At 46.3% G+C, this 144,179-nt stretch overlaps 2 protein-coding genes across 3 annotated transcripts; both read right to left on the minus strand.

Moving 5' to 3' along the window:
* Nucleotides 1-33,164: 33,164 nt before the first annotated feature.
* LOC120991132 (gastrula zinc finger protein XlCGF26.1-like) lies at nucleotides 33,165-90,838 on the minus strand. 2 transcript variants are annotated; one of them, XM_040420030.1, is made up of 4 exons: nucleotides 90,790-90,838; nucleotides 75,725-77,461; nucleotides 72,649-72,658; nucleotides 33,165-34,852 (listed from the first exon to the last, which is right to left on the minus strand). In XM_040420030.1, the coding sequence occupies exons 1-4, from the start codon at nucleotides 90,821-90,823 to the stop codon at nucleotides 33,424-33,426; spliced, it is 3,210 nt and encodes a 1,069-aa protein (XP_040275964.1). In that variant the 5' UTR covers nucleotides 90,824-90,838; the 3' UTR covers nucleotides 33,165-33,423. The 2 variants fall into 2 exon arrangements, with proteins under 2 accessions (XP_040275964.1, XP_040275963.1); XM_040420029.1 differs by lacking the exons at nucleotides 33,165-34,852; nucleotides 72,649-72,658 and adding an exon at nucleotides 75,467-75,676 and having other exon boundaries at nucleotides 75,761-77,461.
* Nucleotides 90,839-116,654: 25,816 nt separating this feature from the next.
* Nucleotides 116,655-127,917, minus strand: LOC120990644 (gastrula zinc finger protein XlCGF26.1-like). Its single transcript, XM_040419560.1, has 2 exons — nucleotides 127,867-127,917; nucleotides 116,655-118,054 (listed from the first exon to the last, which is right to left on the minus strand). Exons 1-2 carry the CDS (start codon nucleotides 127,898-127,900, stop codon nucleotides 116,655-116,657), a joined length of 1,434 nt encoding a protein of 477 aa, XP_040275494.1. The 5' UTR covers nucleotides 127,901-127,917.
* Nucleotides 127,918-144,179: the final 16,262 nt, after the last annotated feature.

Consider the following 144,179-nt stretch of genomic DNA (forward strand, 5'->3'; position numbering starts at 1 on the left):
CAGGACTAAATACATTTAGCATTGCCAAAGCAAAACAAAGCATTAACAAGGGGGGGGGGTGGATTCGGTTGTGGGAATAAGGGAAGGGTATAGTGGGTTAGGGTATTACAGTCCATAAAGGTGTGGAGGATATAAGGGACAGTAAAGACTTTATTTTATCTGTAAATACTGTTTTGATGAAGATGAAATAATACTTCTCCCCATGTCACTCTGGACTCTCCCGCAGTGTGAGTGGAGGTGTGAATACAGTGATAAGAAGCAAGGTTCATGGGGACAGTCCATCTTCACTGCTCTGGTAGTAAACAAGGCTCTTCTTCTCTTCCTTATATCCACAATACTTGGATCTCAGTCACAATTGACCTCAGAGAAATAGAATCACAATGCGATATCCCATATGCTGCGACAAAAAATAAATCCAACACTTGGATGCCGCATTTGGTTGCCGGGTAATATGCAAATTTGCCATCACAGAACGCAATGCAAGTCGTGTGCCACTGCAACTTTACTGTGACTTTTCTACAGTTTGGCTGATCTTTAACAGCTAAAATAGCTGCATGACTAGTCTGTGAATAGCACTGGTTTAAAATAATTTTTTGGGGCGCATGCTCGTGGCTCGCAAGGAGGACATGCTACTGTGAGCTCCGCTCCGCACGCTGCAGATAACCCGACATTAGCACCGTCCTTGCAGCTCCATTAGCACTTATTACCCATGCTTGGGTCCCAGAGGATGACCCGCACAAAGGGCAAGACAAAACTTGCGGGCACACCGACTCATTCTCAGACGCTGCCGGAGATATTCCGACTGACCAGGCACTCCATCATGGTGGACCCAGTGGCGTCTCCTGCTAGCCCTGCCTCCTCCACAGAAAGTGGTCACCCGTCGGAGTCTGCAGCCCTGGAACAAGGTCAAGCAAACCTATATAAGAATATAGCCACACTGTTCCATTCTAAACTTTCACAGGCTGTGGCACGATTTTCCCGCCAACTCCAGGACATGGGGAACAGAGTGTCTGACCTGGAAACGCGGACAGATGATATGCCATAGGCGCAGACAGGGAAGATATAAACTCCCATGCAGCCCAGTTGGCTGCCCTCAAACTAAAAATAGAAGACCTAGAAAATAGGTCGCAGAGAGGAAATCTCAGGGTCAGGGGCCTACCAGAAACTTTTTCTGACTTACCAGCTACCATGCTCACATTATTTGAAGCTCTACTTCCCCAAGCTGAACCAGGCCAGCTGCGAATGGATAGGGTCCACAGGGCGCTGGGTAAGCCCCGCTCCCCGGATCTACAGAGACATAGTACTTAAATTCCACTATCCGGAGGTGAGAGACCAGATCCTGATGGCAGCCCGGAATTTATCCAACTTACCTGGTCTTCTATCATCAGTCCATATATATTCTGACCTTGCACCCTCCACACTCCGTAGATGCAGGGAGATGAGACCGGTGAGACAGGCCCTGCAAAAGGCACAAGTGCGCTACAGATGGGGGTTCCCTTTTGCCCTCACCTTTCAACTGAACTCTCGCACCAACACAGTGCACTCTCCGACGGAAGGATGCAAAGTACTTCAGCGTGCAGAGATCCCACTGGAGCACTCACCCCCACCTGCAGCAGCACCTAGACCACAGCGCCCAGTCTGGACCAAAGTACCAGTTACCACCGCTTTGGCATCCCGTTCTCCTTTTTCCTGAGAGGTGACCCTTGAAGATCATCGCCCACTCCATCAAGCCTACAAGCATGAAAAGCGGACTAAGTCTACATTGACTGACGCAAGTCTATACCTATTCCTACTACCTCATGGGACCTACCCACTTTTTTCTTTTCCTGCTTCTAACCTTTTTCCATACAGGGATTCGGTGTGATGGACTTTCATGTTGCCCTCTAATCTGAGGCCACCTGGGGGGGGGGTATGGGTGGCTGATGATTAGTGATGAGCGGCATAGGCAATATTCGAGTTCACTATATTTTGCAAAATTTTGCCCGAATAGTCACCATAAATTAGCAAATTCGAGAATTTGTGATCTCCAGTCATTGTTGACTTGATTGTGAAAATTGTCAATGTAATATATTTGCGATAAATTCACGAATATTCAGCACTATTCGCAAATACGAATATATAGCACTATATTCTAAATATTCGCGATTTTTCGAAGTGGTGATATTCGCAATAAAAATTTGCAATTTGAATATTCGCGCTCAACACTACTGATAATGCCCTCGGCCTCCCTCCATTTGGCACGCCCTTTTTTGTTGGCCAAGATAGGTATAGCTGCTTACCCAGTTGTTTGATGTTTATGCACACTATGTTAACCTTTTATTGTTTATATATTAATATACTATGTGTAAAATCCTCACTCATAATGTAAGGGGATTTAACTCCCCCCAGAAACGTAAAATGGCTTTTTCTACTTACCTGAAACATGCGCCCGACATCCTCTGCCTGCAGGAGTCGCACTTCACTCCCACCTCCAGGGCCGGACTGGGTATGAAAACCAGCCCTGGAAAAAATTACATACCAGCCCCATAGCATTGTGTAATTATACCAGCAGTCCAGCACAACGTCATTTTCTTGTTTACCCGCATGGCATCCGCTCGTGTTAAAGAGTCCTAAGTAGAGTTGAGCGAACACCTGGATGTTCGGGTTCGAGAAGTTCGGCCGAACTTCCCGGAAATGTTCGGGTTCGGGATCCGAACCCGACCCGAACTTCGTCCCGAACCCCATTGAAGTCAATGGGGACCCGAACTTTTGTTCACTAAAAAGGCTGTAAAACAGCCCAGGAAAGAGCTAGAGGGCTGCAAAAGGCAGCAACATGTAGGTAAATCCCCTGCAAACAAATGTGGATAGGGAAATGAATTTAAAAAAAAATTCAAAAAATAAAAATGACCCAATATCAATTGGACAGAGGTCCCATAGCAGAGAATCTGGCTTCACGTCAGCAGAGAATCAGTCTCTTCATGCCATAGCAAAGAATCTGGCTTCATGTCAGCACAGAATCAGTCTCTTCATGCCATAGCAGAGAATCTGGCTTCATGTCAGCACAGAATCTGTCTTCATGTCATAGCAGAGAATCAGGCATCACGTCACCCACCACTGGAACAGGCCACTGTCACACATTTAGGCCCAGGCACCCAGGCAGAGGAGAGAGGTCCTGTAACAGAGAATCTGGCCTTATGTCAGCGCAGAATCAGTCTTCATGTCATAGCAGAGAATCAGGCTTCACGTCACCCACCACTGGAACAGGCCACTGTCACACATTTAGGCCCAGGCAGAGGAGAGAGGTCCCGTAACAGAGAATCTGGCCTTATGTCAGCACAGAATCTGTCTTCATGTCATAGCAGAGAATCAGGCATCACGTCACCCACCACTGGAACAGGCCACTGTCACACATTTAGGCCCCGGCACCCAGACAGAGGAGAGAGGTCCTGTAACAGAGAATCTGGCCTTATGCCAGCACAGAATCTGTCTTCATGTCATAGCAGAGAATCAGGCTTCACGTCACCCACCACTGGAACAGGCCACTGTCACACATTAAGGCCCAGGCACCCAGGCAGAGGAGAGAGGTCCCGTAACAGAGAATCTGGCCTTATGTCAGCACAGAATCTGTCTTCATGTCATAGCAGAGAATCAGGCATCACGTCACCCACCACTAGAACACGCCACTGTCACACATTTAGGCCCAGGCACCCAGGCAGAGGAGAGAGGTCGCGTAACAGAGAATCTGGCTTCATGTCAGCACAGAATAAGTCTTCATGTCATAGCAGAGAATCAGGCTTCACGTCACCCACCACTGGAACAGGCCACTGTCACACATTTAGGCCCCGGCACCCAGACAGAGGAGAGAGGTCCTGTAACAGAGAATCTGGCCTTATGTCAGCACAGAATCTGTCTTCATGTCATAGCAGAGAATCAGGCATCACGTCACCCACCACTGGAACAGGCCACTGTCACATATTTAGGCCCAGGCACCAAGTCAGTGGTGTAGTACAGTCGATATGAACCACATGAAGTTTCACCAAATATCCAGTCTGCAGGTTTGCAATAGGGTCATACCAATATACAGGAGCTGCAGCAATGATCAGTTGTTAAATATAGTTCCATATATTCATAAGCTGTTAGCAGAGAGTCAGGACATGCTAAATAAACCTCTTCAAATGTGCTATTAGATAACAGAAAAGTTTTAACAGACAGAGTCTTTACAGTGGACTCTTCCAGAAAGCCCCCTGTGTATTCTGCTACTTGGTTTGGTCTCCTCAGTGCAGACATTTACTGTGAAGGAGGTAGGATCTCTGTCTAAGTTCTCTAAAGCTAAAGTTCATTTATCTATTGTAAAAAGTTATAATATATACCCATAATAGTTCTGTAGAATGTAAAGAGGTGACTGTATGTTTTTTAGCAGCCTTTAAACCCTGCAGCACATGCTAGGCTGAGTAGATGATGTACAGTTAGAGAGCCATGTGTTCTTCCTAAAATGGCTGCAAGACATGCTGTATTCCAGGTCACCCTGCTGCAATATCTTTGTAAATGATTTTCTCTTGTTCATTTTTCTGTATGCTTTGTTATATCCTGTAACATGTATGTGGGAATGTAATATAATGACTGCCTGTTATGATATAGGTGGGCTGGTGACCTGGCTGTATACCACATAGTGGCAGTGTTTCCCTGTTGTATAACAGGCTCCAGCCAAATGCACTCCACCTCAATAAAGCTTTAAACCACAGAAGACCTGAGTGTCGTCCCTTAGAGTCCACTTAGAGTTTATGCCTGGAGGAGCTGGTGACCGAGTGAGTGTGAAAGCTGGAGGTGTCGCAGATGGTGCAAGGAAAAGAGGGTTACATTTGGTGCCGTGACTCGGATGTCATCATTCTGCTCAAAGTGACCAGTGAAGATACCTAAAGTCACCAGTGTGCGAGTTCTGAGGTGATTGTGCCACGGCGGAGCTGCTAGGCGGCAGATTGACCTTATTAGCGGTTTATATCCTCTCAGGAATAGAAGATGAGTGGACGAGCCAGAGCCCGCGGAAGAGCACGTGCCAGGGGGCAGCCCAGCCAAGGACAGCCTGGACAGGAGCAAGAGGCTCAAGAACCTAGACACATTGAAAGACCCCAGCAGCCACCAGCCGAGCCTTTGCTTGTGGGAAGAGGGCGCCAGAGAGGCCCGCCAGTAGTGGAGAGACCTCCGACTGATGTTCTGCAGCTTTCAGCTGGATTTCAGGACATATCCCTCGGAGAACGGGGTGGCCGCAGGAGTGACTTCCATGACCTTGGAGTGAACACCCGGCAGACCATTGAATAGAAATGTGAGACCTGTTTTTTTTTGCACTGTGTGACAGGTTAAGGTTTAATCTCAGAATCAGACTTCTATCTGCACGGTAGCGTGTGTCTTAGGTTTTTCTGAATGACACTATCAGTACCTTCAATGTAAGATATCCTTTTTGGGATAGATTTCAAGTAGGCCTCAAATACCAGAAACTAGTTATTTTGAGAATGGCAAATTTGGGAATAGTTTTTCAACCCAGAAAAAAAATAGGGCTTTTACGGTCGCTACAAATAACTTGACCAGATTAAACAGTACAGATTTGCTTGAATAGAAATGTGAGACCTGTTTTTTTTTGCACTGTGTGACAGGTTAAGGTTTAATCTCAGAATCAGACTTCTATCTGCACGGTAGCGTGTGTCTTAGGTTTTTCTGAATGACACTATCAATACCTTCAATGTAAGATATCCTTTTTGGGATAGATTTCAAGTAGGCCTCAAATACCAGAAACTAGTTATTTTGAGAATGGCAAATTTGGGAATAGTTTTTCAACCCAGAAAAAAAAGTGTGCTTTTACGGTCACTAGAAATAACTTGACCAGATAAAACAGTACAGATTTGGTTGAATAGAAATGTCAGGTCTATTTTTTAGGCGCTGGGTGACAGGCTCAACTTGCCCCTGATGTAATATATGGCCAAAAAATAACCAGACTGTTGATGGTTAAATGCACTTGGGTGACACAGGCTCAGCCTGCAGCTGATGTAGTATATGGCCAAAAAATAACCAGACTGTTGATGGTTAAATGCACTTCGGTGACACAGGCTCAGCCTGCAACTGATGTAGTATATAGCACAAAATAACCACACTATCGATGGTTAAATACACTTGGTGATAGCTTGTGCTGGCGCACCACAAGTCACAAAATGGCCGCCGATCACCCCAGAAAAAAAGTGATCTAAAAACGCTCTGGGCAGCCTCAAAAAAGTGAGCAATTCAATATCAGCACTTCAATGATCCACAGCTGCAGATCGATCACAGAATGAAGTCTTTTGGAGGAGTTAATCTGCCTAATCTCGCCCTAACGTCGCAGCAGCAACCTCTCCCTATACTGATACTATACAGTTCGGGTTCGCTCATCCCTAGTCCAATGCATGGCTACACTCGGCCCAGTTCTAAAAATCTGGTCCTACCTCATCCAGGGTGTCGTTGGCGTGATGGTCCACTGGATCCAGAACAAGGTCTCTGTGGTGATAGAGAAAAAAATAATAATCACATAAGGAAGAGATGGTCACTGCCCCTGTGAAATCATTTCCCCTAAGTTCTACCACACTGTACTAATGCCCACATTGTGGCCCCTCACAGTACTAATGCCCACCCTGTGGTCTCTTCACAAAAGTTATGTCCTTCTTGTGGCCCCTCACAGCAGTTATGCCCACCTTTGTTCCTGTCACAGTAGTTATGCCCAGATATGTGCCCCTCACAGTAGTTATGCCAGATATGTGCCCCTCATAGTAGTTATGCCCAGATATGTGCCCCTCACAGTATTTATGCCAGATATGTGCCCCTCATAGTAGTTATGCCCAGATATGTGCCCCCTCACAGTAGATATGCCAGATATGTACCTGCCTCACAGTAGATATGCCAGATATGTACCTGCCTCACAGTAGTTATGCCCAGATATGTGCCCCCTCACAGTAGATATGCCAGATATGTGCCTCCCCCACGGTAGTTATGCCAGATATGTGCCCCATGCCTCCCCCACAGTAGTTATGCCAGATATGTGCCCCAGGGCTGGTGAAAGGATTTTTATGATCTGCCATATTAACTAACGCTAGTGCTGCAGTACAGGCTATAAAGACCAGAGCCACTACATTAAGCTGCAGTGGTTCTGGGGACTATAGTGTCCCTTTAATGTGAGGTAAATTAGAGATTAGTGCCACGAATAATAGACTAGATTGCCTCCTTACAACCAGATGAGGATGATGATGGGCTCTAGCTGCAGTCCGACTCCACTGGTCTTGTGTAGAACAGGCTCTCTGGAGGCTGTTTGTAACTGTGGTCACAAAAATCAATGTTCTGGGAGAACGGGAAGCAGCTACATTTTTTGGGGCCCTTTATACAGCTCAGGGCCTGACGGTGAGTATGCCCATAAGTCCACCCATAAGTCGACCTACATGTTTCACCCATGAGTTTGTTCACAGTGGGTGACGTGTGTAGGGGATGTGTTATGTGTTGCTGTAGAGAATCCAATGTGTGCGCCTATGGAATGTAGTGTATAGGGATAGCAGTGTGTGTAGTGGATAGCAGTGTGTGTAGTGGATAGCAGTGTGTGTAGTGGATAGCAGTGTGTGTAGTGGATAGCAGTGTGTGTAGTGGATTGCAGTGGGTGTAGTGGATAGCAGTGTGTGTAGTGGATAGCAGTGTGTGTAGAAGATAGCAGTGTGTGTAGTGGATAGCAGTGGGTGTAGTGGATAGCAGTGTGTGTAGTGGATAGCAGTGGGTGTAGTGGATAGCAGTGGGTGTAGTGGATGCCAGTGTGTGTAGATGATGCAGTGTGTGTAGTAGATAGCAGTGTGTGTAGTAGATAGCAGTGTGTGTAGTGGATAGCAGTGTGTGTAGTGGATAGCAGTGGGTGTAGTGGATAGCAGTGGGTGTAGTGGATAGCAGTGTGTGTAGTGGATTGCAGTGTGTGTAGTGGATAGCAGTGGGTGTAGTGGATAGCAGTGTGTGTAGTGGATAGCAGTGTGTGTAGTGGATTGCAGTGTGTGTAGTGGATAGCAGTGTGTGTAGTGGATAGCAGTGTGTGTAGTGGATTGCAGTGTGTGTAGTGGATAGCAGTGTGTGTAGTGGATTGCAGTGTGTGTGGTGGATTGCAGTGTGTGTAGTGGATAGCAGTGTGTGTAGTGGATTGCAGTGTGTGTAGTGGATAGCAGTGTGTGTAGTGGATTGCAGTGTGTGTAGTGGATAGCAGTGTGTGTAGTGGATAGCAGTGTGTGTTGTGGATAGCAGTGTGTGTAGTGGATAGCAGTGTGTAGTGGATTGCAGTGTGTGTAGTGGATACCAGTGTGTGTAGTGGATACCAGTGGGTGTAGTGGATAGCAGTGTGTGTGTAGTGGATTGCAGTGTGTGTAGTGGATAGCAGTGTGTGTAGTAGATTGCAGTGTGTGTAGTAGATTGCAGTGTGTGTAGTGGATAGCAGTGTGTGTAGTAGATTGCAGTGTGTGTAGTGGATAGCAGTGTGTGTAGTGGATAGCAGTGTGTGTAGTGGATTGCAGTGTGTGTAGTGGATAGCAGTGTGTGTAGTGGATAGCAGTGTGTGTAGTGGATTGCAGTGTGTGTAGTGGATAGCAGTGTGTGTAGTGGATTGCAGTGTGTGTAGTGGATAGCAGTGTGTGTAGTGGATTGCAGTGTGTGTAGTGGATTGCAGTGTGTGTAGTGGATAGCAGTGTGTGTAGTGGATAGCAGTGTGTGTAGTAGATTGCAGTGTGTGTAGTGGATAGCAGTGTGTGTAGTGGATAGCAGTGTGTGTAGTGGATAGCAGTGGGTGTAGTGGATAGCAGTGTGTGTAGTGGATAGCAGTGTGTGTAGTAGATAGCAGTGTGTGTAGTGGATAGCAGTGTGTGTAGTGGATAGCAGTGTGTGTAGTGGATACCAGTGGGTGTAGTGGATAGCAGTGTGTGTAGTGGATAGCAGTGGGTGTAGTGGATAGCAGTGTGTGTAGTGGATTGCAGTGTGTGTAGTGGATAGCAGTGTGTGTAGTGGATACCAGTGGGTGTAGTGGATAGCAGTGTGTGTAGTGGATTGCAGTGTGTGTAGTGGATAGCAGTGTGTGTAGTGGATACCAGTGGGTGTAGTGGATAGCAGTGTGTGTAGTGGATTGCAGTGTGTGTAGTGGATAGCAGTGTGTGTAGTGGATTGCAGTGTGTGTAGTGGATTGCAGTGTGTGTAGTGGATAGCAGTGTGTGTTGTGGATAGCAGTGTGTGTAGTGGATTGCAGTGTGTGTAGTGGATTGCAGTGTGTGTAGTGGATAGCAGTGTGTGTAGTGGATAGCAGTGTGTGTAGTGGATACCAGTGGGTGTAGTGGATAGCAGTGTGTGTAGTGGATTGCAGTGTGTGTAGTGGATAGCAGTGTGTGTAGTAGATTGCAGTGTGTGTAGTGGATAGCAGTGTGTGTAGTGGATAGCAGTGTGTGTAGTGGATAGCAGTGGGTGTAGTGGATAGCAGTGGGTGTAGTGGATTGCAGTGTGTGTAGTGGATAGCAGTGTGTGTAGTAGATTGCAGTGTGTGTAGTGGATAGCAGTGTGTGTAGTGGATAGCAGTGTGTGTAGTGGATAGCAGTGTGTGTAGTGGATAGCAGTGTGTGTAGTGGATTGCAGTGTGTGTAGTGGATTGCAGTGTGTGTAGTGGATAGCAGTGTGTGTAGTGGATTGCAGTGTGTGTAGTGGATAGCAGTGTGTGTAGTGGATTGCAGTGTGTGTAGTGGATAGCAGTGTGTGTAGTGGATTGCAGTGTGTGTAGTGGATAGCAGTGTGTGTAGTGGATTGCAGTGTGTGTAGTAAATAGCAGTGTGTGTAGTGGATTGCAGTGTGTGTAGTGGATTGCAGTGTGTGTAGTGGATAGCAGTGTGTGTTGTGGATAGCAGTGTGTGTAGTGGATTGCAGTGTGTGTAGTGGATTGCAGTGTGTGTAGTGGATAGCAGTGTGTGTAGTGGATAGCAGTGTGTGTAGTGGATACCAGTGGGTGTAGTGGATAGCAGTGTGTGTAGTGGATTGCAGTGTGTGTAGTGGATAGCAGTGTGTGTAGTAGATTGCAGTGTGTGTAGTGGATAGCAGTGTGTGTAGTGGATAGCAGTGTGTGTAGTGGATAGCAGTGGGTGTAGTGGATAGCAGTGGGTGTAGTGGATTGAAGTGTGTGTAGTGGATAGCAGTGTGTGTAGTAGATTGCAGTGTGTGTAGTGGATAGCAGTGTGTGTAGTGGATAGCAGTGTGTGTAGTGGATAGCAGTGTGTGTAGTGGATAGCAGTGTGTGTAGTGGATTGCAGTGTGTGTAGTGGATAGCAGTGTGTGTAGTGGATTGCAGTGTGTGTAGTGGATAGCAGTGTGTGTAGTGGATTGCAGTGTGTGTAGTGGATAGCAGTGTGTGTAGTGGATTGCAGTGTGTGTAGTGGATTGCAGTGTGTGTAGTGGATAGCAGTGTGTGTAGTGGATTGCAGTGTGTGTAGTGGATTGCAGTGTGTGTAGTGGATAGCAGTGTGTGTAGTGGATTGCAGTGTGTGTAGTGGATTGCAGTGTGTGTAGTGGATAGCAGTGTGTGTAGTGGATAGCAGTGTGTGTAGTGGATACCAGTGGGTGTAGTGGATAGCAGTGTGTGTAGTGGATTGCAGTGTGTGTAGTGGATAGCAGTGTGTGTAGTGGATACCAGTGGGTGTAGTGGATACCAGTGGGTGTAGTGGATAGCAGTGTGTGTAGTGGATAGCAGTGTGTGTAGTGGATAGCAGTGTGTGTAGTAGATTGCAGTGTGTGTAGTAGATTGCAGTGTGTGTAGTGGATAGCAGTGTGTGTAGTGGATAGCAGTGTGTGTAGTGGATAGCAGTGTGTGTAGTGGATAGCAGTGGGTGTAGTGGATAGCAGTGGGTGTAGTGGATTGCAGTGTGTGTAGTGGATAGCAGTGTGTGTAGTAGATTGCAGTGTGTGTAGTGGATAGCAGTGTGTGTAGTGGATAGCAGTGTGTGTAGTGGATAGCAGTGTGTGTAGTGGATTGCAGTGTGTGTAGTGGACAGCAGTGTGTGTAGTGGATTGCAGTGTGTGTAGTGGATTGCAGTGTGTGTAGTGGATAGCAGTGTGTGTAGTGGATTGCAGTGTGTGTAGTGGATAGCAGTGTGTGTAGTGGATTGCAGTGTGTGTAGTGGATTGCAGTGTGTGTAGTGGATAGCAGTGTGTGTAGTGGATAGCAGTGTGTGTAGTGGATTGCAGTGTGTGTAGTGGATTGCAGTGTGTGTAGTGGATAGCAGTGTGTGTTGTGGATAGCAGTGTGTGTAGTGGATAGCAGTGTGTGTAGTGGATTGCAGTGTGTGTAGTGGATACCAGTGTGTGTAGTGGATAGCAGTGTGTGTAGTGGATATCAGTGGGTGTAGTGGATACCAGTGGGTGTAGTGGATAGCAGTGTGTGTAGTGGATAGCAGTGTGTGTAGTGGATAGCAGTGTGTGTAGTGGATTGCAGTGTGTGTAGTAGATTGCAGTGTGTGTAGTGGATAGCAGTGTGTGTAGTGGATAGCAGTGTGTGTAGTGGATAGCAGTGTGTGTAGTGGATTGCAGTGTGTGTAGTGGATTGCAGTGTGTGTAGTGGATTGCAGTGTGTGTAGTGGATAGCAGTGTGTGTAGTGGATTGCAGTGTGTGTAGTGGATAGCAGTGTGTGTAGTGGATTGCAGTGTGTGCAGTGGATAGCAGTGTGTGTAGTGGATTGCAGTGTGTGTAGTGGATAGCAGTGTGTGTAGTGGATTGCAGTGTGTGTAGTGGATAGCAGTGTGTGTAGTGGATTGCAGTGTGTGTAGTAGATAGCAGTGTGTGTAGTGGATAGCAGTGTGTGTTGTGGATAGCAGTGTGTGTAGTGGATTGCAGTGTGTGTAGTGGATAGCAGTGTGTGTAGTGGATAGCAGTGTGTGTAGTGGATAGCAGTGTGTGTAGTGGATACCAGTGGGTGTAGTGGATAGCAGTGTGTGTAGTGGATTGCAGTGTGTGTAGTGGATAGCAGTGTGTGTAGTAGATTGCAGTGTGTGTAGTGGATAGCAGTGTGTGTAGTGGATAGCAGTGTGTGTAGTGGATAGCAGTGTGTGTAGTGGATTGCAGTGTGTGTAGTGGATTGCAGTGTGTGTAGTGGATAGCAGTGTGTGTAGTAGATTGCAGTGTGTGTAGTGGATAGCAGTGTGTGTAGTGGATAGCAGTGTGTGTAGTGGATTGCAGTGTGTGTAGTGGATAGCAGTGTGTGTAGTAGATTGCAGTGTGTATTGGATAGCAGTGTGTGTAGTGGATAGCAGTGTGTGTAGTGGATAGCAGTGTGTGTAGTGGATAGCAGTGTGTGTAGTAGATTGCAGTGTGTGTAGTGGATTGCAGTGTGTGTAGTGGATAGCAGTGTGTGTAGTGGATTGCAGTGTGTGTAGTGGATAGCAGTGTGTGTAGTAGATTGCAGTGTGTGTATTGGATAGCAGTGTGTGTAGTGGATAGCAGTGTGTGTAGTGGATAGCAGTGTGTGTAGTGGATAGCAGTGTGTGTAGTAGATTGCAGTGTGTGTAGTGGATAGCAGTGTGTGTAGTGGATAGCAGTGTGTGTAGTGGATAGCAGTGTGTGTAGTGGATAGCAGTGGGTGTAGTGGATAGCAGTGTGTGTAGTGGATAGCAGTGTGTGTAGTAGATAGCAGTGTGTGTAGTGGATAGCAGTGTGTGTAGTGGATAGCAGTGTGTGTAGTGGATACCAGTGGGTGTAGTGGATAGCAGTGTGTGTAGTGGATAGCAGTGGGTGTAGTGGATAGCAGTGTGTGTAGTGGATAGCAGTGTGTGTAGTGGATAGCAGTGTGTGTAGTGGATACCAGTGGGTGTAGTGGATAGCAGTGTGTGTAGTGGATAGCAGTGTGTGTAGTGGATAGCAGTGTGTGTAGTGGATAGCAGTGGGTGTAGTGGATAGCAGTGGGTGTAGTGGATTGCAGTGTGTGTAGTGGATAGCAGTGTGTGTAGTAGATTGCAGTGTGTGTAGTGGATAGCAGTGTGTGTAGTGGATAGCAGTGTGTGTAGTGGATAGCAGTGTGTGTAGTGGATTGCAGTGTGTGTAGTGGATAGCAGTGTGTGTAGTGGATTGCAGTGTGTGTAGTGGATTGCAGTGTGTGTAGTGGATAGCAGTGTGTGTAGTGGATTGCAGTGTGTGTAGTGGATAGCAGTGTGTGTAGTGGATTGCAGTGTGTGTAGTGGATAGCAGTGTGTGTAGTGGATTGCAGTGTGTGTAGTGGATTGCAGTGTGTGTAGTGGATAGCAGTGTGTGTTGTGGATTGCAGTGTGTGTAGTGGATTGCAGTGTGTGTAGTGGATTGCAGTGTGTGTAGTGGATAGCAGTGTGTGTAGTGGATTGCAGTGTGTGTAGTGGATTGCAGTGTGTGTATTGGATAGCAGTGTGTGTAGTGGATAGCAGTGTGTGTAGTGGATACCAGTGGGTGTAGTGGATAGCAGTGTGTGTAGTGGATTGCAGTGTGTGTGTAGTGGATAGCAGTGTGTGTAGTAGATTGCAGTGTGTGTAGTGGATAGCAGTGTGTGTAGTGGATAGCAGTGTGTGTAGTGGATAGCAGTGTGTGTAGTGGATAGCAGTGGGTGTAGTGGATAGCAGTGGGTGTAGTGGATTGCAGTGAGTGTAGTGGATAGCAGTGTGTGTAGTAGATTGCAGTGTGTGTAGTGGATAGCAGTGTGTGTAGTGGATAGCAGTGTGTGTAGTGGATAGCAGTGTGTGTAGTGGATTGCAGTGTGTAGTGGATAGCAGTGTGTGTAGTGGATTGCAGTGTGTGTAGTGGATTGCAGTGTGTGTAGTGGATAGCAGTGTGTGTAGTGGATTGCAGTGTGTGTAGTGGATAGCAGTGTGTGTAGTGGATTGCAGTGTGTGTAGTGGATAGCAGTGTGTGTAGTGGATAGCAGTGTGTGTAGTGGATTGCAGTGCGTGTAGTGGATTGCAGTGTGTGTAGTGGATAGCAGTGTGTGTTGTGGATAGCAGTGTGTGTAGTGGATAGCAGTGTGTGTAGTGGATTGCAGTGTGTGTAGTGGATACCAGTGTGTGTAGTGGATAGCAGTGTGTGTAGTGGATACCAGTGGGTGTAGTGGATACCAGTGGGTGTAGTGGATAGCAGTGTGTGTAGTGGATAGCAGTGTGTGTAGTGGATAGCAGTGTGTGTAGTAGATTGCAGTGTGTGTAGTAGATTGCAGTGTGTGTAGTGGATAGCAGTGTGTGTAGTGGATAGCAGTGTGTGTAGTGGATAGCAGTGTGTGTAGTGGATAGCAGTGTGTGTAGTGGATTGCAGTGTGTGTAGTGGATTGCAGTGTGTAGTGGATAGCAGTGTGTGTAGTGGATTGCAGTGTGTGTAGTGGATAGTAGTGTGTGTAGTGGATTGCAGTGTGTGCAGTGGATAGCAGTGTGTGTAGTGGATTGCAGTGTGTGTAGTGGATAGCAGTGTGTGTAGTGGATTGCAGTGTGTGTAGTGGATAGCAGTGTGTGTAGTGGATTGCAGTGTGTGTAGTGGATAGCAGTGTGTGTAGTGGATAGCAGTGTGTGTAGTGGATTGCAGTGTGTGTATTGGATAGCAGTGTGTGTAGTGGATAGCAGTGTGTGTAGTGGATAGCAGTGTGTGTAGTGGATACCAGTGGGTGTAGTGGATAGCAGTGTGTGTAGTGGATTGCAGTGTGTGTAGTGGATAGCAGTGTGTGTAGTAGATTGCAGTGTGTGTAGTGGATAGCAGTGTGTGTAGTGGATAGCAGTGTGTGTAGTGGATTGCAGTGTGTGTAGTGGATTGCAGTGTGTGTAGTGGATAGCAGTGTGTGTAGTAGATTGCAGTGTGTGTAGTGGATAGCAGTGTGTGTAGTGGATAGCAGTGTGTGTAGTGGATAGCAGTGTGTGTAGTGGATTGCAGTGTGTGTAGTGGATAGCAGTGTGTGTAGTAGATTGCAGTGTGTATTGGATAGCAGTGTGTGTAGTGGATAGCAGTGTGTGTAGTGGATAGCAGTGTGTGTAGTGGATTGCAGTGTGTGTAGTGGATAGCAGTGTGTGTAGTAGATTGCAGTGTGTGTATTGGATAGCAGTGTGTGTAGTGGATAGCAGTGTGTGTAGTGGATAGCAGTGTGTGTAGTGGATAGCAGTGTGTGTAGTAGATTGCAGTGTGTGTAGTGGATAGCAGTGTGTGTAGTGGATAGCAGTGTGTGTAGTGGATAGCAGTGGGTGTAGTGGATAGCAGTGTGTGTAGTGGATAGCAGTGTGTGTAGTAGATAGCAGTGTGTGTAGTGGATAGCAGTGTGTGTAGTGGATAGCAGTGTGTGTAGTGGATACCAGTGGGTGTAGTGGATAGCAGTGTGTGTAGTGGATAGCAGTGGGTGTAGTGGATAGCAGTGTGTGTAGTGGATTGCAGTGTGTGTAGTGGATAGCAGTGTGTGTAGTGGATACCAGTGGGTGTAGTGGATAGCAGTGTGTGTAGTGGATTGCAGTGTGTGTAGTGGATAGCAGTGTGTGTAGTGGATACCAGTGGGTGTAGTGGATAGCAGTGTGTGTAGTGGATAGCAGTGGGTGTAGTGGATAGCAGTGTGTGTAGTGGATTGCAGTGTGTGTAGTGGATAGCAGTGTGTGTAGTGGATACCAGTGGGTGTAGTGGATAGCAGTGTGTGTAGTGGATTGCAGTGTGTGTAGTGGATAGCAGTGTGTGTAGTGGATACCAGTGGGTGTAGTGGATAGCAGTGTGTGTAGTGGATAGCAGTGGGTGTAGTGGATAGCAGTGTGTGTAGTGGATTGCAGTGTGTTTTCGTGTGAGGGATAGAAAGAAGTTTGTGTTTGTGTATAAGGTGTGTATTGTGTGTTTCTGAATGTGTGTACGGAATTGTGTGAATCTGTGTTTGTGTATGTAATGGCTGCAAGGTGTGTTTCTGTGTCTGTAAGGGATGAAGTGTGTGAAAGAGATGCATTGTGTGCAAATGGTACATTGTGATGGATGTCAATCGTCCCCTCCCTTGTCACTCTCATCCCCCCTCGTCACTCTCATTCCCCCCTCGTCACTCTCTCCCCCTTCTTGTCACTCTCATTCCCCCCCCCTTCTCACTCTCATTACCCCCTTCTCACTTGTCACTCTCATTACCCCCCCCCCCTCACTTGTTACTCTCTTCTCCCCCCTCCCTCCCTTGTCACTCTCAGACATCGCAACCTGCAAAAACTCATTTCAGGGAGGTTTTCTTTTTTCTTTTTTTCACGAACTTTTTATTACATTTTCCAGACATATGCAGTATCTGCACACTCTGCTCTATGGTGTGGAGGACGGGGCTCATTACCCTGCCCCAAATTATCCTATTTATGTATATGATTAAAGGGATTCTGTCACCACCTATAAGCCCTGTGAGCTAAACATCTGCCCATATCCAGGGCAGCATTCTGATTTCTAAGGTGGCCTTATAAAAGCCATTTGTGGCTTTATTCTACGGAAAAACAGGTTTTACTAACCTGTCAATCATTGAATTAAAGTGCCCAAGCAGGGGAGGTCTGTGGATGCATGGTGCCCGGCCGCACGCATCGCCGTTCGTGCCCAGCGCCGCCTCTCCCTCCCCCTCCTCCCGCTTTGAGATCCCGCGCGTGCGCACAGGCTCAGCCTGATGCGCCGTTGCGGACTGCTGGCATCGGCTTCTTCTTGCACTGTGCGCACGCGCCGAGAAGGGGACACTGCTACAGGTTGCCGGAAAGGTTTACTGCGAGTAAACTAATCGGTTCATGAATCGAATCTTTGGTTCATTCGCTGAGCTGACAAGAAGCAAGTGAACCGAAGCTTAGGTTGCGCAATGCGCATGCGCAGATGCTTCCATTCACTTGCTGACTCGCTGAGTCGGCTCTTGGTCTGAGTCAGGAAGTTTATTCTTTAAAACCCTGTGTGTAATTATCTACCCCACTGTAGGAAAAAAACAAGCATCCAGGGGGTGTGAATTTAACACTGGGGTAAATAATATAATTAAAATGGAGGGTTAAATGTGTAAATGTATTTTAAAAAAAAGACATCTCTCTCAATAGTTCTAGAGCTACTGAATGAGACAGAAGAAGGGATGCCTTTAACATATATATCTCCTTGAGAAGCCAATTTGACCCTAAAGGGTTAATTCAACCTGTAATCTAAACTCTGTCCTGTCACTTCTCTTATCTCTCTGCTCTGCTATCAGTAAACCTTGGGTGTCAGGGAGCAGCTATCTAATAGCAGGAGACTCCCTGAACCTCCGGGAGACTTGAGATCCCTGCACTCTCTCCCCCTTCTTGTCACTCTCATTCCCCCCCCCTTGTCACTCTCATTCCCCCCCCTTGTCACTCTCATTCCCCCCCCTTGTCACTCTCATTCCCCCCCTTGTCACTCTCACCCCCCCTCCCTTGTCACTCTCATTACCCCCCCTCACTTGTCACTCTCATTACCCCCCTCCCTCCCTTGTTACTCTCTTCTCCTCCCCCTTGTCACTCTCTCCCCCTTCTTGTCACTCTCATCCCCCCCTTGTCACTCTCATTCCCCCCCTCCCTTGTCACTCTCATTACCCCCCTCACTTGTCACTCTCATTACCCCCCTCCCTCCTTTGTTACTCTCTTCTCCCCCTCCCTCCCTTGTCACTCTCTTTCTCACCCCCTTCTTGTCACTCTCATTCTCCCCCTCCCTTGTCACTCTCATCCCCCCCTCCCTTGTCACTCTCATTACCCCCCTCCCTTGTCACTCTCTCCCCCTTCTTGTCACTATTACCCCCCTCCCTTGTCACTCTCATTACCCCCCCTCACTTGTCACTCTCATTACCCCCCTCCCTCCCTTGTTACTCTCTTCTCCCCCTCCCTCCCTTGTCACTCTCTTCTCATCCCCCCCTCCCTTGTCCCTCTCTTTCTCACCCCCTTCTTGTCACTCTCATTCTCCCCCTCCCTTGTCACTCTCATCCCCCCCTTCCTTGTCACTCTCATTACCCCCCCTCCCTTGTCACTCTCATTACCCCCCTCCCTTGTCACTCTCATTACCCCCCTCCCTTGTCACTCTCTTCTTCCTCTGACCTCTAGTGTAGCGTGGCCGAGCTCTGTCCGGTCCGCGTACAGGAGCATTTGTTTCCTGTACCCGGCCAGACTGAAAGGAAGTGCACACTAAGTGAGCACATCTTGTCAGTCCGGCCGGGTACAGGAAACAAAAGCTCCTGTACGCGGACCGGACAGAGCTCGGCCACGCTACACTAGAGGCGCTTCCCTCCTGTCAGTCCCTCTCTTCAGGCTGTGACCGGGGGAGGGCCCGCCGTTATACTTTAAAAAAAAAACTTGCGGCGGGACCGGCCCGGCTCACCTCTAACCCAAAATATCTCCACCCACAATACACTAGATTCTTCTCTTCCACATATCGCTCTAAAAGTACGGGAGTGATCACTATGCTTAAAAACTCATTTCCATTTGCTGTATCTCAAACTATTAGTGACCCCGAAGGTCGGTATGTGATATTGGTGGGTACTTATAGGGAGGATATTTTATGTATAGTCAATGGATATGCCCCGACTGAAGATCCTATCCCCTTTTTTTCAAAAGTGGGGCAGGTCATTGAATCTCTCACTTACCATAGCCTTCTGTGGTGTGGGGACTTCAATTTTGTCTTCAATCCTATTAGACTGTTCCTCTCCCCCCCCCTCCCATCATCCCCGCCCGATTTCTCATTCGGCCCAAATACGCCGTGCTAGCATCCCTTTCCCTAGCTGATACATGGAGAGAGCACAATGGTTCACAAAAGAGTTATACCTACTACTCCCCGGCACACCAGGTATATACCCGTATTGATATGATCCTTACTTCCACATCTAGCCTGCCCTATTTACTGTACTCTAGGCATATTGTATCATCATGGTGATCATGATGTAGCTATGGCAGAGTTCGCCTTCACTGGCCCTAGTTATATTCCTTACTCATGGAGACTGAACAAATCCCTCCTAACTCGCTCGGCCATATATGATCAACTCCAAGCTGAGCTGCAGACCTTCTTCCCCGAGAACGCTACACCTGAGGTCAATCCTATGTTAATATTTGGGGCAGACTTGTGGGGGTGGCATCCCGATTAAAAAAGGAACGGGATTACACCCAGATAGCACTGGAGGCTAAATTGAGTAGATTTATACGAGCACATCAGCAGAACCCCTCTCTCTACCTTCTTAAAGCTGTAAAAGATGCTAGGCTGCAGCTAAATAGGCTGCTATCTAATAGCACAGAGAAGGCTCTCTGATGGACTGCCTCCTACTACTATAAATACGCTAACAAACCCAATTAGATGCTCGCTCATCAATTGAAAGCCAAGCAGAGGATTAATCAGGTCTTCCAAATCCGCACCGGAAATGGTCGTACCACTTCTAACCCTAATACCATTTATGAAACATTTCAGGCTATTAGCAATTATATTCTAAGCCCCCAGCAGGCCCTGGGACTGCAGAGGGCGACTTCCCTGATGCACTGGCTGGCTTTTGCGGAGAAATTACCGCAGAGGTGAAATACACCATTAAAACTATGAGGTTGGGTAAAGCTCCGGGGCCAGATGGGTTATCTGCACTTTATTACAAAAAATGTGCCCCTTTTTTAACCCCACACATTGCCCAATATTGTAATAATCTTTTACAGGGTGCCACGCCTCCCTTGGAATTCTTTTCTGCTAGGATTACCGTAATACCTAAACCAAATAAGGACCCTCTGTTGCCCTCCAAATACAGGCCAATTTCCCTCCTCAACCTAGACAATAAAATCTTTACTTCTATTTTGGCTTGTCTCCTTAACAAATTGCTACCAGACCAGGTGGGATTTATAACAGGCAGAGAGGCCCCAGATAACATCAGAAAAATCTTGAATATAATCCATGAGGCTAACAGGACCTATACCCCCTTGGCTATTTTGTCTCTTGACATTGAAAAAGACTTTAACACCTTGGATTGGGATTATCTCTCCAAGGTTATGAGCGCTATGGGCATTAGGGGTCCTTTCTTACAAACCATTCAATCCCTATACTCTACTCCTGAAACCTATCTAAAACTTCCTGTGACTCACTTCTCACCTATCCTGATTCAGAGGGGCACACATCAGGGGTGCCCCTATCACCTGCCTTATTCACCCCAGCTATAGAACCCCTGGCTATCCATATCAGATCTCACCCTGATATTACTGGGCTCCCTGTGGGTGGTCTAGAGCATAAGTTAAGCCTCTTTGCTGACAACCTCCTTCTTTCCATCACCAACCCTGTTATATTCTTCCCATCCTTGTTGAAGGTGTTGGACTCTTTCTCTGTGGTCTCAGCGCTTTCTATTAATCATTCCAAATCCGAGCTTCTTCTTTGTAACCTGACACCCCAGACTACATCCCTACTATCACAAAAGTTCCCATTTCAACTTCATTCCGTCTCTGGGAATATCTCTGCCTAATAGGTTAGATAGGGTCTACAAAACTAACTATCCTCCCTTGTTTTGCAAAATTAGAGAGGACCTTAAAGTCTCGAGATCCCTCCCAGTTTCCTGGGTAGGTAGGATTCATACCGTCAGAATGGTGGTCCTCCCCAGACTGTTATATTTATTTAGAACTCTCCTTGTACCGGTACCTAGTTCTGACCTAAAAACTTTACAAACTGAGGTCCTGAAGTTTATATGGGCAGATAAACATCCATGTATAGCTAGGCAAATAATGTGTTGCCATAAATTCCAGGGGGGTCTCTCAGTTCCTGACTTCCTTAAATATTACAAAGCAGCTAGACTAGCTCAATTGTTCCTGACTCACCTTGAACCTAAAGAGCACCTGCTGTGGATTTCACTAGAACAGTCTTTATTCACTTCATTTACTTGGAGGTCCTTGGTCCGGTCTAACCTCCAGTTGCCGACTACTATACGCACAAAGTCCCTCTTATCTCACTTCTCTTTACTTCTCTGGAGGTCGGTTAGATTTAAATTATCCCTACAGTCTAAAAACTCCAGGTTAGAATATATTTTGGGAAACTCTGTGTTCCCACCTGGACTTCAGGCACACACATTAAATTTTTTTAAAATTTCAATTTCTTTATTGATATACAGTACAAAACAAATACACACAAGATATTCAAGCTTAATATGATTAATGCCATTTTACCCCCAACCCCCCCCCCCCCCGTGATGCATCCACATGATTAAAGTTGTGAGATAGTAAATCAAAATTAGTAAAAATGCTTCCCCACCCTGCCGATTGTATATTTGGGCAATCCATCTCCCAGGCCCTTTGTCCCGGCGATTGTGTCTCTCCAAAACGTGATTTAAGTAATAGTTTATATATATTGGAAATCTGCATTCTTTGTAATATCTTCCCTAGCCACCCATTTAGCGGAGAAGTATTATCTATTTCTAACAGTGATTTGTCATTCAAACTAAAAAGTGCTGACCGAAGCTGAAAATACCTGAACCAAGAGAGGTTCACTATATTATGTGATAGTTCCAGAAACTACTTAATCTCTCTATTCTTAACAACCTGTGTGATATAAAGAATCCCATTCTTTTGCCAAAATTGATCCGTAGCTATACCCTCTAAACTCTGTAAGTGAATATTGTGCCAAAGAGGCGTGAATGTAAGTGATCACTTCACCCCCAACCATCCTCTAGTAGTAGCCCAGATTTTCAGTAGTGATTTTGTAGTCTCTTTATGGCCCCGGTCTCTATTAATCAGTAGGACGGATTCCAGAAGCGTAAATATATTATTATGCGAGGAGCTTCTCACTAACCTACTCAAAAATGTACTATTTTGCTATTCATAACACATCCATAGCTGAGCAGCAATAAAATAACCTTTGAAACAAGGGAGCTTTAAACCCCCCCGTTCCAAAGGTATATACAAGTATTCCAATTTGAGTCTCACACGTTTTCTTCCCCAAACTAAATCATTTATTATTCTTTCCATATGTTTAAAATATTTATCCTCTATCCAGGTAGGTATGTTCCTAAGAACATAGAGGATTTGAGGTAGAATCACCATTTTTGCTGTTACACTATGTAATGATATATGTGGAAAATGTCGTTGTAAACTGTACTACATTGACATAAAATTTGTCTAATAAACACAGTTAAACAAAAAATGGTTCCGACCTGGACTTCAGGTACACACATTTAATTGGTGGAGATCCAATAAGTTCTGCTCCTTACACAAGTTCCCGGTTACAGGTAAACTAATCTCGCTGGCTGATTTTAAGGAAAGATACGACTTCCCTATAAGGGGAAGCGTCAATTTTGACGTAAATTTGTTTTCCCTTAGTCCTAACAGCAGCACAAGTGGGGTATTTGCCCCTGTGAAGCTGGTCAGGACAGGCGAAATTTTTGTTGAATAAAATTCTGCATCATCAATAATTAATTAGTTAATTAATTCCCCCCCCCCTTGTATAGTCCGTCCCCAACAGGACCAGTTGCTTTTTTAACAAGTAATCATAACAGCATAGAGGGAGGAATATTTGTGTGCTGCTGTTAGGACTAAGGGAAAACAAATTTACGTCAAAATTGACGCTTCCCTTTCGTCCTAACCAGCAGCACAAGTGGGGAAGTAGCAAGAACCTCACACAAATTTTGGGAGGGCTAAAGGACTTCCTACTGACTGGTTGAACTATCCCACAGGAGTTAGGAATCTGACTTATGGGAGAGAAGCATTTAGCACAGACCGGCCAAAGGCTGTTCCCTCTGCACGCCTACTGTCTAGGCGATAATGGGAAATAAAGGTATTTTGCGTACTCCACGAGGCGGCAGCATAGATCTGCTCTAACGGGATTATTTTCCTTTCTGCATATGACGTAGAAACTGTCCTAGTAGAATGGGCAGATAAGAAAGATGGCGGTGGTAAGTCCTGGGACATAAAAGCCAGCTTAATAGCCTCCTTAATCCATCTACTCAAGGTAGGCTTGGAAACCTTGAAGCCTCTGTTGTTCCCTGCATAAGCAATCAGCAGATTTTCCGATATCCTGAATTCTTCAGTTCTGTTTAAATATATTCTGAGAACCCTTGGGATGTCCAAGGTAAGTAGTCTCCCCTCCTCAGGAGTGTTAGAGGTAGGAGAAAACACAGGTAGTGTTATCATCTGATTGGTATTTACAAACGAAGGAACCTTTGGTAGAAAGGTAGGCAGAAATCTTAACAGGACCTTGTCCTGCAGAAATTTTAAATATGGTTCCGCTGCCCCCAGGGCCTGGAGCTCCCCAACCCTCTTGACTGAGGTTATGGCCAAAAGAAAAGTAACTTTGAGGGATAGGTACTTTAAGTCTACCTGTTCCAAAGACCACGGCACTCTGTAGTTATTTTTAGTTGCTTGTTTTATTGCATATCTTTTTTATATATATTTTTTCTTTTTATATATCCATCCACAAAAGTAGCCACTGGCCAACGTTTCGGTCTAGTCTCAGACCTTGTTCACGGCCTATTGTATAAACAGGTACATATTTACATTAATATATACAGTAATAGAAAGAGTTATTTCATAAGTAGCATGTTATCTAGTAGACAATGTAATTCATAGTTATGACATAACTTGGGGAGAGACACGTCTGTTATATATGAGAATACAAAATGGACCAGAAACATCCATGTTTTCCACATCCAGATATATAGCATCTGACATATAAATGGATAATCAGCCTATTTTAAATAGAGACAGCAGCATCAGATAGACCGTTCAGACAATGGAGTAGTGATCTCAAGGTAGAGATGCCACAATATAGGCGCAATATCTGTGGAATCCAAACAGTATATTATTAGATGGTAATTGTTATACAAGTTATCTTGAACATATATAGCCATGTTGGAATGAGCATAGTGCGGGACAATAGTGACACCAGAGCAGTAAGGGCTGTAGTTCATAGGAAAACTCACTATGTTAGATTAATTACTATGTACGGACATTGACTATACTTAACTACCATAACCTAACATAATCATAGTCATAGCTCTATTAGCCGCAATTAGTCTCAGTGACTATACATACCTTAGTTTTTGTAGTAGGGAGAATGGTGGATGGTGTGGGTGTGCTGCGCGCCTGTTGGGTTTAAAAGGACGGTGGGGATGGCGTGGAGCTGTGTGACTCGCGCCAGTAAGATGACGTCATGGTCAGGCGCAAGAGCTAGTAAACAGTATCGGGAGCGGGCGCATGCGCAGCGGCAGGCTGTGGTCTAGAAAGGGCACTGGCAGGCTGAAATTATGCATAGGGAAAGGGCGCTTGCGTAATGGCAATAACGAGTCTGGTAAAGGTACTGGTTTGTAATTAGAGACTGGGAAGAAAGTTATATATAATACATTATATATTACACTTATCAGAAACAGTTGGTATCGAACTCAAGTGTAGTAGAGTAGTATAGTAGTAAGATATGATAGTTACTAAGATAAATAATGGATCGTCCTCCTAGTCTATTTATATATATATATATATATATATATATATGTATGCACCTCTATCAATATAACGTATTCTAATAATGGCATCACATTATATTACCAGTGGCATACTACTACCTGTCTGACAGTGGTCATTTCACCTGTAAGGAATAAAGAGGGGGAGGGGAGGGAAAGACAATTAATATTTGGAAATCCATATTGGTTATACATTCAACATAAAGGATAATATAAGATAATATGAGCATGGAGTTATCATAGTTCATAGCATCGGTAAAGGGAACATAATAGGATGAGGGTAAGGACATTGTAATCCAAAGATGTAGTCATTTACAAGGTAAGAGGGTACAAAAGATCAAGTAATGCAAAAATCGAAGTCCCTATTTAGGCCGCGAGGTGCCAAGGTATTAAGTTCGTAGATCCAGTACGCCTCGCGTTGTTTAAGGCGTGCTATCCTATTTCCTCCACGTCGTGCCGATGCTACTTGTTCTAGGATTTGAAACTTTACTTGGTTAATCTGGTGGTTGGCCGAAATGAAGTGCTGTGGTATTGGTAGTTCGGTTTTTCGACAACGGATGTCCGATTTGTGCTTGGAAATGCGGTCCCGTACACATTGGGTAGTTTCACCCACATATGCAAGGCCGCATGGGCAACGGATCAGATACACGACATGTGAAGATGAACATGTGTAAAAACCTTTTGGGTGGTATATTTTGCCTGAATGGGGGTGAATTATCCTATTGCCTCTGATGACATTATTACATTGGGTGCAGTTGAGACATGGATAGGTGCCTGTTTTCGTTGGTGCCAGTGTAGTTTGTTTTAAAGAGGGTTTTAACGGACCGATGTCAGCCTTGACTAGTCTATCCCTTAAGTTTTGTGGTCTTTTGTAGCACATACGGACTGGAAATTGAAATTCAGGAATATCTGGATATGACTCTTTCAGGATCGACCAATGTTTTTTTATTATTGTTTGAATTTTAGGCATGATAGGGTGATATGTTACTACTAGCGGAAGACGGGGTGGTAATGGAGTAGTGTTAGAGGGGGGGTGCTGGCGTATTGGAAAAGTTTGTTCTCTTTTGAGTAGAGGAAGTGGATACCCTCTATCCTGAAATTTTTGGGACATTTCTCGTAATCTTTGTTTCTGGAGTATGGGGTCCTTTACAATTCTAGATACCCTTTGGAACTGCGAACGGGGTAGAGATTGTTTAGTGGTAAGAGGGTGGCAACTGGAGTAATGTAGAAGAGTGTTCCGGTCGGTAGGTTTGCAGTATAGATCTGTGGTCAGTGTACCAGTGGGGGTCTTCATGACGACCGTGTCCAAGAAACTAATAGATTGCGGGTCAGTATGTGCTGTGAATTGTAAATCGGGGTCGACACTATTGATGTATAGCAAAAAGTTAGAGAATGTATTCTGGTCACCTTGCCATATGCAGAATATATCATCGATATATCTGTACCATGTTAGTACATGGGTCTGGAATAATGCATTTGAATAAATCCAGTCCTCTTCGAACTGTGCCATAAAGGCATTAGCGTAGGGTGGCGCCACGTGCGCGCCCATGGCGGTCCCTTTCTTTTGGATGTAGAAGTTGTCACCAAACATAAAGAAATTGTGTTGAAGTACAAATTCTAATAGTCGTATACAAAAGGTCTGTGCTATCGGGAGGAGTTCAGAACTACTTAGCAGTATTTTAACTGCTTGGATTCCTTTGTCGTGCGAGATGGAGGTATATAAGCTATTGACATCTAGTGTCACTAGCATACTATCTGGAGGTAGGTCCCGTAGATCTGAAATGATGGATAGGAATTGTGAAGTATCTAGTAGGAAGGAGCGTGTTTGTTTGATGAGTGGAGTTAGTATTTTTTCAAGAAATTTAGATAATGGTGAAAGTAGAGAATCAGTAGAGGCTACAATGGGCCTACCTGGTGGGTGGGTAAGGTTTTTATGGATTTTGGGCAGAATGTAAAACACAGGAAGAATGGGGTTGTTGTTGAGAAGAAAGGTATGTGTAGATTTATCAATAATGTTGAGTTGAAGCTGATGGTCTAGGAATGTGGTGATGTCCTTAGTGAGCTGAAAGGTAGGATTGTGTTGGACTTGCTCATAGGTGGTAGTGTCGGACAGTTGTCTCTGTATTTCTTGAATGTAGAGTAAAGTGTCCATTACAACTATGGCACCCCCTTTATCAGCTGGTTTGATCGTGATTGTTTTGTCTGTCTGTAATGTCTTCAGAGCCATATGTTCCTCACATCTTAAATTAGAGGGAACATGGAGTTCACCATTTTTCAAGGCAATAGTGCTGGATTTGATTTCACGATTTATGAGATCAATGAATGCTTCCACACCGTGGTATGTTTTGGGGGGCATATAGTTACTTTTATTTCTCAGGCCTAATGTTTTTTATTTATTTATGGCACAGTTCGAAGAGGACTGGATTTATTCAAATGCATTATTCCAGACCCATGTACTAACATGGTACAGATATATCGATGATATATTCTGCATATGGCAAGGTGACCAGAATACATTCTCTAACTTTTTGCTATACATCAATAGTGTCGACCCCGATTTACAATTCACAGCACATACTGACCCGCAATCTATTAGTTTCTTGGACACGGTCGTCATGAAGACCCCCACTGGTACACTGACCACAGATCTCTACTGCAAACCTACCGACCGGAACACTCTTCTACATTACTCCAGTTGCCACCCTCTTACCACTAAACAATCTCTACCCCGTTCGCAGTTCCAAAGGGTATCTAGAATTGTAAAGGACCCCATACTCCAGAAACAAAGATTACGAGAAATGTCCCAAAAATTTCAGGATAGAGGGTATCCACTTCCTCTACTCAAAAGAGAACAAACTTTTCCAATACGCCAGCACCCCCCCTCTAACACTACTCCATTACCACCCCGTCTTCCGCTAGTAGTAACATATCACCCTATCATGCCTAAAATTCAAACAATAATAAAAAAACATTGGTCGATCCTGAAAGAGTCATATCCAGATATTCCTGAATTTCAATTTCCAGTCCGTATGTGCTACAAAAGACCACAAAACTTAAGGGATAGACTAGTCAAGGCTGACATCGGTCCGTTAAAACCCTCTTTAAAACAAACTACACTGGCACCAACGAAAACAGGCACCTATCCATGTCTCAACTGCACCCAATGTAATAATGTCATCAGAGGCAATAGGATAATTCACCCCCATTCAGGCAAAATATACCACCCAAAAGGTTTTTACACATGTTCATCTTCACATGTCGTGTATCTGATCCGTTGCCCATGCGGCCTTGCATATGTGGGTGAAACTACCCAATGTGTACGGGACCGCATTTCCAAGCACAAATCGGACATCCGTTGTCGAAAAACCGAACTACCAATACCACAGCACTTCATTTCGGCCAACCACCAGATTAACCAAGTAAAGTTTCAAATCCTAGAACAAGTAGCATCGGCACGACGTGGAGGAAATAGGATAGCACGCCTTAAACAACGCGAGGCGTACTGGATCTACGAACTTAATACCTTGGCACCTCGCGGCCTAAATAGGGACTTCGATTTTTGCATTACTTGATCTTTTGTACCCTCTTACCTTGTAAATGACTACATCTTTGGATTACAATGTCCTTACCCTCATCCTATTATGTTCCCTTTACCGATGCTATGAACTATGATAACTCCATGCTCATATTATCTTATATTATCCTTTATGTTGAATGTATAACCAATATGGATTTCCAAATATTAATTGTCTTTCCCTCCCCTCCCCCTCTTTATTCCTTACAGGTGAAATGACCACTGTCAGACAGGTAGTAGTATGCCACTGGTAATATAATGTGATGCCATTATTAGAATACGTTATATTGATAGAGGTGCATACATATATATATATATATATATATAAATAGACTAGGAGGACGATCCATTATTTATCTTAGTAACTATCATATCTTACTACTATACTACTCTACTACACTTGAGTTCGATACCAACTGTTTCTGATAAGTGTAATATATAATGTATTATATATAACTTTCTTCCCAGTCTCTAATTACAAACCAGTACCTTTACCAGACTCGCTATTGCCATTACGCAAGCGCCCTTTCCCTATGCATAATTTCAGCCTGCCAGTGCCCTTTCTAGACCACAGCCTGCCGCTGCGCATGCGCCCGCTCCCGATACTGTTTACTAGCTCTTGCGCCTGACCATGACGTCATCTTACTGGCGCGAGTCACACAGCTCCACGCCATCCCCACCGTCCTTTTAAACCCAACAGGCGCGCAGCACACCCACACCATCCACCATTCTCCCTACTACAAAAACTAAGGTATGTATAGTCACTGAGACTAATTGCGGCTAATAGAGCTATGACTATGATTATGTTAGGTTATGGTAGTTAAGTATAGTCAATGTCCGTACATAGTAATTAATCTAACATAGTGAGTTTTCCTATGAACTACAGCCCTTACTGCTCTGGTGTCACTATTGTCCCGCACTATGCTCATTCCAACATGGCTATATATGTTCAAGATAACTTGTATAACAATTACCATCTAATAATATACTGTTTGGATTCCACAGATATTGCGCCTATATTGTGGCATCTCTACCTTGAGATCACTACTCCATTGTCTGAACGGTCTATCTGATGCTGCTGTCTCTATTTAAAATAGGCTGATTATCCATTTATATGTCAGATGCTGTATATCTGGATGTGGAAAACATGGATGTTTCTGGTCCATTTTGTATTCTCATATATAACAGACGTGTCTCTCCCCAAGTTATGTCATAACTATGAATTACATTGTCTACTAGATAACATGCTACTTATGAAATAACTCTTTCTATTACTGTATATATTAATGTAAATATGTACCTGTTTATACAATAGGCCGTGAACAAGGTCTGAGACTAGACCGAAACGTTGGCCAGTGGCTACTTTTGTGGATGGATATATAAAAAGAAAAAATATATATAAAAAAGATATGCAATAAAACAAGCAACTAAAAATAACTACAGAGTGCCGTGGTCTTTTGATGTAATTTGAATGTACCCTTACCACAGAGCACCTGCTACTCTTCAACACGGAGTGCCGCTGAACCCCCTTTTCCTTACCTGTTCCAAAGGCTCGAAGGGGGGGGGGGCACAACCCCCTTAAGACCACTGGTAGCTCCCACTCAGGGATTGGTCTCTGGATGCTGGGCCTAAGCCTCTGAGCACCTTTAAGGAACCTCTTGATTAGGGGGTCCTGAGAAATTGGTTTACCAAGGCATGCCGACAGGGCGGCAACATGAGCTCTCAGTGTAGATTGGTTTAGACCCCTGTCTAGGCCATCCTGCAGGAACTGAAGGAAATCAGAGAGAGGAGGATCTGAGGCAACTACCTCTCTAACCGTGCACCACCGCATAAATATCTTGAATATGCGGGAGTATTTCTGGTTCTTAGAATCCACCCTGGAGTGAGAGATTGTTCTCAGGACCTCCACCGAAAGTCCTCTAGCTTCTAGAAGGGACCGGTCAGTCTCCAGGCTGTCAGACTGAGCCTCCTCAGATCTAGACAGGGACCTGTGTCTTGGTACAATAGGTTCTTTATTAGGGGAAGTCTCCAATAATTGCCCTGGCTCATCTGCATGAGCTGGGTGAACCAAGACCTCTTCGGCCAGAATGGAATGATGGCTATCACTGAGGTCTGGTCTTGCTTGATCTTCATCAATACCCTTGGTATCATGGAAATTGGAGGGAACACATAAGCCAGCCTGAACCTCCATGTTATGGACAGAGCATCTATCGCTACCGGATTGTCCTCTTTGTACAGGGAGCAGAACCTGCCTACTTTGGCGTTCAAACGAGTTGCCATCAAATCGATCTCGGGAGTCCCCCAGCGTTGGACTATCCTGGAGAAGATGTTGTCGTTCAGGGACCACTCTCCCGGTACCGGGAGGCCCCGACTTAGACAATCTGCTACTATGTTGAGATCCCCTCTGATGTGGACTGCCACTAGATGAGATAGATTGCTCTCTGCCCAAGATAGAATTAATCCCACCTCCCTCAGGAGGGTCCGGGATCTCGTTCCTCCCTGTCTATTTAGATAAGCAACCACAGTTGTGTTGTCGGTCCATACTCTCACAGCCTGATTTTGGATGAGTGGAGAGAAATGATTGAGGGCTAACCTGACCACCCTCAACTCCCTCAGATTGGACGAGAGGAGTCTCTCCTGAGGATTCCAGGTATTCTGAACTGTATTGTGTCCCAGATGGGCTCCCTAGCCTAGAAGGGAGGCGTCCGTGGTCAAAATCAGATAATGATGTTGGGACAAAGGCTTTCCATCCACAAGGTTCTTCCACCACCTGAGGGAAGAACGGACTTTTACAGACAGGGAGTGAGTCCGATCTAGGTCCCTGGGTTTGCGACTCCAGACCGCTAAGACCTCTTCTTGTAGTGGGCGAAGATGCCACAAGGCCCAAGGCACTGCCTCTGCAGATGCTGACATGTGGCCTAACATCCTCATGAGAACCTGAATAGACACCCGTTTGGGGGATAGGAGGAACTCTGCAGCCTTTATTACTCTGTCTCTCCTCTGAGGAGACAGATATAGGGTCATTTGTTGTGAATCTATCACAAACCCCAGAAACCGCCTTGTGGTAGAGGGGACCAACTCTGACTTGTCCCAATTTCTGAGCCACCCCAGGTTCTGCAGAGTGTAGAGAGCTTGTTGAAGCTGGACTTGTAAGACGTCTGCGGGCGCGGCTTTTAAAAGCCAATCGTCTAAATAAGGCCTAGAAGTCTTAAGTGGGCGACCACAGGAGCCACAACCTTTGTGAAGGTGTGCGGCGCAGAGGAGATGCCGAAAGGCAACACAGCAAACTGGTAGTGCTTCACTACCTCTTTTATGAAAACAGCAACTCTGAGATATTTCCTATGGGCCGGATAGATAGGAACATGAAGGTAAGCATCCTTCAGATCTATCGTTACCATCGCGTCTGCAGGGTTCAGGATGTTTAGGACTGAGCGAATGGTTTCCATCCGGAAACGCTTCTTTCTGATAAACCGATTTAGGTAACGCAGATCGATAATCATGCGCCAGTCTCCTGACGGCTTTGGGACGAGAAAAATGGGAGAATATACTCCCTGACCGAGCTCGCGAGGGGGAACCTCCTCTAACGCCCCCTTCACTATGTACTGGAGTACAGAGTCCTCCAGAACCAGCTGCCTGCTGGGTGTTAAACGCCCTGTAAGTACGAACCTTTCCTGAGGTTGGGAAATAAAGTCGATCCTGTATCCGGCCGTGATGACCTGCAACACCCATGCTACCAACGCCACATCCTCGGACATCGGAACAGGCCCAGGAGAGGCCTGCCTAGGTCTTTTATTAGAGACCGCCCCCTTGATCTCCGTGATGGAGGTGTCCATGAACTCCTTCATCCACGAGAACATCTCCACGACAGTAGGCTCAGGATTGGTCGGCCTGGGATGACAGCCTGGACATCGATGAAACTTGTAGAAGTCTGGCAACGGGGTACCACAACCGGAACAAGTCAAATGTATTTGCTTGTGAGCAGACTTTCCTAAGAAAGAAATAAGCACTATTAAAATTGTTCCAAATCAAAAGGGTCTGCACCAGACGTCAATCTTACCGTGAGAAGGAGACGTCATATTGAAAACCTGACCCACAGGACAGAAAAAAAGCAACTGGTCCTGTTGGGGACGGACTATATAAGGGGGGGGGGGGAATTTATTAACTAATTATTGATGATGCAGAATTTTATTCTACAAAAATTCTGCCTGTCCTGACCAGCTTCACAGGGGCAAATACCCCACTTGTGCTGCTGGTTAGGACGAAAGGGAAATGTCTAATGCTAACCGGATCTTTTCTTTCTTACACTCCCTTCCAACATCTAACGGCACCTTTGATTTCACACCCTTTGAATGCTCTGTAACTTATTCTTTGTACAAACAAGGTCTATTATCTAGGATTTATGGGACACTTAATGGTGTAGCAGAGGTATCTAAACTACCATATATAATAGCATGGGAGAAGGATTTGGGGGTAGAATACTCAGCTTGTAAGGGGTACCAGTGCTCCCAGACTGTCGCTAAGGGATCTTGGCAAACCACTCTAGCAGAAACACCAATAAAGAGATTACATAGGACATACATGGTCCCAGCTAGATTACAACGCATATACCCTGAGGTCTCTTCAAGGTGCTTCCGTGAATGCGATGAGGAGGGCCCAATGTTACACATATGGTGGGCCTGTCCAATTATTAGGAGATTCTGGAGCTGAATCTGCACTCTACTATCATCAGTGTTGGGATGCCTCTATCCCACATCGCTACCCTTATGCCTGCTGGGGGACAAACCCTTTTGGTTAACATATGCTAAATTTAAGCTATCACAGTATATACTTTTAGCAGCTAGAATCCATGTAACTTTCAAATCGCGTTTAGCTTCACTTAGTTTCCAGGCAGTACTGGACAGAGTCAATAGGATACTTCTATATGAACGGCATAATGCCATCCGCACAGATACCTTTGCGGCTTTTGAGAAGTTCTGGGAGCCCTGGTTGTCCTCCTCCCATTCTCCTGATCTCCGCTATTGTATTACCTTATAACTTGCACCCTTTTTTATGATGCCATTTTACCATCTACATATACTAGCCCTGACTGATGACTTGCATAAATACAGAACCCCGTTACCTGTTCATGTACCTATATTTGTACTGTTAGTGGAATGTTGCCGAATAATTTTACTTTTTCTTTTTGTATTGTTTCATTTTCTTTTATTATACACTTTGATGATTCCAATGTGACATCATTAGCTCTATTGTCTTAAAACCTCAATAAATAACCTTTGAAACTAAAATTATTTTTTGATCTTGTAACATTTCCCATATTCAAAAATATAATTTTCAAACAGCTTTTCTCCTGTGTGAATTCTCTGATGCTAAAGTTTCTCTTTAGTAGTAAAAAAATTCTCACACTCTGAGCTTCTATCCTGTGTGAATTATTATGTTTAACAAGTTCTGATTTTGTCATAAAACATTTCCGACATTCTGAACATGAATATGGCCTCTCTCTCCTGTGTGAATTCTTTTATGTTGAAGAAGATTTGATTTACCTATAAAACATTTCCCACATTCTGAACATAAATATGGCTTCTCTCCTGTGTGAATTCTATTATGTTTAACAAGAACCGATTTTGTTATAAAACATTTCTTACATTCTGAACATGAATATCGCCTCTCTCCTGTGTGAATTCTCTCATGTTTAACAAGATCTGATTTATCTCTAAAACATTTCCCACATTCTGAACATGAATATGGTTTCTCTCCTGTGTGAATTCTCTTATGCGTAACAAGTTTTGATTTATCTATAAAACATTTCCCACATTCTGAACATGAATATGGTTTCTCTCCTGTGTGAATTTTCTCATGTTTAACAAGATATGATTTATGTGTAAAACATTTCCCACATTCTGAACATGAATATGGTTTCTCTCCTATGTGAATTTTCTCATGTTTAACAAGAATTGATTTATTTGTAAAACATTTCCCACATTCTGAACATGAATATGGCCTTTCTCCTGTGTGAATTTTCTCATGTTTAACAAGAATTGATTTAATTGTAAAACATTTCCCACATTCTGAACAAGAATATGGTTTCTCTCCTGTGTGAATTCTCTTATGTGTAACAAGTTTTGCTTTAACTCTAAAACATTTCTCACATTCTGAACATGAATATGGCTTCTCTCCAGTATGAATTCTTGAATGTCCAGCAAGACTTGATTTATTTGTAAAACATTTTCCACATTCAGAACATGAATATGGCTTCTCTCCAGTATGAATTCTTGCATGTTCAGCAAGACTAGATTTATTTGAAAAACATTTCCCACATTCAGAACATGAATATGGCTTCTCTCCTGTGTGAATTCTATTATGTTTAACAAGATATGATTTATTTGTATAACGTTTCCCACATTCTGAACATGAATATGGCTTCTCTCCTGTATGAATTTTCTTATGTTGAAGAAGATCTGATTTACCTATAAAACATTTCCCACATTCTAAACATAAATATGGCTTCTCTCCTGTGTGAATTCTATTATGTTTAACAAGATCTGATTTTGTCGTACAACATTTCCCACATTCTGAACATGAATATGGCTTCTCTCCTGTATGAATTTTCTTATGTTGAAGAAGATTTGATTGATCTGCAAAACATTTCCCACATTCTGAACATAAATATGGCTTCTCTCCTGTGTGAATTCTATTATGTTTAACAAGATACGATTTTGTCAAAAAACATTTCCCACATTCTGAACATGAATATGGTTTCTCTCCTGTGTGACTTCTCCTATGTATAAGAAGATTTGATTTATGTGTAAAACATTTCCCACATTCTGAACATAAATATGGTTTCTCTCCTGTGTGACGTCTCTCATGTATAACAAGATCTGATTTACTTGTAAAGCATTTCCCACATTCCTGCTCTGCTGTGTGAATTCTTCTGTGTGTAGAAAGTCTTGATCGTTCTGTACACTCTTTACCACCCTGAAACCTTTTATCCTCTTTCTGACCTGTATTTGTGTTAACAATCTGTAATTGGTCAGGGGAAGGTTCCTCATGATGAGGGGGATTATAGAATAGTTCTGTTCTGTGAAGTTCTGGGTGTACATTAATTTTAATTAGGTTTTCTCCTGAAGAGCACTGCAGGACATCTTCATCTTCTTCTTTATAATTTAGTGATAATACAATACTGCCCTTAATATGTTTACTGGAATTTTCTGTGAAAATAAAAATTGGAATTTGTAATTATTTTTCAAACTATGCAGTGGACAAACCTATAACATTCCTATTAGGTTATTATTGGATATATGGTATAAACCAGCTCTGCCTCTAATGCCACCAGATGTAAGGTAGGTATCCTATAAGTCAGTGTCCGACATTTTAAACAGGTCTTGAGGCCTAACTTGGATAATGATTAAGTCAGTACCTGCTGCTGTAAAACACACACTGCTCAGTACAAGATGCAGTCTCCCAGGTTCTGCAGTGAGAGATCCTCCTTCCTCCAGCAGCAGGTTCAGTGTGTAACTACAGCTCCTAATTCCTTCTACTGTTATTTTACTGCAACCTGGACTAAGCTTGTGTAAGACAGCAGCAGCGGGGGCGGAGGTACACTGAAAGGAGCATCTCACTTCAGGAACAGAAAGACACTGGGAAGGCACAGAGTGAGAAACAAAAATGGAAAATCACTATGACCTCTAAGGGTTAAGACTCTGATCATCTAAAAGTCTGGTCATGAACACCATCTGCATTTAACAAAATAATGTGCCACGAGGTAAAGCACACATCTCAGTCTAAGTGTATGGACATGACAATGTGGTCTGTATAGCCTAATGGCCACACAGTCCCAAGATCTCAGGTTTATAAATATCTTCAGGATGCAGTGGAATAGTCGGAGTGATGTCATCAATCAGAACCTGTAATAAAGGTCTCCAGCACCTTGTTGGGTCCATTACACTAAGAATGCAGGATGTTCTAAGGGGAACGAGGGTCCTATCAAGAATTAAGATGGTGGAGATAATGAAGTGTCCTGTGAGTGCAGGTAATCATCACTGAGACGTCTGTGTCTGTACAATAATCACATGTGACAGCGGAGCTTCCTGATCATCATGGAGCTGAGGACAGGAGTGCACCGAAAGGAAGGAAAAAACATGACAACCAAACAGATTTAACCACTTAATGACTAGGCTGGTTGTCATTAAATAACCTTTTTTTATATTCTCATTGTTATATTTCAAGACATAAAACTTTTATATTTTTGTCTGTGGCCGTACGAGGACTTGTGTTTTGTGACAGGAGTTGTACATTTCAATGGAACCATTTACTTGTAATTTATTGTTTTGCTTTTATTTTTTATAACAACATAAAAATCCCCAGAAATTGTCTCATTTTGTTTCTTTTTTTTGCTGTTTTCTTTGGCGTGTTTAAAGAAATAAGTGTCACATTCTGTCTAAGGGGTCGGGGCAACACAGAGGGGAAGTCACATGGTCGACAGATGTCAGCTGGATAAGGGGAAGACTTCATCAGAATCACATTCTCCATTCATGATTCCATACCTGTGGTGACATCTCCTGGAATGTCCTCCTCCACCTCACTCTTACACGGGGGATCGCCCATCATCCTCTCTTCTTCATCCTCCACTTTAATATCAGTCAGATCTTCCCCCTGATTTGTCATCTGTAACAAGTCAGTACAATACAGCAGACAGGTGGGAAATCTAACAGATACACATAAGAGACCCCCACCATCTATGACCCCTCTATGACTGCAGGACCCCCCTATATAGATGTGTATAAGGCTCAGCTCCATCTACCTGAGGGTTCTCTGGGACCTTCTCCTCTGGACAGTCCTGGGCATACAGAGGACGGGGACATCTCTCTGGTGGATTTCTCCTCCTGAATCCATCTGTGGAGAGACAAGCACACAGTGACTGAATACATGGCCTCCTGTAGATCTGTCTATAGATCAGACTCTTCTCTCAGCTCCTTCACTTCTAGGTATAGTTATCGTGGGAAATAACAATATTCTGCTCCTCACCACCTGTGCTGAGATGCCCACAATGGGCCCCTGAGCATCTGAAAAGGAGCAATGGTAGAATAAACATGATCTGAAGAATCACATTACATCATGTGGATGGCAAAGTGCATGTGCGTGCCACGTACCTGGGGGACAGATAGCACTATGGGAAGTAGACAAGCTGGTGAGGGCAGTATGATGCTCTGCATGTTCTTCTAAAAAACCTTGTCTCCTGGCATCATGTGGATGTGACATGTACCGCCAAGTACCACCCTTCATGGCAGTAGTGCCCCCTAATAGCGTTGCCCTCTTTCAGCAGGATAATGTCAGGATACACTGCAAAAACTGCCCAGGACTGAGGAACATCACAAAGAGATGAAGGTGATGACCCGTCTCCAGATGCCCAGATCTCAAGTTGATCGTCATTTGTGGGATGTGCTGGAAAATGTCCGATCCATGGAGAATGCACTGACCAACTTATGGGACTTGCTTTAGAGATACTGGTATCCCATTGTCTGAAGACATGGGCTATGATCACTGAAGGAACGTGAGGAGAATGGCTCTAAACTCCCTCCCATGGTGAGAATCCTCCTCCTGAGCCGTATTCTACCTCCCCTGAAGTGGGAAAGATGCAGGTAGCTCCCATCCTGACCGACTTGTATCTGAGGCAGTTACTATTGGATTCTTTTACCCATTGACCTCCGTTCTGTCTATTACACCTTTTGTTATGTCCTGTTCGCCATAATGTCTCTTTACTGTGAGGGGCACTGATGGCGGTTGTGCAGGGGAAGGAGTCGCACCATTTGGGGGAATGTATTAAGACTGGAGCTTCTTACTCCAGTGTAACTAGTGAACCCGCTGGAGTACGATGCCCCCGGATTATGAAGAGGTAATGATTCTGGAGCATCTTCAGGAGTTCTTTGTGGCTGAATCTAGGGCTGCTCAGGACCTGGAGATGATTTCTGGTCTAACATGCATCAGTTTTCTGTAGAGATGTTGGTTCAGGGGAAACACAGGTGGCGCCACTGAGCGACTGCAGGTCTGAGACAAGCCGGAGAGGGAGCACCATAAGAGAATTACAAAACTGCAGCTGAGTTACATCTCACCACCTCAGACATGTTGCAGTATCTTCTGGATGGGTCATCAGTATCTGATCAGTGAGGATCTGACACCCGGGACCCTTGTAGAGTAACCTAAGCCACTGGTCATGTTCATCGGTCACATGGCCTAGGAGCTCCGTCCTATTGAAGTGAATGAGGCTGAGCTGTGATACCAAGCACAACCACTATACAATGTGCAGCGCTGTGCTGGGTGAGCTCTGCGGAGGCTGCGGTGGTGATAGGAGCGTCGCTGCCTCCTCAAATAGCTGATCGGTGAGGGTCCCCGGGGTCTGACCCCCGCTGATCCGACACTGATGACCTATAGTGAGGATAGGTCATCAGTATAAAAATGTCAGAAAACCCCTTCAAATGTACAGAAGACTTGCAGCTCCATAATTCAGATCCCGGAGGTTCCTCTTTCCTGGCCAGTATGGAGACAGTCCATGGTGTGGTCATGGACATCAAGGTGAGACATGGTGATCACTCTCATCAGTGATCAGATATAACCCAGGCCTAGGAGTATAAACATAACATCATATAAACTGCCACCAATAGTCGGATCTCCTCAGATGTTCTGCGAGCTGTTGTGTTGTGGTCACTATAGGAAACATAAACCGTCCTCTCAGCTAATGTGCTCCATAGTATGGAGACGCTGAATCCTGACATCTCACCACCTGACAATGGCCCCCAGGTCTCCGATCTTAGCGCCAGGTCACTGGACTGACCCCAGCATGGAGTTACAGCGCAGTGATGATAGGTTCTGAGACCGAGCAGAACCCGAGCTTCTCCACACTCATGTAGAGAGGACCTGGCCGCTCCTTATAGAAGCCCCTGGACTGCCCCCTGCAGGTCACTGCTGAATAGCTGGGGGCTGTTACCATAGTAACACATGGCACCGGGGTTCTGTGCACCACGTGTTACTATAGGACTGTAGCACTGACACCTCTGTCTTCTCCAAGTACTGCAGATGCCGTGTATTATAGAGCAGCCATCTATTGTGGGGGTGGGGGAGGGCAGAGATCGTCAGTGTAAGGCCTTGTTCACACCACGTCTGTACATGTCACTGCACACACGTGTATACACTGCACATGACGGCTCTTACCTTGTGATATAAGAGGCTGGTGCTCCTCCATTACATGTCACTGCACACACGTGTATACACTGCACATGACGGCTCTTACCTTGTGATATAAGAGGCTGGTGCTCCTCTATTACATGTCACTGCACACACGTGTATACACTGCACATGACGGCTCTTACCTTGCGATATAAGAGGCTGGAGCTTCTCCATCACATGTCACTGCACACACGTGTATACACTGCACATGACGGCTCTTACCTTGTGATATAAGAGGCTGGTGCTCCTCCATTACATGTCACTGCACACACGTGTATACACTGCACATGGCGGCTCTTACCCTGTGATATAAGAGGCTGGTGCTCCTCCATTACATGTCACTGCACAGACGTGTATACACTGCACATGACGGCTCTTACCTTGTGATATAAGAGGCGGGTGTTCCTCCATTACATGTCACTGCACACACGTGTATACACTGCACATGACGGCTCTTACCCTGTGATATAGGAGGCTGGTGCTCCTCCATTACATGTCACTGCACACACGTGTATACACTGCACATGACGGCTCTTACCCTGTGATATAAGAGGCTGGTGGTCCTCCATTACATGTCACTGCACACACATGTATACACTGCACATGACGGCTCTTACCTTGTGATATTAGAGGCTGGTGCTCCTCCATTACATGTCACTGCACACACATGTATACACTGCACATGACGGCTGGCTGGTGCTCCTCCATTACATGTCACTGCACACACGTGTATACACTGCACATGACGGCTCTTACCTTGTGATATAAGAGGCTAATGCTCCTCCATTACATGTCACTGCACACACGTGTATACACTGCACATGACGGCTCTTACCTTGTGATATAAGAGGCTGGTGCTCCTCCACTACATGTCACTGCACACACGTGTATACACTGCACATGACGGCTCTTACCCTGTGATATAAGAGGCTGGTGCTCCTCCATTACATGTCACTGCACACACGTGTATACACTGCACATGACGGCTCTTACCTTGTGATATAAGAGGCTGGTGCTCCTCCATCATTACATGTCACTGCACACACGTGTACACACTGCACATGACGGGTCTTACCTTGTGATATAAGAGGCTGGTGCTCCTCCATTACATATCACTGCACACACGTGTACACACTGCACATGACGGCTCTTACCTTGTGATATAAGAGGCTGGTGCTCCTCCATTACGTGTCACTGCACACACGTGTATACACTGCACATGACGGCTCTTACCTTGTGATATAAGAGGCTGGTGCTCCTCCATCATGGCCTCCTTGTACAGATCCTTGTGTCCTTCTATATACTCCCACTCCTCCATGGAGAAATAGACAGTGACGTCCTGACACCTTATAGGAACCTGACAACACAATGACACCGTCATCACCCAGACCCCTCCAGTGCTGTTACTGGAGAATTTCCCAGCATTCCCAGCAGTGTCACCTCTCCAGTCAGCAGCTCCATCATCTTGTGGGTGAGCTCTAGGACCTTCTGCTCATGTATCAGGGGGTGAGGCTCTGTGATGGGGTGAGGGGTCCTGCTCCGCCCTCCTGACTCCTGGAGATGGATGATGGGAGTCACACAGTCCCCCGATGTCTTCTTCACTATTGTGTACTCCTGTGGATGGAGAGAGACACTTAGGGAATAAACCCTTCAGGGGCCATGTGCTCTCCTCCGGCCCTCTCCTCCTGGGTACAACGTGCCTACTTACCTTCTCATGGCTCCTACAACATGACTATTGGTCACATGACACATCACTCACCATATTGGGGGCTGATCTTCAGGTTCTCCATCACTTGGAAGGTCTGGAGGCCGTTCTCCAGGACCCTGGACTCTTCCTATCACTTCCTATGATGGATTCTCCTTCCCGAATACAATACAGAGGAGAGAAATCTAGAAAAGTTTACCTCTCCGCTCAGCAGGGAGATGATCTCCAAGGTGAGGTCTAATATTCTTCTGCTGATCTCCTTCCTGTCCATCCTTGGTGGTCGTTCAGGAGAAGAGGAGAGAACTGGAGGAGCTGGAGGCTTCTAGTACTGCAGGCGCCTTTATGAGAAGAGGAGAGGAAATCATCCAGGGGACAAGACCAGATGTCACCTCCAGAACCGCACTTCCTGAGCCTGGAGGGGCCCCGCTTCTCAGAGCCCCCACCACATGGATTCCAGGGGCCCCAACATGGAGATCTCTGGTGGCTCCACAGGAGATAAATGTCTGATAGATGCAGGTCCCACCTCTGGGCTGTGCTCAGCTGTGTCCAGAACTCCTAGAGAAGAGACTGGAGAGAGCTGAGCTCAGGCCGGGCCCCGCTCCATTCATTCTCCTCCTGGAGGCAGGGGCCCCTCACCAGGACAACCAGGGGCCAGTGAATGATGACAACCCCCACTATCCCCACTACTCCTCCCCCATCATACTAAGCTGAGGAGCGGAGAAGGATTCCTTGTGTGTAATGGAGGAGAATCTCCAGAGGTGACATGTCTGAGCTCTCCACCACACTGTCTCCTCACAGCTCATCTTACCTGCAGGCTGGAGGAATGGCTGATACCAGAGAGAACAAGAGCCCTGACTACCGACCAGGACCTGCCCAGTATCTGCTGCACTGCCAGAGCTGAAGGACCTGGGGTGACGTCACCGTCATGTGATCTGTACAGGGGGCGGGGCTCAGCAGTTGTGAGTATAAGAGGTGGTGAAGGACCTGCCCAGTATCTGCTGCTGTGGATGCTAGAGTGGAGTTGTTAGAAGGAGGTCTGTGATGTCACTGGTCACATGACAAACCCAGCAGCTTGTGGAAGGAGGAGGGGCTGTGTGTAAGGAGCCCAGTGAGGGGGGATGTGCTGCAGTCCTGGAGGACACAGAGCTTCATGAGGGGCGGCATATGGAGCTCATATATGAGGGGCAGGTGGAGGAGCACTCAGGGGCCGTGGGGTTAATGGAGTGGAACCTGGTGCCATTATGGGGTTTATAGTACAGATCCGGGTGTATTCTGGGGACATGAGGGTGCAGAACCGAGGGTGGGGACCTTTATGGGGTGTAAATCTGTGAGGGGGGGCATGAGGTGTATTCTTGGGTCATGAGTGGCAGATTTTCGGTGAGGGTCTTCATGGGAAGTATGGTGTGATGTCAGTGGTCACTTGACTTCGCTGCTACTCATGTTGGGAAGAGCTATGGGTAGCGGGCACAGATGGTGAACTATTGGCGGGGGGGGGAATACTGTCGGTACCTTGGGAACAGTTCGCCGGAGAGGCACGAGGAGAAGGAGGAAAACACTAGTACCTGGGCATGCGCAGTCATGCAAGATACACACATAGATGCTGAATGTTCCGACATGCGGAGTGGTATAAATGATGCCTCCGAGAGAAGAAGTTCTAACGCATGCGCAGAACAACCTATATCGACCGAGTCTAATGGTTAGCGCAAGCGCAGTGAAGTTATGTATCTGTCCGTCCGTCCTCACCTTGTGAAGCGCAGGTGAGCGTGCAACAGAGACGCACCGGACCGGGCCACCTCTAAGCTAATACTATATAATAGTGCCATGGTAAGTAGGAAATCTATAATTGTAGATAGCGCGCATGCGCAAATAAATGAGGGGAACGGGTCTTCAATATAAGTACCCGGGCATGTGCAATACAGGATTGCAGATCGGAAGAGATGCATGGTGACGCGCAAGCACAGGAAACAAAATACGAGCTGACAAGCTGACGGGAGGTCCTGTTGGAAAGAACCCTTGAGGTAGCGCATTGTGATTGGACGGACGCTCGTAGATAGAAGTAAAAGCAGCACACATTGGACAGCGGAGATGTGACGCATACAGGGAGGTTTCAAAAGCCAGGTCCCGCCCCCTCTCACAGTTCACTGCCCAAACCCTGAAGACGCCAAGTGCTTGGCGAAACATGTCTGGGGGCAGAGAGTGATACATGTTTACTTTTTAGCCAGCTGATGTCCTCCTAATAAGTTCAGCTAGGAATGCACAATGAGTGAATGGTGAACACTAGGAGAGCTGCTACCACTAGTGTTGAGCGAACTTCTGTTTTAAGTTCGGCGTCTAAAGTTCGGCTTCCGGTTAGCGGAGGATTCCGTTGTGGTCCGTGGTAGCGGAATCAATAATGGCCGATTATTGATTCCGCTACCACGGACCACAACGGAATTTGGAATCCATATCGGGATCCTCCGCTAACCGGAAGCCGAACTTTAGACGCCGAACTTAAAACAGAAGTTCGCTCAACACTAGCTACCACCTGTGGGTAGTGTACTGTGATACTAACAGTGCACACCAAATAGAGTCTGGAGGTCCAGCATGCAGAGTGTGGAGCTAGCTAAGCAGCCTTCAGTCTAGGCTGGATCTCCAGTGAGACCACAGTTATAACAAGACTATTACTAGTCATAGTGCAGACACGGCTGACAGTTTTAATAGTGTGTAAGTTCGTATCAGTGATTTATTTTAAGGATAAACAATAAATGTTAAATTTTAGACACCTTAATAACACGTGTCAACCTAGAGACAATTATTGGTCCTAGTGACCAACTGTAAATATCTTCAGTTCGCCGGAGAGGCCCGAGCAGCGGTCGGTGGGTGTGGGGTGCAGACAATGATCTATATCTTATGTCAGGTCCGTGTGAGAGATTGTGCGTTTTGTAGGACACCTGATCAGACAGTAGGACTTGGGGGAGCAGTGTAGCTAGATGGGGTGACCTGGGGTACAGTACCTGGTCTCGGGGCATATGGGGTCAGCAGGGAGAATTGTGTGGGAGCCATTAAGATCAGACAAGAAGATCAGTTGTCACGAGTGCGGTGACACGTGGGGAGTCCGGGCTCTGTGGGAGTGTGTGTGGGACCCATGCAGAGCAAACAAGGGGTTCTCGTGCTGCTGTCTGTGGGAGAGGGGTGGCATGAGGAGTGGTCCTGGCAATGTGGATGTATGGGATCCACGCAGGGGTACTTGTCCTGTGGTCTTCTTGAGTGGGGTGGCATGAGGAGTGGTCTTAGGAGTTTTTAGTAGAATCTGTAAAGGCAGGGGGCCGTCGGTTGTAATATGTGTATGGGGTATAGGAACTACACCGTCTGGAGTAGGGGGGGTTGCTGTGAATTAGCTCATGGCAGTTACAGGGACTTGTACGGCAGGTCTGTCTGGAATGTGGCTCCTAGGTTTGGGCTTCATGTGGTGGTTTGTAGTTTAATGCCTCATCTTAAATGTTCTACTTATGTGGCTGTGGTGACATGTTTGTGTTTTTGCCCCCCATAGATCTTATTCCTGAGAGCTGAATGGCACAGGAGAGGGGTGTCCAGTCATGAAAGCCAGGGGAGAGGAGCTCTCCAGCGCCGGGTCCTGTACAGACGCGGAGGAGCCCTTCACTGCTGTACAGACAGTGTGATAACAGGATGTATAGGGCTGTGTGGTTGTGTCTCTGAGCCGGATATGTCAGTCCAGGGCCTTTGGATTGTAGTTTGTGAGCGGAATGGAGAGCAGTCAGGAGGCGCTGTGTGTGGTCATGGAGGTGTATTCTGTGAGAGGTAAGATACTCTATAGAGAGCTGTTCAGGATCACTTTCTGGGACTGGGGTTTCAGGATGAGAACGTGGGTCTAAGTATAGGGACGAGCGATCACCCCTACTCCCAGCCAGGTAATTGCTAAGACGGAAAGCTTCAGTATGGGGGTGAGCGATGACGTTAGTGATCACTGCTCCCATACTGTGGAGGAGATCACTGCATGTAAATGTGTCTCCTCCATTAACGAGCAGGAGATTGCCGGGAAGGCATGCTTCCCTCCTGATAATCGCCTGCAGAATCTCCAGGTGTAATAGGACCATTTCTGAGAAGATGGGATTTAGGCTACTTTCACACCAGTTTTCCGGTATTGAGAGCCGTCATCCGACAACTTAGATTTCTCACTTTTCAATCATCTTTCCCATCATGTGCCCGCTGTACTCACCAATGCCCCCCAAATACCGTACTTTTCACTCATTAAGACCAAGGTGGGGGGGAATGTCAATGTGTCTTGTGGGGCGAATATTAACACCTTCAGAACCCTTGGATTTTCCATTTTTGCGTTTTTGTTTTTCAATCCCCGCCTTCTCATAGCCCTAACTCTTTTATTTTTCCATTCACATAGCCTTATGAGGGTTTATTTTTTTGCGGGACAGGTTGTACTTTCTAATGGCACCATTTAAGGTTGCATACCATGTAGTAGGGAGCGGTAAAAATATTCCAAATGTGGTAGAATTGGTTACACTGTACACTGCGGTAAAATTGAGCTGTTATCTTCACTCTCCAGGTCAGTACGGTTCCAACGATACCACACTTGAATAATTTTTCTTGCGTTTTAATACTGGAAAAAAATGTAAAACCTTTGAGAATTTTTTTTTTCATAACTATATTCAAACCCCTATAACTTTTTTGTAGCTATGTGTACGGGGCTGTGTGAGGGCTCCTTTTTGCGGGACGAGCTGTTCTTTCCAGTGATACCAAATCACTTTTTATAAAAAAATTATTAGGTAGTTGAAGTGACAAAAAATGGCAAATTGGCTGTTTTTATATTTTTTCCCGCTACACCATTTGCCGTATGCCATAAATATTGTTATATTTTAGTAATATGGGCATTTTCGCACGTGGCGATGCCCATGATGATTTTATAAAAAAAAAAAATTATATTTGTAAAAACTCTTTTTTTTAAAACTTTTTTTAAGTCACCTTGGGTGACAATAACTGCCAATCATTCGATTGCCATAGGCATCATTGAAGACTTCAATTGCACTATATCAATACAAGGCTGCCACCTAGTGGCCTGTATTGAAATATACATCTAATTGACTCGGAAGGTGGCTTGGGGCTTCGGTCAATTAGATCGAGGTAACAGGTCCCCAGATCTCAGCCGGGGAGCGCTGTTACCGCACTGGAAGTGCGCGACTTCCGGTTCTGGTCTGTGCAGATACCATGGTTACATTTGACAACGACATCTGAAAGGTAAGATGGCTAAGCCTTATGGCTAAGCGCATACATGTGCTGCGGGTCTCTGGGCGGGCGCCATCTTTGGGGATCGGAACAATGATGTACAGCTACGTCATGGGTCCTTAAGGGGTTAATGAGCGCTTCCATTATGGAAGCGCTGATTAGTACAGGAGGACCGGAGAGCGGTGAATACACCGACCACTGTGTGAGCTCTGTACTCGCCACTCCCTGACCTGCGCACAGTCTGAGAACATCACGCTGTGTGACGTCGGGTCACAGCACCTCGTGGTAGGTAGAGCATTAGATGTCAGGAGCAGCAGGAGAGGTAAGTTGATTTTATTATTTTTTTCTCTTCTCTCATATCTGAGATCTGATTAACTTGGGGATCTGAATAGGGGTTTTATTAACATTGGGGGTCTGATTGGGGCTCAAGGTGAGGTATGATGAAAAATATTTTTTTTCTTATCCCCCTCTTAAACCTAGAGGGTGAAAAATACTGTACTGCAGAAGAAATAATGCCCCAGTAGCTTGCAGTCAGAGACACCTGTCTTCCAGCATAGTTGGTTGCATGGACATTATACCACCACCTAGGTGCCAGGTTTAAGCCTTCAATACTGCCAATCAATTTTAATTTATATAAAAAATACATGTAATAGTCTACCTAAGAATATCATGATTGTAAGGTGTCACCTCAAAAATAGGACACATTCCATTCTAGCCAGCTCAGGTTATATTAAGGACTCCAGCAGGAGGACCTCATTCTACCAACTGCACAGGATATATTAAAGCCTCCAGAAAGAGGACTTCAGTCTAGCCACTGTGGGGATTCGCTCTGGTAGACAGGGTATGCGGATGTAGTAAAGAGGCAAATCACCAGTTCTTAAATCAAACTTCCATGTTTTTTCACACATAAGGCAAAAACAAAACGGCACTTTGCAGTCTTGGTGTTAGTTCACACACAATGGGAAGTCCACATAGCAAAAATCACCTTGTTGACAGTTCGATCTCCAGTAGTCCGTAGCAGGCTTTTAGGGGGCCTGTTTCCCCTAAACACGTGTCTCAGCCCTCCAGCACGGCACAAGCCTCAGATCCCAGCACACACACCCTTTTCTGCTGAGCCCAGCTGTCTTTTAAGGACAGCTAGGTGCTGTCAAAACCCGGACAGGCACTTAAAATGCAGTCCGGTGTTTGACCCCACCTGGCTGTAAATCAGCCCAGCAGCACATGCTGGGAGGAAAATACCTGTTTTCCCAGACCATACCCTTCACTGTGTCACATCACCCCCTTAGGGTTGAACAAAGGAAGGGGGGGGGGAACACTCGCCAGACAATGTACTCGGGACAGTGCATCCGCGTTTCCCTGTAACTGGCCTGCCCTGTGTTCCACTGTAAATTTAAAGTTCTGTAGGGAAAGAAACCATCGGGTGACCCGGGCATTTGTGTCTTTGGCCTGGCTCATCCACTTGAGAGGGGAGTGGTCAGTCACCAAGCGGAATTTTCTCCCCAACAGGATAGACTCGAGTGCCCACTTGATAGCCAGGCACTCTTTCTTCCCTATACTGTACCTGGTCTCGGCTGGGGTGAGCTTTCGGCTGAGGAAGACAACGGGATGCTCCTCTCCCTTGACTACCTGGGACAGTACAGCACCGAGGTCTACTTCGGAGGCACCCGTCTGTATTATAAATTCCCGCTTGTTGGGCGTCACCAAAACCGGGGACCCACACAGGGCCGACTTCAAAGCGGAGAACGCCTCTTCCGCCTGACCATCCTAGTAACCATCATGGACTTATGTCCCTTCAAGATCCTTGTCAATGGCGCAGCTATTGTAGCAAACTGGGGGACAAACCTAATGTAATAGCCCACCATCCCCAGGGACGACTTTACTTGCCTAGAGGTGACAGGTCAGGGCCAATTCATTATCGCCTCTATTTTGTTTACTTGGGGTTTGATGACTCTGCGCCCCATGACATACCCTAGGTATTTAGTCTCCTCTAACCCTATCGCACATTTCTTTGGGTTAGTTGTTAGTCAAGTCTTCCAAAGGGAGTCCAATGTGGCCTGTACTTTGGGCAGGTGACACCAGGTGTCTATCCACGATCCAATCACCCCGGCAGGGTCTTACAGGGACCTTAGACCAGGGTGAGGTTCCGGACGGGACCACTCCTTGCGGGGCACGGATCCCGTGTTAGGGCACTAGGGTCTTAACAGGTCAAGTAGGGTGCAACAGGGGCAGTTTACCTCCCTGAGGCTCTCTACGACATATGACCGACTCCCTGAGGACCCCCCTAAAAGGACACCTTACTCAGAATCTACGATCTGGAAAAGACCATCCTTTCCAGCGACATCCTGTGCTCGGTGAATAGCGCTGCCTATAAATCTTTACAGGTAAGATCTTTCCTTGTTATCTTACCCACATAAGGCTAGGTCTACACGACGACATTTGTCGCGCGACAGATAGGGCGCAACATTTGTCGTGCAACATTTTGTTGCACCAATGTCGTGTGACAATTTTTATAATGGCAGTCTATGGTGTCGCACTGCAACATGCAACATGCTGCGACTGCGACGCAACAGTCGCAGAAAAATCCATTTTGAATGGATTTTCTGCGACTGTTGCGTGGCAGTCGCAGCATGTTGCATGTTGCAGTGCGACACCATAGACTGACATTATAAAAATTGTCGCGCTACATTAGTGCAACAAAATGTCACGCGACAAATGTCGTCGTGTAGACCTAGCCTTAGGCACCGTCCTAGTCCTTGCATTGATACACAGGACTCTGACGTTAGTCTTCACCATTACGTGTGGCTCCTCTTGATTCTTGGGGTCCACACATATTTAACAAGGGTCTGTCCGTGGGACCCCACCTAGCGTGACCCATTTCACCACGGGATACGCGCATTTAGGGTCCCGACTGTGTCTGTCTGTTTATGTTTGTAAGGGGATATTTCTCCCTGTTTTTGGGATATTCTAATCTAGACCATTAAAAGTTATATTTTAATATGTTACTGCCCCTTTGATTCTCATATATTTACGTTTTTAAGCAGTACTTCGGTGAGAGGTGTGGCCGCACCAGTCTCCCTTGGAGGGACGACTCTCCCTTTTTGCATTTTCTAGTTTTTCTTGTGGACATGGCAGGTTTCTTAACCACAGGCCTAGATAGGGACTCCTGGCTTAGCGAGGCCAAAACAGTGTTTTCTGAACAAACTTTTACTCAGAAAAAATACACCCCCACTTTGAACGGAGCATTTGCTGAACTGACCCGTGTTTACAAGGAGCACATCAGCTCATGGTGGGAGGTGCAGGGTTTAGATCAATATATCAAACAGGGGATTGTACCACGGGGCCTCCGCATATCCCTCACCCCAGCAAATCGCATTAGAAACCCTGATCTACTGAGAAAGTGGGAAAGGGAGGCCACAAACAGCTCCTATTGGACATGGAGAAGATTGTACTCGAACGGGTCGAAAAAAATCTAGCAGACCAGATTGATATAACTAAAAAGTTCCATCAAGATCCTGAGTTCAATAACAAGGAAACTCAATTACAGAACACTATAGAGCGTTACCAGTACCGCCTGAAGGAACACAAGCATAGGCAGTTCACCAGAGACTCTCAGGATTTCAAGGAAAACAAGGCTTACCTATTCCTGACGAACCCTGATACCTCCCAGAAAACCAATCAATCCTCAACTGAAACCGAGATCTCAGACAATGAGAGAGATAGATTCCCCAAGACCAGGGGACGGGGTGGTTACAAATCAAGGCGCCGGGGTGGGCGCTATAATACGAGTCAGTACACTCACCAACAACAATGTGTCCCCTCTGCCCCTCAATCCTCCTCCTCTTCATCTTTTTCAGATCAGGGGACGCACTATCCACTGCGGAGTCGCAACAATCAACCACCACCAACACAACAGTGCTAACCGATGACAAGCTGGTTATCAATTTGTCATCTTGTCCCCTGACCCAAACTGAGATCAAGGTTCTCAGACGTGGTCTGTCATTTGTACCCACCACAAGATTCGATTTGTTTCGCTGGACCAAGGATCTCCACCTATTTGCCTGCAAGCTAAAGTGGCAGAAGCACTTTAAGCTAAGAGATAAAAAAGAAAGTCGTGAGCTGGGGATACCGGTGGAGATCCTTGGTGACGTCCGTCTCCTGTATGACTTGGATACTATGCCTAGTAACCCCGAAGGAATAGGTCCTTTTACGGACCTTAAAAACAGAAGCACTAAAATGCCGCCCACAGGGGAGATCTCGTGCATTGATGTCTTTCTAAAACATACTATTTCTGAACTCTCTACCATGGACTCTACCTCCATGAGGTTCAATTGTAGTAGGGAAGAGAGGTGCGCGATACAAGTATTGGAGAAAGATAAGAAAATAACGATTAAACCCTCCGACAAAGGGGGAAACGTGGTCGTTATGAATACTCCAACTTACAGGGACATGTGTCTAGTGATTCTTAATGACAGCCAGGGGTATGAAATCCTGCCCTCTGATCCCACCCCTAGATTTCGGAGTGAGCTGCTTCAAATCTTAACAAAGGCAAAATCTGACAAACTAATCAGTGCCGATAAATTTAAGTTTCTCTATCCTCCCCACCCAGTAACGGCAACATTTTATTGCTTACCCAAAGTCCACAAGGACACCTTGCCTATTAAGGGACGCCCCATTGTCTCAGGAGTGGGGAACCTTTCACAGAATATTGGCATCTATGTGGACCACATACTCTGCCCTTTCGTACAATCACTACCCTCCTATGTGAAGGACACAGGGGATTTGCTGACTAAACTAGAGAATATATATATTGAACCGCACTGGTTTCTAGCCTCGATCGATGTAGAGGCCCTATATTCATCCATTCCGCACGAAAAGGGGCTCGAAGCCGCTGCACACTTCCTGAGAGCCAGGGGTCAACAGTTCTCCGCACACAATAACTTAGTTCTGAACCTATTAAATTTTGTTCTCCGCAGCAACTATTTAACTGGGAGACTCTTCTCATGGACCCTGATTTGGCCGCGGTTTTAAGCCCCCACCCCTCTGTGACTTTTAGGAGAGGCACCAATTTAAGGGACCGGTTGGTAAGCAGCCACTACAGCCCACCAGAGAGACAACTCACGTGGCTGGATAGCCCGGTTAGAGGCTGCTACAAATGTGGACACTGCAGCTTCTGCAGTTGTCTCACCTAAGGTAAATCTTTTGCGTTGGACCCTGCGGGTAACACCCACCACATATGTGATTTCATCAATTGCCGCACCACAGGGGTTATTTACCTTCTCACCTGTGAATGCGGCAAGCGTTATGTGGGGAAAACCCATAGGGAACTACGCAAGCGTATGGGTGAACACATTGGGGACATACGCAATGACAGAGATACCCCGGTGGCGAGGCATATCCACACTGATCATGGTGGCCGGACCTCAGCCGTGACGTTTATGGGCATCGAGCATGTCCCGAAACCTCAATGGGGGGAGACTGGGATAAGCGTTTACTCCAAAGGGAATGTTGGTGGATCTTCAAATTGAATACCACCAACCCCCATGGCCTTAATGACCAGCTACAGTTTGGATGCTTACTCTAATGGGGTCATGTTTTAGACCTGCATTAGTTCCAGCCTGCACCATCTCTAGCTGGTCTGGGGCGAACGAGCGCCATTTCGCCAACCATAAGCGTCAGACATAAGCCCAAATATACCCTCCTGATAAATGTATCACGTCTCACTGCCCACATACACACTATTCCGTGATACCCTTTTAACATGTTTATTTATCACCCCTTCATGCGGGGTGGGAGTCTGTCACTCACTCACTCCTCAATATGGTCCCTTCTAGTTACCGTGGTTTCCCTGCCTTTTAATGTCCACTATGTTGTCCTTCATTGGTGGGGTCTGTGATAATGACCCCCCCCTAAGTATATATGTGAGTGGTGCTGTAGTAGCTGGGCACTGATACGTTGTCTAGCTCCACCCACTCAGATTAACTGAGCGATGTGTTGTATCTGCCCACTGTCCATTGCAATAGGCTTCCCTCCGGTAGCAGTGCACATGACCAGACTGCACTGACATGTACCGATAACCGTAGGACAGCTCCTGCGCTCACCTGACCTCTGGCGCGCGCTCACGTGACATATGCCGCAACACGTGATGCTTGTTCGTCACACCCGCGGCAACGTCCCGCACGCGCATGCGCAGACTAATCTCCGCCTCCCCCTTCCTTTGAAATAGAATTAGTGCGCCAAACAGCGCTGCCAGAGTCAGACGCTACGCTGACGGCATGACACATCTTGTCAGATGCCGGTTCACCTAGACGACTGCCACAAGCACCCTAGGTAGAATGTAAGTAGACACAATATACACTTTATAGATTTCATATGACCCCTGGTGCATTGCTTGCAGGCCCCTCTTCTAATGGGGTCAGCCGGTGCATCTCTATGTGTATTATAATTAGTGTATTATAATTACCTTAAGATGGTTCTGTTTAGAGGGCTTTCCCTTGTACTTTTGTGTGTTACAGGTGCTACTGGTTATTTGCCATACGCACTCCAGGTATACAGTGAAAGTACGCCACATACTATTAAGTGGTCTGAGCCAGTCTACGCCCCCCCTCCCCCCTGCTTAGTATTACTCTATTTATTCTTTGCAGCTGAGGTCGGCTCTAGTGAAAGTACGCCACGTACCACCAAGTGGCCTGAGTTAGTCTGCCCCTTCCTGCTTAGCAATACACTATCTACACTATCCAATAGAGTCACCCCTCGTCCCCTGACAATTCATGGGGTTTATTGTGACTAACCCATAGGTATGTTCAATTGATGAAACGTGTAGGGACAGGTGAATATACCCATCTATCACATTTACAGTTTTACTACCATCACACCAGGTGTCGATCCACGATCCAATCACCCCGGCAGGGTCTTACAGGGACCTTAGACCAGGGTGAGGTTCCGGACGGGACCACTCCTTGCGGGGCACGGATCCCGTGTTAGGGCACTAGGGTCTTAGCAGGTCAAGTAGGGTGCAACAGGGGCAGTTTACCTCCCTGAGGCTCTCTGCGACATATGACCGACTCCCTGAAGACCCCCCTAAAAGGACACCTTACTTAGAATATACCATCTGGAAAAGACCATCCTTTCCAGTGACATCCTGTGCTCGGTGAATAGCGATGCCTATGAATCTTTACCGGTAAGATCTTTCCTTGTTATCTTACCCACATAAGGCACCGTTCTAGTCCTTGCATTGATACATAGGACTCTGACGTTAGTCTTCACCATTACGTGTGGCTCCTCTTGATTCTTGGGGTCCACACATATTTAACAAGGGTCTGTCCGTGGGACCCCACCTAGCGTGACCCGTTTCACCACGGGATACGCGCATTTAGGGTCCCGACTGTGTCTGTCTGTTTATGTTTGTAAGGGGATATTTCTCCCTGTTTTTGGGATATTCTAATCTAGACCATTAAAAGTTATATTTTAATATGTTACTGCCCCTTTGATTCTCATATAGGAAGGTGACTTTCCCAGTCGGTAGTGTGAATGACAATATCATCCAGGTAAGCCGAGGCATATCGGCGATGTGGACAAAGCACAATGACCATTAGATGTTGAAAAATGGCGCCATGCAGACCAAAGGGTAACACCTTATACTGATACAGCCCCTCGAAGGCAGTTTTCTCTTTGGCAGCCTCCGTTAAGGGCACCTGCCAGTACCCTTTCGTGAGGTTCAAAACAGAAAAATACCAAACTTGTCCTAACTTCTCGATTAGCTCATCCACCCGAGATATGGGATATGCATCGAATTTAGATATCTCGCTCAGCTTATGAAAATCGTTAGAAAACCGTAACGTCCCGTCCGGCTTGGGTATTAAGACTATAGGACTGGCCCACTCACTTTTAGACTCCTAGATGATGTCTAGCCGCAACATTAGCTGTACCTCCTCCAAGATGTCTTGTCGTCGTACCTCGGGTATCCGGTATGACTTTAACCGGACTTTTGCCTGTGGCTCAGTGACAATGTCATGCTGGATTGCAGAAGTGCATCCAGGGAGGTCCGTGAACACATCCGTGTTCTGACTAACAAACTCCCTGGGCTCCTGAGCCTGTTTAGAGGAGAGGCTGTCAGCAATTTTTACTGTGGCAACAGCTTCACTTGCATCAGACAGAGGGGCCGGAACATCTTCCCCTAGAAAACCTGGCCGCGGGCTTTCTTCAGTATAGGTCTCCCTATCTTTCCAAGGTTTTAGTAAATTAACATGGTAAACCTGCGTCGGCTTTCGCCACCCTGGCTGGTGTACCCTGTAATTTACCTCTCCAACTTTCTCGAGTACCTCGTAGGGCCCCTGCCACCTAGCCAGGAACTTACTGTCCACGGTCGGTACCAGAACCAAAACCCGATCACTTGGGTTAAAGATCCAGACCCATGACTGCCGATCGTAGATCCGACTTTGTGCTTGCTGAGCTGCCCCTATATGCTCCCTAACAAGAGGTAACCTTGTCTCTATCCTTTCTTGCATCTGGGTAATGTACTCAAGGACACTTTTTTGTGCGGAGTAGGTTGCTGTTCCCACGCCTCTTTGGCTACATCCAACAAACCACGAGGGTGTCTGCCAATTAGCAGTTCGAAGGGCGAGAACCGAGTCGTACCTCTCGCACAGCGAACATGAGAACATAAGGCAGAAGAAGGTCCCAATCCTTCCCATCTTTAGACACCACCCTTTTAAACATGTTTTTTAATGTTTTGTTAAACCTCTCTGCCAGACCATCAGTCTACAGATGGTACACGGACGTCCGTAACGGTTTGATATGCAGCAACTTCCCTCATGACCTTGTACATAAAAGGGGTCCCTTGGTCAGTCAGAACCTCTTTAGGTAGCCCCACTCAGGAGAACATCTCCCTTAGCTCCTTAGCTATAAGTTTAGCTGATGTATGTCGCAGTGGCACCGCCTCCGGGTACCGAGTGGCGTAGTCTAGGATGACCAAGATGTGTTGATGTCCTCTAGTGGACTTCGGTACTGGGCCTATGAGGTCCATAGCGATTCGCTCAAACGGTATCTCGATGATCATAATGTTACTATGTTACTATTTATTTAGCGTCTCCCACTCTCACACCACCTCCTCGTCTCATTCCCTTTCTGTTGGTGTCCCGCAAGGCTCTGTCCTAGGACCCCTGCTCTTCTCTTTCTACACTTTCTCCCTGGGACAGCTCATAGAGTCCCATGGCTGTCAGTATCACTTTTATGCTGATGACACACAAATCTACCTCTCTGGTCCAGACATCACCATATTACTATCCAGAATCCCACAATGCCTATCTTCCATATCCTCCTTCTTCTCTCGCTTTCTAAAACTTAACATGGATAAAACAGAAATCATCATCTTTCCCCCCTCTTGCTCAACCCCCCAAACCTATCTATCACGATCAATGGCTGCAAACTCTCCCTGGTCAACAAAGTCCGCTGCCTTAGAGTGACCTTGGATTCTGCCCTCTCCTTCCGACCACACATCCAAGCCCTTTCCACCACCTGCCGCCTCCAACTCAAAAACATCTGCTCTTTCCTCAACTTTGAGTCTGTGAAAATGCTTGTACATGCCCTCTTCAGCTCCCACCTAGATTACTGCAACATTCTCCTCTGTGGCCTTCTATATAGCACTCTCGCGCCCCTCCAATCTATCAACTCTGCTGCCCGACTAATCCACCTCTCACCCTGTTACTCCTCTGCCTCTCCCCTCTGCCAATCCCATCACTGGCTCCCCATTGCCCAGCGAATTCAGTTCAAAATACTAACAAATACATACAAGGCTGTCCACAACCTGTCCCCTCCCTACATCTCTGAGCTGATTTCCCGATACATCCCCACCTGCAATCTCCGATCCTCACAAGAACTCCTTCTCTCCTCTTCTGTTATCACTGCTTCCCACAATCGCCTCCAAGATTTCTCCCGTGCATCTCCCACACTCTGGAACTCGCTACAGTGGAATCCTTCAAAAGAAATCTAAAATCCCACCTCTTCAGACAAGCCTACAACCAGTGATCCTGCTACCTCTATACCACCATGTCCAACTTTACCCTCACCTACTGTGTCCTTCTCCCATACCATGTAGATTGTAAGCCCTCACGGGCAGGGCCCTCTCTCCTTCTGTACCAGTTTGTGACTCGTCTTGTTCATGCTTAGTGCAATTGTCTGTATTATGTATGTATACCCCATATCACATTTTCGTGGCCAAAAGTTTAGAGAATTACATAAATATTGGAAAAGTTGCTGCTTAAGTTTTTATAATATATAATAGCAATATTAATATAATAGCAATTTGCATATACTCCAGAATGTTATGAAGAGTGATCAGATGAATTGCATAGTCCTTCTTTGCCATGAAAATTAACTTAATCCCAAAAAAACCTTTCCACTGCATTTCATTGCTGTCATTAAAGGACCTGCTGAGATCATTTCAGTAATCGTCTTGTTAACTCAGGTGAGAATGTTGACGAGCACAAGGCTGGAGATCATTATGTCAGGCTGATTGGGTTAAAATGGCAGACTTGACCTGTTAAAAGGAGGGTGATACTTGAAATCATTGTTCTTCCATTGTTAACCATAATGACCTGCAAATAAACGCGTCCAGCCATCATTGCGTTGAATAAAAATGGCTTCACAGGCAAGGATATTGTGGCTACTAAGATTGCACCTCAATCAACAATTTATAGGATCATCAAGAACTTCAAGGAAAGAGGTTCAGTTCTTGTTAAGAAGGCTTCAGGGCGTCCAAGAAAGTCCAGCAAGCGCCAGGATCGTCTCCTAAAGAGGATTCAGCTGCGGGATCGGAGTGCCAGCAGTGCAGAGCTTGCTCAGGAATGGCAGCAGGCAGGTGTGAGCGCATCTGCACGCACAGTGAGGCGAAGACTTTTGGAAGATGGCCTGGTGTCAAGAAGGGCAGCAAAGAAGCCACTTCTCTCCAAAAAAAACCATCAGGGACAGATTGATCTTCTGCAGAAAATATGGTGAATGGACTGCTGAGGACTGGGGCAAAGTCATATTCTCCGATGAAGCCTCTTTCCGATTGTTTGAGGCATCAGGAAAAAGGCTTGTCCGGAGAAGAAAAGGTGAGCGCTACCATCAGTCCTGTGTCATGCCAACAGTAAAGCATCCTGAGACCATTCATGTGTGGGGTTGCTTTTCATCCAAGGGAGTGGGCTTACTCACAATTTTGCCCAAAAACACAGCCATGAATAAAGAATGGTACCAAAACACCCTCCAACAGCAACTTCTTCCAACAATCCAACAACAGTTTGTTGAAGAACAATGCATTTTCCAGCATGATGGAGCACCGTGCCATAAGGCAAAAGTGATAACTTAGTGGCTCGGGGACCAAAACGTTGACATTTTGGGTCCATGGCCTGGAAACTCCCCAGATCTTAATCCCATTGAGAACTTGTGGTCAATCCTCAAGAGGCGGGTGGACAAACAAAACCCACTAATTCTGACAAAGTGATTATAAAAGAATGGGTTGCTATCAGTCAGAAATTGTCCCAGAAGTTGATTGAGAGCATGCCCAGTCGAATTGCAGAGGTCCTGAAAAAGAAGGGCCAACACTGCAAATTAAATGTCATGTAATTATCGATAAAAGCCTTTGAAACGTATGAAGTGCGTGTAATTATATTTCACTACATCACAGAAACAACTGAAACAAAGATCTAAAAGCAGTTTAGCAGCAAACTTTGTGAAAACTAATATTTGTGTCATTCTCAAAACTTTTGGCCACGACTGTACAGCGCTATGGAATGAATAGCGCTTTAATAATAATAAATAAATAATAATAATCAGGAGAGGTACCAAGTGACTGCAGAAAAAGTGCTGGGGACTAGTTGCCTGGCAGGTCTGACAAGACATAGAAAATTTGTCCACCTCCCTAAACACACTGGGCCAGTAAAACCGTTGTAGTATCTGGTCCTGTGTTTTCTGCCTTCCCAGATGACCCCCGAGAACATGTTGGTGGGCTAACTCTAACACGAGTTTGCGATAAGCCTGGGGCACCATCAACTGTTCAATGGGTTCACCCCGCAGATGGTTTACACGATGCAACATATCCTGATGAACCACAAAACGGGGGAACACTGACTACCCCAGTTGGTTGTGGTTCACCATCTACTATTAATACATTTTCCCAGGCTCGGGATAGGGTTGGGTCCCGGTGTTGTGCAGTACCAACATTTTCCCTGGAGACATTGAGGTCTGCCAGCTCAGCCCCCAGCGGCAAGTCCTCCACGTCTCCCCCCTCTTCCACCGAAGTGGTCACCCCTACCGCTGGCCCTTCGGCCTCGGGTTCCCAGGGTTCTGACCTCCCTCCAGGGCAAGGCCACTCGGCTGGGGTTACCCCTGTCTCCTGGGTATCAGTCACTTTCGTAGCAGGCAACAATGCCGGGAAGTCTCTCCCGATTAGAAGTTCATAGTGTAAGTTTGTGACAACTGCCACTTTTTGAGTCCACCTGCTGGCCCCGTGATTAGAGACACCAGACCGGTGGGATAGTCTTTTAAGTCCCAATGAATGTACATGACCCCGACTTTTCGGCCTGTATACTTAGTTGACCATACCAGGGGAGCCCTTACTAGGGACTCCAGACAGTCCAGTAGGGCCTCCGCTGGAGTGTCTCCCACTTCCACCTGGCACAAGTGATTTAGAGTTTCTGGGGTACCTGTTGCACACAGCTTCCTGGCATGTAACAACTGACGGTAGCCATAGTTGGTGTCCATGGGCTCAACCCGATGGGGGCAGTCAGCCCTCACATGGCCAGGCTCCTGACACCGCCAGCAGACTATTGGATCCAGGTCCGCATCCTGGGTGGTTTATATCGGCTCAAACCTCTGGGCCTGGGGTGAAGATTTCCAGGGTTTGACTGGCCCCCTCCCGAAAGAACACCCCTTTAGATTCCTGGTAGCCTCATAGCGTTCCACCAGGTCCACCATCTCAAGGGCATTACCAGGAGACACCTGACCGATCCAGTGCTAGAGAGGGAGTGGCAAAGCCCTCCAGAACATATCAGCTAACAGACGATCCAGCATAGCAATGGGGCTCAGCACGTCAGGCTGTAGCCACTTTTGCAAGAGGTGAAGTAAGTTATAATACTGGGGTCTCTCAGGCTCAGCCGGGTTGAACCCCCACTGATGTACCTGTTGGGGCCAGACCAACACATTCACTCCAGTCTTGCCAGAATCTCATCCTTGACTTTCTGGTAGTCGGCCGCTTGATCGTCTGGCAATTCGAAATACACCCACTGGGAATCAGATGCTAGGAACGGAGCGACGACCTCAGCCCACTGATCTCGGGGTAGATTCTCCCTTGTGGCCACCTTCTCATACATCGCCAGGTAGGTTTCAATGTCATCTGAGGGTGTCATCTTGGGGATTGCCGCACGGACTGCTTTACGGACACTCTGCTACGCTCCTGCCGTCTGTAAAGCCATCGGGCCAGATTTATCATGACTCTGACAGCTCACTCCACTTTAACATATGGCTAAAGTCAGTTTTAGCCAAGTCAGATTTATGATTGGCCCTGTAAGACTGTAATAAATGTGGTTTGACGGTAGCAGTTTATCCGTCAGTAAGCAGCTTTACAAAAGTCGCACATCTTTACGAAAAAGTCGCATGTGCTATTAAAAAGTCTCATAAGATAAGCATGGTCCTCGCTGGAGTGAAATTGCGACTTTTTTGCGACTTTTTAAATAATCCCAATAGTAAATCTGTCTAGAGATTCATTTACATAAGAAAACACGCCCACTTTCAGAAAACTGGCGAGCATAGTGCAGAGCAGAAAAAAGTCGCAAAATTGTGCGCAGTTTTAGCGTTTGGGACTTTTTTTTGGGACTTTTTCACTCCATTATTCTGACCTGAGCTAATGATAAATCTGGCCCATCATGTGTTGTAACAGCAGCTGGTTTGTTTCTTGTTGGTGTTGGTTAGCCTCCTCAAAAGCTTTTATTACAGCCTCCATTTTGTCACCTGACACAGGTTGGAATTTAGCTGGTTTAATCCAGGACATCCAGCCGTACCCGAAAAAAAAAAAAATTTGGCGTTATGCCAGCCTCTCTGCGCGTGCGTGCATCCTCCACCAATTGTGGGGATTCACTCAGGTAGACAGGGTAAGCGGTTAACCAGTTCTTAAATCAAACTTCCCTGTTTATTCACACAGAAGGCAAAAACAAAACGTCACTTTGCAGTCTTGGTGTTCGTTCACACACAATGGGTCCACATAGCAAAAATCACATTGTTGGCAGTTCTATTTCCAGCAGTCCATAGCAGGCTTCTATAGGGCCTGTTTCCCCTAAACACGTGTCTCAGCCCTCCAGCACGGCACAAGCCTCAGATCCCAGCACACACACACTTTTCTGCTGAGCCCAGCTGTCTTTTAAGGACAACTAAGTGCTGTCAAAACCCGGACCGGCACTTAAAATCCAGTCCGGTGTTTGACCCCACCTGGCTGTAAATCAGCCCAGCAGCACATGCTGGGAGGAAAATAACTGTTTTCCCAGCCCATACCCTTCACTGTGTCACACCACTGAACAAGGCAGATTACTCATAACTCCTTTCGCCCACTCCATTCCAGCCTGCTCTACACTAAACAGACTAGATTGCAGAATCCAGAAGGAGGACTTAATTCTAATAACTGCTGGATCTCCTAACCACTGCAAAGGGTAGATTATTCATATCTTCTTTTTCCAACACGATTCTAGCCTGCTCCGCACTGAACAGGCTATATTCAGGACTTCAGAAGGAGACCCTCCTTCTAAGGCCTCATGCGCGCATATATATTTTGCGGTTAAGAAATCAAAGGTCCGCAAAATACGGATACCTTCCATGTTTCACCTGCATTTTTTGCTGACCTGTTGACTTCAATAGGTCTGTGGTTCATAAGTATAGGACATGTTCTATCTTTTGCTGAACAGAAATATGGATATTTAAAGGACGCAGATTATCCATGTGCTTTCTCCATCTGTATATCTGTTCCGCAAAAAGTTAAAATATGTCTGCAAAATGCATTGTTGATAAGTCCGCAAAAACAATATGGATGGCTCACAGACCATATCCGTATATTGTGGATCTGCGATTTGAAAACTAAAAAAAAGATAGAATATGTCCTCAAAAAGCAGACTGTGGAGCCATCAAAGTCAATGGGTTTGCAAAAAAAACATACGTTCACATACGTATCTTAAGGTTCTGCACTTTGCGGACTGCAAAATGGATAATGTTGTGTGCATGAGGCTTAATCGATCCTTTACTATATCTTTATTTGCAGATGATGTCCTTTTGACATTTTCGAACCCAATCATCTCGCTCCCTAATCTACACGCCACTATTGCTGACTACAGTAGGCTTTCAGGTTATAAAATAAATAACACAAAAACTAAACCATTACCCTTGAATATTCCCCCACGAACACTGACAGCCCTGCAACATTCTTTTAAATACTCCTGGCAAAAAGCCTCTATAAAATACTTAGGGGTTCATATCACTCCCACCTACCCTGCTTTATATGGAGCTAACATCAATACGCTTCTCAATAAGTGGAGACCGCTACATATATCCTTACTGGGTTGTATAGCAGCAATCATGATGTCGGTCTTGCCTAAATTGCTTTACTTATTTGAGACGCTCCCAGTTAGAGTGCCGGCGGGGACTTTTCGTCAAATCCAATCTGCCTTTCTTACGATTGTATGGAATAATAAGCGACATCATATTGCTAAGACGGTCCTGACTTCTAAGAAAACTTAAGGAGGCCTTTTGCTACCGGACATAGCTCTTTATTATTATGCCACGCATCTTAGACACTTAGCTTCTTGGACTACATTACACTCTTTTAATAAATGGACAGAGAGAGAGGCTCTGGCTGGCCCCAGTTCATATGGGAGCTATGATTTGGGATCGCCCAGCTGACATTGCGAGTCAAAATTTACTAGGCTCTATGACTTTCACTAGAAGCCTATGGCTATCTTGCAAGATTAAATTCAGCCTCTCTACCTTACAATTCTCTCTTACACCGTTTTTATTTACTCCTTATCTAGGCAATAGTAGTGAATCAAACATGGCTTGCCCCTGGATTAAGAGATGACTTTTTCGTTTCCATGATTTACGCAACCCTCTAACAAACAGTCTCCTGTGCCTTATTTACTTTGCAATTCTACATGATATACACTCTTCCTCTACATATCATTATTGCCGTTCGTCTATTGTTTCTGGATCAATACCCCCCCTCACCTCATTTGAAATAATTTGTATCTGAGGCCCGTCTGTTAGAGGTCTCATTTCGAATATATATGACTTACTTACGTCTCAGACTTATCTGATAGGGGGAAAGCATCTATATATGTTGAAATGGGAAAAGTGGTTAGGTAGAGAACTCCCGCTGGATCTTTGGAGCATGGTGTGGTCACAGGCTTTCACTAGTTCATCCTGCATAACTTATAAAGAAACCCAACTAAAATTGTTGATGCACTGGTACCATACCCCAGAAGTACTACACGCTTTAAACGGAAACATCCCTATTACTTGCTGGAGATGCTCAGCAAGTGGCATATCAATCTATCATATATTTTGGATGTGTCCCCTAGTGGTGCCTTTTTGGGGTATGGTGGCTTCTGTGGTGTGGGAGGTTTTGGGATGTTCAGTGGGGTTGGATCCACTTACGTACCCGTTGAATGTCCCACCTAGGAGGGTGAGAGGTCATGTCTCCAGGCTGCTCCTGCATCTTCTCACTGCGGCAAAATGTTTGATTTACATCCTACCAGCAGCACAGATGGGGTTAACTGCCCCCTGTGGACTGGTAGGACCGGCGGAATTTTTAAGGAGCCCAAGAACCAATAATAAAAGTTCCCACTCCCTCAAAAGGAGGGAACTACCCCCCAGCCACCGTGTTTTTTTCTGTCCTTTGGACAGGTGGACTGGCGTGCAGCTCCCCCCTCCTTTTTTCCTTAGTTGGGGGGAGCATAAGATAGGGGATATGGCATTTGTCTTTCCCCTTATATTTTCCTTATCTCAGGGCTTTGCGATTGCCCTTTTTTTCTTGTGTTCCCTCCTCCCCACTCTAACCTGTTGTATCTTTTCCTCAGGGGATCTCTGAGTCCGGTCCTCTCGTCGTGTGATTCCGCCGCTCGCCGCGGTCTCCCCTGGATGACATCACCAGCGACATCACTTCTCTGCGGCTCCTCCTAGCCGGCAGCTATGCGCTGCCGGCGCTCGCTCCGGGGAGGGGAGGGGGGGTGTAGGAATTGAATGACCCTTTTGGGGTACAGTTTGTTTGTTTATTAGCAGGGAAATTATTAATTCCCTAATCTCTAGGGGGAATATCTTCCCCAAGTAAAAAAAAAAAAAAAAAAGAGAGAGGACAGAAAGTAGGAGGGTAGAGGGCGGCGGCATCAATTCTGATTAATTGCCTGCAATAGTTCTGCCCTAGGGCGGTCCCTCACACCTCCTTATAAGCTCTCAGTTGCCTTCACTCAGTCTCTGGTTGTGCAGCTATTTTAGCAAGCCTCCAGAGCCCTATTGCGCTGAGAGAGATCTTCTCTAGCTTTTTTTGTGATACTGAGACCGAAGCTTCGTTCCTGTTAGTGGGCTTATTCTTAAGGTGGTGTTTTTTCTTCTTATTGCTGAATAAGATTTTAATCCTCCTCTTTCCTTTTCGCAGTCATGTCTTCTCCGCGAGACGCTGACCAGCGGAAATCCACCGCCAAACGCAAGCATTTGGCCTGCTTCGACTGCAATACCCCCTTAGACGACGACTGCCCGTACTCAAGATGTGACAGCTGCCGTTCCCGTACCACTACTGAACCCACGATGCAGGAAATGTATCAGTGGGCTAGGTGCTATGTGGATGATTCAATCAAGGGGGTAGTTAAGCTTTTGAATGAGAGATTGCCGGGACCCTCCCAGACTCCTATGGAGGTCACCGCACCAAGCAAGAGACCCGCTGTTCTTTCGGTGGGCTCGTCATCTTCGGATGAGGAGGAATTAACCTCATGTTTTTTCCCTCTAGAAAAAACTCTAAAGCTTTTGAAGTCCATCCGGTCGGGGGACCAGGATGTTGACGTTGGGGAGTCCTCCGATCCCGCCGGTCGGGCACAGCGTGTCTTCAAGGCGGATGAGACCCTCCGTTCAGTCATGCGTACTGAATGGAAAAAAAACGGAGAAAGGACCAGTCCTGACTCGCAAGTTCAAAATGAGGTTTCCAATGGCGAAACCCTTGATGGAATCGTGGGGTTCCATTTCCAGGGTTGACATGGCCATAGCCAAGTTGTCTAGATGCACTCTGGTGCCCGCAGATGATGGGTCGAGTCTGCAAGACCCTCTTGATAGGAGGGCGGAGTGCACATTAAGAAGAGGCTATTCAGCCGCTGCAGCTTCAGCATCTACTGCTATAGCAGCATCTGAAGTGTCGTCCTTCCTGAGGAGTAAACTAAATCAGATCCAGACCGACGTGGACCAGAGTGTATCCCGTGATGACATCCTGGCTGCCTTCAAGACAGTGAATCTGGCCATGGATTTTCTATGCGATACGTCGTAAGTGCAGTTAAAACTAGCAGCCAAGACCACCAAAATATAATTTGTGTGGGCTCCCGTTTGAGCCCGATCGGCTTTTCGGATCCGAGCTAGACAAAATTATGGAGGGCCTCTCCGACAAAAAGGGCAAGAGTCTTCATCAACAGCCCTTTCGAGGACGCTCCAGTCAGCATCGGGGGGGCAGACAGGGCCAGCAGGCTACTTCCTGTAGAAACTGGGGGGGACAGCGAAGATCTTCGAGGCGCCCCCGCAGACCCACTAAAGAGGCCAATACCTCCTGACTGCGGGCCTCCCAGAGGCTCTTGGTTTCCCCGTGCTGTCCCTGCCGTTACGCCTCTGGCTTTCCCCATACCCTCTCCCCAGATCCCCGTGGGGGGCGTCTTGCCCATTTCAAGGAGATTTGGTCCCAGGAGATTGCAGACCTCTGGGTTCTAAGCATCGTCTCCTCCGGGTACCTTATAGATCTCGCCTCTCTCCCCCAAGAAAGATTCGTCATCAATCGAGGCTTTCAGCCTGCCAAACAGAGGATTTTAGAATCCTACATCCAGGACTATATTTCAAAGGGGGCTCTGGAGGAAGTTGCGGCAGGGGAGCAGGGCCTAGGGATCTATTCTCCAGTGTTTCTGGTTCCCAAAAAAACAGGCGATCTCCGGATGATAATCGATTTGAGATATCTCAATCGATTATAAGAAGGCCAAGGTTTCGCATGGAAACCATAAGGTCAGTCAGCCACATCCTCAAACTCGGAGATGTGATGGCCACTCTGGATCTCAGGGATGCTTACCTCCATACGTCGATCCATCCCGCGTCTCAGAAATATCTCAGGATCGCGGTCCAGATTTCAGGGGTTCTCAGGCATTTTCAGTTTGCCGCCCTCCCCTTTGGAATCTCATCTGCCCCCCATATCTTCACCAAGGTGGTGGTAGCGGTGGTGGCAGCACTGAGAGTTCAAGGACTGACCATTGTCCCTTACCTTGACGACTGGCTCCTTTTGGCGGCCACCGTACCAGTTCTGACCCACCATCTTCATCTGGCAATTTCCTTTCTGCTCCGCCTAGGGTGGATCATCAACTGGCAGAAATCGAATGTGAGCCCTTCGACTTCAATACAATATCTAGGTTTCATAATCGACTTTGTGGAGATGTCTCTTCAGTTGACACCGGAGAGAAAGTCCCAGGTACAAGACCTGGCAAGGTTCTTATCGGTACCACGACGAGTATCTATTCGGACTCTCATGAAGATGCTGGGGCTCATGTCAGCGGCTGCAGATGCAGTCCCTTGGGCATTATGGCACCTCCGCCCTCTTCAAACAGTAGTTTTGAACAGGTGGGACGGCAGCCCTACAGGGCTAGATTCCCTATACTCTCTTTCCTCCCAAACTCGAAATTCCCTGAGATGGTGGTTCAATCTCCCTGCAGGGAAGTATATGACCCAACCACCTTGGCTCATATTGACTACAGATGCGTCCCTAGTAGGCTGGGGCGCTCATCTAGACGGTTCCACAGTTCGGGGAACTTGGTCTCTCATGGAGAAGCATCTCTCCTCCAATCTCAGAGAGATGCGAGCTATCCGGCTAGCCCTCCTTCACTTTGCCCCTCAGATCCGGGGCAAAGCGGTGAAAGTACAGTCAGACAATATGACTGCAGTTCTTTACATAAACAAACAGGGAGGTATGAGATCCCTACCCCTTCTTTCAGAGATCGGGGTAATTCTACGGTGGGCAGAGTTGAACCTATCCCATCTATCTGCCACCCACATTCGGGGGTCCCTCAACATGATTGCAGATCGTTTAAGTCGCAGATTACCGACCATAGAGTGGTCTCTGCATCCGGAGATCTTCAAGCAGATAGTTCTAAGATGGGGATTACCGGAGGTGGATCTCATGGCAACCAGGTTCAACGCCAAGGTACAGAGGTTCTGCTCTCTATACAGGGAGGACAACCCCCTGGCGATAGATGCTCTGTCGATACCGTGGAGGTTCAGGCTGGCTTACAGCTTCCCTCCCTTTTCCATGATACCGAGGGTATTGATGAAGATCCGTCAGGATCAGGCCTCGGTAATAGCCATCATTCCGTTCTGGCCCAAGAGATCCTGGTTTACCCAGCTCATTCAGATGAGTCGGGGACAATACTGGAGACTCCCCCCGGAGCAGACCCTGGTGTCGTGGGACACACATCTCTGCCCAGATCTGCCCAGATTCAACCTGACAGCCTGGAGGTTGATCTGTCCCTTCCCAGAGTAGAAGGGCTCTCTGAGGCGGTCCTGAGAACGTTATCACATTCAAGAGCGGAATCCACTAAGAAGGCCTACTCCAGAGTGATGAGAATCTTCACCTCTTGGTGTGATTCCAACCAGGTGGCGTCTGCAGATCCGCCCCTTTCCGCCATATTACAGTTCCTTTAGGATGGACTAGACAAGGGCCTTGCTCCGGCCACTTTGAAGGTGCAGGTTTTTGCCATCTCGGCCTGTTTAAACAAGCCATATTCTCAGGATCCGCTCATCAAACGCTTCCTTAAAGGAGCTGAGAGATTGAAGCCTACAATACTGAGACCCATTCCTCAGTGGGATCTTTCAGTACTGCTCAATGGGTTAGCATCTCCTCCCTTTGAGCCATTGGAGGAGGTCGGGTTCAAGTTTGTCACCTTAAAAACTGCTAGCTGTGACTTCAGCTAAGAGGGTTTCGGTCGTTACAAGCCTTCTCAGCTACGCATCCATATATCACCTTTTTGAAGGACCAGGTCCTCCTAAAATTCTTACCCTACTTCAGACCTAAGGTGTTATCTTTTCAGAATGTTAATCAGGTAATTTCTTTACCAGTTTTATTCTCTTCCGCCTCCTCCGATGTTCCTGTCAGACATCATCTGGACATTTCGAGATGCCTCCAGACCTATGTGGATAGGTCCAAGGAGTTCAGGATTTATGAGAATCTCTTCATCCTGTTTGCCGGTAAATCTAAAGGCCGCAAAGCGTCTAAGGTTTCCATTAGTCGCTGGATCAGAGAAGCCATTAGGGAGTCCTTTCTGTCTCAATCTCTGGACCCTCCAGAGTTTGTTAAGGCCTATTCTACTAGGGCCGTTTCAACCTCAGTGGCAGAAAGAAATCAGCTTCCCTTAGAGTTAATCTGCAAATCGGCTTCCTGGAGCTCCGAATCGACCTTTATCTCGCACTACAGAGTCGGTGCTAAGTTTGCGGAATTTTTGGCCTTTGGGCAGACTATCCTTGATTTTTCCAGGCAGGAAGGCCCTCCCTAGGGGTTCTTCTTGTTATCTCCCCATCTGTGCTGCTGGTAGGACATAAGGGAATCGTTAATTTCTAACAATAATTTGTTTTCCCTTAGTCCTAACAGCAGCACACAAATTTCCCACCCTAAGTACGTATGCTTGCTGAAAACACGGTGGCTGGGGGGTAGTTCCCTCCTTTTGAGGGAGTGAGAACTTTATTATTGGTTCTTGGGCTTATTAAAAATTCCGCCGGTCCTACCAGTCCACAGGGGGCAGTTAACACCATCTGTGCTGCTGTTAGGACTAAGGGAAAACAAATTATCGTTAGAAATTAATGATAGCCCTCTTTTGGAAAAGAACTACCCCCCCCATCTAAGGCAGATTATTATTCCCGCATTCAGGAGATACGTTCATTGGAATACTAATACTACTCTACTTAATTTTTTTCTTTTGTAAGTCGATAATATATTATCCTATATTTTTGCTGTTACACTATGTAATGATATACGTGGAAAATGTCACTGTAAACTGTACTACATTGACATAATTTTTTTTTATAAACACAAAGTAGCACGGAAGCACTGAAAAACTATAAGGAAAAAAAATAGAACATGTAAAAAACTAATAAAAGCGGCCAAACTAGAGACCGAGAGATTAATTGCCAAAGAGAGTAAAACTAACCCAAAAATGTTCTTCAATTATATAAATGTTAAAAAGTATAAATCTGAAGGTGTCGCTCCTTTAAAGAGTAATGAGGGGGGAGTCGCAGAGAGCGATGAGGAGAAAGCAAAGCTGTTAAATATTTTTTTCTCCAATGTATTCACTGAGGAAAATAAATTGTCAGATGACATGCAGAATGCAAAAATAAATTCCCCATTAAAAGTGTCCTGTCTGACCCAGGAAGAAGTACATCAGCGGCTTAAAAAGATTAAAATAGACAAATCACCAGGACCGGATGGCATACACCCCCGTATCCTAAAGGAATTAAGTAATGTCATCGCCAGACCCTTATTTCTGATATTTGCGGACTCTATACTGACAGGAAATGTCCCACAGGATTCGCGCATGGCAAATGTGGTGCCAATATTCAAAAAGGGTCCAAAAACAGAGCCTGGAAACTATAGGCCGGTAAGTTTAACATCTGTTGTGGGTAAACTGTTTGAAGGTTTTTTGAGAGATGCTATCTTAGAGCATCTCAACAGAAATAAGCAAATAATGCCATATCAGCATGGCTTCGTGAGGGATCGGTCATGTCAAACTAATTTAATCAGTTTCTATGAGGAGGTAAGTTCTAGACTTGACAGCAGCGAATCAATGGATGTCGTATATCTGGACTTCTCCAAAGCATTTGACACTGTACCACATAAAAGGTTAGTATATAAAATGAGAATGCTCGGACTGGGAGAAAACGTCTGTATGTGGGTAAGTAACTGGCTCGATAGAAAACAGAGGGTGGTTATTAACGGTACACACTCAGATTGGGTCACTGTCACTAGTGGGGTACCTCAGGGATCAGTATTAGGCCCTATTCTCTTCAATATATTTATTAATGATCTTGTAGAAGGCTTGCATAGTAAAGTATCAATTTTCACAGATGACACTAAACTGTGTAAAGTAATTGACACTGAAGAGGACAGTATACTGTATATATATATATACACACACACACACACACACACAGGACAGTATACTACTACAGAGGGATCTGGATAGATTGCAGGCTTGGGCAGATAAGTGGCAGATGAGGTTTAACACTGACAAATGTAAAGTTATGCACATGGGAAGGAATAATGCAAGTCACCCATACAGTAGGTGAACCCGATTTTGTGTCAATCTCGCCGTATTTCTCGGCGAGATTGAGCACATACGAGCCCCATCGCGGGAGCCAGCGCCGAGCTGGCTTGCCGCGATGGAGAGCAAGCGCGTCATAGAAGAGGCGGGAGATCCGACTTGGATTCCCGCCAATTCTACACGTGTGCGGCGTTTGTTATGAATCCTGAGGGGGAAGTCCCCGCCGGATTTTAAATAAAAATCCGGCCTGGGTCCCGCCCTCAGGAGCATACCGGGCCCTTAGGTCTGTTATGGGTTGTAAGGAGAGCCCCCCCTACGCCGAAAAAAACGGCGTAGGGGGTCCCCCTACAATCCATACCAGACCCGTATCCAAAGCACGCTACCCGGCCAGCCAGGAAGGGAGTGGGGACGAGCGAGCGCCCCCCCCCCCCCTCCTGAGCCGTACCAGGCTGCATGCCCTCAACATGGGGGGTTGGGTGCTCTGGGGCAGGGGGCGCACTGCGGCCCCCCCACCTCAGAGCACCCTGTCCCCATGTTGATGAGGACAGGGCCCCTTCCCGACAACCCTGGCCGTTGGTTGTCGGGGTATGCGGGCGGGAGGCTTAACGGAATCTGGGAGCCCCCTTTAATAAGGGGGGCCCCCAGATACCGGCCCCCCACCCTAAGTGAATGAGTATGGGGTACATCGTACCCCTACCCATTCACCTGCAAGAAAAGTGGTAAAAACACAAATAAACCACACAGTGTATTAAAATATTTTATTTTTCTGCTCCGGAGGCCGCCCCCTGTCTTCTTTATTAGCTCTTTTACCAGGGGGGGCTCTTCTTCTTCCGATATCCCGACGGGTCTTCTCCGCTATCCGGGGGGGGTCTTCTCAACTCTCCGGGGTTCTCCTTCTGTCTTCTCCTTCTGTCTTGTTGTCTCCTTCTGTCTTCTGTCTCCGGGGGGGGCTCTTCTTCTTCCGATATCCCGACGGGTCTTCTCCGCTATCCGGGGGGGTCTTCTCAACTCTTCGGGGTTCTCCTTCTGTCTTCTCCTTCTGTTCTTCTTCTGTCTTCTCCTTCCTTCTTGTTGTCTCGGCGCACCCCGGTTCTTCGTCTCGCGAGACTCGGCGCACCCCGATTCTTCTCTCTGTTGTTGACTCGGCGCACCCCGGTTCTTCGTCTCGCGAGACTCGGCGCACCCCGATTCTTCTCTTCTCGCGAGATGAAGAACCGGGGTGCGCCGAGTCAACAACAGAGAGAAGAATCGGGGTGCGCCGAGACAACAAGAAGGAAGGAGAAGACAGAAGAAGAACAGAAGGAGAAGACAGAAGGAGAACCCCGGAGAGTTGAGAAGACCCCCCCGGATAGCGGAGAAGACCCGTCGGGATATCGGAAGAAGAAGAGCCCCCCCCGGAGACAGAAGACAGAAGGAGACAACAAGACAGAAGGAGAAGACAGAAGGAGAACCCCGGAGAGTTGAGAAGACCCCCCCCGGATAGCGGAGAAGACCCGTCGGGATATCGGAAGAAGAAGAGCCCCCCCTGGTAAAAGAGCTAATAAAGAAGACAGGGGGCGGCCTCCGGAGCAGAAAAATAAAATATTTTAATACACTGTGTGGTTTATTTGTGTTTTTACCACTTTTCTTGCAGGTGAATGGGTAGGGGTACGATGTACCCCATACTCATTCACTTAGGGTGGGGGGCCGGTATCTGGGGGCCCCCCTTATTAAAGGGGGCTCCCAGATTCCGTTAAGCCTCCCGCCCGCATACCCCGACAACCAACGGCCAGGGTTGTCGGGAAGGGGCCCTGTCCTCATCAACATGGGGACAGGGTGCTCTGAGGTGGGGGGGCCGCAGTGCGCCCCCTGCCCCAGAGCACCCAACCCCCCATGTTGAGGGCATGCAGCCTGGTACGGCTCAGGAGGGGGGGGGGGGCGCTCGCTCGTCCCCACTCCCTTCCTGGCTGGCCGGGTAGCGTGCTTTGGATACGGGTCTGGTATGGATTGTAGGGGGACCCCCTACGCCGTTTTTTTCGGCGTAGGGGGGGCTCTCCTTACAACCCATAACAGACCTAAGGGCCCGGTATGCTCCTGAGGGCGGGACCCAGGCCGGATTTTTATTTAAAATCCGGCGGGGACTTCCCCCTCAGGATTCATAACAAACGCCGCACACGTGTAGAATTGGCGGGAATCCAAGTCGGATCTCCCGCCTCTTCTATGACGCGCTTGCTGGGATGTGCTGTCGCTATCCCAGTGAGTGCGAGATCTCGGCACCACGTCGCCGAGTATCAGCGCGACGCTGTCGTGCTGAAAACACAATGTCACAAACACCTACTGTACATACTAAATGATAAAACACTCGGTAACACTGACATGGAAAAGGATCTAGGAATTTTAATAAACAGCAAACTAACCTGCAAAAACCAGTGTCAGGCAGCTGCTGCCAAGGCCAATAAGATAATAGGTTGCATCAGAAGGGGCATAGATGCCCGTGATAAGAACATAGTCCTACCACTTTACAAATCGCTAGTCAGACCACACATGGAGTACTGTGTACAGTTCTGGGCTCCTGTAAACAAGGCAGACATAGCAGAGCTGGAGAAGGTCCAGAGGAGGGCAACTAAAGTAATAACTGGAATGGGGCAACTACAGTACCCAGAAAGATTATCAAAATTAGGGTTATTCACTTTAGAAAAAAGACGACTGAGGGGAGATCTAATTAATATGTATAAATATATCAGGGGTCAGTACAGAGATCTATCCCATCATCTATTTATCCCCAGGACTGTGACAAGGGGACATCCTCTGCGTCTAATTGGTGGAGATCCAATAAGTTCTGCTCCTTACACAAGTTCCCGGTTATAGGTAAACTAATCTCGCTGGCTGTTTTTAAGGAAAGATACGACCTCCCTATGAGGGAAATGTTTAATGCTAACTGGATAATTTCTTTCTTACACTCCCTTCTGACATCTAACGGCACCTTTGATTTCACACCCTTTGAACGCTCTGTAACTTATTCTTTGTACAAACATGGTCTATTATCTAGGATTAATGGGACACTTAATGGTGTAGTGGAGGGATCTAAACTGCCATATATGAAAGCAAGGGAGGAGGATTTGGGGGTAGAATACTCAACTTCTAGGGAGTACCAGTGCTCCCAGACTCTCGATACAGGATCTTGGCAAACCACTCTAGCAGAAACATCAATAAAGATATTACAGTATATACTGTGATAGTTTAAATTTAGCATATATTAACCAAAAGGGTTTGTCCGCCAGGAGGCATAAGGGTAGAGACGTGGGATAGAGGCATCCCAACACTGAAGATAGTAGAACGCAGATTCGGCTCCAGAATCTCCTAACAATTGGACAGGCCCACCATATGTGTAACAAGGTGCATCCACAGAAGCACCTTGAAGAGACCTTAGGGTCCCAGCTAGATTACACCGCTTATACCCTGAGGTCTCTTTAAGGTGCTTCCGTGGATGCAGAGGGGGGCACAATGTTACACATATGGTGGGCCTGTCCAATTGTTAGGAGATTCTGGAGCCGAATCTGCACTCTACTATCTTAAGTGTTGGGATGCCTCTATCCCACGTCTCTACCCTTATGCCTCCTGGGGGACAAACCCTTTTGGTTAATATATGCTAAATTTAAACTATCACAGTATATACTTTTAGCAGCTAGAATCCATGTAGCTTTCAAATGGCGCTCAGCTTCACTTAGTTTCCAGGTAGTACTGGACAGAGTCAATAGAAAACTTCTATATGAACGGCTAAATGCCATCTGCACAGATACGTTTGCGGCTATTGAGAAGTTCTGGGAGCCCTGGTTGTCCTTCTCCCATTCTCCTGATCTCTGCTATTGTATTACCTTATAACTTGCACCCTTTTTTATAATGCCATTTTACCATCTACATATACACTCACCTAAAGAATTATTAGGAACACCATACTAATACGGTGTTGGACCCCCTTTTGCCTTAATTCTACATGGCATTGATTCAACAAGGTGCTGATAGCATTCTTTAGAAATGTTGGCCCATATTGATAGGATAGCATCTTGCAGTTGATGGAGATTTGAGGGATGCACATCCAAGGCACGAAGCTCCCGTTCCACCACATCCCAAAGATGCTCTATTGCAGGGGTCAGCAACCTTCGGCACTCCAGCTGTTGTGAAACTACCATTCCCAGCATGCTCCATCCATTACTATGGGAATTCTGAGAACAGCAGAGCAAGTATGCATGCTGGGAGTTGTAGTTTAACAACAGCTGGAGTGCCGGAGGTTGCCGATCCCTGCTCTATTGGGTTGAGATCTGGTGACTGTGGGGGCCATTTTAGTACAGTGAACTCATTGTCATGTTCAAGAAACCATTTTTCCAGTCTCCAACAGTCCAATTTTGGTGAGCTTGTGCAAATTGTAGCCTCTTTTTCCTATTTGTAGTGGAGATGAGTGGTACCCGGTGGGGTCTTCTGCTGTTGTAGCCCATCCGCCTCAAGGTTGTGCGTGTTGTGGCTTCACAAATGCTTTGCTGCATACCTCGGTTGTAACGAGTGGTTATTTCAGTCAACGTTGCTCTTCTATCAGCTTGAATCAGTCGGCCCATTCTCCTCTGACCTCTACATCAACAAGGCATTTTCGCCCACAGGACTGCCGCATACTGGATGTTTTTCCCTTTTCACACCATTCTTTGTAAACCCTAGAAATGGTTGTGCGTGAAAATCCCAGTAACTGAGCAGATTGTGAAATACTCAGACCGGCCCGTCTGGCACCAACAACCATGCCACGCTCAAAATTGCTTAAATCACCTTTCTTTCCCATTCTGACATTCAGTTTGGAGTTCAGGAGATTGTCTTGACCAGGACCACAACCCTACTGTCACTACCAGAGCTTTGAGACGTTCTCACAGCTCTGTTTCTCCACCCCTGTGATGATGTCACTACTAGAGCTTGGAGGAGTTCTCTCTGCTCTGTTTCTCCGCCCCTGTGATGAGGTCTTTACTTTCTGTTTCCTTCCTCCCAGCTGTCCCTCCTGTGTTTGATTTCTCTGCCTTTAAATCACCCCTCCTCCTTTGTAGGGTGTGGATTATACTTTTCATTTGAGCTGTATCTCTCGCTTGAGTATCTTCACTTGTGTGATATCTTTTCACTGGACCTGTGTTCGGCTGAAGCAAGTACTTCGGATATTGTCTGCTGACTCTGGATCTGTTTTCACGGCTGCTGCAGCTCCTTCAGTTAAGTGTGCAGACATTGTGTGTTTCTGTTTGTTTGCTGACTGGATCCGAGGCGACCCCGGTTCCGTCCATATACTGAGCAGGGCACCGGTGGCCGTGCCCCTTCCACTATTGTAGGGGTTACAGTGGTCATCAGCCTTAGGTACGCAGGCATGTCTCGATCCACCATCTGGATCCGGACATGTGCTTAGCAGCATAGGGAGAGCTTTTAGGGTCTGACAGGGGTCACCCTTTATCCTCCCTAGTTTGGGTCCGGTCAGGAGCTAATCCACTGTGTATGCTCTTGTTGCTCACATACAGCCGTGACACCTACATGCATTGAAGCAACTGCCATGCGATTGGTTGAGTAGATAATCGCATTAATGAGAAATAGAACAGGTGTTCCTAATAATTCTTTAGGTGAGTGTACTAGCCCTGACTGGTGACTTGCATAAATACAGAACCCAGTTACCTCTTCATGTACCTATATTTGTACTGTTAGTGGAATGTTGCACAATAATTTTACTTTTTCTTTTTGTATTGTTTCATTTTATTTTATTATACACTTTGACGATTTCAATGTGACATCATTAGCTGTATGGTCTTAAAACCTCAATAGATAACCTTTGTAACTAAAATAATTTTTTGATCTTGTAACATTTCCCATATTCAAACATATTATTTTAAATCCATGTTTAAAGCCCAAAGTGTCTCCTCCATCAAAACAGCTTTTCTCATGTGTGAATTCTCTGATGCTTCTTAAGTTTCTCTTTAGTAGTAAAACATTTCTCACACTCTGAGCTTCTATCCTTTGTGAATTCTCATATGTGTAACAAGATATGATTTTTTGGTAAAACCTTTACCACATTCTGAACATAAATATGGCTTCTCTCCTGTGTGAATTCTATTATGTTTAACAAGTTCTGATTTTGTCATAAAACATTTCCGACATTCTGAACATGAATATGGCTTCTCTCCTGTATGAATTCTCTTATGTTGAAGAAGATTTGATTTAACTATAAAACATTTCCCACATTCTGAACATAAATATGGCTTCTCTCCTGTGTGAATTCTATTATGTTTAACAAGATCAGATTTTTTTATAAAACATTTCTCACATTCTGAACATGAATATGGCCTCTCTCCTGTGTGAATTCTCTTATGGTTAACAAGATCTGATTTATATGTAAAACATTTCCCACATTCTGAACATGAATATGGTTTCTCTCCTGTGTGAATTCTCTTATGTGTAACAAGTTTTGATTTATCTATAAAACATTTCTCACATTCTGAACATGAATATGGCTTCTCTCCTGTGTGAATTCTCTTATGGTTAACAAGATCTGATTTATATATAAAACATTTCCCACATTCTGAACATGAATATAGTTTCTCTCCTGTGTGAATTCTCTTATGTGTAACAAGTTTTGATTTATCTGTAAAACATTTCTCACATTCTGAACATGAATATGGCCTCTCTCCTGTGTGAATTCTCTTATGTGTAACAAGTTTTGATTTATCTGTAAAACATTTCCCACATTCTGAACATGAATATGGTTTCTCTCCTGTGTGAATTCTCTTATGTGTAACAAGTTTTGATTTAACTGTAAAAGATTTCTCACATTCTGAACATGAATATGGCTTCTCTCCGGTATGAATTTTTACATGTTCAGCAAGACTTGATTTATATGTAAAACATTTCCCACATTCAGAACATGAATATGCTTTCTCTGTGTGAATTCTATTATGTTTAACAAGATATGATTTACTTGTATAACATTTCCCACATTCTGAACATGAATACGGCTTCTCTCCTGTATGAATTCTCTTATGTTGAAGAAGATCTGATTTACCTATAAAACATTTCCCACATTCTGAACATAAATATGGCTTCTCTCCTGTGTGAATTCTATTATGTTGAACAAGATATGATTTACTTGTAAAACATTTCCCACATTCTGAACATGAATATGGTTTCTCTCCTGTATGAATTCTCTTATGTTGAAGAAGATTTGATTGACGTGCAAAATATTTCCCACATTCTGAACAAAAATATGGCTTGTCTCCTGTGTGAATTTTATTATGTTTAACAAGATACGATTTTGTCATAAAACATTTCCCACATTCTGAACATGAATATGGTTTCTCTCCTGTGTGACTTCTCCTATGTATAAGAAGATTTGATTTACTTGTAAAGCATTTCCCACATTCTAAACATGAATATGGTTTCTCTCCTGTTTGACGTCTCTCATGTATAATAAGATCTAATTTACTTGTAAAGCATTTCCCACATTCCTGCTCTGCTGTGTGAATTCTTCTGTGTGTAGAAAGTCTTGATTGTTCTGTACACTCTTTACCACCCTGAAACCTTTTATCCTCTTTCTGACCTGTATTTGTGGTAACAATCTGTAATTGGTCAGGGGAAGGTTCCTCATGATGAGGGGGATTATAGAATAGATCTGTTCTGTTTAGTCCTGGGTGTACATTAATGGTAATTAGGTTTTCTCCTGAAGAGCACTGCAGGACATCTTCATCTTCTTCTTTATAATTTAGTGATAATGCAGTACTGCCCTTAATATTTTTACTGGAATTCTCTGTGAAAATAAAAATTTAAATTTGTGATAATTTTTTAAACTATGGAGTGGACAAACCTAGAACATTCCTATTAGGTTATTATTGGATATATGGTATAAACCAGCTCTGCCTCTAATGCCACCAGATGTAAGGTAGGTATCCTATAAGTCACTGTCCGACATTTTAAACAGGTCTTGAGGCCTAACTTGGATAATGATTAAGTCCAGTACCTGCTGCTGGAAAACACACACTGCTCAGTACAAGATGCAGTCTCCCAGGTTCTGCAGTGAGAGATCCTCCTTCCTCCAGCAGCAGTATCAGTGTGTAATTACAGCTCGTAATTCCTTCTGCTGTTATTTTACTGCAGCCTGGATTAAGCTTGTGTGAGACAGCAGCAGCGGGGGAGGAGGTACACTGAAAGGAGCATGTCACTTAAGGAACAGAAAGACACTGGGAAGGCACAGAGTGAGAAACAAAAATGGAAAATCGCTATGACCTCTAAGGGTTAAGACTCTGATCAACTGAGAGTGTGGTCATGACCACCATCTGCATTTAACAAAATAATGTGCCACGAGGTAAAGCATAAATCTCAGTCTAAGTGTATGGACATGACAATGTGGTCTGTATAGCCTAATGGCTGCACAGTCCCAAGATCTCAGGTTTATAGACATCTTCAGGATGAAGTGGAATAGACAGAGTGAGGTCATCAATCAGAACCTGTAATAAAGGTTTCCAGCCCCTTGTTGGGTCCATTACACTAAGCTCTGTATATACAAAAGAAGAGAAAGGAGCTGATATCTGTGCCGCCAGGGTTGTTAGGACATCCAGTGATATGCTCAATTGGCTAACTGTAGATATGGCCCAAGAGAAGTTAAATAAAATAGGGTAAATGTGAACAAAACTCTGGGTCCAGATGGATTACACCCGAGTGCTTAATGGAATGCCAGATCCCGTGCCTGCGCACTAGGCTCAGCCTGATGCGCTGCGGACTCCTGGCAGCGGCTTTGTTGAGCGAAGTGCGCATGCGCATCAGGCCGGCGCATGCGCACTTCGCTCGACGAAGCCGCTGCCTGGAGTCCGCGGCGCATCAGGCTGAGCCTAGTGCGCAGGATCTGGCAGAGGGATGGATAGGATTGCGGAGGCGGCGCTGAGCTAGGGAAGGCGGCGCTGGGCACCGGACGGCGAGGGGTGCGGCCGGGCACCCTGTATTAACGGACCTCCCCTTGGGCACCTTAAGTGAGTGATTGACAGGTTATAAAAACCAGTTTTTTTGGCAAATAGAGCCACAGTGAAGTTTAATAAGGCCAGCTTAGGATTCTTATTATTACTCCGGTCATGAGCATATGTTTAGGTTATAGGGGTAAAATCTCATGACAGAATCCCTTTAAAGAGCTCTGTTCAGTCATTGCTGTGCCCCTGTTTATAATTTTTAAGGATTCTCTAGTGATTGGCGCAAGGCAAACGTGGTGCTCATATTCAAAAAAGGATCAAGGTCCTCCACAGGCAATTATAGACCAGTTAGTTAAACTTCTGTTGTGGGAAAAATGTTTGAAGGAATCTTAAGGAACTATATACAGGAGTATGTGACTATAAATAATATTACATAGACAAAAAAATCACAGAAAAAACTAAGATAAAAACATCCTGCACGATATGATATACAAATGTGAAATTGATTGTCACTCAGTGTTGCTTCCTAAGTGGACAGTTTGATTTCACAGAAGTGTGATTGACTTGGAGTTACATTGTGTTGTTTAAGTGTTCCCTTTATTTTTTTGAGCAGTGTATAAAGCTCCATTGCAGACCAAAATTATATCTTGCCAAGTTCAATCAAAGGGTCCTTACTCACGCTCCCTTGCGCTCTGGTATCGTCCTGTTCCTCCAGATGATCACACACTACGTTGTTCACTTCCCTAAATACCCCCTTACCAGCTGTTTGAAATTGGCGATTAGTGGAACGCCGAACAGTCACTTCCGGAAGTGACGCATTAGGAAGCACCTCGCGACCGGAAGTGACTGTTCGGCGTTCCACTAAGCGCCAATTTCAAACAGCTGGTAAGGGGGTATTTAAGGAAGTGAACAACGTAGTGTGTGATCATCTGGAGGAACAGGACGATACCAGAGCACAAGGGAGCGTGAGTAAGGACCCTTTGATTGAACTTGGCAAGATATAATTTTGGTCTGCAATGGAGCTTTATATATATATATATATATATATATATATATATATATATATATATATATATATGTCTTTACAGTTCTGGACACATTATTGGTCCCTATCTGAATGGGCTCCTGATATACATGACCGTGTTTGACGCTAAGTGTCATAAAAAGTAGGGGATAGAACTATAAATAGGATTAATTCTTTACCCTGATACATCTCTACCTTCCATCTACAGGTGGGATTTATCTGATTGGTCCCCTTGGTCCCTTGCACCTATCAGTATCTGCGCTATCTGGTCCTGCATCCTCCATCTGTATCATAAGTATATCATAATTATGTTGATTCTACTATGACGGTTTACCCATGACTGTTTATTTACCCCCTGATGAACCTAAAAATAGGGGAAACGCGTCAGGGTTTTTGTTCTAATAAGCCTGGGAGCGTATAGTTATCTTGACGCCTTTGAGGGGCTTTTTTATGGTGCCATAGGTGAGACCTACACCTTCACACCATATGTTTTTCTGTCTTTCCATCTACATGGGCTGTTGTCAATACAGGTGAGAACTAACCTGTGACACAGGTTATACCCGTCTTTTATACGGGGTACCGGAATATTGGTCATTGAGAGGAGGGTGTACGTAGGGCAGCCAGTCCAGGTTCGAGGACAGGGAGTCTCCACCACTAGGGGACGTCCCTGGGCTGAGGCTTTACAAAGGGTGAGTGCAGGGATAGGATAGACACTCCAATACTCCCCATCACTGCCCTGTGTACACCAACCATCATAACCATATCAATGGTTGGTTACCCTGTATAAGTATTTATTATTATTTTTTGATTATCATTTGTTTCACAGATATTCACTGGTGAACCAAGGACGTGGTATTATTTTATGAGGATAATTAAGTAAAAGTTAAGTTTTAAGAGGGTCAATTTTGCTGGAACACTGAGCACCATAAGAGAATGACAAAACTGCAGCTGAGTTACAACTCACCACCTCAGACATGTTGCAGTATCTTCTGGATGGGTCATCAGTATCTGATCAGTGAGGATCTGACACCCGGGACCCTTGTAGAGTAACCTAAGCCACTGGTCATGTTCATCGGTCACATGGCCTAGGAGCTCAGTCCTATTGAAGTGAATGAGGCTGAGCTGTGTGTCACGGCGGACAGGATCTCAGATATACAGACAACCAAATAAACAAGTGTCTAGGCGAGATGCTGGGGAATGGTCACCTCCTAGCATATCCCTGACTTCTGTCCATATGCTGCTAAGCCCACATTCAGACCTTGATGGTAGGAATAATGTGTTCTCGTGCCTGGACTGCAAACAACCTAGAATCCCTGAGATGGTGAAAGGGGAGTAGGGGCAGAAGACACACAAACAGCCTAGACCGCTGTAACGGAACGCCTAGCACCCCGACCGGGTACCTCCGTTGAATGGATGCTCCTAGTGCTTTCCGAGGACTCCAAGCACTCCACTTGACACCGTACGCACTGCAGACCCCACGAACCGCAGAAGCTTGGTTGAGGTCTCACCGTCTCCTACCGACCCTGGACCTACGACAAGGCTCCAGGCTCCAGTGGGTGAACCTCTCCTAAAACCAGAGAGCAGGAACAGCTCTTAAAAGAGCTAGTAGTTATAGCCAGGGGAGTATAGCAAATCTCCCAGCGTATAGCAATCCCCCAGTGTCGATCAGTTACCCAAACATCAGCCTCAACATGATAAAGGGTAAAACAGGAACACTTTATTGAGGGCTACCCGCCCATATTTATGCAGGTCCCCATCTGGTGGACACGCCCCTAGGGGACCAGAATGAAGACTGTGACACAGGACAGATATGCAGCACTGCAGGATACACAGACACAATACATCCCCACAATGCATCATGGTTTCCTCCTCTCTGCCCTGGAGACACCCGAGGAGTAATCCAATTATCTCTCAAGACAAAGGGAAATCGCCCATACACATGTGGAGACAACAGGACAGAAATCACCACCCAAACACACAATGTCACACCCCCACAGCAAACACAGACATTTAACATATTCCCAGATAGCTCAAGTCTGAGTGCATATCATTAGGTGAATGGCACTCAGAATACACAAATACAATAAAATTAGCTATCTGGGTACCCTCACATAACAAAATACAATTGCAAAGACAGATTTAAGCTGTGCGGCCGGTCTGTCGGCTCCTTTAAAGTTAGTATGGGCCATAATCCTGAGGCAAGAGGCTGGTAGCCAGGCCCCTCCGAAACCCAGTGGCGAGGTTGGTTTCGCCACAACCGCAAAAACAAAAACAGAAACCAAACTTCTGAGCTGGAACAGACAATCCTTCCTTCCTTGAATCCAAGACCAGACTGAATTGTATAACCCGCACGGCCCTCTGGGAGTGAAGGCAATTTAAGCCAATGACCCCACCCAGAGCACCAGAAGGAAGGCGGATCCAGCAGGATTCCAAAACAAAACAAATGGTTAGACACGTGCAGCCAATCTGACAGACCTCCGCACACCGTCCGAGCAGGGCATGACACTGTGATACCAAGCACAACCACTATACAATGTGCAGCGCTATGCTGGGTGAGCTCTGCGGAGGATGCGGTGGTGATAGGAGCGTCGCTGCCTCCTCAAAAAGCTGATCGGTGAGGGTCCCCGGTGTCTGACCCCTGCTGATCAGACAGATGACCTTCTATAGTGAGGATAGGTCATCAGTATAAAAATGTCAGAAAACCCCTTCAAATGTACAGAAGACTTGGAGCTCCATAATTCAGATCCCGGAGGTTCCTCTTTGCTGGCCAGTATGGAGACTATGATGTGGTCATGGACATCAAGGTGAGACATGGTGATCACTCTCATCAGTAATCAGATATAACCCAGGTCTTTGAGTATAAACATAACATCATATAAACTGCCATCAATAGTCGGATCTCCTCAGATGTTCTGCGAGCTGTTGTGTTGTGGTCACTATTAGAGTTGAGCGGACACCTGGATGTTTGAGCACTAAAATGGCTGTAAAAATGTCATGGAAAGGGCTAGAGGGCTGCAAATGGCGTCAAAATGTTGTTAAGAGCATGGCATGTGGATAGGGAAATGACTTTAAATAACATAAAATATGTAAAAACAAAAAATAATAATCTTGATCTAGGAGGACAAGGTCCATATGGAGTAGGAGGTTGAGAAGGCGGTGGATGTGGCAGTGTAGGTGGAAGCGGCAGTGGATGAGGAGGAGGTAGCCTACACTGCTTTGTAGTTTAAATTTTTATTTATTTATTAGGGTACACCCCAAAACATTGGGAAATATAACCTGTGATAACCCCCTCCAGTCATGCTAAACACATGTTCAGACAATACACTGGCTGCAGGGCAGGCCAGCACCTCCAAGCCGTAAAGGGCAAGCTCAGGCCATGTGCCCAATTTGGAGACCCAGAAGTTGCAGGGGGCAGAACCATCAGTCAGTTCGTGTAGGCGTGCAAATATACTGCCCCACCATGTCGCACGTCCCCGTGATGATCACGATCCAATTGTATATCTGCTCTATCAACTTCCGATGTTCTTTTCTGCGCCTACCATGTTGATCACGGTTAGCGGCGAATCAGGGTTCCACCCCGGAGAGGGAGCGTGAGAAAGAGAGACCACATGCATGAAATTTAATTGTGATTGAGCGGAAATGTGGGAGAAGCTATTAAAACAGAAGAATTGAAGGAAAGGAGGGGGTGCGCGGCAATTACCCACTCCCGACTCGGGGAGGTAGTGACGATAAATAACAATACAGGACTCTTAAGATGCCGTTATTTGAATGATTACTAAAAAATTACAGGGAATGTCACTGCGGTATTTTGGATTAGGAAACTTTAGACAGGAGAGACCCTGCTGCCGCTTTGTTGACTCTAGATAACTTCTACCTGATCCCACGTCCCTGTGACGTCCACCATCCATTTGGATATCTTCTCTATTAACTTTTGATGTTCTTTTCTGAGCCTACCATGTTGATCACGGTTATCGGTGAATCAGGGTTCCACGCCAGAGAGGGAGCGTGGGAAAGAGAGACCACATCCAAGGGAGATAAATAGATGAAATGTAATTTTGATCGAGCGGAAATATGGGAAAAGTTATTAAAGCAGAAGGATCGAAGGAAAGGGCCAATTAAAGACGAATTTTAGAAATTTAAGTCCCTGTCAACTATGCAGAGTAGGGGTTTTTCATCGCCAGAAATGGGTTAATATCATCCACCAATGGAACAGATTATTTTTAAAAATTTCGGTCCCTGTCACCTATGCAGAGCAGGGGTTTATTCACGTCCAAAATTGTAAAATGTCAACCCAAGAATGTAACAGAAAAATTTGTGAAATTTATTAACCTGTCTACTAGGTAGAGCAGGGGTCTATCATAGGCAAAAATTGGTTAATTTCACCCCAAAATTTAACAGACAAATTAGTGATCATTTTTTACCTGTCTACTAGGTATAGCAGTTGTATATCACACCCAAAAATGGGTGAATGTCACCCGAAAATGTAACAGATTAGTGAAATGACATAAAATAAAATACGTACAAATAAAAAAAAATAATAATAATTTATGAGGTGGAGGTCCATATGGAGAAGTCTGATGAAGCGGTGGACATAGCGGTGTAGGTGGAAGCAGGGGTGGAGGAGGACGAGGTAGCAAACACTGGTTTTTGGTTTTAATTATTATTATTTTTTTTATTAGTGTACCCTAATAAAAAAAATCCAAAAGAAAATCACAGAAATAAGATAATAATGCACTTAGTAAAGTAGATGCAAGCATTATATATGGAAAAAGTCCTCACTCTGATATGAGATAATATCTCAGACACTTAGCCAATATATTTTGATAAAAACACATCTGAGCCCGCCTACCAAGCGCCAAGGTGGTCTCAGGTCAGGCGGGTCCTACGCTAAACCTACCTAAGCCATTGGGCTTCTATGTTCAGGAGCGCAGACGCTGCACATATGGTGTGCTGCTCCGAGTCACCTCCATGTGCGTCAAGCAACCAATGGGAGGAGGAGGAGCACACCTATATGTACCACCTAATCAAGGCGCTCTATTTGATAAGAAGGGCAAAAGTGCAGAGGAATGCTACTCCCAAGATAAAATAGGTGCACATTCACACTTGAAGGTTCCTATCCAATAGAGTACCTTGATTAGGTGGTACATATAGGTGTGCTTGCTTCTCCTCCCATTGGTTGCTTGATGCACATGGAGGTGACTAGGAGCAGCACACCATATGTACGGCGTCTGCGCTTCTGAACATAGAAGCCCAATGGCTTAGGTAGGTTTAGCGTAGGACCCGCCTGACCTAAGACCACCTTGGCGCTTGGTAGGCGGGCTCAGATGTGTTTTGATCAAAATATGGCTAAGTGTCTCAGATATTATCATATCAGAGTGAGGACTTTTTCCTTATATAATGCTTGCATCTACTTTACTAAGTGTATTATTATCTTATTTCTGTGATTTTCTTAAATAATATGGCTAGTGACATCCGCAGATTTGTATATCATACCGTGCAGGATGTTTTTATCTTAGTTTTTTCTGTGATTTTTTTGTCTACACTCTAAAAGAGTGTGAAATATCCAAAATACAAGAATGAGCAATTGCACTGTAGTATAGCAATGGCTGGTTAAGGCCGGTATACATGTCTATTCTGCACAAGGTACGGACAAGTCCTGTGGGATCCATGCCTGGTTCATTTTAATGAACGTGAGCTTGTCCACGTTGGCTGTGGACAGGCGGCTGCTCTTGTCTGTGATAACGCCCCCTGCAGTGCTAAACACACGTTCAGATAATACACTGGCTGCAGGGCAGGCCAGAACCTCCAAGGCGTAAAGGGCAAGCTCAGGCCATGTGCCCAATCTGGAGATCCAGAAGTTGAAGGAGGCAGACCCGTCATTCAGTACCTATAGGCGTGTGCACACATACTGCTCCACCATGTTGGTGAAATGCTGCCTCCTGCTAAGACGTTCCATATCAGCTGGAGGTTCTGGTTGTTGTGGCGTACTGACAAAGCTATTCCACATTTCGGCCATGCTAACCCTGCCTTCTGAGGTGCTGGCGGTGCCCCAGCTGCGTTGGTGACCACTTCCTTTGCCTTATGCTTCCACTGTGCCCCTGCTGTCAGGTGGGAATGCCACCAGCAGCGCGTCTACCAGCGTGAGCTTTTACTCGCGCATCTTACGATCACGCTCCAGTAAGGGAATTAAGGACGGTACGTTGTCCTTGTAACAGGGATCCAGCAGCATGGCCACCCAGTAATCAGCACAAGTTAGAATGTGGGCAACTCGGCGGTCGTTGCAGACACACTGCAGCATGTAATTGCTTATGTGTGCCAGGCTGCCCAGAGGCAACGAAAAGCTGTCCTCTGTGGGAAGTGTATCGTCTGTGTCCTCTGTATCCCCCCAACCACGCACCAGTGATGGCCATGACCTGGTCTGGGTGCCACCCTGCTTTAAACAAGGTTCCTCCTCCTCCTCCTCCTCCATCTCCTCCTCATCAGCCTCCAGAACTGTGCCCTGGTTGGACAATTGTGTACCTGGCATTTTTGGGTGCAGGAACCCACCCTCGGAGCCACTTGTGAATGACTGACCAGAAACCCTACGAAATGATCCCTCTTCCTCCTCCTCCTGTGCCACATCCTCTTCCATCATTGCCAGCAGCGTTTTTTCAAGGAGGCATAGAAGTGGGATTGTAACGCTAAGAACGGCGTTATCGGCACTGGCCATGTTGGTGAAATACTTGAAACAGCGCAACAAGGAACACAGGTCTCGCATGGAGGCCCAGTCATTGGTGGTGAAGTGGTGCTGTTCCGCAGAGCGACTCACCCGTGCGTGCTGCAGCTGAAAGTCCACTATCGCCTGCTGCTGCTCGCACAGTCTGGCCAGCATGTGCAAGGTGGAGTTCCACCTCGTGGGCACGTTGCATATGAGGCAGTGAGCGGGAAGGCCGAAGTTACGCTGCAGCGCTGACAGGCAAGCAGCAGCAGGGCGAGAACGCCGAAAGCGTGCACAGACGAACCGCACTTTATGCAGCAGCTCTGACATATCGGGGTAATTTTTAAGGAATCTCTGCACCACTAAATTCAGCACATGCGCCAGGCAAGGGATGTGCGTCAAATCGGCTAGTCCCAGAGCTGCTACGAGATTTCGCCCATTATCGCACACCACCAGGCCGGGCTTGAGGCTCACTGGCACCAAACCACTTATCGGTCTGTTGTTCAAGGCCCGTCCACAGCTCTTGCGTGGTGTGGGGTTTGTCCTCCAAACAGATAAGTTTTAAAACTGCCTGCTGTCGTTTACCCCTGGCTGTGCTGAAGTTGGTGGTGAAGGTGTTACTCTGACTGGATGAGGAGGCGGTAGAGGAAGCGGAGTAGGAGGAGGAAGCAACAGGAGGTAAACTGAAGTGCCCTCGGTGGTGGAAGGACATGCGCCAAACTGCTGTCCAACTCAGGCCCAGCAGCCACTGCATTTACCCAGTGTGCTGTTATGGAGATATAACGGCCCTGACTGTGCTTACTGGTCTACGTATCCGTAGTCAGGTGCACCTTGCCACAGATGGCGTTGCGCAGTGCACACCTGATTTTGTCCCCCACTTGGTTGTGCAGGGAAGGGATGGCACGCCTAGAAAAGTAGTGGCGGCTGGGCACGACGTACTGTGGGACAGCCACCGCCATAAGGCTTTTAAAACTCTCCGTCTCCACCAGACGGAATGACAGCATTTCAAAGGCCAGTCATTTTGAAATGTTGGCATTCACGGCCAGGGATCGCGGGTGGGTAGGGGGTACTTCCTCTTCTGCTCCAGTGTTTGGGAGATGGAGATCTGAACGCTTCCGTGGGACATTGTGGAGATGCTTGGTGACCCAGGTGGTGGTGTGTCTGGCAGATCCTCTGTTTGTGGGGTGGCAGGTGGCACTGTCACTCCAGAGGTGGATCAAGAGGACGAGACTGCAACCAAAGAGGAAGCAGGAGGAGCCAGAGACCTTTCTTGGTTTTTGAGGTGTCTACTCCACTGCAGCTCATGCTTTGCACTTCGATGCCTGGTCATGCAGGTTGTGCTCAGGTTGAGAACGTTTATGCCTCGCTTCAGGCACTGACTGCACAGCGTGCAAACCACTCGTGTCTTGTCGTCAGCAAATTGTCTGAAGAACTGCCACGCCAGGGAACTCCTTGGAGCTGGCTTTGGTGTGCTCGGTCCCTTGCTGCGGTGGGCAGGTGGGCAGTAGCAGGCGTACTGTCTAGGGGACGGCCGCTCCGCTTTTGCACCCTGCTCCCTCTTCTGCTGTGCTGAAGGCTCTGTGCGACCACCGCCTCTTCCTCCGAACTAAACAGGTCACTCGCATGACCTTGATTCCATGTGGGGTCGAGGACCTCATCGTCCGCCACATCATCTTTCACCCAGTCTTCACCTCTGCCCTCCTTGTCAGTCTGCACACTTTCGAAAGCCCCAGCAGTTGGCACCTATGTTTCGTCATCATCCGAGATGTGCTGCGATGGTCCTCCCATGTACTCATCTTGAAACATAAGTGGTTGGGCATCGGTGCACTCAATCTCTTCCACTTCTGGGGCAGGGCTAGGTGGATGGCCCTGGGAAACCCTGCTAACAGAGTCATCAAAAATCAGAAGAGACTGCTGCATGACTTGGGCTCAGACTGCTTGGCTGATTTGCAAGGGGGTGAGGTGAAAGACTGATGGACATCGGCTGCAGGTGCCAACTGTGGTCTTTCAGCAGGAGACTGGGTGGGAGACAATGTGAAGGAACTGGATCCACTATCAGCAACCCAATCTACTATCGCCTGTATTTGTTCAGGCCTCACCATTCGTAGAGCCGCATTAGGCCCGACCAAATACCACTGCAGGTTCTGTCGCCTACTCGCACTTGAGGAAGGGGTTTCACTTGTGCGTGTAGTTGGCACAGATCAACCACGTCCTCTCCCTGCAACAGGAGCTCCACCAGCAGCACCACGACCTGGGCACGTCCCTTATTTGACGCTCTCCTCATATTTCTCAAATTTAGGATCTTGCCCTAAATGGGTGTTTAACTATAAGCAGACTAGAACAACAGTATGTAAAGGGTGTATCTCACATGTACAGATCCAGACTAGGCCGCAATTAAAGATTTATGCCCAAAATCGCTGTTTTTCAAATAACAGAATAGAACCACAGTATCTAAAGTGTGTATCTCACACGAACAGATGCAGACTAGGCCGCAATTAAAGATTTTTGCCCAAATTGGTTGTTTTATTAATAGCAGAATAGAACCACAGTATCTAAAGGATGCATCTCACAATATCATATGCAGCAAAGGCTGCAAAATTAAGTTTTTTGTCCAAAATGGGCGTTTTTTTAAAATAACAGAATATGAAAGCTGTATATAACGCTTGAATTTCACACGTGCAGATGCAACAAGGGCTGTAAAATTGTGTATTTTGCACAAAAAGGGTGTTTTTTAAAACCCAGAAAATTATAGCTGTATTTCTAGCTTAAATTGCACACTGACTAATGCGGCAGAGGCCCAAAATGAAGGTTATTGCCAAAAATGGGTGTTTTTTCAAATCCGAAAATTATTAAAGTATTTCAAACTTGTTTTTAACAATCACTGATGCAGCAAGGGCTGCAATATTAAGTATTTCACCAAAAGAATATGACAGCAGTATATAACGCTTGAATTTCACACGTGCAGATGCAGCAAGGGCTGTAAAATTGTGTATTTTGCCTAATATAGAGGCTGGGTCACATGCTACAGCCTTTCAAAAAACGCCAAGAAATCGCCGAACACCGAACCCGAACTTTTACTGAAATGTTCGGGTTCGGGGTCCAAAAATCCTAAAGTTCGGTACGAACTTCGAACTTTACAGTTCGGGTTCACTCAACGCTAGTCACTACAGGAAACATAAACCGTCCTCTCAGCTAATGTGCTCCATAGTATGAGACGCTGAATCCTGACATCTCACCACCTGACAATGGCCCCCAGGTCTCCGATCTTAGCGCCAGGTCACTGGACTGACCCCAGCATGGAGTTACAGCGCAGTGATAATAGGTTCTGAGACCGAGCAGAACCCGAGCTTCTCCACACTCATGTAGACAGGACCTGGCCGCTCCTTATAGAAGCCCCTGGACTGCCCCCTGCAGGTCACTGCTGAATAGCTGGGGGCTGTTACCATAGTAACACATGGCACCGGGGATCTGTGCACCACGTGTTACTATAGGACTGTAGCACTGACACCTCTGTCTTCTCCAAGTACTGCAGATGCCGTGTATTATAGAGCAGCCATCTATTGTGGGGGTGGGGGAGGGCAGAGATCGTCAGTGTAAGGCCTTGTTCACACCACGTCTGTACATGTCACTGCACACACGTGTATACACTGCACATGACGGCTCTTACCTTGTGATATAAGAGGCTGGTGCTCCTCCATTACATGTCACTGCACACACGTGTATACACTGCACATGACGGCTCTTACCTTGTAATATAAGAGGCTGGTGCTCCTCCATTACATGTCACTGAACACACGTGTATACACTGCACATGACGGCTCTTACCTTGTGATATAAGAGGCTGGTGCTCCTCCATTACATGTCACTGCACACACGTGTATACACTGCACATGACGGCTCTTACCTTGTGATATAAGAGGCTGGTGCTCCTCCATTACATGTCACTGCACACACGTGTATACACTGCACATGACGGCTCTTACCTTGTGATATAAGAGGCTGGTGCTCCTCCATTACATGTCACTGCACACACGTGTATACACTGCACATGACAGGTCTTACCTTGTGATATAAGAGGCTGGTGCTCCTCCATTACATGTCACTGCACACACGTGTATACACTGCACATGACGGCTCTTACCTTGTGATATAAGAGGCTGGTGCTCCTCCATTACATGTCATTGCACACACGTGTATACACTGCACATGACGGCTCTTACCCTGTGATATAAGAGGCTGGTGCTCCTCCATTACATGTCACTGCACACACGTGTATACACTGCACATGACGGCTCTTACCTTGTGATATAAGAGGCTGGAGCTCCTCCATTACATGTCACTGCACACACGTGTATACACTGCACATGACGGGTCTTACCTTGTGATATAAGAGGCTGGTGCTCCTCCATTACATGTCACTGCACACACGTGTATACACTGCACATGACGGGTCTTACCCTGTGATATAAGAGGCTGGTGCTCCTCCATCATGGCCTCCTTGAACAGATCCTTGTGTCCTTCTATATACTCCCACTCCTCCATGGAGAAATAGACAGTGACGTCCTGACACCTTATAGGAACCTGACAACACAATGACACCGTCATCACCCAGACCCCTCCAGTGCTGTTACTGGAGAATTTCCCAGCATTCCCAGCAGTGTCACCTCTCCAGTCAGCAGCTCCATCATCTTGTGGGTGAGCTCTAGGATCTTCTGCTCATGTATCAGGGGGTGAGGGGGAGGCTGTGTGATGGGGTGAGGGGTCCTGCTCCGCCCTCCTGACTCCTGGAGATGGATGATGGGAGTCACACAGTCCCCCGATGTCTTCTTCACTATTGTGTACTCCTGTAGATGGAGAGAGACACTTAGGGAATAAAACCTTCAGGGGCCATGTGCTCTCCTCCGGCCCTCTCCTCCTGGTACAACGTGCCTACTTACCTTCTCATGGCTCCTACAACATGACTATTGGTCACTGGTCACATGATACATCACTCACCATACTGGGGGCTGATATTCAGGTTCTCCGTCACTTGGAAGGTCTGAAGGCCGTTCTCCAGGACCCTGGACTCTTCCTTTCACTTCCTATGATGGATTCTCCTTACCGATGTCTGACTTGTTACAGAACACAATACAGAGGAGAGAAATCTAGAAAAGTTTACCTCTCCGCTCAGCAGGGAGATGATCTCCAAGGTGAGGTCTAATATTCTTCTGCTGATCTCCTTCCTGTCCATCCTTGGTGGTCATTCAGGAGAAGAGGAGAGAACTGGAGGAGCTGGAGGCTTCTAGTACTGCAGGCGCCTTTATGAGAAGAGGAGAGGAAATTATTCAGGGGACAAGACCAGATGTCACCTCCAGAACCGCACTTCCTGAGCCTGGAGGGGCCCCGCTTCTCAGATCCCCCACCACATGGATTCCAGGGGCCCCAACATGGAGATCTCTGGTGGCTCCACAGGAGATAAATGTCTGATAGATGCAGGTCCCACCTCTGGGCTGTGCTCAGCTGTGTCCAGAACTCCTAGAGAAGAGACTGGAGAGAGCTGAGCTCAGGCCGGGCCCCGCTCCTTTCATTCTCCTCCTGGAGGCAGGGGCCCCTCACCAGGACAGTCAGGGGCCAGCGAATGATGACAACCCCCACTATCCCCACTACTCCTCCCCCATCATACTAAGCTGAGGAGCGGAGAAGGATTCCTTGTGTGTAATGGAGGAGAATCTCCAGAGGTGACATGTCTGAGCTCTCCACCACACTGTCTCCTCACAGCTCATCTTACCTGCAGGCTGGAGGAATGGCTGATACCAGAGAGAACAAGAGCCCTGACTACCGACCAGGACCTGCCCAGTATCTGCTGCACTGCCAGAGCTGAAGGACCTGGGTGACGTCACTGTCATGTGATCCATGCAGGGGGCGGAGCTCAGCAGTGGAGAGAGGGTGTGGTGAAGGAACTGGGATGACGTCACTGTCATGTGATCTGTGTAGGGGGCGGGGCTCAGTGGTGGGGAGTATAAGAGGTGATGAAGGACCTACCCAGTATCTGCACTGGTAGATGCTAGAATGGAGTTGTTAGAAGGAGGTCTGTGACGTCACTGGTCACATGCTCCTTCATGGTCACATGACAAACCCAGCAGCTTGTGGAAGGAGGAGGGGCTGTGTGTAAGGAGCCCAGTGAGGGGGGATGTGCTGCAGTCCTGGAGGACACAGAGCTTCATGAGGGGCGGCATATGGAGCTCATATATGAGGGGCAGGTGGAGGAGCACTCAGGGGCCGTGGGGTTAAAGGGAACCTGTCACCGGGATTTTGTGTATAGAGCTGAGGACATGGGTTGCTAGATGGCCGCTAGCACATCCGCTATACCCAGTCCCCATAGCTCTGTGTGCTTTTATTGTGTATAAAAACCGATTTGATAAATATGCAAATTAACCTGAGATGAATCCTGTATGTGACTCATCTCAGGGACAGGACTCATCTCAGGTTAATTTGCATATGTATCAAATCGGGTTTTTTACACAATAAAAGCACACAGAGCTATGGGGACTGGGTATTGCGGATGTGCTAGCGGCCATCTAGCAACCCATGTCCTCAGCTCTATACACAAAATCCCGGTGACAGGTTCCCTTTAAGTGGAGTGGAGTCTGGTGCAATTACAGGGTTTATAGTACAGATCCGGGTGTATTCTGGGGAAATGAGGGTGCAGAACCGAGGGTGGGAGACCTTTATGGGGTGTAAATCTGTGAGGGGGGGATGTGGTGTATTCTGGGGACATGAGGGGCAGATTTTCGGTGAGGGTCTTCATGGGAAGTAAGGTGTGATGTCAGTGGTCACGTGACTTTGCTGCTACTTATATTGGGGAGAGCTATGGGTAGTGGGCCAGATGGGCAGAGATGGCGATCTGTGTGCTGGGGGGGGCAGTACTGTCTGTACCTTGGGAACAGTTCGCCGGAGAGGCCTGAGCAGCGGTCGGTGGGTGTGGGGTGCAGACAATGGTGTAAATCTTATGTCAGGTCTGTGTGAGAGAAGGGGCACATGGTAAAGAGCGCTCCAGCGCCGGGTCCTGTTCAGACGCGGAGGAGCCCCCCACTGCTGTACAGACAGTGTGATAACAGGATGTATAGGGCTGTGTGGTTGTGTCTCTGAGCCGGATATGTCAGTCCAGGGCCTTTGGATTGTAGTTTGTGAGCGGAATGGAGAGCTGTGTGTGGTCATGGAGGTGTATTCTGTGTGAGGTTGCCACCTTTTCTTCAAGCCAAACCCGAACAGAAGGGAGGGAGGGCCCCCTTCCAGGCCCCACCCATGTCCCGCCTCCAGCCACGCCCATATCCCTCCTCCACCCCTGGTCACTGTCACACCGCGATCGTTACGCCCCTGAAGAGGCTCATTAGCATATTATAAGTCTTTATTTTAAGAGAACGGCGGCGGCAGGGGGTTATAAAGCTCACTGTTATGTACTGCTGACATCAGCCCATCGCTACATAACGTAACGTTTTTTCTGATGATTGACAGATTCAGAAACCTGTTTAAAGGGTTTCTACCACCAGAAATACCGTTATGTAGCTGACTGATATAGCGATGCGCCCATGTCAGCACTACATAACAGTATGTTTCTAACATTAGTCCCTGCAGACGTTTTTGTTAAAAAAGCACTTTTATGATATGCTAATGAGCCTCTAGGTGCTATGTGGGTGTAAAATCAGCACCCATTATGCCGCCCAGGTCCAGTGTTGTGCCCGCCCCGCTCCTCTTGATTGATGCCACTGTTCCCTGCATCGATGGCGAAATCCCGCGCCTGTGCTGTTCACTTCTGTCTTCGGCGCAGGCGCAGTGAGTGAATGATGCGATCCTGGTGCCGGATTCCTCACTGCGCTTGCGCCGACAACGTCACAGTGAGGAAGCCGGCATCAGGAGAGCGGCCTTCACTCACTGCGCTTGTGCCGAAGACATAGTGAACGGCGCAGGCGCGGGATTTTGTCAACACTGCAGCGAACCGTCACATCAATCAAGAGGAGCTGGGCGGGATAATGGGTGAGTGGACGGAGCCTCTAGGTGCTGATTTTACGCCCACATAGCACCTAGAGGCTCATTAGCATATAATAAAAGTGCTTTTTTTTTTTTGAAAAAACGGCTGCAGGGACTAATGTTAGAAACATACTGTTATGTAGTGCGGACATTGGCGCATCGCTATATCAGTCAGCTACATAACGGTATTTCTGGTGGTAGAAACCCTTTAAACACTGTTACATTACACACTTCAAATGTTTTATATACCTTTTTAGAAGTGCCTAGGACAGGTGTCAGGACTGTCTTGGTCACACACAGGTTGAAAACCCACTCTTCAGGCAGGGCACTGGGCTGGGCACTACTTGGGCAGGCTGCTGGAGCTGGGCTGGAGTCTGGAGAAGAAGAATGATTACAATTCTCCCTCCCTGCCTCTCTCTCTGATGTCACTTCCTGTGTGGACCTGACTTCCTTATCAGAGAGAAGGAGGGAGGGGAGGAGCGAGGAGTCCGGAGACTGAACAGTGAGTGAACCGCTGCGCTGCCTGGCATCACTGTAATGTAGACTAGAGGAGGGAGGCTCGGGAGCGCTGCGCTCAGCTGATCACCCGGCCGCCGCAGTGAGTGAACCGCTGCGCTGCCTGGCATCACTGTAGTGTAGACTAGAGGAGGGAGGCTCGGGAGCGCTGCGCTCAGCTGATCACCCGGCCGCCGCAGTGAGTGACCGCTTAAATATGCGATCGGATCATCGGAGTCTTGGTCGGACGTCCGTCCACACACACTGCAGTTTACTTTGAATGAATAATCCTGTGCCCCGGTCTAAGAAAGGCTTGTACCCGGACACAGGATTACAAACCCGGACTGTCCGGGTCAATCCCGGACGGGTGGCAACCCTAATTCTGTGTGAGGTAAGATACTCTATAGAGAGCTGTTCAGGATCACTTTCAGGGACTGGGGTTTCAGGATGAGAACGTGGGTCTAAGTATAGAGACGAGCGATCACCCCTACTCCCAGCCAGGTAATTGCTAAGACGGAAAGCTTCAGTATGGGGGTGAGCGATGACGTTAGTGATCACTGCTCCCCATACTGTGGAGGAGATCACTGCATGTAAATGTGTCTCCTCCATTAACGAGCAGGAGATTGCCGGGAAGACATGCTTCCCTCCTGATAATCGCCTGCAGAATCTCCAGGTGTAATAGGACCATTTCTGAGAAGATGGGATTTAGGCTACTTTCACACCAGTTTTCCGGTATTGAGATCCGTCATAGGGGCTGCAGAGTTTGCCAGAAAGACAACTTAGATTTCTCACTTTTCAATCATCTTGCCCATCATGTGCCCGCTGTACTCACCAATGCCCCCCAAATACCGTACTTTTCGCTCTATAAGACCAAGGTGGGGGGGAATGTCAATGTGTTTTGTGGGGCGAATATTAACCCCTTCAGAACCCTTGGATTTTCCATTTCCGCCTTCTCATAGTCCTAATTATTTTTTTTTTCCATTCACATAACCTTATGAGGGCTTATTTTTTGCGGGACAAGTTGTACCATGTAGTAGGAAGCTGGAAAAATATTCCAAATGGGGTAGAATTGGTTACACTGTACACTGCGGTAAAATTGAGCTGTTATCTTCACTCTCCAGGTCAGTACGGTTCCAACGATACCACACTTGAATAATTTTTCTTGCGTTTTAATACTGAAAGAAATATTAAAACCTTTGAGAATTTTTTTTTTTCATAACTATATTCTAACCCCTATAACTTTTTTGTAGCTATGTGTACGGGGCTGTGTGAGGGCTCCTTTTTGCGGGACGAGCTGTTCTTTCCAGTGATACCAAATCACTTTTTATAAAAAAATTATTAGGTAGTTGAAGTGACAAAAAATGGCAAATTGTCTGTTTTTATTTTTTTTCCCGCTACACCATTTGCCGTATGCCATAAATATTGTTATATTTTAGTAGTATGGGCATTTTTGCACGTGGCGATGCCCATGATGATTTTATTTTAAAAAATTATATTTGTAAAACTTTTAGTTTTTACTTCTTTTTTTAAGTCACCTTGGGTGACAATAACTGCCAATCATTCGATTGCCCATAGTATTCAGTGATGGCTAAATAGCCATCATTGAAGACTTCAATTGCACTATATCGATACAAGGCTGCCACCTAGTGGCCTGTATTGAAATATACATCTAATTGACTCAGAAGGCGGCTTGGGGCTTCGGTAAATTAGATCGAGGTAACAGGTCCCCAGATCTCAGCCGGGGAATGCTGTTACCGCACTGGAAGAGCGCGACTTCCGGTTCTGGTCTGCGCAGATACCATGGTTACATTTGACAACGACATCTGAAAGGTAAGATGTATGTGATCAGCCTTATGGCTAATCGCATACATGTGCCGTGGGTTTATTTAAAATAGCAGAGACCCCGCAGCTAAGGCGCCCGCAGCAAGCGCAAGCGGGCGCCATCTTTGGGGATCGGAAAAATGATGTACAGCTACGTCATGGGTCCTTAAGGGGTTAATGAGCACTTTCATTGTGGAAGCGCTCATTAGTACAGGAGGACCGGAGAGCGGTGAATACATCGCCCCCTGTGTGAGCTCTGTACTCGCCACTCCCTGACCTGCGCACAGTCTGAGAACATCACCGCCATCTGTCCTCACGCTGTGTGATGTCGGGTCACAGCACCGCGTGGTAGGTAGGGCATTAGATCTCAGGAGCAGCAGGAGAGGTAACTTGATTTTATTTTTATTTTTTTCTTCTCTCATATCTGAGATAGGGGTCTTATTAACATTGGGGGTCTGATTGGGGCTCAAGGTGGACCACATTCCATTCTAGCCAGCTCAGGTTATATTATGGACTCCAGCAGGAGGACCTCATTCTACCAACTCCACAGGATATATTAAAGCCTCCAGAAAGAGGACTTCAGTCTAGCCACTGTGGGGATTCGCTCTGGTAGACAGGGTATGCGGATGCAATACAGAGGCAAATTACCAGTTCTTAAATCAAATTACCATGTTTATTCACACACAAGGCAAAAACAAAACGGCACTTTGCAGTCTTGGTGTTAGTTCACACACAATGGAAAGTCCACATAGCAAAAATCACCTTGTTGGCAGTTCGATCTCCAGTAGTCCATAGCAGGCTTTTATGGGGCCTGTTTCCCCTAAACACGTGTCTCAGCCCTCCAGCACGGCACAAGCCTCAGATCCCAGCACACACACCCTTTTCTGCTGAGCCCAGCTGTCTTTTAAAGACAGCTAGGTGCTGTCAAAACCCAGACCGGCACTTAAAATCCAGTCCGGTGTTTGACCCCAACTGGCTAAATCAGCCCAGTAGCACACGCTGGGAGGAAAATACCTGTTTTCCCAGACCATACCCTTCACTGTGTCACATCACCCCCTCAGGGTTGAAGAAAGGAAGGGGGGGGGGGGGTAACACTCGCCAGACAATGTACTCGGGACAGGGCATCCGCGTTTCCCTGTAACTGGCCTGCCCTGTGTTCCACTGTAAATTTAAAGTTCTGTAGGGAAAGAAACCATCGGGTGACCCGGGCATTTGTGTCTTTGGCCTGGCTCATCCACTTGAGAGGGGAGTGGTCGGTCACCAAGCGGAATTTTCTCCCCAACAAATAATAGAGGAAAGACTCGAGTGCCCACTTGATAGCCAGGCACTCTTTCTCTACTATACTGTATCTGGTCTCGACTGGGGTGAGCTTTCGTCTGAGGAAGACAACGGGATGCTTCTCTTCCTTGACTACCTGGGACAGTACAGCACCGAGGCCTACTTCGGAGGCATCCGTCTGTATTATAAATTCCCGCTTGTTGGGCGTCACCAAAACCGGGGATCCACGCAGGGCCGACTTCAAAGCGGAGAACGCCTCTTCCGCCTGACCATCCCAGTGAACCATCACGGACTTATGTCCCTTCAAGCTCCTTGTCAATGGCGCGGCTATTGTAGCAAAGTGGGGGACAAACCTAATGTAATAGCCCACCATCCCCAGGGACGACTTTACTTGCCTAGAGGTGACAGGTCAGGGCCAATTCCTTATCGCCTCTATTTTGTTTACTTGGGGTTTAATGACTCCACGCTCCATGACATACCCTAGATATTTAGTCTCCTCTAACCCTATCGCACATTTCTTTGGGTTAGCTGTTAGTCCAGCCTTCTGAAGGGAGTCCACTGTGGCCTGTACTTTGGGCAGGTGACTTTCCCAGTCGGTACTGTGAATGACAATATCATCCAGGTAAGCCGAGGCGTATCGGCGATGTGGACGTTGAAAAATGGCAGGGGCGCCATGCAGACCAAAGGGTAAAACCTTATACTGATACAGCCCCTCAAAGGCAGTTTTCTCTTTGGCAGCCTCCGTTAAGGGCACCTGCCAGTACCCTTTCGTGAGGTCCAAAACAGAAAAATACCAAACTTGTCCTAACTTCTCGATTAGCTCATCCACCCGGGATATGGTATATTCATCGAATTTAGAAATCTCGCTCAGCTTACGAAAATTGTTACAAAACCGTAACGTCTCATCTGGCTTGAGTATTAAGACTATAGGACTGGCCCACTCACTTTTAGACTCCTAGATGATGTCTAGCCGCAACATTAGCTGCACCTCCTCCGAGACGTCTTGTCGCCGAGCCTCGGGTATCCGGTATGACTTTAACCGGACTTTTGTCTGTGGCTCAGTGACAATGTCATGCTGGATTGCGGAAGTGCGTCCAGGGAGGTCCGTGAACACATCCGTGTTCTGACTAACAAACTCCCTGGCCTCCTGAGCCTGTTTAGAGGAGAGACTGTCAGCAATTTTTACTGTGGCATCAGCTTCACTTGCATCAGACAGAGGGGCCGGAACATCTTTCCCTAGAAAACCCGGCCGCGGGCTTTCTTCAGAATAGGTCTCCGTATCTTTCCAAAGTTTTAGTAAATTAACATGGTAAACCTGCTCCGGCTTTCGCCACCCTGGCTGGTGTACCTTGTAATTTACCTCTCCAACTTTCTCGAGTACCTCGTAGGGCCCCTGCCATGTAGCCAGGAACTTACTGTCCACGGTTGGTACCAGAACCAAAACCCGATCACCCGGGTTAAAGATCCAGACCCGGGCCTGCCGATTGTAGATCCGACTTTGTGCTTCCTGAGCTGCCCCTATATGCTCCCTAACAAGAGGTAACCTTGTCTCTATCCTTTCTTGCATCTGGGTAATGTACTCAAGGACACTTTTTTGTGCGGAGTAGGTTGCTGTTCCCACGCCTCTTTGGCTACATCCAACAAACCACGAGGGTGTCTGCCAATTAGCAGTTCGAAGGGCGAGAACCGAGTAGATGCCTGTCGTACCTCTCGCACAGCGAACATGAGAACATAAGGCAGAAGAAGGTCCCAATCCTTCCCATCTTTAGACACCACCCTTTTAAACATGTTTTTTAATGTTTTGTTAAGCCTCTCTGCCAGACCATCAGTCTACAGATGGTACACGGACGTCCGTAACGGTTTGATATGCAGCAACTTCCCTCATGACCTTGGACATAAAAGGGGTCCCTTGGTCAGTCAGAACCTCTTTAGGTAGCCCCACTCAGGAGAACATCTCCCTTAGCTCCTTAGCTATAAGTTTAGCCGATGTATGTCGCAGTGGCACCGCCTCCGGGTACCGAGTGGCGTAGTCTAGGATGACCAAGATGTGTTGGTGTCCTGTAGTGGACTTCGGTACTGGGCCTATGAGGTCCATAGTGATTCGCTCAAACGGTACCTCGATGATCATTATGTTACTATTTATATTATTTAGCGTCTCCCACTCACACACCACCTCCTCATCTCATTCCCTCTCTGTTGGTGTCCCGCAAGGCTCTGTCCTAGGACCCCTGCTCTTCTCTATCTACACTTTCGCCCTGGGACAGCTCATAGAGTCCCATGGCTGACAGTATCACTTTTATGCTGATGACACACAAATCTACCTCTCTGGTCCAGACATCACCATATTACTATCCAGAATCCCACAATGCCTATCTTCCATATCCTCCTTCTTCTCTCGCTTTCTAAAACTTAACATGGATAAAACAGAATTCATCATCTTTCCCCCATCTTGCTCAACCCCCCAAACCTATCTATCACAATCAATGGCTGCAAACTATCCCTGGTCAACCAAGTCTGCTGCCTTAGAGTGACCTTGGATCCAAGCCCTTTCCACCACCTACCGCCTCCAACTCAAAAACATCTGCTCTTTCCTCAACTTTGAGTCTGCGAAAATGCTTGTACATGCCCTCATCAGCTCCCACCTAGACTACTGCAACATTCTCCTCTGTGGCCTTCCATATAGCACTCTCGCACCCCTCCAATCTATCCTCAACTCTGCTGCCCGACTAATCCACCTCTCACCCTTTTACTCCTCTGCCAATCCCATCACTGGCTCCCCATTGCCCAGCGAATTCAGTTCAAAATATTAACAAATACATACAAGGCTGTCCACAACCTGTCCGCTGCCTACATCTCTGAGCTGCTTTCCCGATACAGCCCCACCTGCAATCTCCGATCCTCACAAGAACTCCTCTCCTCTTCTGTTATCACTACTTCCCACAATCGCCTTCAAGATTTGTCCCGTGTATCCCCCACACTCTGGAACTCGCTACCCCAACATATCAGACTCTCACCTACAGTGGAATCCTTTAAAAGAAATCTAAAAGCCCACCTCTTCAGACAAGCCTACAACCAGTGATCCTGCTACCTCTATACCACCATGACCAACTTTACCCTCACCTGCTGTGTCCTTCTCCCATACCATGTAGATTGTAAGCCCTCACGGGCAGGGCCCTCTCTCCTTCTGTAGCAGTTTGTGACTCATCTAGTTCATGATTAGTGCAATTGTCTATATTATGTATGTATACCCCATATCATATGTACAGCGCTATGGAATGAATAGCGCTTTAATAATAATAAATAAATAATAATAATAATCAGGAGAGGTACCAAATGACTGCAGAAAAGGTGCTGGGGGCTCGTTGCCTGGCAGGTCCAACAAGACATACAGAATTTGTCCACCTCCCTAAACACACTGGGCCAATAAAACCGTTGTAGTATCTGGTCCTGTGTTTTCTGCCTTCCCAGATGACCCCCGAGAACATTGGTGGGCTAACTCTAACACGAGTTTGCGATAAGCCTGGGGCACCATCAACTGTTTGATGGGTTCACCCCGCAGATGGTTTACCCGATGCAACATATCCTGATGAACCACAAAACGGGGGAACACCGACTCTGCCCCAACTTGTTGTGGTTCACCATCTACTATTAATACATTCTCCCAGGCTCGGGATAGGGTTGGGTCCCGGTGTTGTGCAGTACCAAAATTATCCCCGGAGACGTTGAGGTCTGCCAGCTCAGGCCCCGGCGGCAAGTCCTCCACGTCTCCCCCCTCTTCCACCAAAGTGGTCACCCCTACCGCTGGCCCTTCAGCCTCCGGTTCCCAGGGTTGACCTCCCTCCAGAGCAAGGCCACTCGGCTGGGGTTACCCCTGTCTCATGGGTATCAGTTACTTTCGTAGCAGGCCACAATGCCGGAAAGTCTCTCCCGATTATAAGTTCATAGTGTAAGTTTGTGACAACTGCCACTTCTGCTGGCCCCGTGGTTAGAGACACCAGACCGGTGGGATAGTCTTTTAAGTCCCAATGAATGTACATGACCCCGACTTTCCGGCCTGTATACTCAGTGGACCATACCAGGGGAGCCCTTACTAGGGACACCAGACAGTCCAGTAGGGCCTCCGCTGTAGTGTCTCCCACTTCCACCCAGCACAAGTGATTTAGAGTTTCTGGGGTACCTGTTGCACACAGCTTCCTGGCATGTAGCGACTGACGGTATCCATAGTTGGTGTCCATGGGCTCAACCTGATGAGGACAGTCAGCCCTTACATGGCCAGGCTCCTGACACCGCCAGCAGACTATTGGATCTAGGTCCGCAGTGGGTACATCCTGGGTGGTTTATATCGGCTCAAACCTCCAGGCCTGGGGTGAAGATTTCTGGGGTTTGACTGGCCCCCTCCCGAAAGAACACCCCTTTAGATTCCTGGTAGCCTCATAGCATTCCATCAGGTCCACCATCTCAAGGGCATTACCAGAAGACACCTGACCGATCCAGTGCTAGAGAGGGGGTGGCAAAGCCCTCCAGAACATATCAGCTAACAGACGATCCAGCATAGCAGTGGGGCTCAGCACGTCAGGCTGTAGCTACTTTTGCAAGAAGTGAAGTAAGTTATAATACTGGGGTCTCACAGGTTCAGCCGGGTTGAACCCCCACTGATGTACCCGTTGGGGCCAGACCAACACATTCACCCCCAGTCTTGCCAGAATCTCACCCTTGACTTTCTGGTAGTCGGCCTCTTGATCATCCGGCAAGTAGAAATACACCCGCTGGGAATCAGATGCTAGGAACGGAGCGACGACCTCAGCCCACTGATCTCTGGGTAGGTTCTCCCTTGTGGCCACCTTCTCATACATCGCCAGGTAGGTTTCAATGTCATCTTGGGGATCGCCGCACAGACCGCTTTACTGACATCACGGACACTCTGCTACGCTCCTGCCGTCTGTAAAGCCATCACGTGTTGTAACAGCAGCTGGTTTGTTTCTTGCTGGTGTTGGTTAGCCTCCTCAAAAGCTTTCATTATAGCCTCCATTTTGTCACGTGACAGGTTTGAATTTAGCTGGTTTAATCCAGGACATCCAGCCGTACCCGAAAACAAAAATATTTCGGCGTTTACGCCAGCCTCTCTGCGTGTGCACGCATCCTCCACCAATTGTGGGGATTCACTCTGGTAGACAGGGTAAGCGGACACAGTACAGAGGCAAATTACCAGTTCTTAAATCAAACTTCCGTGTTTATTCACACAGAAGGCAAAAACAATACATCACTTTGCAGTCTTGGTGTAAGTTCACACACAATGGAAAGTCCACATAGCAAAAATCACATTTTTGGCAGTTCCCTCCATTGGGAGGTTGCAGGTGAGAGCTGCAGTGATTTTCCTTTACTTCACTAAATATTTATTAAAATCCCTGTATATCATATATTATAATAAATAAAAGTCACAGCAAATACAGGAGGACCTCCTTTTGCCCACTTCATTCTAACCTGCACAGTACAGAACAAACTACATTACTGACTCCAAGAGGAGGACCTCCTTTTAACCGCTCTACAGCTTATATTACTGACTATACAAGAGGAGGACCTCCTTCTAACAGCTCTATAGTTTATATTACGGACTATACAAGAGGAGGACCACCTTCTAACAGCTCTACAGCTTAAATTACTGACTATACAAGAGGAGGACCTCCTTCTAACAGCTCTACAGCTTATATTACTGACTATACAAGAGGAGGACCTCCTTCTAACAGCTCTACAGCTTAAATTACTGACTATACAAGAGGAGGACCAACTTCTAACAGCTCTATAGTTTATATTACGGACTATACAAGAGGAGGACCTCCTTCTAACAGCTCTACAGCTTAAATTACTGACTATACAAGAGGAGGACCTCCTTCTAACAGCTCTACAGCTTATATTACTGACTATACAAGAGGAGGACCTCCTTCTAACAGCTCTACAGCTTATATTACTGACTATACAAGAGGAGGACCGCCTAACAGCTCTACAGCTTATATTACTGACTATACAAGAGGAGGACCTCCTTCTAACAGCTCTATAGTTTATATTACTGACTATACAAGAGGAGGACCTCCTTCTAACAGCTCTATAGTTTATATTACTGACTATACAAGAGGAGGACCTCCTTCTAACAGCTCTATAGTTTATATTACTGACTATACAAGAGGAGGACCTCCTTCTAACAGCTCTATAGTTTATATTACTGACTATACAAGAGGAGGACTTTCTTCTAAAAGCTATATAGTTTATATTACTCTCTATACAAGAGGAGGACCTTCTTCTAACAGCTCTACAGCTTATATCACTGACTATACAAGAGGAGGACCTCCTTCTAACAGCTCTATGGTTTATATTACTAACTATACAAGAGAAGGACCTCCTTCTAACAGCTCTATAGTTTATATTACCGACTATACAAGAGGAGGACCTCCTTCTAACAGCTCTATAGTTTATATTACTGACTATACAAGAGGAGGATCTCCTTTTAACAGCTCTACAGCTTATATTACTGACTATACAAGAGGAGGACTTCCTTCTAACAGCTCTACAGCTTATATTACTGACTATACAAGAGGAGGACCTTCTAACAGCTCTACAGCTTATATTACTGACTATCCAAGAGGAGGACCTCCTTCTAACAGCTCTATAGTTTATATTACTGACTATACAAGAGGAGGACCTCCTTCTAACAGCGCTACATCTTATATTACTGACTATACAAGAGGAGGACCTCCTTCTAACAGCGCTACATCTTATATTACTGACTATACAAGAGGAGGACCTCTTTCTAACAGCTCTACAGCTTATATTACTGACTATACAAGAGGAGGACCTTCTTTTTTTAAATAAATTCTTTATTTTTAATTTACAGAAAATATATCTGAACAAAGTAGTGAGGCCTCTTGATAATAAGTACAGAAATCACATACAATAGATATTAACATAAAGTGATTACTTAACTTGCTCAATAAGTTTAGTCTTACATACCTAGAGTATCTAAGTTCTGAATTGTAGTTAACTAGTTTGTATTGGGGGGGGGGGGGGGCAGGCAAGGAAAAAACGGTGTGGGGGGGTGAAGGGGAGTATAGCTTTGTCTTTGACACTGGCGATCCCTGGCAACTGTGCTTGATATACATTTGTATGTTACCTCATTAGCATGTAACACATGCAGAGATAAAAAGTTCTTCCCTGTCATAGGGAATTTCTGTTATCACGCCATGGCTTGTCTTAGAAACTTTTCGATCTGGACATTTCCTCGAATTGGCATATCCACTTTCAGTTTCCACTCCTGAATCGTAGGGGGATTCTCATCTAGCCAGTGTAAGGGTATCAACGATCTTGCAATCGCAAGTAAATGTGTAGTGATGTCCTTTTTAGAAGTGTACAACTAATTAGATCTAGGGATAGCTAAGATTTCCATTGATATCCTAAAGTCTGTGTGTGTAAACTGTCTTACAACCTCCTGAACCTCATCCCAAAAAGGGCATAGTCTTGGACAATCCCACCTCCATTTGCAAGACGCAAACAATATGATGTCTCAGATAAACCCCTTTTATACAGGAATTCAGGAGTTCTATTAGGGTTGTTTCAGGTATCGAACTTTCGATACCCAGTCAATACTTTTGTCCCGGTATCGATATGATACTGGGATTTGCCTTTTATCGATACTAGGCTATGCTACTGCACAGCCCATTATCAAAGAACATGAGCATGCTGCTCTCAGCGCGGCCATGTTCCCTCAGTAAGCAGTCTCTCCCTCCCCCAGTGCTGCCGCTGCCTCCAATGAGAGCGCAGAGGGGCGGAGGAGGGGAGGGGCTGTGGCCACTGCGCCACCAATGATAACTAACGTTTAATACATTACAAATGCAGGCAGCGGCAGAAACACATTGCCGGCACCCTGCCTCTGACAGGGTGCTGCATCCGCGGCAATTAACCCCTCAGGTGCCGCACTCCATCCCCCCCTTCCTCCCCAGTATTAAAAACATTGGTGGCGCAGTGCGCCCCCTCCCCTCGTTATTAAAATTGTTGGTGGCAGTGGCCACAGAGTCCCGTGGGTGCGAGAGATTCATCATCTGCCCGGGTCCATGTCTCCAGGAGGATTTGATATCCATCGCTGAGGCATTCAGCCCTTGGATGTTCCAGCTACTGATGACTACTGATTTCATTTTGAGTCTGTCTACCTTGTAATGAGCAGAGATTGTCATAGGACTCAGTATTATTGGGGGGAGGGGGCCATTGTGAGTGTGGCATCAATATGTTATATAAATTGCTGCATAAAGTTCTGATCTTTGCCATGTTCCTGTCCTCCCTTGCTCCATGTTGTCATTGTGGGGCAAGCGGTTTCCTCCACATTTGCCATGCTTGTGGGCGCTTTCTTTGGTAACGGTTTCTAGGAGTTTGCCATCTGTGTGTTGGGTTAGGGCTTTCTTGTGGTCTCTGGGGTCTATTAAGTACCATGTCCTTAAGCTCCTTTGCAAGGTGGCTGACTCCTTGTTTGTTAAGTGCTTGTTGTCATACAGATGGTGGGCTGTGATTGTAAGGTGCTGTGCCAGTTGTATGTCTGGTGACGATCTGAGATTGGAGGCCAGCTCTGCATTAATCCGTTGGATTGTTTGGTGGGGGATGTCTTTTCTTGGGAGTAGCAGAGAAGATAGGATAATCTTTGTGCTGGGGAATTCTAGCTGTGTCCTTTTAACCATTTGTGACATTTTGTCTTTGATGGTTTCTTGGTCTGTGGTGTTTTCTTGTTTGAGGTCATTGGTGCCAGTGTGCAGGATGAGGTGTTTTGGGTAAGTGAAATAAGGCTTATTAATGACCCCTGTTGTTTGTTCAATAGTTGAGCAGTAGATCTTAATGACATGCCTCCCTGGAAAGGGTTTCTTTGTGTCCAGGTATTTCCCATTGGAGTCTATAATCAGCACAATGTCAGGACTGGGGGGTTTATAAGAGCCATTTGTTTGGGCTTGGGCTCTGGGGTGTTGGATGAGGCTGTGTTGGCAGCATTTGGGGAGGGGTCTGGCTGGCTGTAGCTGTCCTTGGTGTCTTGGGTGTTTACAGCATCTTGTGTGTTGTGTCCAGTGCTATCTTTGATTAGCGCCAGACTTGTGAGGGTCTTTGTACCTTTTGTTGTCACCTCTTTTTTTGCCTGATTTAATGTTTTTATTTTCCTGATCTCCTCCTTAAGTTGTGAATTCTCCTCTTGTAGTTTTTGAAGAGATACTTTAATATCACACAGGGCTGCAGTGTGCTCGGATTTCAGCCTGGCTAGCTCTTCTCTCAGTTGGTCCTTTGCATTTTTCACACCTTCTTTGAGTCTCTTCCCTGAAAGAGTGAAGTCCCTTTCTAGTTTGTACAGACAGTCTCTGAGGGTCTCCAGGGAGGGATGTGAGGGGGCTGTCTGAGAGTCTCTATAGGGGGGCTGTTTTCCCTATTTGTGTAGTGGGGTTATTTATGTTTTTATAGTTTCCTGCTTTCTCTCTGATATGGGGGAAGAGCTTCTCGAATTCCTCTAGTCTGCATTCAGTGCCTTGAATCAAGATAGTGCCACTGTGATAGACATTGATAGTGAATGCTGTCTGCTGGGAGTCCTCTTCATCCTTAATTCTGATTTGTTTGCCCAGGTCCGGGTTGATGTCCTTAATTGTAATGTCCTTGTAATGTCCACAAAATGCCATGTGCCAGGCTAACATGTCCTCTGTATAGAATATTACATTTGTTTTGCTCCCTTGTTCTTTATAATCTGCAAACAGTCTCTGGAGTCTCTTCAGCAGCAGTCTGCTTGTTGTTCCATAAGCTTTTTTCTTTTCTTTTGTATGGATGTCCTTGTTTAAAATTCTTTAGTCCATGTCTTTAGTTCTTCATTCATTCTGTCTGTATGTTTATTGCTTTTGTGATGTCCTCCAATTTACTCATGCAAGGTATAAGTTGTATGGAATCAGGAGCTCATCTTTAGTGCTGCTTACTCTCTGAAGTCTTTTGCTCCTCACATGGTCATGACATAATCACATGTCCTTTACTTCCTTTTGCAGGACAGCTATGGTTGCCACCTTCCGGTATTTACTGGCCTGCCCTAGTCTGCGGTCTGGAAGAAAAGACCTCTGTGCCTACGATCAGCGGAGCTCCTCCTCCCCTGTGCCTCCTGACTCCTCCGTCTCTGATCTGTTTACCTTCTCATCGCTGCAAATGCTACAGCGAGTAGGTGAACAGAGCAGAGAAAGCAGCTCTCATATGAGCGCTGCCCTCTCTTCAAACAGCTGATCATCGGGGGTGCCGGAGGACCCTGGCTAATCTGATATTGATGACCTATCCTGAGGATAGGTCATCAGTAGTAAAAAGAGCACAACCCGTTTAAGGGAAGGGGTTAGGTTGAGAAATTGGCATGGTGGGGCCATTTCAATATTTGCCTTGGGAAGCAGAAAAGCTAGGTGCACCAGCTCTGAGTGAAGAGGTGGCCCAAGCTGAGCTCTTGCACCAGGGCCCATGAGCCTTTAGCTATGCCCAAGTCAAAAAATAAATCCAACACTTGGATGCCGCATTTGGTTGCCGGGTAATATGTAAATTTGCCATCACAGAACGCAATGCAAGTCATGTGCCACTGCAACTTTACTGTGACTTTTCTACAGTTTGGCTGCTTTTTAACAGCTAAGGCTACTCTCACACTGGTGTTTTGGCTTTCTGTTTGTGAGATCCGTTCAGGGCTCTCACAAGCGGTCCAAAACAGATCAGTTTTGCCCTAATGCATTCTGAAAGGAAAAGGATCCGCTCAGAATGCATCAGTTCAGTCTCCATTCCGCTCTGGAGGTCTGACGAATTTGAGCCGAACGGATCCGTTCTGACACACAATAAATATAGCCACACTGTTCCGTTCTGAACTTTCACAGTCTGTGGCACAATTTTCCCGCCAACTCCAGGACATGAGGAACAGAGTGTCTTGCCTGGAAACACGGACAGATGATATGCCATAGGCGCAGACAGGGAACATATGAACTCCCATGCAGCCCAGTTGGCTGCCTCAAACTAAAAATAGAAGACCTAGAAAATAGGTCGTGGAGAGGAAATCTGAGGGTCAGGGGCCTACCATAAACTTTTTCTGACTTACCAGCTACCATGTTCACATTATTTGAAGCTCTACTTCCCCAAGCAGAAGCAGGCCAGCTGCGAATAGATAGGGTCCACAGGGCACTGGGTAAGCCCCGCTCCCCGGATCTACCGAGAGATGTAGTACTGTACTCAAATTCTACTATCCGGAGGTGAGAGACCAGATCCTGACAGCAGCCCAGAACTTACCTGGTCTTCCATCATCAGTCCATATATATTCTGACCTCGCACCCTCCACGCTCCGTAGATGCAGGGAGATGAGACCGGTGAGACAGGCCCTGCAAAAGGCACAAATGCGCTACAGATGGGGGTTCCCTTTTGCCCTCACCTTACAACTGAACTCTCGCACCCACACGGTGCACTCTCCATCGGAAGGATGCAAAGTACTTCAGCGTGCAGGGATCCCACTGGAGCACTCACCTCCACCTGCAGCACCGCCAAGACCACAGCGCCCAGCCAGAGTCTGGACCAAAGTACCAGTCACCACCTCTTCGGCATTCCGTTCTCCTGTTTCCTGAAAGGTGACCCTTGAAGATCATCGCCTACTCCATCAAGCCTACAAGGATGAAGAGCGGACTAAGTCTACATTGACTGACGCAAGTCTATACCTTTTCCTACTACCTCATGGGACCTACCCACTTCTTTCTTTTCCCCCTTCTAACCTTTTTCCTATACTGGGATTCGGCGTGATGGGGGGGTATGGGTGGCTGATGGGATCCGGCCATCTGGGGGGGTACGGGTTGCTGAGAGCGGCATAGGCAATATTCGAATTTGCGATATTTCGCTAATTTTTGGGCGAATATTCGCCATAAAATTTGCAAATTCAAGAATTCGTGATCTCCAGTCATTGTTCACTTGATTGCAAAAATCGGCAATGTAATATATTTGTGATAAATTTTTGATAAATTTGCGATTAGACTATTCAACACTATTCGCGAATACGAATATATAGCACTATATTCTAAATATTTGCGAATTCTCAAAGTGGCGATATTCGCAACTAAAATTCGCGGTTTGAATATTTGTGCTTAACACTACTGATGATTAGAGATGGCCTTGTGGTTCGCCCGGCGGTCGGTTCGCGGCGAACTTCACGTGTTTGCGATTCGCCGAACATGCGAACATATGGCAACATTCGCGCCCGCCATATTCTTTTACATTGTGAAGAACGTTGACCCATGACACATCCATCAGGTGGTACAGGACAGCCAATTGAAAAGTTTCAGCACATGGACATACCCCCTACCTCATAAATAAACCTGATGGAAGTTGCAGAAGGTGCAAGTTGCAGAAGGTGCGTGCGATTACGTCAAAGGACGCACCAGACTTGGTTGAGTGGCTCACTCAGCCTTCCGCTTCTGCAACCTCCTCATCCTCTCTATCTGCACCCTCTTCACTCTCCGTTGTGTCCACCCCCAAAGACACCACCACCACCACCACCAGATCCCACTGCTCGAGTCAGACAAATTATTTTCCCATACATTCCAAGAACTTACCGATGTGCAGCCATTATTGGCATCGGATAAGGAAGAGGAGGTATCAAGGGTCACCACCCAGCAGTCTGACGACAGTACCCAGATCAGCCCAAGGAGGGTGATCCCCGCTGTTGCTGCCTACTCCGAGATCTCTAATAGGTGTGAAATACTGAGGGGTGTGATATATTTATAACATTGACTGACGCAAGTCTTTACCTTTTCCTACTACCTCATGGGACCTACCCACTTCTTTCTTTTCCCCCTTCTAACCTTTTTCCTATACTGGGATTCGGCGTGATGGGGGGGTATGGGTGACGAATCCGATGATGACGTGTCGATGGACGTCATGTGGGTGCTCACAAGAGAGGAAGAGGAGGGGAGTTCAGAGGGAGAGATGGAGCAACAGATAGGGAGGAGAAGCAGGCAGAACTTACAGTGCACAGGAGGCAAAAAGCAGACTGCTAATGTATCTGGAATGAAACATCCACCATGCACGGTCAGATCTGGCACTCCCAGGACGCCAGCACATGGCTCCGCAGTGTGGGCTTTTTTTTTATGTGTCCGCTGCTGACAATAGTGTTGCCGTCTGCAGCCTGGGCTGTCAACGCATAAGTCGCGGTAAGCCCAACACTCACCTAGGGACGACCGCCTTAAGAAGGCACCTGGCCTCTCATCACCGAGCCCAGTGGGAGCAACACCATAAGAACCCACAAAGCCACACTCCGGGCACTCACTGTCCTGCCTCTTCTCCTCCCAGTTATCCTCCACTCCACTGTGCCATTGTTGCGTTCATCTGGCAAAAGGAAGGCTTCCTTGCCCCAAATGTTCGAGCGAAAAAAGATGATGATGCCAGATAACCCTCTTGCCTAACGGCTGACCGCTGGCTTGTCAGAGCTGCTAGCCCGCCAACATATAAACTGCTAGCCCGCCATATAAACTGGTGGACTCTGAGGCCTTTAGAAAATTTGTGGCCATTGGAACACTGCAATGGAAGGTCCCCGGAAGGAAATATTTCTCCCAGAAGGGCATCCCAGAGCTATATGGCCACGTTCAGCGGCAAGTGAATGTATCTTTGGCACACAGTGTCGGTGCCAAGATACATCTGACCACAGACACGTGGTCTAGCAAACATGGGCAGGGAAGGTACATAACTTTTACTGCCCACTGGGTGAACCTTCTGACGGCCGTCAAGCATGCAACCCGTGGCACCCATGTAGATTTGGTGTTACCGCCACGGATTGCATGCAGGTCTGCCTCTTCTTCTCCTCCTCCTACTCCATCCTCCCTCTCCTCCTCGGCTGACTCCTCCTTTTCTGTTGCTACCGTCTCTTCCGCTGCACACCCCAAGATCCCCAGAACCTAATCGACTTGCCAGGTGAGATGTTGCCATGCTGTGCTTGCGTCTGTTGTGCCTGGAAGCCAAGAGCCACACCGGTCCTGCACTGCTTTCAGCTTTGCGGTCACAGGCAGATCAGTGGCTAACCCAGCTCAATTCGACAGTTGGTAAAGTGGTGTGCGACAACGGTGCCAATCTGCTGAGCGCGCTAAAATGACACACGTGCCGTGCATGGCATGTCCTGAACTTAGTCGTGCAGCGATTGGTTGCCAAATATCCTGGGTTCCAGGACGTCTTGCGGCAGGCCAGAAAAATATCTGGCCATTTTAGAAGATCTTACACGGCCATGGTGACACCACCTACCCGACGCGATGGAACTCCACCTTGTATATGCTTAATTAACTGCTCCAGCAGAAACGTGCAGTTAATGACTACCTGTATGAACTCTGTGGCAGGACAGGTTCTGGGGAGCTTTTTTTTTTTTTTCACTGCGCCAGTGGCTGCTCATGCGCGACGCATGCAGACTTCTGCGGCCATTTGATGACATCACCAAACTGGTCAGTCGCAGCCAGGGCGCCATCAGTGACATCGTACCGTACGCCTTCTTTCTGGAGCGTGCATTGCGTCATGTCATTGATAAAGCCGTCGAGGAGCAGGAAGATGAGGAAGAATTCCCAGGGGGGCTACTCCATCTGAGACATGTTTCACACTCTGCAGAGATTTGGGTTTGCGGGCCCATTTCTACAGGCACTTGGAGGTCTTTATTCGACACCGTCTGCACGTATCAATTTGCCCCATGCATGCTCCTCTGTATTCCCTATTAAAAATGGCACCCGACAGGGTCGTCCCCTGTCTCCGCTTTTATATGTACTGAGTATCGAACCCCTGGCCTCTCGGATACGGGCAAACCCAGACATCAAAGGCATTCAAATAAAGGACCGATCCTTTACTATATCTTTATTTGCAGATGATGTCCTTTTGACATTAACTAACCCAATCGTCTCGCTCCCTAATCTACACGCCACTATTGCTGACTACAGTAGGCTTTCAGGTTATAAAATAAATAATACAAAAACTGAAGCATTACCCTTGAATATTCCCCCGCGAACACTGACAGCCCTGCAATATTTTTTTAAATACTCCTGGAAAAACCTCTATAAAATGGGGTTCATATCACTCCCACCTACCCTGCTTTATATGGAGCTAACATCAATACGCTTCTCAATAAGTGGAGACCGCTACATATATCCTTACTGGGTTGTATAGCAGCAATCAAGATGTTGGTCTTGCCTAAATTGCTTTACTTATTTGAGACGCTCCCAGTTAGAGTGCCGGCGGGGACTTTGCGCCAAATCTAATCTGCCTTTCTTACGATTGTATGGAATAATAAGTGACATCTTATTGCAAAGACGGTCCTGACTTCTAAGAAAACTTAAGGAGGCCTTTTGCTACCGGACATAGCTCTTTATTATTATGTCACGCATCTTAGACACTTAGCTTCTTGGACTACATTACACTCTTTTAATAAATGGACAGAGAGAGAGAGAGAGGCTCTGGCTGGCCCCAGTTCATATGGGAGCTATGATTTGGGATCGCCCAGCTGACATTGCGACTCAAAATTTACTAGGCCCTATGACTTTCACTAGAAGCCTATGGCTAACTTGCAAGATTAAATTTAGCCTCTCTACCTTACAATCCTCTCTTGCACCGTTTTTATTTACTCCATATCTAGGCAATAGTAGTGAATCAAACATGGCTGGCCCCTGGATTAAGAGATGACTTTTTCGTTTCCATGATTTACGCAACCCTCTAACAAACCGTCTCCTGTCCTTTGTAGAATTGCAAAGTAAATATGATATACCCTCTTCCTCTACATATCATTATTGCCGTTCATCTATTTTTTCTGGATCAATACCCCCCCCCTCACCTCATTTGAAATAATTTGTATCTGAGGCCCGTTGGTTAGAGGTCTCATTTCGGATATACACTCACCTAAAGAATTATTAGGAACACCCTACTAATACGGTGTTGGACCCCCTTTTGCCTTCAGAACTGCCTTAATTCTACGTGGCATTGATTCAACAAGGTGCTGATAGCATTCTTTAGAAATGTTGGCCCATATTGATAGGATAGCATCTTGCAGTTGATGGAGATTTGAGGGATGCACATCCAGGGCACGAAGCTCCCGTTCCACCACATCCCAAAGATGCTCTATTGGGTTGAGATCTGGTGACTCTACCATTTGAACGTCTCAACAGAAATCAAGACTCATCAGATCAGGCAACATTTTTCCAGTCTTCAACAGTCCAATTTTGGTGAGCTTGTGCAAATTGTAGCCTCTTTTTCCTATTTGTAGTGGAGATGAGTGGTACCCGGTGGGGTCTTCTGCTGTTGTAGCCCATCCGCCTCAAGGTTGTGCGTGTTGTGGCTTCACAAAGGCTTTGCTGCATACCTCGGTTGTAACGAGTGGTTATTTCAGTCAACGTTGCTCTTCGATCAGCTTGAATCAGTCGGCCCATTCTCCTCTGACCTTTAGCATCCACAAGGCATTTTCGCCCACAGGACTGCCGCATAATGTTTTTCCCTTTTCACACCATTCTTTGTAAACCCTAGAAATGGTTGTGCGTGAAAATCCCAGTAACTAAGCAGATTGTGAAATACTCAGACCGGCCCGTCTGGCACCAACAACCATGCCACGCTCAAAATTGCTTAAATCACCTTTCTTTCCCATTCTGACATTCAGTTTGGAGTTGCTTCAATGCATTTAGGGATGTGGTCCTGGTCAAGACCACATCCCTAAATGCATTGAAGCAACTGCCATGTGATTGGTTGACTAGATAATTGCATTAATGAGAAATAGAACAGGTGTTCCTAATAATTCTTTAGGTGAGTGTATATGACTTACCTCTCAGACTTATCTGATAGAGGGAAAGCATCTATAGATGTTGAAATGGGAAAAGTGGTTAGGTAGAGAACTCCCCCCCCCCCCCGATCTTTGGAGCATGATGTGGGGACGGGCTTTCACTAGTTCATCCTGCATAATTTATAAAGAAACCCAACTAAAATTGTTGATGCACTGGTACCATACCCCAGAAGTACTACACACTTTAAACGGAAACATCCCTAGTACTTGCTGGAGATGCTCAGCAAGTGGCGCATCAATCTATCATATATTTTGGATGTGTCCCCTAGTGGTGCCTTTTTGGGGTATGGTGGCTTCTGTGGTGCGGGAGGTTGAATGTCCCACCTAGGGGGGTGAGAGGTCATGTCTCCAGGCTGCTCCTGCATCTTCTCACTGCGGCAAAATGTTTGATAGCCCTCTTTTGGAAAAGAACTACCCCCCCCCCCCATCTAAGGCAGATTATTATTCCCGCATTCAGGAGATACGTTCATTGGAATACTATACAGCCTTGGCACAGGGGAAGGTAGACAAATTTTTGCAGATCTGGTCCCTTTGGGATCTCCACCATGCTGATTTGCACCTATAGTCCGATAGAGAGAACCTTTAGGTACTTATCCCTTTCCCCTCCCTTTTCTTTCCCCTTTTTTCTTTTTCTTCTTTCGTCATGAGAAGTGCGTCTACTTTATTTTTTTCTTTTGTAAGTCGATAATATATTATCCTATATTTTTGCTGTTACACTATGTAATGATATATGTGGAAAATGTCGCTGTAAACTGTACTACATTGACATAAAATTTGTTTAATAAACACAGTTAAACAAAAAAAGGTTCCCACCTGGACTTCAGGCACACACGTTTAATTGGTGGAGATCCAATAAGTTCTGCTCCTTACACAAGTTCCCGGTTACAGGTAAACTAATCCCGCTGGCTGTTTTTAAGGAAAGATACGACCTCCCTATGAGGGAAATGTTTAATGCTAACTGGATATTTTCTTTCTTACTCTTCCTTCCGACATCTAACGGCACCTTTGATTTCACACCCTTTGAACGCTCTGTAACTTATTCTTTGTACAAACAAGGTCTATGATCTAGAATTAATGGGACACTTAATGGTGTAGTGAAGGGATCTAAACTACCATATATGAAAGCTTGGGAGGAGGATTTGGGGGTAGAATACTCAACTTCTAGGGGGTACCAATGCTCCCAGACTCTCGCTAAGGGATCTTGGCAAACCACTCTAGCAGAAACATCAATAAAGAGATTTTATAGGACCTACATGGTCCCAGCTAGATTACACCGCATATACCCTGAGGTCTCTTCAAGGTGCTTCCGTGGATGCGATGAGGAGGGCACAATGTTACACATATGGTGGGCCTGTCCAATTGTTAGGAGATTCTGGAGCCGAATCTGCACTCTACTATCATCAGTGTTGGGATGCCTCTATCCCACGTCTCTACCCTTATGCCTCCTGGGGGACAAACTCTTTTGGTTATTATATGCTAAATTTAAGCTATCACAGTATATACTTTTAGCACCTAGAATCCATGTAGCTTTCAAATAGCGCTCAGCTTCACTTAGTTTCCAGGCAGTACTGGACAGAATCAATAGGATACTTCTATATGAACGGCTAAATGCCATCCGCACAGATACCTTTGCGGCCATTGAGAAGTTCTGGGAGCCCTGGTTCTCCTTCTCCCATTCTCCTGATCTCCGCTATTGTATTAGCTTATAACTTGCACCCTTTTTTATGATGCCATTTTACCATCTACATATACTAGTATACTAGCCCTGACTGGTGACTTGCATAAATACAGAACCCCGTTACCTCTTCATGTACCTATATTTGTACTGTTAGTGGAATGTTGCCCAATAATTTTACTTTTTCTTTTTGTATTGTTTCATTTTCTTTTATTATACACTTTGATGATTCCAATGTGAATTCTCTTATGTTGAAGAAGATTTGATTTAACTATAAAACATTTCCCACATTCTGAACATAAATATGGCTTCTCTCCTGTGTGAATTCTATTATGTTTAACAAGATCTGATTTCGTTATAAAACATTTCTCACATTCTGAACATGAATATGGCCTCTCTCCTGTGTGAATTCTCTCATGTTTAACAAGATCTGCTTTATATGTAAAACATTTCCCACATTCTGAACATGAATATGGTTTCTCTCCTGTGTGAATTCTCTTATGTGTAACAAGTTTTGATTTATCTGGAAAACATTTCTCACATTCTGAACATGAATATGGCCTCTCTCCTGTGTGAATTTTCTCATGTTTAACTAGATCTGATTTATATGTAAAAGATTTCCCACATTCTGAACATGAATATGGTTTCTCTCCTGTGTGACTTCTCTGATGTCTAACAAGAATTGATTTATGTGTAAAACATTTCCCACATTCTGAACATGAATATGGTTTCTCTCCTGTGTGAATTCTCTTATGTGTAGCAAGTTTTGATTTATGTGTAAAACATTTCTCACATTCTGAACATGAATATGGCCTCTCTCCTGTGTGAATTTTCCCATGTTTAACAAGATCTGATTTATATGTAAAACATTTCCCACATTCTGAACATGAATATGGTTTCTCTCCTGTGTGAATTCTCTTATGTGTAACAAGTTTTGATTTATCTGTAAAACATTTCTCACATTCTGAACATGAAAATGGCTTCACTCCTGTGTGGCTTCTCTCATGTCTAACAAGAATTGATTTATTTGTAAAACATTTTCCACATTCTGAACATGAATATGGTTTCTCTCCTGTGTGAATTCTCTTATGTGTAACAAGTTTTGATTTATCTATAAAACATTTCTCACATTCTGAACATGAAAATGGTTTCTCTCCTGTGTGACTTCTCTCATGTCTAACAAGAATTGATTTATTTGTAAAACATTTCCCACATTCTAAACATGAATATGGTTTCTCTCCTGTGTGACGTCTCTCATGTATAACAAGATCTGATTTACTTGTAAAGCATTTCCCACATTCCTGCTCTGCTGTGTGAATTATTCTGTGTGTAGAAAGTCTTGATTGTTCTGTACACTCTTTACCACCCTGAAACCTTTTATCCTCTTTCTGACCTGTATTTGTGGTAACAATCTGTAATTGGTCAGGAGAAGGTTCCTCATGGTGAGGGAGATTATATAATAGATCTGTTCTGTGAAGTCCTGGGTGTACATTAATGGTAATTAGGTTTTCTCCTGAAGAGCGCTGCAGGACATCATCTTCTTCTTCTTTATAATTTAGTGATAATGCAGTACTGCCCTTAATATTTTTACTGGAATTCTCTATGAAAATAAAAATTGAAATTTGTGATTATTTTTCAAACTACTGAGTGGAGAAACCTATAACATTCCTATTAGGTCATTATTGGATATATGGTATAAACCAGCTCTGCCTCTAATGCCACCAGATGTAAGGTAGGTATCTTATAAGTCACTGTCCGACATTTTAAACAGGTATTGAGGCCTAACTTGGATAATGATTAAGTCAGTACCTGCTGCTGGAAAACACACACCGCTCAGTACAAGATGCAGTCTCCCAAGTTCTGCAGTGAGAGATCCTCCTTCCTCCAGCAGCAGGTTCAGTGTGTAATTACAGATTGTAATTCCTTCTGCTGTTATTTTACTGCAGCCTGGACTAAGCTTGTGTAAGACAGCAGCAGCGGGGGAGGAGGTACACTGAAAGGAGCATGTCACTTAAGAAACAGAAAGTCACTGGGAAGGCACAGAGTGAGAAACAAAAATGGAAAATCGCTATGACCCCTAAGGGTTAAGACTCTGATCATCTGAGAGTCTGGTCATGACCACATCTGCATTTAACAAAATAATGTGCCACGAGGTAAAGCACACATCTCAATCTAAGGCCTCATGCACACGACCGTTGTGTGCATCCGTGGCCGTTGTGCCGTTTTCAGTTTTTTTTCACGGACCCATTGACTTTCAATGGGTCCGTGGAAAAATCGGAAAATGCACCATTTTGCAGCCGCATCCGTGATCCGTGTTTCCTGTCCGTCAAAAAAATAGGACCTGTCCTATTTTTTTGACGGACAACGGTTCACGGACCCATTCAAGTCAATGGGTCCGTGAAAGAACACGGATGCACACAAGATTGGCATCCGCGTCCTTGATCCGTGGCCGTAGGTTACTTTCATACAGACGGATCCGAAGATCCATCTGTATGAAAGCTTTTTCAGAGCTGAGTTTTCACTTCGTGAAAACTCAAATCCAACAGCATATTCTAACACAGAGGCGTTCCCATAGTGATGGGGACGCTTCTAGTTAGAATATACTGAGAACTGTGTACATGACTGCCCCCTGCTGCCTGGCAGCACCCGATCTCTTACAGGGGGCTGTGATCCGCACAATTAACCCCTCAGGTGCTGCACCTGAAGGGGTTAATTGTGCATATCATAGCCCCCTGTAAGAGATCAGGGGCTGCCAGGCAGCAGGGGGCAGACCCCCCTCCCTCCCCAGTTTTAATTTCATTGGTGGCCAGTGCAGCCCCCCCCGCCCCCCTCTATTGTATTATTTTCATTGGTGGCACAGTGTGCGGCCTCCCCCTCCCTCCCTCTATTGTATTATCATTGGTGGCCAGTGTGCGGCCTCCCCTCTCCCCCCCCCCCCGATCATTGGTGGCAGCAGAGAGTTCCGATCGGAGTCCCAGTTTAATCGCTGGGGCTCCGATCGGTAACCATGGCAACCAGGACGCTACTGCAGACCTGGTTGCCATGGTTACTTAGCAATATTAGAAGCATCATACTTACCTGCTGCGCTGTCTGTGACCGGCCGGGAGCTCCTCCTACTGGTAAGTGACAGGTCTGTGCGGCGCATTGCTTAATGATCTGTCACTTACCAGTAGGAGGAGCTCCCGGTCGGTCACAGACAGCGCAGCAGGTAAGTATGATGCTTCTAACTCTCCGCTGCCACCAATGATCGGGGGGGGGAGAGGGGAGGCCGCACACTGGCCACCAATGATATTAATACAATAGAGGGGGGGCCGGGGGGCGCACACTGGCCACCAATGATAATACAATAGAGGGAGGGAGGGGGGGGGCCGCACACTGTGCCACCAATGAAAATAATACAATAGAGGGAGGGAGGGGGGCCGCACACTGTGCCACCAATGAAAATAATACAATAGAGGGAGGGCGGGGGGGGGCCCGCACACTGTGCCACCAATGAAAATAATACAATAGAGGGAGGGAGGGAGGGCGGGCGGGGGGGGCCGCATTGGCCACCAATGAAATTAAAACTAGGGAGGGAGGGGGGTCTGCCCCCTGCTGCCTGGCAGCCCCTGGTCTCTTATAGGGGGCTATGATATGCACAATTAACCCCTTCAGGTGCAGCACCTGAGGGGTTAATTGTGCGGATTGCAGCCCCCTGTAAGAGATCGGGTGCTGCCAGGCAGCAGGGGGCAGTCATGTACACAGTTCTCAGTATATTCTAACTTGAAGCGTCCCCATCACCATGGAAACGCCTCTGTGTTAGAATATACTGTCGGATCTGAGTTTCACGATCTAACTCAAATCCGATGGTATAGTCTAACATAGAGGCGTTCCCATGGTGATGGGGACGCTTCAAGTTAAAATATACCATCGGATTGGAGAAAACTGAAAACTCCGATCCTATGGTATATTAACTCCTGACTTTACATTGAAAGTCAATGGGGGACGGATCCGTTTGAAATTGCACCATATTGTGTCAACGTCAAATGGATCCGTCCCCATTGACTTGCATTGTAATTCAGGATGGATCCGTTTGGCTCCGCACGGCCATGCGGACATCAAAACGACTTTTTTTTTCATGTCCGTGGATCCTCCAAAAATCAAGGAAGACCCACGGACGAAAAACCGGTCACGGATCACGGACCAATGGAACCCCGTTTTGCGGACCGTGAAAAAATACAGTCGTGTGCATGAGGCCTAAGTGTATGGACATGACAATGTGGTCTGTATAGCCTAATGGCCGCACAGTCCCAAGATCTCAGGTTTATAGATATCTGTAGGATGAAGTGGAATAGTCGGAGTGATGTCATCAATCAGAACCTGTAATAAAGGTTTCCAGCACCTTGTTGGGTCCATTACACTAAGAATTCAGGATGTTCTAAGGGGAATGAGGGTCCTATCAAGAATTAACATGGTGGATGTAATGATGTGCCCTGTGAGTGCAGGTAATCATCACTGAGACGTCTGTGTCTGTACAATAATCACATGTGACATCGGAGCTTCCTGATCATCATGGAGACTGGAGTGCACCGAAAGGAAGCCACAAATATGACAACCAACCATCTTTAACCACTTAATGACTAGGCTGGTTGTTATTAAATGGCCTTTTTTTATTCTCATTGTTATATTCCAAGTCACTGGATGAAAGAGCATTGTAAAGAAAATAATAAAATCACTTTATTGAATATATTATTAAAATGATAAGAGGAACAACACAAACTCTACCTAATTCGCTATATTAATATTTAATGGACGACTATCCACAAACAAGAGACTAGCTCAGAAGTAAGTCTGATACACTGAGAAGCTGTGTTGCTGAAAATCAGTGTCTGGCCGCTCACATGTGGAACAAAAAGTCAACCATATGCACCACTAAGGACTATGACCATACTCTAGGCGCTGAAAAGTGGTGGTTATCGAACCCATAATAAGCCAGTGCGGTTGAAAGGTTCACCACCGCTAGCTAGATGTGGTCACAGTAATACCTGCTTGGTGCAAGCAGCTTAATGCGCTGACAAATGGGCTGCAATTCAGGCTATGGTTTGCTGTATCAGAAAAACACTCACTGCCCTATGTCCGGAAAGGAGTTGATAAACATCTGCTCACATCCTGGTATGCATCCACATTACAGTGACAGGATGCATCCAGTATGTTTGATGTGGGCACGAATCAACCTCCCATTAAGTGTCTAGCATACACTCGCCCCCAACCCTGCTTTACGCGTTTCACCCTAAATCAGGATCTTCAGGAGCATTTAATATCTGGGCTGCAGACATACAACCAAGAACGCCGACCGCCTCGTGTTCGGAGGTCGGCGGCAGCTGCGCTAGAATGGCCGTACGCGGCCGCTAAAGTGCTCAGGTTAAGAGGAGGAGGCTCCTACCCTGGAGTGGATCAAGCCCCTGGGTCAGCCAATGGCATGGGAAGGGGGCGTGGCTAACCACAGCTCAACCCCGCCTGCACTGCCCGCCCACTGAACGGAGCGATTTCAACCGGAGTGTCACAACACTCCTATGATGACCGGGGACCAAACGGCGGTAATATATATTGCGGCAAGGCAAGGTTGGTTACAGAAGCAAAGTGAATGAGAACTGAGGGAAAATAATACTGTCTATGCGATTGTATAAAGACAGCGATGCGGCACAGTTCTAGGGATATAATTATGCACAGTAATTCAAGCAGATGAGTACTGGGGGATAATTAGGACCTATGTAAGGCCATCAGGGAATTATTAGATGTTTAGGATATCACTAGTGGTGATGGTGGGGATAAATGACAGGAGGGGAGAAGTATGCTACCCCTATGATTTACAAAAAACACACATGAGATTTGTTCATTCAGACCCTGCGGTTGAACTGTCCGCAGTCTGAACATCCATTGTGCCTCCTTCTGTAATAATTTCCTGTCAAAATCTTCCCCTCTTGGGGACCTCCTAACAACTTCAATCCCTTGGAATTTAATGGCGTCCATGTCATCCCTATGAAGGGAGACTACATGTCGCGCAATTGCCGTGTCGGCACATTTACGGATGTCACCAACGTGCTCTCCAATTATTCTACGGAATTCGCGAAAAGTCTTTCCTACATATTGTTTGCCACATTTGCATTTGGCCAAGTACACCAATCCCTTTGTTCTACAGTTCACAAAAGATCTAATATCAAAAGTTCTATGTGTGAACGTGCTGGTGAATTCATTGCCCAATAACATGGCACTGCACGCCACGCAGCCCCCACATCGAAATGTACCTTTCAAATTGGTACTGAGCCAGGTAGTATTAGTGGGAGCTTGTAGAAAGCTATGCACTAGATGATCCTTCAGATTGCGCCAACGGCGATACGGAATCGCTGGTCTGTCTTCAATGAGATGACCCACATCCGAGTCAGATTTAAGTATTCCCCAGAATTGTGTGAGGATATCTCTAACCTCCTCATGTGCCTCATCATATGTAGCAATGATACGGATCTTGTCATTATCCGTTGATGTCACTTTGGGAACCAACAGTGTGTTCCGATCAACGGCTAGGGAATGTTGGTATGCCCCAGCTAGGACACTCTGCGGATATTCTCTGCGCCTAAACCTGTGTTGCAAATCTTTTGATGCAGCACAGTAATCAATCACTCGGGAACAGTTACGGCGCAATCTCAGGTATTGACCCTTAGGAATACCTTTTTTTAGGGCTGTAGGATGACAGCTGTCCCAACTAGTGTTGATCACAAATATTCGAATTTCGAATTTTTATCGCGAATATAGGTATAGGAAAATTTCGAATATAGTTATATATATTCGAAATTTCGAATATTCGAATTTTTTCCTGATTTTTTTTTTTATTATTTTTTTTATCAGTACACATGATCCCTCACTGCTTCTAGCTTGTGGGCCAAAAAGAAGGCTGCAATATACTTGACTTTAGGAGTAGTAGTGTTTGCGAATTTTGCTCTATATTCTTTTTTTTTTAATATTCGCTATATTGCTATATATTCTTGTTTTAGAATATTACGAATATTCGAAAAAACGAAGTTATAGCAATATAGAGAATATTCGAAAAAAATCGAATAGAGCAATTTAGCTAATATAGTGATATAATCTTCTTTGTCTAATAGTTGTAAGTTTAAAAATTCGCAATAAAAAATTTGAATCCGAAAATTCGCATATTACACAATCATTACCTTTCCGATTTTTTGAGTAAAAAAATAAATAAATTGCGAATTTTTGAATTTGCGACGAATATTCTACAAAATATTCGCGAAATATCGCGAATTCGAATATGACCCCTGCCGCTCATCACTAGTCCCAACGCAGGAGACTGTTGGTAGCTCTCTCCTTGCTGAACAGCTGAGACCCCACATTACCTTCATTGTACTTATAGATGGTGAGGTCCAGGAAGGTAATCTGATGTTCATGGATCTCGGATGTAAATAACAATCCCAAGTCATTTTTATTTAGGTCCTCTACAAACTTGTTAAAATCTGCCTTGCTCCCTGACCAAAGAATAAGGACATCATCTATATAACGTAGCCACAGGCTAAGGGTCCATCCACACGTCCATTTTGGTGTTCCGCATCCGTTCCGATTAAAAACGGAACGTTATGCGGATCCATTCATTTTCAATGGAATCCGCAAATAATCGGACAGCACTCATGGTGCTCTCCGATTCCGTGATTCCGTTCCGTGGGTTCCGTTATTCGGATCCTGGAAAAAAAATATACCCTGTCTTACTATTTGTCCGATGTTGCGTTCCCTCATCCCATTCTAGTCAATGGATCCGTCAAAAATGCGGATGACATGCTAAAAGCATCCTCATGTCATCCAGATTTTCGGATCCGCAAAAGACAGGAACGTTTATCTGGAAAGGTAAAAATACTGACGTGTGAATGCACCCTAATACAGAGAGTCCACTTGTTACCCTCATCTGAAAACACCACTTCCCATTCCCACCAGCCCAGGTAGAGGTTGGCGAAAGTGGGCGCACATGGGCTGCCCATCGCCACCCCCCTGAGCTGGTGGTACGTGCGGCGAACAAAAAGGAAAACGTTATTTTCCAGGATGAAATGGAGAAGCTCCAGAATGAACTCATTGTGTCGCCAGAGATGTGTACCCACATGGGGTATGGAGCTGTACAGCGCCTCCACATCAAAACTGGCCAACATAGTTCCGTTATCTGTCTGGATGCCCTCAAGTCTTTTTATGACCTCTATTGAATCACGCACGTACGAGGGGAGGGCCAATACAAATGGTCGCAGTATCCTGTCAACATACGTACTCACACCGTGGGCGAGACTGCCCGTCCCAGAGACGATAGGTCTACCTTTTAACTGGGATAGGCCCTTGTGAACTTTCTGGAGACGATAAAAGCACGGAGTCTGGGGATGTTTAGGGAGCAGGAATCCAAATTCCGCTTCACTGATCAGCTTACTATCGCACGCTATGATTAGCATCCTTTTGAGTTTATCCCAAAGGATCCCAGTCGGATTACTCTCCAAGACACGATAGCAATTCTCATCTTTTGAGAACGTTGAGGCACATTGTTCTATATTGTTGGTAATTCATAATCACAATATTGCCCCCCTTGTCCGAGGGCTTGATAACAATGGACGGATTCCTTTCTAAGGAGGAGAGTAAGGCCTCCATCTCCACTCTTGTGAAATTCACAGTACCTCTCCTATAGTTCTCCATTGATCTAAGCTGATCTGTGACAACGTTAAGGAATATGTCCAAGGATGTGCCCTCCCCCAACGGTGGATTTTTGGTTGAGGGGTCTTGAGATCCGTGAAGGTACCCTCACCCAGACCCCTGCTACTGCTCATAATTACATCCCTAGAACTGTGCCGCATCGCTGTCTATACATCTATTTTACATCTAAGATTCACAGCGCTACCATCTGCAGCAGGTGACCCGAGTATATTAGAGCAAATGATCAATCAAGGCTCTTGATCTACTGACTCTTATTTACTATTAAAACAGGACCCCCCTGGTACCTATATTTTGGACATCTCTCTGCCGCACCCTCTGTTCAATACAGGGTCGCATAGTGAACATTCGTGGCTGATTTCACTGGTGACAATTTTAATGTGTACTTTTTCGTGTATTTTATTGGATGGTTTTATTGTCTGTTTTTAAGGTCGACCCACCATTTTATTGCTATAGAGTGGGCTACACTCTCCTAGTATTTTGCATAATAAATTCTACATTCCTTAACCATTTTGTGTCCATCTGGCACCGGTTAGTTGAGTGCCCCTACCATTTTATTCCCAACTTACGGGACTTGCCTTAGAGATACTGATCTCCCCTTGTCTGTAGACATAGGCTATGGTCACTGAATGAACGTGAGGAGAATGGCTCTAAACTCCCTCCCATGGTGAGAATCCTCCTCCTGAGCCGTATTCTACCTCCCCTGGAGTGGGAAAGATGCAGGTAGCTCCCATCCTGACCGACTTGTATCTCAGGCAGTTACTATGGGATTCCTTTTACCCATTGACCTCCGTTCTGTCCATTACACCTTTTGTTATGTCCTGTTCGCCATAATGTCTCTTCACTGTGAGGGGCACTGATGGCGGTTGAGCAGGGGAAGGAGTCGCACCATTTGGGGGAATGTATCAAGACTGGCGCTTCTTACACCAGTGTAACTAGTGAACCCGCTGGAGTACGATGCCCCCGGATTATTAAGAGGTAATGATTCTGGAGCATCTTCAGGAGTTCTTTGTGGCTGAATCTAGGGCTGCTCAGGACCTGGAGATGATTTCTGGTCTAACGTGCGCCAGTTTTCTGTGCACATGCTGTTAAATGATTTGGGCTGCAGAGATGTTGGTTCAGGGGAAACACAGGTGGCGCCACTGAGCGACTGCAGGTCTGAGACAAGCCGGAGAGGGAGCACCATAAGAGAATTACAAAACTGCAGCTGAGTTACATCTCACCACCTCAGACATGTTGCAGTATCTTCTGGATGGGTCATCAGTATCTGATCAGTGAGGATCTGACACCCGGGACCCTTGTAGAGTAACCTAAGCCACTGGTCATGTTCATCGGTCACATGGCCTAGGAGCTCCGTCCTATGGAAGTGAATGAGGCTGAGCTGTGATACCAAGCACAACCACTATACAATGTGCAGCGCTGTGCTGGGTGACCTCTGCGGAGGCTGCAGTGGTGATAGGAGCGTCGCTGCCTCCTCAAATAGCTGATCGGTGAGGGTCCCCGGGGTCTGACCCCCGCTGATCCGACACTGATGACCTATAGTGAGGATAGGTCATCAGTATAAAAATGTCAGAAAACCCCTTCAAATGTACAGAAGATTTGCCGCTCCATAATTCAGATCCCGGAGGTTCCTCTTTCCTGGCCAGTATGGAGTCTTACCTTGTGATATAAGAGGCTGGTGCTCCTCCATTACATGTCACTGCACACACGTGTATACACTGCACATGACGGCTCTTATCCTGTGATATAACAGGCTGGTGCTCCTCCATTACATGTCACTGCACACACGTGTATACACTGCACATGACGGCTCTTACCTTGTGATATAAGAGGCTGGTGGTCCTCCATTACATGTCACTGCACACACGTGTATACACTGCACATGACGGCTCTTACCTTGTGATATAAGAGGCTGGTGCTCCTCCATTACATGTCACTGCACACACGTGTATACACTGCACATGACGGCTCTTACCCTGTGATATAAGAGGCTGGTGCTCCTCCATTACATGTCACTGCACACACGTGTATACACTGCACATGACGGCTCTTACCTTGTGATATAAGAGGCTGGTGCTCCTCCATTACATGTCACTGCACACACGTGTATACACTGCACATGACGGCTCTTACCCTGTGATATAAGAGGCTGGTGCTCCTCCATTACATGTCACTGCACACACGTGTATACACTGCACATGACGATCTTACCTTGTGATATAAGAGACTGGTGCTCCTCCATTACATGCCACTGCACACACGTGTATACACTGCACATGACAGGTCTTACCTTGTGATATAAGAGGCTGGAGCTCCTCCATTACATGTCACTGCACACACGTGTACACACTGCACATGACGGCTCTTACCTTGTGATATAAGAGGCTGGTGCTCCTCCATTACATGTCACTGCACACATGTGTATACACTGCACATGACGGCTCTTACCTTGTGATATAAGAGGCTGGTGCTCCTCCATTACATGTCACTGCACACACGTGTATACACTGCACATGACGGCTCTTACCTTGTGATATAAGAGGCTGGTGATCCTCCATTACATGTCACTGCACACACGTGTATACACTGCACATGACGGCTCTTACCTTGTGATATAAGAGGCTGGTGCTCCTCCATTACATGTCACTGCACACACGTGTATACACTGCACATGACGGGTCTTACCTTGTGATATAAGAGGCTGGTGCTCCTCCATCATGGCCTCCTTGTACAGATCCTTGTGTCCTTCTATATACTCACACTCCTCCATGGAGAAATAGACAGTGACATCCTGACACCTTACAGGAACCTGACAACACAATGACACCGTCATCACCCAGACCCCTCCAGTGCTGTTACTGGAGAATTTCCCAGCATTCCCAGCAGTGTCACCTCTCCAGTCAGCAGCTCCATCATCTTGTGGGTGAGCTCTAGGATCTTCTGCTCATGTATCAGGGGGGGAGGGGGAGGCTCTGTGATGGGGGGAGGGGTCCTGCTCCGCCCTCCTGACTCCTGGAGATGGATGATGGGAGTCACACAGTCCCCCGATGTCTTCTTCACTATTGTGTACTCCTGTGGATGGAGAGAGACACTTAGGGAATAAACCCTTCAGGGGCCATGTGCTCTCCTCCGGCCCTCTCCTCCTGGTACAACGTGCCTACTTACCTCCTCATGGCTCCTACAACATGACTATTGGTCACTGGTCACATGACACATCACTCAAGGTCTGGAGGCCGTTCTCCAGGACCCTGGACTCTTCCTATCACTTCCTATGATGGATTCTCCTTCCCGATGTCTGACTTGTTACAGAATACAATAAAGAGGAGAGAAATCTAGAAAAGTTTACCTCTCCGCTCAGCAGGGAGATGATCTCCAAGGTGAGGTCTAATATTCTTCTGCTGATCTCCTTCCTGTCCATCCTTGGTGGTCATTCAGGAGAAGAGGAGAGAACTGGAGGAGCTGGAGGCTTCTAGTACTGCAGGCGCCTTTATGAGAAGAGGAGAGGAAATCATCCAGGGGACTAGACCAGATGTCACCTCCAGAACTGCACTTCCTGAGCCTGGAGGGGCCCCGCTTCTCAGAGCCCCCACCACATGGATTCCAGGGGCCCCAACATGGAGATTTCTGGTGGCTCCACAGGAGATAAATGTCAGGGGCCAGCGAATGATGACAACCCCCAATATCCCCACTACTCCTCCCCCATCATACTAAGCTGAGGAGCGGAGAAGGATTCCTTGTGTGTAATGGAGGAGAATCTCCAGAGGTGACATGTCTGAGCTCTCCACAACACTGTCTCCTCACAGCTCATCTTACCTGCAGGCTGGAGGAATGGCTGATACCAGAGAGAACAAGAGCCCTGACTACCGACCAGGACCTGCCCAGTATCTGCTGCACTGCCAGAGCTGAAGGACCTGGGGTGACGTCACCGGCATGTGATCAGTGCAGGGGGCGGGGCTCAGCAGTGGAGAAAGAGGGTAGATGCTAGAATGGAGTTGTTAGAGGGAGGTCTGTGACATCACTGGTCACATGCTCCTTCATGGTCACATGACAACCAGCAGCTTGTGGAAGGAGGAGGGGCGGTGTGTAAGGAGCCCAGTGAGGGGGGATGTGCTGCAGTCCTGGAGGACACAGAGCTTCATGAGGGGCGGCATATGGAGCTCATATATGAGGGGCAGGTGGAGCACTCAGGGGCCGTGGGGTTAATGGAGTGGAACCTGGTGTCATTATGGGGTTTATAGTACAGATCCGGGTGTATTCTGGGGACATGAGGGTGCAGAACCGAGGGTGGGGACCTTTATGAGGTGTAAATCTGTGAGGGGGGCATTTGGTGTATTCTTGGGACATGAGGGTGTAGATCTTTGTTGAGGGTCTTCATGGGAAGAGTAAGGTGTGATATCAGTGGTCACGTGACTTCGCTGCTACTCATGTTGGGGAGAGCTATGGGTAGTGGGCCAGATGGGCAGAGATGGCGCCCTATTGGGGGGGGGGGGGGAGTACTGTCTGTACCTTGGGAACAGTTCTCTTGAGAGGCCTGAGCAGCGGTCGGTGGGTGTGGGGTGCAGACAATGGTGTATATCTTATGTCAGGTCTGTGTGAGAAAAGGGGCACATGGTGAGGATTGTGCGTTTTGTAGGACACCTGATCAGACAGTAGGACTTGGGGGAGCAGTGTAGCTAGATGGGGTGACCTGGGGTACAGTACCTGGTCGCGGGGCATATGGGGTCAGCGGGGAGTATTGTGTGTGAGCCATTAAGATCAGACAAGAAGATCAGGAGTCACAAGTGCGATAATGTGGGGAGGAACTGCACCGTCTGGAGTAGGGGGGGTTGCTGTGAATTAGCTCTGGGCAGTTACAGTGACTTGTATGGCAGGTCTGTCTGGAATGTGGCTCCTAGGTTTGGGCTTCATGTGGTGGTTTGTAGTTTAATGCCTCATCTTAAATGTTCTACTTATGTGGCTGTGGTGACATGTTTGTGTTTTTGCCCCCCATAGATCTTATTACTGGGAGCTGAATGGCACAGGAGAGGGGTGTCCAGTCACGAAAGCCAGGGGAGAGGAGCGCTCCAGCGTCAGGTCCTGTGCAGACGCGGAGGAGCCCTTCACTGCTGTACAGACAGTGTGATAACAGGATGTATAGGGCTGTCTGGTTGTGTCTCTGAGCCGGATATGTCAGTCCAGGGCCTTTGGATTGTAGTTTGTGAGGGGGTGAGCGGAATGGAGAGCAGTCAGGAGGCGCTGTGTGTGGTCATGGAGGTGTATTCTGTGTGAGGTAAGATACTCTATAGAGAGCTGTTCAGGATCACTTTCTGGGACTGGGGTTTCAGGATGAGAACGTTGGTCTAAGTATAGGGACGAGCGATCACCCCTACTCCCAGCCAGGTAATTGCTAAGATGGAAAGCTTCAGTATGGGGGTGAGCGATGACGTTAGTGATCACTGCTCCCATACTGTGGAGGAGATCACTGCATGTAAATGTGTCTCCTCCATTAACGAGCAGGAGATTGCCGGGAAGGCATGCTTCCCTCCTGATAATCGCCTGCAGAATCTCCAGGTGTAATAGGACCATTTATGAGAAAATGGGATTTAGGCTACTTTCACACCAGCGTTTTAGTTTTCCGGTATTGAGATCCGTCATAGGGGCTGCAGAGTTTGCCAGAAAGACAACTTAGATTTCTCACTTTTCAATCACCTTTCCCATCATGTCCCCGCTGTACTCACCAATGCCCCCCAAATACCGTACTTTTCGCTCTATAAGACCAAGTTTGGGGGGAATGTCAATGTGTCTTGTGGGGCGAATATTAATGAGCACTTTCATTGTGGAAGCGCTCATTAGTACAGGAGGACTGGAGAGCGGTGAATACATCGCCCCCTGTGTGAGCTCTGTACTCACCACTCCCTGACCTGCGCACAGTGTGAGAACATCACCGACATCTGTCCTCACGCTGTGTGATTTCGGGTCACAGCACTCTTTTCTCAGATCTGATCAACTTGGGGATCTGAATAGGGGTTTTATTAACATTGGGGGTCTGATTGGGGCTCAAGGTGAGGTCTGATGAAAAATATTTTTTTTCTTATTTCCCTCTAAAACTTAGAGGGTGAAAAATACTATACTGCAGAAGAAATAATGCCCCAGTAGCTTGCAGTCAGAGACACCTGTCTTCCGGCATAGTTGGTTGCATGGACATTATACCGCCACCTAGGTGCCAGGTTTAAGCCTTCAATACTGCCATTCAATTTTAATTTATACTAAAAATACATGCAATAGTCTACCTAAGAATATCATGATTGTAAAATGTCACCTCAAAAATAGGACACAATCCATTCTAGCCAACTCAGGTTATATTATGGACTCCAGCAGGAGGACCTCATTCTACCAACTGCACAGGGTATATTAAAGCCTCCAGAAAGAGGACTTCAGTCTAGCCACTGTGGGGATTCGCTCTGGTAGACAGGGTATGCAGATGCAGTACAGAGGCAAATTACCAGTTCTTAAATCAAACTTCCATATTTGTACTGTTATCTCATATATATTCTTATAGCCACATTTACCACCCTAACTCCTCCCACCGTTTTTAAACTACATAGACAGTAATATACCGAAACGTGCGGATTGTTCCCAATTGGTGTACTATTACTTTGTGGAACGTTTCGCCGAATGGTTCACAAAATATCTGCGTTTTTGTGGCGAAATTGGTCCCTTAGGAATGAATGGCGGAATGTTCAAAACTAGAGTGAGAGCTGACAAAAGCTAGAGTGTGAGCTGAAAAATCAGGACATGATTTCTAAACTGCCACCACTTCCTCATTTTTAAGCCCACCTACACAAATCTTATATCAAAACGTTCAGCTATCCCTGCTAAGCCATAGTCCTGATAGTTTTCACAATATGACCATTTGTTTGCAACTCACGCCGCCCATTCACATTAATTGAAACTCCACTCTAGCCACCTCAAATTTGAAGGGCAACTTCTAAACTGTGACTGTGCCTTCAATTTTAATATTTCAGAGACATACTATGCATCAACGTGTAGGTCTGGGTCTTGTGATTCTTACAATATAAAGCTCTTCGCTGTAGGATTTATAATTTTTAAACTACAACTGTTTGAAGATGGCAACCGCCAGTGAAGTGACCTCTCTTTACTGCTGGGACTGGGGTGTGCTTTCTATTGCTGTGTCTGTACAGAAGTCTGAGGGGCTCTTGTCTCTATATGAACAGAGGTGGGTGGGGATGTCATGTGACTACTCCTCTGAAGATGCTTGCTGCAATGCATTCTGGGATAGTTACTTTCACTTTACAGCTGCTCCGCCCACACAGCCTGTCTGAGGAAGCTCCTCAGGGGAACGTCATGGTGAACAGATTAGAAAAATTACATATAGCCAGCACATTTAGCATGATATAAATACTTCATAGTTTGGGCTATTGTCTGGGGCACTTTGGATTTTTGATACTTAGGGTGGACAACCCCTTTAAAAGTTTGGAAATAAGTTTTATACATTAGAGAGTATTTGAGGTGTTTCAACTAGCTACATTTACTAAAAGAAATTAGAGCTGTGTGAATATCATCATGCCATGTAAAGGAAAGAGATCTAAAGCTGCAAAGATACGCTGGACTAAACTGGACCTTTCATACCCATGGTTTCGTGATCCGGAGCCCCACAACAGCATAGTGGCAATGGAGGTTTGTGACATTCGGGATATGGAGCCCCACAGCAGCATAGTGGAAATGGAGGTTTGTGACAGTGAATGTGCCCAGGAGGTACATAGTGAACCTGTGGTGTCATTCCCATGTTCAACTCGGTGTCAAGTTCAAGAGCACAGTGACAGTGTGATGGGCACTTCTGAAAACCATGGCATGCAAGAACCATGTCTACCAAGTGAGATATCTGTGCAGGCATCATTTCATCAGGGTCATCATGGCTATGGAAGGTTAAGGAGCGAACAGTGTACATGCATGGCTCTGACATTTTTGGCATACCACAGTGAGCTTGATGTGAGGAAGGATGATCTTGATCAAATACTGAAGAAGGGCAACAGCTTGTATGGCAACAATAAAACCGCTAAAATGAAGAAATGTCTATCAGCACCAACACTTGACAATGGAAGAAGTGCCCCTCAGAGTCAACAATGACAAATACGAGTATAACGTTGTTAAATCTCCAGTGTTATCGGGATGTGTGAGCGCCACGGTAGATGGTGACAACCAAGGTTGTTTTGTTGACCTCTCCACAAGACTTCAGCGCCTCAATGCAGATGTTACACATGCACTTTTTATAGTAGTGCCATATTGCATTGCATTGTTCAGAGACAAGTCTGGGAGATATTGACTGTTTGATTCTCATAGTCGAAATAAGGATGGACTTCCTGCCACTGGAAAAGGAAAAGCTGTTATGATCACTTTTACACATTTGAGTGATATGGGGGCAAGGATTTATAAGTTGTATGAATTGCTCCTTACAGACACCAGAGGCCCTATTGATGGACTGCAGTATGACTTCATGCCAGTCTCATATCATCGTGCAAGACGTATGTCAGATGGTTTGCTGTCCCCACCGGTGCAATCTGACAAACCACATAATGGAAAGCATGTGGAGAACAAAGTTACACAGATGACCAAAGATGCAACACACACTGGATTCCCAGTCAGCAAGCATTCTCCACGGTCACTTGATGCAAAATCTTCACAGGGCATACGGAAGGACAGTGAGGCATTATCCAAATTAAATGTACAGTGACGACAAAAACTGAAGACAAGACACAGAAATGAAAGAAGGTGTGGTTTCAAGGCTACAAAGATGTCTGTCACCAATAAGAAGAGGACATACATCACCAGCCAATACAGAGCGGATGCTGATTTTAAGTTGAAGCAGAAGCAATACACAACCAGCAAATATGCGACTGATGGCAATTTTAACTTGAAGAAGAAGCAATATATCACCAGAAAATATCATAATGATCCTGCTTTCAGAAAATGTCACTTGCAACAGTGCATGAGTTACATGAAAATGAAGTGTCGCACTCAAACAGATTTTCGCATAATGCAGACAGCTATATCCACTTTCCATGAATGCATTAAAGCTGGGCCAACATTTGTGTGCACAATGTGTCATCGCACCCTTTTCCCTAACCAAGTGAAACATTGCATTCACAGCAATTACAAGAAGAATCTACACATTGTTGCTGCCTGTTTGACAGGCAAATATGTCCATGTGTGCAACAATCACTGTCAAGGCCCTGAACAATGCACCATACCAGATGAAAGGACCAAAGAATGGATTTGTCACAGCTGTGATTCACATTTAAAAGCAGGACACAAATCAGCCATCTCTGTGGCTAACAAAATGGAGCTGGCGCCCATTCCCCCAGAGCTCTGTGATTTGAATGTGCTGGAAAGACAACTTTTGGACAAAATACTGCCATTTGCCAAGATCACACTTCCCAAAGGTCGACCGGCAGCTATACACGGCGCTGTAGTGTGTGTGCCATCCAAGGTGGAAATCACGGTCAATACTCTATCAAGATTTCACAGCACATCCCAGTTACACAGAATAAAGCTGAAAAGTCGTCTGACTTACAAAGGCCACCAGCTGTTTCACAATGTCAACATGAGAAATGTAGTAGTAGGTCTGTCAAAACTCATTGACACACACCCCGACTACAGTGACATTTCAATCAGAGTGGATGAGACAATCGCTGAGGATGATGATGCTGATAATGATGATGGGATGGAACTTGACAGTTGTGATGACACTGAAATGATGGAGATACTTAAACGCATCGAAAATTGTGATCTAGCAGAGGTACAGTCTGCAGGTTTACCGGCTGCTTCTGAGCAATAGGAAGGCAATGACCAACAACCTCGCAATGCAGAGGATGAGAAGGATGCACTAAGACCTGGAATTGGCCTAGACAGTTGTTTGCAGCCATCTGACCTTGGAGAGGAAGCACTGACACACGGTGATTGAATATTCAGCATCGCACCTGCACAAGGAAACACACCTGTCAGCTTCTTTAAAGTTCCTAGGCTTGAGGCAATGGCTTTCCCTGTTCAGTTCCCTACTGGACAGAATACATTGGACCAGGCAAGACAAGTCAAACTGTCCCCAAGCATGTATTTCAATGCAAGGCTTTTTTGTGTTGATACTAGTTTTGAAAGAGACACAAGCTACCTCTTCTTTGCGCAGTTTGTCACAGAGACACACATGTCCAAAAGCAGCATGTCCATCCAGTTAAGAAAAGGAAAACCCAATACCAGGAATGGACGGAAAATATCCAACAAGTTGCTACAGGACAAGTGTGAGGTTGAGAGGTTGGTGCGAAACCTATATGCCACAAGGTTCATGCAACCACTGAGAGGGAGTCCAGCTTACTGGGATAAAAATCTGAAGAATTTGCTAGCCATGGTCAGACAATTGGTTAAGCCAACTATTTTTCTTACCTTCTCTGCTGCAGAATTCAGATGGCCAGAGGTAATAACGGCAATAAAGGCGCAACAAGGTGAAAAGGTCAATTTTGCAGAGCTAGAATGGGCTGAAAAGTGTGACATTCTTTGAGGCAACCCAGTGACCACCATGTGCATGTTTGACAAACGGGTTTATGCTCTGATGTGAGAGCTGCTGTTGGGTCCTGCACAGCCAATTGGTGAAGTTATCAATTACTTTTACCAGGTTGAATTTCAGGCGAGAGGGAGCCCTCATATACATTGTCTCTGTTGGGTATCAGGAGCTCCTATATTTGGACAAGACAGTGATGACAAGGTGTGTGCCTTTATAGCTCAGAACATCTCATGCCAGCTGCCTGATGAAGCCAAACAGGCCTTACTTCACAGATTTGTAACAGAACTTCAAATGCACAGCAGATCTCATTCAAAATGTATGCAGATTTAGATTTCCAAAGCCACCTGTAAGAAAAATGAGGATAACTTACCCGATGCCAGAAGAACAAGGATATTGTGCAATGAAACCACAAGCAGCCAAAAACAAACTGAAACCAGTCTGGGATTTGCTTAATAACTCGAAAGTGCAGCTTGAAGACATGTCATAGCTACTGGCACAGTGTGACATCACTTTGAATCAGTACAACTTGTACATTGAGGCATTGAACTCCTCAAGTGTGATTCTAATGAAGCAAGGACTGCTGGGTGAATAACTACAATCCACGTTTGCTGACGGCCTGGAACACCAACATGGACATCCAGTACATTCTTGATGAGTATGGTTGCATCATGTACATGTTGTCCTACATATCCAAGCCAGAACGCAAGCTGAGTCACCATCTCAAAACAATAGTCAAAAGAAATGAGCCCAGAGACAGAACGAGAAGAAATTAAAGAAGTTCTTCAGGCTTATTCAAAACACAGAGAGGTCAGCGCCCAGGAGTCTGTGGCCCGTACGTGCAGCCTTAAAAAATGAAGTCTTGCTCACATGAGGTTGTTTTTCTGCCAACTGGTGACAACGCACTGAAAATGAGTCTCCCGCTCAGTGCATTTCAGAACAAACCAGCCGATTCTCTCAATGTGTGAAAACGAGTTTTGTTTTCCATTGACTAAATAGCGAGGCCGAGGACGGCCACCTTTAAGTGGGGAGGCATGTAAGCGGCAGCCCTCAATCAACCAGCAGCATTTCCAGCACTTATATCTATGCAGACTGTCATGTTTCCCTCCGGCCACCAGAGGCCACTGTGACTGAACAGGTACCTGGGTTGTGCTGGCCAGAGGCTAAGAAAGAGTTAAGATTTTTTTTCCCGGGCTGTTCTAGAAGTTGCTGGGGCCTTGCTGAGATAACAGGGAGAGATGGACTGCTGAGAGATAACAGTAAAAGACTGGAGCAGCAGGAGGCTATATTAGCTGAGTTTTCCCTGACAGCTGTGGAGCTGCTCACAGAGGACTTCACCGTGTGTTCCAGAGGAGTGGGACCGTGTGTCAGAGACCAGTACAAGCCGGATCCCTCCTGCCAGAGCTGAAACTAGGTGAAGATCTGCATCTGCTGTAACCAGAGAGAGAAAGACAGACAAACAAGCGACCGGACCTGGAGCCAGACTGCATCTTATTGGATCCAGGAGTATCTGCAGAACTGTGAGTGGCACCGGTGCTTTTCTGTGATAGGTTATAGAGTCAGGGACTTAGTCAGTGCGCTGTAGAAGCGTCCCCTGGGTAGCAGGGCTAGATAGGTAATTGGTAGTGAGAGTAGCTTGTAAGCTGACTGCTTGCTGTTTAGTTCATTCTGTGTGTATGCAAAATTCTATTGCCATTGTTGTTGATTTATGTTCACCTGTTCATACCATTCCTGTCTTTGACCCATTGTGCCTCTGGTGCGGTGGTACTGTATTGTTATTCAGGTTTTCCGGCAGTTTCATTTTGCTCCTTAATAAAGCCGGTTTTTGCTTCAGTCTCCTTGTCCGCTGTACTGTACTTGAATCCTACCTTGCGGTCTCTCCCTCCCCTGACCGCTACATATGTACGATTCATAAGTGTCAGGGGATATCGATACAGTCGACAGTGGTCTCGTTGAAACGGGTCTTCCAACCGGGAATGGCCTATGTTGCTCTGAGTAGAATGACTACACGGCAAGGACTGCACATAACCGACTTTGATGAGAAGAAGATCTTTGCTGATCCTGAAATCATAGCCTCCCTGGAAAGTGTTATGCCCCTCTTAAAGTTTCTACAGACAAACAGCAAACATTAACAATTATCCATCACAACACAGAAGGATTACCAGCTCACATTGAAGATATCAAATCTCACCATGAGTTGATACTTGGAGATGTTTTATGTTTCAGTGAAACTCATCTCTCAGGCTCTTTTGTTGCTGAAAGTCTCTAGCTGGAGGGCTACAACCTGTTCAAGCGCAACAGACACTCCTCGTACACAAAGCTTCCTGACATTGCAAGTAAAAGTGGCGGAGGTGTCGCCTTGTATGTCAAAAACCACTTCAAGGCCTTTGAAAAACGGTATCATCACATGGTGACTGACTTGGAGTTCTTGGTTGTCAAACTGGAGTCCCCTGTACAAGCTTTGATCGCCGTTGTTTACAGGCCACCAGATTACAGTATTGGCCAATTCCTTACTAACCTGCTGGGCCTCTTGGAATCTTTGGAAAGAATGGATTGCCAACCTATAATACTCTGTGGAGATTTCAATGAAGATGTTCTGTCCAGAGTAAAGAAGCCAATATCTGACCTTCTTCACTCAAGAGGATATACCCAACTGGTCTGGGCAGCCACCACAGAAAAAAAAACACACTGTTGGATCACATTCACATCTCCAGTGTGCAGCACTGTCTCCAGTCAGGAGTACTGCACAGTTATTACAGCTATCATGATCCTGTGTATTGTGTTTTGAGCATGTATTGTGTGTATTGTGTTTTGACCTGTGTATTGTGTTTTGTGGTTGTGAACACGCTTAGAGCCTGCATAAACGGGGCATGAGCGTTGCCAGGAAACAGTGGTTGTGAACACTGATTATCATCAAACAGATAGCACACCTTCACCTCCATTCTACATCAAGATGCTGGGACCCCCCAAATGCATGTGGTCATACCTTCATCTGCTAGGCTTGATAATGCTGCTAATGTTTTTTATAAATGTATGTTTTAATGTAACTGTGAAGCACTTTGGGCAACATTACAATTAAATGTGCTATATAAATAGATAAAAGTTGAAATGCATTTCTCACTCTATCAAGCTTGCCATGTGCACCTTTTAAATTTGATCAATTGGTTAGTGTAATGTTTACTATCTTTACTCACTCGAAACACTCCACACAGTAAGGCCTCCTGCACACGACCGTTGTGTGCACCCGTGGCCGTTGTGCCGTTTTCCGTTTTTTTTCGCGGACCCATTGACTTTCAATGGGTCCGTGGAAAAATCGGAGAATGCACCGTTATGCAGCCGCATCCGTGATCCGTGTTTCCTGGCCGTGAAAAAAATAAGACCTGTCCTATTTTTTTCACGGCCAACGGTTCACGGACCCATTCAAGTCAATGGGTCCGTGAAAGAACACGGATGCACACAAAATTGGCATCCGTGTCCGTGATCCGTGGCCGTGGGTTAATTTCATACAGACGGATCCGTCTGCATAAAAGCATTTTCAGAGCTTCGTGAAAACTCAGATCCGACAGTATATTATAACACAGAGGCGTTCCCATGGTGATGGGGATGCTTCAGGTTAGAATATACTAAAAGAACTGTGTACATGACTGCCCCCTGCTGCCTGGCAGGTGCTGCCAGGCAGCAGGGGGCAGGCCCCCCCCCCTGTAGTTAACACATTGGTGGCCAGTGGGCCCCCCTCCCCTGTAGTTAACTCTTTGTTGTCCAGTGCGGCCGGCCCCCCTCCCTCCCCTGTAGTTAACTCGTTGGTGGCCAGTGGCCCCCCCCCCCTCCCCTGTAGTTAACTCTGTGTTGTCCAGTGCGGCCGGCCCCCCCCCCCTCCCTCCCCTGTAGTTAACTATTTGTTGTCCAGTGCGGCCGGCCCCCCCCTCCATCCCTCCCCTGTAGTTAACTCTTTGTAGTCTGCGTCCGGCCGGAAGCTCCTCCTACTGGTAAGTGACAGTTCTGTGCGGCGCATTGCTTAATGACCTGTCACTTACCAGTAGGAGGAGCTCCCGGCCGGAAGCAGACATCGCAGCTCACAGGTAAGTATAATGCTTCTACAAATTGCTAAGTAACCATGGCAACCGGGACTGCAGTAGCGTCCTGGTTGCCATGGTTACCGATCGGAGCCCCAGCGATTAAACTGGGACTCCGATCGGTACTCTCCGCTGCCACCAATGATAGGGGGGGAGATTTTAATTAGGGGAGGGAGGGTGGAGGGCCCACTGGCCACCAACGAGTTAACTACAGGGGAGGGAGGGGGGGGGGCCGGCCGCACTGGACAACAAAGAGTTAACTACAGGGGAGGGAGGGGGGGCCAACTGGCCACCAATGAGTTAACTACAGGGGAGGGAGGGGGGAGGGCCCACTGGCCACCAACGAGTTAACTACAGGGGAGGGAGGGGGGGCCGGCCACACTGGACAACAAAGAGTTAACTACTGGCGAGGGAGAGGGGGCCAACTGGCCACCAACGAGTTAACTACAGGGGAGGGAGGGGGGCCGGCCGCACTGGACAACAAAGAGTTAACTACAGGGGGGGGGCCGGCCGCACTGGCCACCAATGAGTTAAAAACAGGGGGGGTGGTCTGCCCCCTGCTGCCTGGCAGAACCTGCCAGGCAGCAGGGGGCAGTCATGTACAAACCGGATTCCAAAAAAGTTGGGACACTAAATAAATTGTGAATAAAAACTGAATGCAATGATGTGGAGATGGCAAATGTCAATATTTTATTTGTAATAGAACGTAGATGACAGATCAAACATTTAATGTAAATCATTATTTTGTAAATGTATCATTTTAAAGAAAAAATACGTTGATTCCAATTTTCACGGTGTCAACAAATCCCCAAAAAGTTGGGACAAGTAGCAATAAGAGGCTGGAAAAAGTAAATTTGAGCATAACGAAGAGCTGGAAGACCAATTAACACTAATTAGGTCAATTGGCAACATGATTGGGTATAAAAAGAGCTTCTCAGAGTGGCAGTGTCTCTCAGAAGCCAAGATGGGTAGAGGATCACCAATTCCCACAATGTTGCGCAGAAAGATAGTGGAGCAATATCAGAAAGGTGTTACCCAGCGAAAAATTGCAAAGACTTTGCATCTATCATCATCAACTGTGCATAACATCATCCGAAGATTCAGAGAATCTGGAACAATCTCTGTGCGTAAGGGTCAAGGCCGTAAAACCATACTGGATGCCCGTGATCTCCGGGCCCTTAAACGACACTGCACCACAAACAGGAATGCTACTGTAAAGGAAATCACAGAATGGGCTCAGGAATACTTCCAGAAACCATTGTCAGTGAACACAATCCACCGTGCCATCCACCGTTGCCAGCTGAAATTCTACAGTGCAAAGAAGAAGCCATTTCTAAGCAAGATCCACAAGCTCTGGCGTTTTCACTGAGCCAGGGATCATTTAAAATGGAGTGTGGCAAAATGGAAGACTGTTCTGTGGTCAGACGAGTCACGATTCGAAGTTCTTTTTGGAAATCTTGGACGCCATGTCATCCGGACCAAAGAGGACAAGGACAACCCAAGTTGTTATCAACGCTCAGTTCAGAAGCCTGCATCTCTGATGGTATGGGGTTGCATGAGTGCGTGTGCCATGGGCAGCTTGCATGTCTGGAAAGGCACCATCAATGCAGAAAAATATATTCAGGTTCTAGAACAACATATGCTCCCATCCAGACGTCATCTCTTTCAGGGAAGACCCTGCATTTTTCAACAAGATAATGCCAGACCACATTCTGCATCAATCACAACATCATGGCTGCGTAGGAGAAGGATCCGGGTACTGAAATGGCCAGTCTGCAGTCCAGATCTTTCACCTATAGAGAACATTTGGCGCATCATAAAGAGGAAGGTGCAACAAAGAAGGCCCAAGACGATTGAACAGTTAGAGGCCTGTATTAGACAAGAATGGGAGAGCATTCCTATTTCTAAACTTGAGAAACTGGTCTCCTCGGTCCCCAGACGTCTGTTGAGTGTTGTAAGAAGAAGGGGAGATGCCACACAGTGGTGAAAATGGCCTTGTCCCAACTTTTTGGGGATTTGTTGACACCATAAAATTCAGATTCAACATATTTTTCCCTTAAAATGGTACATTTTCTCAGTTTAAACTTTTGTTCCGTGATTTATGTTCTATTCTGAATAAAATATTAGAAGTTGGCACCTCCACATCATTGCATTCAGTTTTTATTCACGATTTGTATAGTGTCCCAACTTTTTTGGAATCCGGTTTGTACACAGTTCTTTTAGTATATTCTAACCTGAAGCGTCCCAATCACCATGGGAACGCCTCTGTGTTAGAATATACTGTCGGATTTGAGTTTCACGATGTAACTCAAATCCGATGGTATATTCTAACATAGAGGCGTTCCCATGGTGATGGGGACGCTTCAAGTTAAAATATACCATCGGATTGGAGAAAACTCCGATCCGATGGTATAAAAGGGACTCCTGACTTTACATTGAAAGTCAATGGGGGACGGATCCGTTTGCAATTGCACCATATTGTGTCAACGTCAAACGGATCCGTCCCCATTGACTTGCATTGTAATTCAGGACGGATCCGTTTGGCTCCGCACGGCTAGGCGGACACCAAAACGACTTTTTTTTCATGTCCGTGGATCCTCCAAAAATCAAGGAAGACCCACGGACGAAAAAACGGTCACGGATCACGGACCTATGGAACCCGGTTTTGCGGACCGTAAAAAAAAAACGGTCGTGTGCAGGAGGCCTAAATAAAAGTCACAGGAAATATAGGAGGGCCTCCTTTTGCCCACTTCATTCTAACCTGCACAGTACAGAACAAACTACATTACTGACTCCAAGAGGAGGACCTTCTATCAGCTCTATAGTTTATATTACTGACTATACAAAAGGAGGACCTCCTTCTAATAGCTCTACAGCTTATATTACTGACTATACAAGAGGAAGACCTCCTTCTAACAGCTCTATAGTTTATATTACTGTCTATACAAGAGGAGGACCTCCTTCTAACAGCTCCAAAGTTTATATTACTGACTATACAAGAGCAAAGGACCGGCACTTCACTGATGAACGAATCTGTAGCTTTATTGAAGCATGGAGGAAACAGCGCTGATGCGACACGTGTTTCGGCTCAAGTGTGAGCCTTTGTCAAGCATGCTTGACAAAGGCTCACACTTGAGCCGAAACGCGTGTCGCATCAGCGCTGTTTCCTCCATGCTTCAATAAAGCTACAGATTCGTTCATCAGTGAAGTGCCGGTCCTTTGTTCTATATTGTGAGTGGGCTTTCATACCCTGGACTCGAGCACCCCGACTCTGCTAGAGGAGTGCCGACCGTCTTCAATTTTGACTATACAAGAGGAGGACCTCCTTCTAACCGCTCTATAGTTTATATTACTGACTCCAGGAGGAGGACCTCCTAACAGCTCTACAGCTTATATTACTGACTATACAAGAGGAGGTCCTCCTTCTAAAAGCTCTACAGCTTATATTACTGACTATACAAGAGGAGGACCTCCTTCTAACAGCTCTACAGCTTATATTACTGTCTATACAAGAGGAGGACCTCCTTCTAACAGCTCTATAGTTTATATTACTGACTATACAAGAGGAGGACCAACTTCTAACCGCTCTATAGTTTATATTACTGACTCCAGGAGGAGGACCTCCTAACAGCTCTACAGCTTATATTACTGACTATACAAGAGGAGGTCCTCCTTCTAAAAGCTCTACAGCTTATATTACTGACTATACAAGAGGAGGACCTCCTTCTGACAGTTCTACAGCTTATAGTAGTATAGTAGTAGGATTCAGAGTAGTATACCTTTTGAAAGAAATGTTAGCGGGCATGAGGAGTGCACACTGGAGTCTGAGTTGCCTGGCCATAGAAATATGCTGAGGTTGAACCTGTGTTAATATGCCGTGTATGTCATAAGGTGTCTTTTAGTGTGGATCGAGCATGCTCGGCCGAACACCAGTTCGGCTCGAGCATCGCGGAGTTTGGCCGAACACCACGTGTGCTCGAGCGCGATGCTCGAGTCAGTGTATTTAAATGTAATTTGGCATCTATTTCAGAAAAGTTTCTGCCGGGATTTGGACTGCCAACCCCTTGTACATTAGAGGCAAGGACCTTATCCACTCAGCTATAAAGCTGAATGCTAAACTGTGTCAGAAAACCTCATAGAAGTTTCTGATGTACTCAGTATTCCTATTCAGCAGAAGACTTATTTTTATATTTCTGTGCAGGTTAACATGTAGCTGTATAGTGTAGTGGTTAACATCCTTGCCTCTTATGTACAAGGTTGGGAGTTCAAATCCCGGCAGGAACATTTTTATATATATATATATATAAGTTTTTATCGATAATATATTTACATTTGTGTTCAGACAGGCTATCAGAACGCATGCCCTACCACGACCC

The sequence above is a fragment of the Bufo bufo genome, chromosome 2 (genome assembly GCF_905171765.1).
Source record: "Bufo bufo chromosome 2, aBufBuf1.1, whole genome shotgun sequence".
NCBI classification, from domain to species: Eukaryota; Metazoa; Chordata; class Amphibia; order Anura; family Bufonidae; genus Bufo; species Bufo bufo.

Coding starts and splice junctions, on each gene's coding strand:
- LOC120991132 (XM_040420030.1), bottom strand. CDS start 90,823: ATGATGGAGGAGCACCAGCCTCTTATATCACAGG. Junction 77,462..90,789: donor CCAGCCTCTTATATCACAGG/GTAAGACCCGTC, acceptor TTATTTTCACAG/AGAATTCCAGTAAAAATATT.
- LOC120990644 (XM_040419560.1), bottom strand. CDS start 127,900: ATGATGGAGGAGCACCAGCCTCTTATATCACAAG. Junction 118,055..127,866: donor CCAGCCTCTTATATCACAAG/GTAAGACCCGTC, acceptor TTATTTTCATAG/AGAATTCCAGTAAAAATATT.